General features: G+C 45.9%; 1 protein-coding gene and 1 long non-coding RNA gene across 6 annotated transcripts; both read right to left on the bottom strand.

The window, feature by feature from the left end:
- Positions 1-15,518: 15,518 nt before the first annotated feature.
- Positions 15,519-87,718, bottom strand: LOC115082333 (histone-binding protein N1/N2-like). 5 transcript variants are annotated; one of them, XM_029586569.1, is made up of 14 exons: positions 87,582-87,717; positions 73,694-73,744; positions 69,138-69,248; positions 68,616-68,696; positions 68,180-68,277; positions 66,749-67,378; positions 61,164-61,207; positions 60,961-61,031; positions 57,486-57,559; positions 45,463-45,651; positions 39,171-39,340; positions 31,591-31,665; positions 16,004-16,138; positions 15,519-15,689 (listed from the first exon to the last, which is right to left on the bottom strand). In XM_029586569.1, the coding sequence occupies exons 1-14, from the start codon at positions 87,620-87,622 to the stop codon at positions 15,636-15,638; spliced, it is 1,824 nt and encodes a 607-aa protein (XP_029442429.1). In that variant the 5' UTR covers positions 87,623-87,717; the 3' UTR covers positions 15,519-15,635. The 5 variants fall into 5 exon arrangements, 4 of the variants coding, with proteins under 4 accessions (XP_029442429.1, XP_029442430.1, XP_029442432.1 ...); XR_003854137.1 differs by lacking the exon at positions 39,171-39,340 and having other exon boundaries at positions 87,582-87,718; XM_029586570.1 differs by lacking the exon at positions 16,004-16,138.
- A 2,644-nt stretch (positions 87,719-90,362) lies between these two features.
- LOC115082334 lies at positions 90,363-110,344 on the bottom strand. The gene is made up of 3 exons (XR_003854139.1): positions 110,240-110,344; positions 101,080-101,166; positions 90,363-90,522 (listed from the first exon to the last, which is right to left on the bottom strand). It is a non-coding gene; the product is annotated as an uncharacterized LOC115082334 (long non-coding RNA).
- Positions 110,345-120,941: the final 10,597 nt, after the last annotated feature.

The following is a 120,941-nucleotide window of genomic DNA, read 5'->3' as shown; positions in this document are numbered from 1 at the left end:
GCTTTCATTAACCTGAATGGGTGAGCTTAGAAGGACTGGTGTAAGGGACGTGATATTGTCTATTATTTCTGGTTATGTTTCCAATCTAGTATCCAATGGAGCGTAACGTGTAGACCTCACGCTTAGAGTCCTAGCTGTCAAGGACGGGATAAGATGTCAGGGGAAGATTATACACCTGATGTCATGATCAGATGTTCTTTTTTGTTCTTTCTGCATTACTGAAAACTTTAAAAATAAAGATATACAAAAAAATTCAGGACAGACAAAGAAGCAGCTTGAGGAGCTTCATTTATTATGGAAAATGGTTAACACCAAACAGGGTGTGGTGAGGAAAAGCGGGACTAAAGGTGGGTTTTTAGGCTGAATTTCAGTAAAGCTGCAACTCTAGTAGAGGTGGTGGAGGTCATCACCTTGTAATCCCTTGACAGAGGGTCTGCGACTGGGGTTTTGTGAGGCTTTTTTGCACCTCCCCGCTCTCATAAATAAACAAGGATGTCATAATTCCCTGATCTTCTGACAGCAACTGACAAATGTTAACATTCCCTGCAGGTTGGCTCAGCAGAGCTTTATCTCAGAGTGGTGAATGCAAGAGATGCTGATATGCAGGCCATGGCAGAGATAGATCCCAGGAACAGCTCCATCTACAAGTACCCGCCTCTGGTAAGTGCAAGGAGAGTCCATCCCATCAGAATACAAACGTAGGGGAACCACCACAAAGCCAGCAGTGCAGCATTTCTCCAGCACCCTCCGCTACAGCAATAGACTATCCTTATGTGGAGAAAAAACTCCTGCTTAGAGATTTAAATAAACAGAGTTCCCATCAGAATAGATGGCTGTACAGAATGCACTGTAGCTCTCACTGGAATTACTTATAGGACTGTATAATGCTGCACTGCACTTGTGGAACATTTTACAGTGCTGTAAGAGCCACACTAAGCTGCACATAGTGCTGCATTGCAGTATTTTACAGTGCAAGTTGCACTGGAATATTTTACGATGCCACAGTGGTCCAATGCAGGTTGCATGTGAATATTTCAGTGCTGCATTGCAGGTTGTTTGATAACATTTTGCAAGGCATACTGCGAGTTGCTCTGGAATATTCTGCATCACTGCATGGTGTCACACTGCCCATTGCAGTGGAATATTTTACAGCCTTGCACCCCTCATTTTTTTCACTCGTGTACAGATGAAGCTTTGAAGAAAGCTTCTTTCTTCCTCTGCCCCTCCCCCCATACATCCTTTTAATAATTCTAATTGTTTCTTTTCTTGGTTTCAGATATCCAGTCGTAGTGCTCCTCTGGTGGAAAATTCTCCTCCCCAGCAAGCTTTCTACCCTTCCCCCACCAATCTCCATCTCTCCCTCTTTCCTTTCACTGACTATGTTGATCCTCCCCCTGGTCAGGAGCAGCCAAACAAACAAAATACAAATGAAAGGTGAGAAAGAGCACCTTAACCTTTACCCATCCACTCACCCATTTATCCTATCTAGACTTCCTCCTCTTTCCCCTATCCACCCTTAGTCCTCCTCTCCTTAACGTACCCAGACCTCTGTAATTATCTGACCCCTCCGCCTCCTTAACCCAGCCATGCCTTGTCCCTTTAATAAATCCAGATTCCCTTCACCTAGTCACACCTTTTGTCTTTATCCAACCTCCTCTTAGCGTAGCCATACCCCTCTCGTCACGCTCCCTTCTGCTGGAAGGCATCTTCATAGGCTTTATGCTAGAAATATTCACAGAAGCTGATGTAATAAAGGGGACATTAAAACCTGTACTATTTTTTTGTGGAGGTGTTCTTTATTCATGTGTTAAAAAAAATGCATCCATGTGGGATGCAGTAAACTTATAGCATGCAAATGGGCCAAAAGTAAAATAAGCATGGGTCACTTAGAGATGCCGACAAGAGAGCGCCCTGGATTAATATATTTGAAACACTGTCACTATGTCAGACATGCAGCCAAAAAATTTTTTATCTTCAATTGAGATAAGCACTTTAATTTTTTAGGAAATGTTTACTCGCAAATAACAGTGGTCATTCTTTCTAATCTTTGACACATGGGAATCAACTCTCAGACACTCTAAGATGTAGAGCAGACAGTGTCCTGTGTATGAAGGTCAGAAGAACATGCCATACTGGGTCAGACCAAGGGTCCATGAAGCCCAGCATCCTGTTTCCAACAGTGGCCAATCCAGGCCATAAGAACCCAAAAACTAAGTCTATCCCATGTTACTGTTGCTAGTAATAGCAGTGGCTATTTCTTTAAGACAACTTGATGCAGGTAAAGGACTTCTCCTCCAAGAACTTATCCAATCCTTTTTTAAACCTTTCTACACTAATTGCATTAACCACATCCCCTGGCAACAAATTCCAGGTCATAAATAACTAGATTTTGAAACCAGCATATAATCTTAAATAAAGTACTAGGGTGTTTTCTGTGAATTTGTTATAGAAACATAGAAATGATGGCAGAAAAAGATCAATCGGCCCATGCACTCTGCAAGGCAAGCTCTCACACATTTTCCCATACATCTCTGTTTCACCAAACACCAAGTTCAGGGGCCTTGTTTGTAACTGATTCAAATTTCCTGCCACCCCCTGCCATTGATGCAGAGAGTAATGTTGGAGTTGCATCAAAGGTGAGCATAAGCAAGTTACCCCCCGCTGCCTCCTTCTACCCGACTGCCTTAGATCCATGCCTTGTTGGATGTTATCTGAATGTAAATCCTCTTTTCCTCATTACTCGCTGCCGTTGAAGCAGAGAGCAACGTTGTATATGCATTCAAAGTGAAGGATAAGGCTTAATTGGTTTAGGGTAGTAACTGCCACAATAAGCAAGCTACCCCCACACTTATTTGTTGACCCGACTGTATCATTCAGTCCTTGTTGGTTGTTTGAAAGCAAATCCTCTTTTCTACATTTCCCCCTGCTGTTGAAGCAGAGAGCAATGCTGTATATGCATTCAAAGTGATGTATCAGGCTTAATGTTACACACGCCAGCCACAACAGAGCCACGGCTCAGCCCCCTCACTTCGTAAAGTGATCCAGCATCTGGTCCCTCATCTCTGGTAGCTGTGGGTCACCAGCTCTGTCCTCAGGCCACGCCTGGGGCCTCCGGCTCTGCTGCAGTTCCTGCTGTTGGATGTCAGGCCTCTCCGCGTGGCCCGCAGAGAGATGTCATCCCGACCAGTGTCGCACCCCTCCCTAGGTGCACGCACACAGCTAGTCCTTACATGAGCCCATGGTAGGAACCTGGCCATGGCCCCAGATGATGACTTCAGCAGAGCTCCAGTAGATAAGCCTGGGCTCCGCTCTCTCAAATTGCCTTTGCAATAGGTCCCCTCCCTAGTTGAATACTTGTTGCCTCTTCAGTTCCTGGTTCCCAATTGCCTTCATTCCTATTTTTCATTTCTCCTTCAGATTGCTAACCTGGTTTGTCCTTTGCATAACCTGACTACTCCATTGCCTGTCTCCAGCCTCCAGCCCGATCCTCTGCAGTGCCTGATTACTCCGTTGCCTCTCTCCAGCCCCACCTGCTGCTTTGTCTGACCATCCTTTGACTCTCTCCTCGTCTAGACCTCAGCCTTGCTTGCCACTGCTTCCAGACTGCCAGCAGCCATGAACCCAGCTTGCTTAAAAGACATGGTTCACTCAGGCTTCGGCCAGCTCTTGCTCAGGTGCCCAGGTCTCCGCCTCATCCAGTACAGACTGATACTTACATTAGTTGCTGCCTCGATCCACCCATCAACGACCAATGACATAGGCCACCTAAGTCCAGGCGGCCCCGGCCCCCAAAGGCTCAACCCATGGGGAACGAGGGCTAGTACTGGTGAAGCACCAGCCGGCCTCTGTCCGTCAGCCTCTCTGCGCCTGCCAATGGTGGGGACGCATAGGATACCTCCTACAGGTAGCGTCAACCCCACCTCTAGCGCAACACTTATTGGTTTAGGATAGTAACTACAGCAATAAGTAAGCTACCCCCATATTTATGTTTACCCAGATGGTGAGGTTCAGTCGTTGTTGGTTGAAAGCAAATTCTCTGTTCCACATTTCCCCCTGCCATAGAAGCAGAGAGCAACACTGTTTATGTATGCAAAGTGATGTAACAGGCTTAATTGATTTAGAGTAGTAACCACCGTAATAAGCAAGCTAGCCCCACACTTGTTTAACCAGATTGTGAAATTCAGACCTTACTGATAGTTATCTAAATGCAAATCCTCTTTTCCACCTTTGCCCTTGAAGCAGAGAGCAATGTTGGAATTGCATTAACCATGCAAAGGCTTATTAGTAAGGGTAGAAGTCACCAGGTAGTAGCCTCCACTCCAGTAATCCATCCCCAGGGCTCTTCTCTTCATTCCCATCCTCTAGCGTTTATGGATCCAGTGTTCATCCCATGCCCCTTTGAAATCCTTCACAGCTTTAATCTTCACTTCCTCCGGAAGGGTATTCCAGGCATCCACCACCCCTCCCCATGAAGAGATAGTTCCTGACATTGGTTCTGAGTCTTCCTCCCTGGAGCTTCAAAGAGTGGGCCCTAGTTTCTACTGATTTTTTTTTCCCCTATCTGAAAGGTTTGTTGATGATCATGGATCATTAAAACCTTTCAAGTATCTGAAAGTCTGTATCATATCACCCCTGCTCCTCTTCTGTGTACATATTTAGATTCTTCAATCTCTCCTGATAAGTCATTTTATGTAGACCATCCACCTTTTTTGTCGCCCTCCTCCTGGACCACCTCCATCTTGTCTGTCGCTTTGGAGATGCGTTCTCCAGCACTGAACGCCGAGCTCCAGGTGAGTTCCCACCAAGGCCCTGTACAAAAGGATAATTACTTCCTTTCTCTTACTAGATATTCCTCTCTCTATGCAGCCTAGCATTCATTTGGCTTTAAACTATCACCTTGTCACATAGTGTCTATTGATCTGAAGTCGACGAAACAATCACCCCAAGGTCAATCTCCTGCTCCATGCACATCACCCCCCCCCCAATCAAATACAGATACACTGATGTATCTGATATTTGTTTTGTCACCTGCACTTTACCTCGGTGGCAATTCTTTCTTCAGCTTGACTTTTTGCGGTCTTAATTACTTTCTTCATTGTCCTCAGTTCCACCAGATATTCTTCTCTGTACTTCTCCCGTCAGATATCCTTTATATTTCTTGAATGCTGTTTTTGGCTTTTATTTGTCCATCTACCTCCTTTGAGACCAGATAGAAAAGTAAAGAAAAGAAAATGAAGCTAACCTATAGATTATGTGCCTATGGTATTGCTCCTTTGAGTGTGGTCCATTGTTCCACATCGCTCTTGTTTCTCCCAGCCTTCTAGTTCTTTCCGCCAGGTACTTCCCCATTTCATCAAAGTCTGTGTTTTTGAACTGCAAAAAACTCAGGTTTTTAAGCTTCTTCTCCTTATCCTATGAGCCTGCCAGTTTTCTCTTCAAAAGCAACTGTGGCCAGACTAGCAAAAATGATAAAACAGATAACCATTTCAATACTCAGCCCATAAGCAACACTGAGCTCAGATAGTGTAAACAACACTGGTCTAGAGCCTGGACTAACTTACCACTATACCTGGTAACCACACAGGACGGCAACTCCACTGACTGAATTCAAATGAAAACACAGACATGACCTTCGGCAGAAATGAGGGTACTGTTCAAATTGATACCCCAGGACTCCGAAAAACACAAGAACAGGTCTCTGCCGGACAAGGCTTGAATCTCTGATTTCCTCATGGCTATCTGCTCAGCCCAGATGCATAACAGTCTTTAGTGTTAAAATCCTTTAAGGTAGCTCACTTTAGAGGTTCAAATGGCAGACCCTCACAAAGCCCTGGTTACCAAATTCAAACTCCAAGAAGGACAAATGGATGAACCTGGAGGTTTTAGATGCTTCGCAACCCCTTCAGATACCATGCCACAGCAGGATGAGTCACAAGGGATGTACCATCGACCTTACCCCTTAAAGATCCTAGAGCCACCACCTGCACCTGAAGGGAACTATACACCAAACCTTTCCTCAAATCCTCATGTAAGGCGGCGAGAATTTGTACAACCGAGGCCTGCTGCGGCAAAACTTGCAAACCGCTACACCATAAATCAAAAACCTGTCAGAGCCAAACAGACGTGAGTGAGGTGGAAGTCTTGCGAGCCCTGAGAAGAGTGGAAATAACAGACTCAGAGAAATCTCTCAATCTCTCTCTCTCTCCTGCCTCCTTTCATAAGCCAGACTGCTAGACAGAAGCAATCCACCTGATTGAAAAATACGGGACCCTGGCAAAGTAGATTCGGATGAGGACCGAGACGCAAGGGACCGTCCATGGCCAAATTGACCAAGTCTGTGAACCACAGCATCCACAGCCATTCCAAGGCTACCAGAATGACCAACCTCAGGTGGCACTCTATTCTTCACAGAACTTTGCCCACCAACAGCAAAGGAGGGAAAACAGAGCAGAACGGCCATGGGAGGACCAGAGCATCCACTCCTGCTCTGTGCTCCCTCCTACGACTGAAGAAGTGAGCCACCTTTGCATTCCGCATAGTTACCCTCAAGTCCAGGACAGGGAACACCCCATCGCCGCGTCAGTTGCATTGCTTCCTCTAATAGCTTTCACGCACCGGCATCTAGCTTCTGAAAAAAATCTGCCTGCACGTTGTCCACACCAGCAATGTATGATGCTGCCAACACCTCACCCAGACCATCAGCTTGTCTGATTCCACGGTGACTGGCCGACTCTTCATGCCACCTTGACGATTGATGTATGCCAGTCATCACATTGTCTGAGAGAATCTTCACCGACTGATTCCAAACAAGTGGGAGAAAGGCGCACACAACGGCAGACGGGCCGCTCGGATTTTCAAACAATTTATGGACTACTGTGCCTCCTGCCATGTCCACTGATCCTGTGCCGACTGCAACTGACATACTGCCCCCCCCCCCCCCCCAACCTGAGAGGCTGGCATCTGTCATCACAGTGACTCACTGTGAGTTCTCCAGGTCCACCCCACGATGCAAGTGTTGTGGAACTAGCCACCATGCTGAACTCACCCCTTCGGGATCCAGAAGCAGCAAGGGCAATTGGAATTCTTCAGACTTGGGATCCCAGCAGGAAAGCAGCACTCTGCAAAGGTCTCATATGTGTGAAAACCCAGGGGACCAGCTCCAGCGTAGATGCCAAGGGCCAAGAACTTGCAGTAGTCCCAAACTTTGGGTACCCGCAAGGCTAAGAGCTGCTGGGTTTGAGTAGTCAGCTTGTCTATTCGCTCCTGACGGAGAAAAACTTTGCCGATAGCTGTGTGAAACCGGGCTCCGAGGAAGTGTAACTGTTGCAAAGGAACCAACTGGCTCTTGGGGAAGTTGACAACCGATCCGAGAGCATGAAGACACTCCAAAACCAAATGAACCACGAACTTGCAGAGTTCTTCCGTCTTTGCTCGAATAAGGCAGTTGTCCAAGTAGGGATGAACTAAGATCCCCTCTTGCCTGAGAGCTGCCGCCACCACCACCATGGTGAGACACAGGGAGCCGTTGCTAACCCGAACTGCAGAAAACCTCTGATGATCTTCCCTGATGCCTATATGAAGGTAAGCCTCCTTCAGATCCAACGAGGCCAAAATTCACCTTTGTGGATGACTGCAGTGACAGACCTCAGTGTCCTCCATGCAGAAACGAGGTATCGCAAAGCTTTGTTCACTTTGAGGTCCAATATCAGACGGAAGGAGTCCTTCTTGGGAACCACGAAATAAATGGAGTAGCTGCCAGTGGGACCAGAACTATGGCCCTGAGGGCTTTCAAGTGAGGCAGAGTTTGGATCAGCACTTGCTGTTTTGCATGAGCGCCACAGGGAGACACTAGAAGTTCTCTTAGTGGGTTAAGCCATATTAAAAAAGCGTAACCACGTTCTATGATATTTAGGACCCACTGATCCGAAATAACCTTAACCCATTCCTCAAAAAATAGAGATACGCCCTCCGATCTCCAGCACAGAGGAGTGGGTCTGCACACCTTCATTGTGAGAATTTGTTGCCGGAGGAACCCTGGGAGACCCTGTCCCCGGGCCAGCCCTCCAACTGCTAAAGGAATGAGCCCAAGTCTGGGGACCTTGACTGCTGACGGAGAGCAAAAGACTGAGTCCTGCTTGAACAGTAACAGTGCTGCCCCCACAAACAACCTCAGGAAAAACCGAAGGACCTAGAGGGCCGAGGCTTGTCCTCCAGAAGCTTGTACACCTTATTGTCCCCCAGGGACATAAGCTGCTCAAGCTCCTCGCCAAATAAAAGTTTGCCTATAAACAGAAAGGAACCTGAGACTTAGAAAATCAGTGGACCATTGTGGATTATGGAGATCATACAAAGCATCCACGTATAAGCCACGGCTGCTTCCATCCAATTTGCCTGTTCTGCCTCCGCCAGGGCAGGACTGGGCCTTAATTGCTGCACCCATTGGAGGAGTCGCCCACTGCATGAGACTACCCACATACTGCCGCTCTGATACCAAGTGTGGAAACTTCAAACATTCTCTTAAGAACTTCCAGCTTCCTATTCCGAGAATCCTTAAGGGCAGCCCCGCCAGTCACCAGATCATGGTGCGCTTGGCAATAGCTGAGACGGCCGGATCAACTTTAGGAACCTTTAGAAGCTCTAACGTTTCCTCTGGTAGCGGGTAAAGCTTCTCCATAGGCCCTAGTGACCCACAGACTAGCCTCTGGCAAGTCCCACGCCCGGGTCATAAGTTGGAAGAGGCTCGGGTGAAAAGGAAAAGTCCTGGGAAGAGGTCAAAGACCCGACAAAACCGGATCTTCTGAAGCAGGCTCAGCCACAGCCTGCGGCACCTGAATGCCCAGCTCCCTCTCCAGTACGTGGGGTATCAAGGGGTCCAGCTCCTCTCTTGAGCAAACTGAGTACTCTCAGGTCATCGCCTTCTACCGGAGCAGAGTTATCCACATCCTCAGGAGAGTCTACAATCCTGGGACGCGAGAACCTAGCGGGTCAGTGCACGGAGCTGCTACCCCATCTGGAGTGGTAACCCCCCCCCCGCGGACTCTGGGGACCTCAGCTGGCCTCAGAACCTTCGCTGGTGGAGGAGCCTGTGCATCTAAATCAGCTTCAGCCTCCATATAGCTTTGTACAAAAGCAACAAACTGGGAGGAAAAAGGATGCTGTCTCTTTAAGGCCCCCTGGGGGAGGGCCCAAAGGAGAAGAATCAGGCCCCACCTCCTGAGGCCTTACAGGGCTCAAACTGAGTGGCAACAGCTGCGGAGGGAAATCTCACTCGAGTTCTGCCCTGTGTCAGAGTCCCAGGGAGCCAAAATGGCTGCCACTCCCACTCTGATCGGGGGAAGGAAGGCAGGCCTCATTCTAAACTTTTGCAGGGATTTCCCCTGCAGCATGCGATTACATGCTAGCCACTCTCTGGCCTGCCTGTGGCTGTTCTAATCGGCCCCTCTCCCCCGGGAAGGCAACAGTAGCAGAGGCTGTCACGGGAGAGCCACGCTGCTGGCTCCCCACAAGCAGAGTACTGTGATCCACGCAGCATGAGCGGCACAGTAAGTCCCTTAAAATGTAAAAGTGTACCTCTGGAGACCGGGGAGAGCAGAAACTTTTGAAACAGGGTTTTTTGTGTGTGTGTGTGTGTGTGTTGTGCTCCTAAATCAACCAGGAATTAACCACCCTGGGTCAGCCCTTCCAGAGGAAGGGCACATCTCTGGGTAGCAAAGGGGGGAGGGGACTGGCCCACTGGTAAATCCCCACACACACCAGATGAAGGGAGATGACTCCAGGCTATCAGGGGAAAAACCCCCAGCTGTGCCTACCACCAGGGGTTACCCTTTGGGAGGACTTGCACTCCTGATTATATATACCTGTTTTCAAAGGTTTCTGCTCTCCCCGGTCTCAAGAGGTACACTTTCACATTTTAAGGGACGCGAGACCCGCTAGGTCTCGCGTCCCAGGATCTAGACTCGCCTGAGGACGTGGATAACTCTGCTCTGGTAGAGGCGATGACCCGAGAGTACTTCCGTTTGCTCAAGAGAGGAGCTGGACCCCTTGTGCTTACTTTTACATTTTAAGGGACTTACTTTTTTTTTTTTTTGGAACTAGCCAAAGGCAACAAGGGGCTCAAACATCCCTCACTTTCAAATCCCCGAAATCTTTTTTTTTTATATAGGATGAGGACTGCACTTTGTGTCTCATCTGCTGGAGTCAGAGAAATACTGAAGGGATCGCAGATGGCCACCTGGTTATAAGGGGTGCTTTCAGTTTGATTCTGACTCCATCTGCTGGAAGGAAGGCATAATCTCAGCAGTCTGGGACTGATCCGGGTACATACAGGGAACTGGAGATTTGCCCCACTTACTGGCCAGTTTCTCCAACTCACTCCCAAATAAAAGCGAGCCGTTAAAAGGCAACTTGGTGAAGTTAGCTTTGGGAGGTTGCATTGGCTGACCAATTTCTCAGCCATAACTGGTGCCTGGTTGCTACTATTGAAGCTAACCCTCTGGCTGAAGTGGTAGACCAAATCACAGCCTGCATCAGCCAAGGCAGCAGCAGCTGTTCTATAACTGCCCTGGAATTAAACCCTAGAGTCATCACCTCCTGTTGAGAAGCAAATAAAAGTGAGCCACCAAGGATCAAGAAGCGATCTGCAAGGTCATTGTCACTACTTTAAATGCCTGCTTGAAGATGGTCTCAATCACAAGACTCTTTCAAGGCCACTTCCACAGATATAATGGTTCACTTAGCAACTGCACACACAAGCACATCTACCTTTAGAAAAGATAAGCGCTCTTACCACTGAATCCAGGGAGTACAGCCTTCCAAAGTCTGACCCCCTTTGAAATTAGCCTGAGGCACCTCACTCAAGATCAATCAATTCTTGAATGGCTTCCAAAACTGGGAAGACAAGAGGCCTTTACACAGGAAACCAAAATGGGATTTTTCTTTGGCTCAGACAGGGGATCTGTGCCAGGGACCCTGAGCATTTCCAAGGTCTTGGACATCAGAGCTGGCAGTTCATCTCTATGAAAGAACTGTAGCATAATTCTATATGGCTCTAGACCTGGAAGGATGTCACCATCCTCCAGAGAATCAGGATTGGCATCGGCATGCATGCCATCTGGATCTTTCAGTAGGACCTGCTGTTGCTCTAGGAGTACTCTGGTGCTTAAGAGTAGGTCTAGGCAAGGTTCCCACCTGCTCCTCCATTCTAGGGCAGTGGATTGAATTGAGGATTGCACCTGAAGAAAGGATTTCAACCCCTGGAAAAATTCTACTCAGGAAAATGTAGAAGTATCCAAAGCAAGGAGGCACCTGGGACATACTCACAGAACCAGTTATGGGAGTTCCAAAATCAGGTGCCCCACCTAAGCTGTCTTTACTCAGATTGACATCTGGCTGGGAAAAACCAGGCTTCATGAAATCAGAGGAAGATAAAGCTCCCTGAGCTTCCAACAGCATTGGCACAAATTAGTGGGCACTCCTGGCTGAGATGCCCTAATATGACAGGCAGAGCAAAGAGAAAGGCGCCATTATGGCTGACAATGTGCAAAGTAGCAGCCCAGATGTGCATCTAGCTTTTTTTTTTCTTTTTAAAGACATCCAAAAATTGGGCATCCTAACGCTAGGCTCCCAATACCTAGGCGTCCATAGAATAAGCGCCACTCAAAAGACAGAAGCACAAACGCTTAACTTGGATACACAAGTAAGCGCTAGCCCGGACAACAAAGCCCAATTAGGACAACTGAATGCACAGCTAGACGCACTTGCCAAACAGATAATTCTGTAGAGAGCAACCTAAGAAGCGTGTGAAAAGCAATTCAGGCCTACCTCAAGCATGCAACCAAGCAGCCTTAGAGCAGGGTCTAGCTAACTAAAGCTGTTCAACCAGCAGGCCACTCACGTCTCTTGACCTCCCCTGGAGCGGGACACATTGGAATGGCATACAGAGAATGGAAACTGGGAGGAAGGAAGCCCTACCAGAACTCTCCTTCACTGTCATTTTTTGTTTAAACACTTACCAGATTTCAGCCTTATCTAGCTGAGTAACAGAAACATAGAAACGACAGCAGAAGATGGCCAAACAGCCCATCCAGTCTGCCCGGCAAGCTACGCACTTTATCCATTTTTTTTTTCCTTTTTCTCTCTCCCACCTGTTACTATTGGCTTCCAGTACCCTCCAGCCCTAATTCTCCTCCACCCCACCACCAATGTAGAGAGCAGCGCTGTATCTGCATCCAAGTGAACATCCAGCTCAATTAGGAGTAGCAACTGCTGCAACAAGCAGCCACACCCCTGCCCCATACTCTTACCCACCCCTGGTTTTTTTTTGGAGATGGCAGCCCTCCATCCTTCCGCTCCGTGAAGGTGGAACACCAACCACTGGCATCCCGCTCCGTGAACGCCTCTGTGGCTACTGCCGCTCCGTGCAGTGTTTTGCTGCCTCCTCTTTATTTACTCCCACTAGACCTGATGGATCCACAATGTTTATCCCACGCCCCTTTGAAGTCCTTCACAGTTTTAGACTTCACCACTTCCTCCGGAAGGGCGTTCCAGGCATCCACCACCCTTTCCCTGAAGAAATACTTCCTGACATTGGTTCTTAGTCTTCCTCCCTGGAGCCTCAGCTCGTGACCTCTGGTTCTGCTGATTTTTTTTTTTTGATGGAAAAGGTTTGTCGTTGTCTTTGGATCATTAAAAGTTTTTCAAGTATCTGAAAGTCTGAATCATATCACCCCTGCTCCTCCTTTCCTCCAGGGAGTACATATTTTAGATTCTTCAATCTCTCCTCAAATCTCCTCGTATGTCATCCGATGAAGACCCTCCACCTTCCTGGTCACCCTTCTCTATACCACTCTCATCTTGTCTTTGTCTCTTTGTAGATAAAGTCTCCAGCACTGAACACAGTACTCCAGGTGAGGCCTCACCAAGGACCTGTATAAGGGGATAATCACTTCCCTTTTCTTACTCGATATTCCTCTCTCTATGCAGCCCAGCATTCTTCTGGCTTTTGCGATCGCCTTGTCACATTGTTTCACAGACTTCATATTATTAGACACTATCACCCCAAGGTCTCTCTCCTGCTCCATGCACATCAGCCTTCTCTCCCCCCCCCCCCCCATCAAATACAGTTCATAGACTATCTCTGGCTACAGGGGCAGATATAATTTGCCATCACAGTCACGCTCAGCTTCCTGCACCCACTGCCTTTCAACAGCACAAGCAGCTAAGTCCATGCCAGCTGAAAAAACCACTACTGGACCAAGGCACACCTCTGAGGGATCATGGAAATCACCTTAGGAATTCTTAATAGGGGAGGGACTTCATAGTATCATTGCAAAAGAGCAGGGAAAATCCTCTTATTTTCCTCAAATAGAATAATCCCCAGTGGGTAGATGCACAGCCACAATCTGCTGGAGATGGAGAATACTGCAGGCTGATGTCACTAGAGGGGACTATATAGCATGACGTCCGTTTGCTCTATCTCCATCTGCTAGTAGGGCAGCATAAACCCACTTGTTCTAGATTCATCTGACTGGATGCTAAGAAATAAGGTTTCAGGACAGGTCATAATACTGAGGTCATTCTTTTGAATGTCAATTTTTTGTTCCCATTAGAGGTATTCACCAAGATACTTTAGCAATGGTTGCTTCCTATCTTATGCAGCTTAAACAATGGTTGACTCAAAATAAACTAAAATTTTAAACACTCAAAACTGAAGTTCTGTATTTAGCAAGGTTTCCATCAACTGTTGTGCCTAAGAATTTGATTGTAGAAGGAAATTTGATCCCCATTTCAGAAGTGAGAAAGCTTTAAATCAATCATTTAAGTATCTAAAATTTTTAAAAGTTGTTCAAAACTCATTTTAAAACACCAAATGTTGAGTTCAACCTTATCTAATATACAGATTTAAAGACTAATCCACTCTTTGGTGATGGTCAGCCAGGGATTATTGCAACTCTTAGATCTGCTACTAAAGTCCTTGCAAGCCTTAAATTATATTGCAGTGTGAATACAACTTTGAAAAGCTGTCCTGACCTGCAAGAACATTGCAGGACAAGTGTTTTAGATCTATCATTTAAATAAGTACATTTAGATGAATCAAGAGAATGATTTTAGATACAAGGGCCTAATCTCTGGAATGCACCCAGACAGTAAATACCGTTTCATTTTTCTATCTTCTCACCTTCTGAAAGTTGAAGGCTTACCTGTTTGCGCAAGCTTTTAGTTCATATTTACATAACCCATAACATGCAAACTATTTAAGAAATCTTAGTTTAGCACCAGTTACTGCAGCAGGTTTTAGACTTTCTTTTACTTTGTCTATTTTGATGTTATGTTTTAATTATGAAATATCTTGGGTCCAAATTATGATTTGTTTTACTGTAAGTTGCTTAGTAATGTAAAGCAAAATATATATTTTTAAATTTTGAAAAATCACATTTCATAGAAACATGGCTATAGCTGTGGAATGAAATTAGCTTGCAATCAATTTAACTGGAACCAAAAGGTTAAAAAAAAAAAGAAAAAAAAAAAGGAGGAATCCACCTCTTAGTACCAATGGAAGCAACAACCTTGCACCATGCTTTGGATATGTCAAGTCTGATCATTTATCAAACTGCTTTACATCCAATGACATATGCCAGCAGTGAGTTGGTCTTGCAGCTTCTTGCTATGGTGCTGATTAAATGAATGCTTGATAGTTGTGTACTTCTTACTTACAGGCTGATACAGTACAGTGTGCTCCGGTGGAGCACACTTAACCCACGATTGGACACTAGCTTTACCCCTTATTCAGTAAGGGGTAATAGCGTGTCCAAAATGCACGTCCAATCCTCCCGAACCTAACAGTGTCCGCAACATGCAAATGCATGTTGATGGGCCCTATTAGGTATTCACGTGCGATTCAGAAAGGAAAATGTGCAGCCAAGCCGCACACTTTACTTTCAGAAATTAGCGCCTACCCAAAGGTAGGTGTTAATTTCTGCCGGCACCGGGAAAGTGCACAGAAAAGCAGTAAAAACTGCTTTTCTGTGCAACCTCAGACTTAATATCATGGCGATATTAAGTCGGAGGTCCCAAAAGTTAAGTAAAAATATAGAAAAAAAAAAGTGTGAAATAGGCCCGTGGCTCGAAAAGCAGACACTCAATTTAGCTGGCATCCGGTTTCCGAGCCCGTGGCTGTCAGCGGGCTCAAGAACTGACGCCGACAAAATTGAGCCTCGGCTGTCAAACCTGCTGACAGCTGCCGCTCCTGTCAAAAAAGAGGCGCTAGGGATGCACTAGTGTCCCTAGTGCCTCTTTTTACCGCCGGCCTTAATTTTAATAAATTAGAATACTGTATTGCGCATACAGGAGAGTGGCCTATGCGTGCACTCGCCCGCTCTCCCGCGATTTTACTGTCTCAGCCCGTGTGTGCTGATTAGGAGACTAAAATTTGTGTTTCTAGTTACAGTTCCTCCAACCCTCCAGGCTTCAGAAATTATTTTCCATGTCTCAGTCACTATTCAAAAAACAAACAACATTTCCAACTTTTGCTCAATCTTTATTGAAGTTTTACAAAAAATCCTCCCTGTCCCAAAAAAGTGAAAAAATACATTATGTACAAAACCATGTTCCCCCTCAGTAGATAAGATTCAGATCAGTCATGCAGTGCTTTCCACCACTGCGCCTGGCTCTGTCTGTGTCTGCTCCTTTGCCTACAAAGAAAGAACGTATCAGCTTCAATATTCGTGAGAGAAAGCAGTACTGCATGGATGTGGAGACAGCGTTACAGGCTCAGAGTCAGGATTAATCATGCTGAAGTGGCAGCACAAGCACCTGGAGCCTCGAACATCTTCCAAATACCATGCTCTGCATCACTCTTCCCTACAGAGGAAGGTCATTAATAGATGCAGCTAGAACGTCTCCGGGCCCTGTAGAGAGAGGCTTGCATGCACTGGGAGGGACTGAATACAGTTAGGTTAGTTTAAGGAAGGAAATGCTTATGAAACTCTGGTTTCTAACTGCCCACCTCTTCCATTTTTTCTGCCCCATCGTTTCCACTGGGTGCGGCAGCATCCCCACCACCTCCACCATTCACAACTGATTCCTGCTTAAGTTTCTTAGCTTCATTGTCTTTCCTGGGGCTCTCATCTTCTGGCTTCCTCTGCAGAAAAAATATTCAAGTCTTATGCACGGCTTTTCCTTCATCCAGAGAGATCAGATTTGTGAAGCCTGCACTTCAGGGATTTCCCACCTATGTTCCACAGAACAGGAGTCAGGGGAGTTGCCCATATTTACAGCAGGCTGACAGCTGCACATGCAAGATGGTCAGTCACTGACAATCTGGTAGATTACGGCAAACGAAACAATGTCCAGAGGACATTTTACCAACTGGCCATACAGCAAAGATTAATGCAATTACTCTGCCAGATGTTTTAACTATTAGAGACTCAAGGTTTATATAAAAGGCACAGATTTAAAAAAAAGTGGCAATAAACTGCCCAATAAAGGCACAAAGATTAATGCATCTAACATCTTGCTAGATATGGAGAAAATTTAATCTTACCTGAAATTTCCTTTCCTTGATTCCAGCCAGACCAGTCCAGATACATGGGTTATGCTCCCCAGCTAGCAGATGGAGAAAGGTCTGCTGATATCACCCCTTATACGATCCCATGCTGCATTCAGCCTGCTAGTATTCACTGTGACAAGCTAAGCAAAAAGGTAAACTTGCCTTGCCAAGAATCACCTTCCCACATATAAACATCTGAGCCACAATTGCCTGGAATAGAACCACATGTGGTCCCTGTTAAAATGTAACCAAAACTTTGCATTTCAGCAATCCTTGCAATCTGAGAACACTGGAAAATATCCAGAATAGAGAGACTTTGGCAGGTGAAGAGGGTTCTGGACTGATCTGGCTGGACTCAAGGAAAGGAAGTCAGGTAAAATTGAAATTTCTCCTTCCTCTTTATCCAGCCAGACATATTGGACATACCTAAGCTATCACTCTTCTAGGCAAGACACTGCCAAACCTGCTCTCAAAACTGCCAAGTCAAATGCTGTTTCTTCCCTGGCTCTGATAATGCTCGGAAAAAGAATACAAAGATGACCAAGCTACCTTTGCAAACCTCCATTGGCAATGCCAAATGAAGCTCTGCCCACGATACACCTGTACACTGGTAAAGTGAGCTGTTTGCCCTTGTCTATATAGGTCACCCCTACCATCAACTTAAACCATAACGATGCCCTCAAAGCCTCTTCACCTTTCCTGGGACCACTGAGAAAAGAACAAAAATGATCCAACTTACTGAACTCATTTGTGACCTTCAAGTACCCAAGCAAAATCCTTGACATCTAAATAGCACAACTATAAACTTTCAGACAATCTGAGACATCAAGGCAGAAACTACTTTAGGACGGAATAGCAGCACTGTTCTGATAAATGTTGCCTCTGACAAGTCAGGAGATGTTCTCCACATGTCAACATCTGCCAGTATAAGATGTGACCTCAGGATCCATCAGGTTCTGCACATATGTAAGCGTGCCAAGGGAGTGATATGGATGGTTGCGGCCATATGACTCAGCCTCAACATGTGCCAAGCTGATTCCTCCTGGTTCAGTCACTAATGACCACTGTGAAAGAGGTGCAAAGCAGCTCTGGCATGGCAGAAAGGCCCTGGCTTGAGTTGTGTCTAGCAGAGTTCCAAAGTCCAACTGAGGTGACAGACTGAGATGGGACTTTGGGTAGTTGAAAACAAACCCTAGTGACTCCAAAACCCTGATTGTCAAGTGCATGGACCAGATGGTCCCTGCCTGAGACTTGCTCTTGACCAGCCAATTGTCCAGATACAGGAAAACATGTACTTCCAGTGTATGGAGGTGCAACACCACAGCAGGCATTTTGTGAAGCCGTTCGGGCTCACATCTGCCCCATAAGTCAATACCTGGTACTGGAAGTGCAGTTTCCCCACCACAAAATCAGAGATACTTCCTGTGACCAGGGAAGATCTCAATATGGCTGTATGCACCCTTTAGGTAGAGGGAGCATAGTCCCCTTATTGTAAAAAAAAAAAAAAAAAAGGGGGGGGGATCAAGGTGTCCACAGAAACCATCTTGAACTTTTCTTTTATAAACTTGTTCAAGGCCCTCAGGGTCTAGGATGGGATGGAGTCCTGTTTTCTTTGGAATCAGGAAGAACTGAGTAGAATCCCATTTGTGGTACCTCCTAATGCACTGCTGGCCCCTAAACAGGCATGGAGGGCAATTTGACGAGATACCCAATAGGTTTAATTGGTACCTCTGGTAGATGGACAAAATACACTGGTCAGAGGTTACACTAGCCCACTGGTTTGAAAGGACTGCAGCCTGCCCCTGACTGGAGAGAATCCAGTTGCCTGTACCCAAGATGATGGTTTATGCTCCCTACAGCAGTCAAAACCCTATCCCCAAAGTTGACTGAGGAACTGACTGGGGCTTGGGGAGTTGGGCCACAGCATCCTTCACCATCTCCAAAGAAATTCTCTCCAGTACACAGCATGTCAAGTGAGTCGTTCCTGTATCTCTGGTCAGATCAGAGGCCTGCAGTCAGTCCTGCTGCAGAAACCTATGCAGTTTTGAAAACATTTGAGATTGCAGACCTTGTATTTTTCACACTCAAAACCCTTGTGCACCAGCGACATGGTGTCTTGCTGCTATTGAGGCAGCTGCTCAGAAACCTCCTGCACCTGTTTCCAGATGTCCCGTATTAGTTCACACAGAGCTGGCAGGCGATGCAGGCAATATGCATGGCACCTTGAACACCTTCCTCCCAAGAACGTCCAATGCTGTATGGTCTTTCCCCAGGGGTGGGTCCAAGAGCACTTGGCACTCTTGAGGGCAGATTTAACCACCTATTGGTGGGGCAGCTGACACTTATCGAATCCAGCAGCCTTTTGGACAAGGTAAACCCTAGCTGCCTTCTTATTCACAGATACTGTGATGGGATGGTCCCAAATCCTCAGCCACACTAAGGATCTCATCTATTGGGACCACCATAAGTCTCCTTAGGAGGCTCCATGAATTGAAGAACCTCAAGCATTTTGTGTCTCAGTCAAAAGCTAGAATAGGATGGCCTCCGCCATCACCCTGATAAGCCCTGTGCAGGTCATGTCCTCAAATGGAGGCTCTTTGCTCCTCTGGAGAAGGGTCTGAGAGAATTCAGATGGTCTATCTGATCATCCCCCCCCAGGGGTCATAGGGGCCCTCTTCCTCACTATATACCACAGGAGATGGGCCCTAGTGCTTGGCTGACATTCAGAGGTGCAGGTACCTCCAAATGGGGGGACTACCAGCCTTGGTATGGCTGCCAGCCTCAGTGGAGCTTCCTGCTCGGAAGAACTGGTAATGACCACTGTATTGATAGGGGGAGGCCTTTGTGCTCAGCAGGTAGAAGGGCTTGTGCTGTCCCAGAAACTGATGCCAGCTGGGTCGGTAAGGCAGCAATGTGTACATTGAGCTTCTCCAGAAGCTGTACGAGCACAGGCAACACCAGCACTGGTTCTGGTGCCGCAGGACCAAAGCCCTGCAGTGCCCACTCCGCCAGCTGAACTCTACTCAAACTTTGTTGATGCTAACCCTGACTAGGAAAGGTGGCCAGATCTTCCTCAGACCTGTGAGAGGGATTGGTGGAGACCATTGCTGACCCCAGGCATTAGAGGTTTGGTGCTCCTTGCAACAGGACCACTTTGGGGGCATTGTGGCAAAACCCAGTGCATCCCTGGGCCCAGTACCATGCGACACTGACTGGTGTTTATGTTTTAGTCTTCCCTTAATGCTTTGTTTGGTCTTTCCCCAGTGCAGAGGACGATGAACCAAATGTCCTCAGCCTAGAGATAGACAATGGTCTGTCTCCAGCACCCTTATCCACCAGTGACAGACTGAACAGATGGTCCCACTGATGGTGATGGCATGGTGTCCATCGGTGCGGCTCAGAGGTCCTCTGATGCCAATGGCTCAGACTTTGACCCGAAGAGGTTGTCCATCTTGTCGAGTCAAAGCAGACATCCGTTTGGGGTCATCTGGGTGCACAGGCATCAATGCAGGACGTCATGCGATGCTCCCAGGCAGATGTAAACCTCAAAGATCAGTGATAGGCATGGTCCTTGGCCACTGGGTGCATTGACTGAAGCCAGACATTTATTTTTAATTTTTATATACAGATGTTCCTGTATAGGATACATATCGTGTTTGATCTTGATGTGCCAGAACCAGGGTGAATGGCAAGAGTTTTTAATTGGTCCTTAGGGGGGGCCCGGGGGACATCTGTGAAAATGTTATGTCTCTGAGAAGGCCTGACTGAAAAGCTAAGTCTTGAGTTTCTTTTTGAAAACCAGCGGGCAAGGTTCTTGTCGAAGGTCCGGCGGGAGCGAGTTCCAAAGGGGAGGACCAGCTGTGGACAGGGCACGCTTCCTTAGTGAGGTTTTGGCGGATGGGGCAAAAAATGGGAAAAATATAGAATGACAGTAGCATTGATGGAAGACAGGCACTACCACCATGGGGGGCGGCGGAGGGAACTGATCACGAAAGGTAACTTACCTGAATGCTGAAAATCCTGACTGGTGACACTGAAAGGTACCGAGAGGGACCGAGTGATGGACTTTCAAAGAGATAGCAAAATAAACTGCAAAAAAAAGTTTTCTACAAGGCAAAAAGCCAAAAGTTTTAGAGCTCAATCCAACCATAATTCTTACAGCTCTGTGGGGGGGGGGGGGGGAAGACAGACTGAAGAGGGCCCTCATGTGGACACATGGAATAGGATATGATGGTTTCTCACATTGGGCTCCATCTTTTGTCACCCATGTGTCAGACTACCATCCTGCTTGTCTCAGGGAAACGGTACAGTATATGCATACAGCTTATATCTGTCAGAGACTAGCAAGAGTTTTACCTAATGGGGCTAGGTAGAGACTGAAAAGCACTGATGACTGGGCAGAGCCCTGTGGATGTCACACCATTTTGAACATTACCAATCTTTGCGAGACAGAGCCAGTTATGACATTCTCTCAAAGGATACAGGAGTTTCTGCACAGAATGACATAGGGAAACCAAACTTGTCTGAAATAGGATGAGAAAATCCCAGAGTGTAGCCATCTGATCTGAAGTCATTTTTGGTAAAATGCAGACAACCAACCTGTTTTCTGCACTGAAGGCTGGGTCCCCAAACCTTCCTTGGTGGACCCAACCATTGACTGCTGTGCCAGTGCCCACATCCTTAGTTCTCCTTTTACTGGGACAGCATCTGATTGATCAATGCTTACTTTTGGGATCCAAAGCAAAGAGAAACTTCTAGCCAGTGTGGCCTGTGAGGAGCTTTTAGGCTTATCCTCTGGTAACATGAGCTTCAAACTTCTCCAGTTCTTCCCCCCCTTGCCCTCTGCTATATTTAGATTCCTTAAGAACTGTGAAATAAGGGAGTTAAGCTCTTCATGACAGAGGCAAATCAGTCACTATCTTTTCCAGGGGAATACTCATCCCGCCCCCATCCAACTCTGAGACAAAAGATCTCCAAACCACGGGCTCTATCCTCTTCCTAATCCACCTCCATTTCCTTTCTGGCCCTCTTACACTCCAGAGGAGGTAAACCCACATAAGGCACTTAAGGATATCCCTGGGACTGAAGCACAGGCTGAGGAGACCCCATGGCCAAACTCTGTCCCATGCAGAATGCCTTTGATCCCTGCAGGCACTTAAACTCTGGATGGTGCTGACTAGGTAGCCACCGAGTGTTTTATTGAGCTGCACCTTTCCCAGCCAGTTTGCTAGCCGAGGCTGAGGCTCCTGAGATAGCTACAGCTGTGTCCCTTACCTTGGACAGCAAGGAAGTAGGTCAGGTCTGAAAAGTCTCCTTCCCACTGAAACAAAAATGGCTGCTGCAGTAGCAAGACTGCACTAATGTGCACCCTCTCCTCCATAAAATCCCCTCTTGATAGTATTTGCTGCACGCCACACATGATACAAAGCTGAGCTTTCTTCCTGTTCTCCTGAAGCGCTGCCCATGAAGCCTCCCAACCTCGGGACAAGAACTCCTGCAAACCAGAGCAGCTGTGCAGAATGCTAGAGAGACTGCTTCATCAGATCAGGTTTTGGGGGTCCCCCCCCAGCTTTATAGAATCCATGAGAGAAGAGGAAACGTTACCCTAGAAGAGGTTACTCACAGCCTGCTGTCAAGGCTAGACTCTACGGAGGAGTCCATAGACACTCATCCCAATCATGGCATGTTCACCTCTCTGCTAAGGAGAACACTGGAGAGCTTAGAGCAACACAGGAGCCTCTAAGGGACGAGGCCAGCAAACCTCTCTCCATCTGCTGGCTGAGGAACATAACTCATGCAGCTAGACTAGACCAACTATATGAAAAAGAATCATTAGAGGTTCAAGATTTATTGAAAAAGGCATAAGAAACTGTCCTACAGATTTAAAAATTGTGACAAACTGCCCAATAAAAGGTAAGTGTGTCTTTCACACCCAGTCTAATTTGCAGGCCTGTTCCTATTAATATTCGCCCAGCTCCCATCTCTTACACTTCCCTGGTTCCCCAGCATGGTAGTTTTGGATGAATTACCAGGAGGAAACGTCTGTGGACCTATCAGTACAGCCATGACCTTCCTGGGAATCCCAGCTGACTATCCCAATGTTGTCTCCCTAAGTATCTTCCCTAGTTGGCTAGGTCCTGCTGGCTCCCAGTGGAAAGGAAATCTAAACAGCAAGGAGAAAGCAGGATTTGTTGTTTTTATTATCCATTAAACTTTATTTCTTGCTCTATTTTTTAGCCCGGCAATGAATCTGTCAAAATAGTTTACAACATACAAAAACATCCTAAATAAAAAACTTCATCCCCAGGCATCATGCCCATTCTCCGGGTGGACCACCTATAAAATTATTAGATATTGTAAGTGATTTATTGCTACTGAACTTCATGAGCCAGCTCATGTCTCACCCTGTGCTGAAGGCGCTACAGACCGAAACCCAATCAAGGATAGTTCAAAACCTTAATGCCAAACCCAGCCTCACACCCGTTATTGCTTGCTGCTTCTTACCTGATAATTTCCTCAAGTCCAAACGCATGGGTTGTGTCCACCAACAAGCAGACTGAGTCAGATTAACAGTTATGTAAGCTCCCATGCTATCCTCAGCCTGCCAGTATCCTGTAATAAAGCTAAAAATGACATGAAAGAACTTACCTCCTCCAACCAAACCAGGGGGTTTCCAAGGAATAAGTGAAGATACCAAATTAGGATAAAAATAGATTAATATTCCCTTACCTTAGCCACTGAAAGTTTGGGTATTTATATACTTTCCAAAAAAAAAAATAAAACTGGAATACCACGTTTGGCAGATAAGAGGGTTCTGGACTGGTCTTAGACTCAAGGAAAGTATCAGATAAATACTTATTGCCTCCTTCCTCTCCATCCAGCCAGACCAGTCCAAGCATGAGATGTAGCCAAGCTATACCTTGACTGGGCAGGACACTGTCAAAGCCACCGAACCAAAGGATGCCTCCTCCCTGTTTCGAACACTGATAAAGAATTACACAAGAATAAGAGGAATATCAGGTTGTCACTTTGTAACTTCATGAGAAAGCCAACTAAAGCTTGACCTGCTTGCATCCTGTTTGGGAGTGGTAGCTCTAAATGCAGGCCACATGGCTGTGAAAGCTTCATTTGTGTTGATTAGAATGTCCCTTTTTTAAATGACCCTGCATGGAGGACAAAGATCTGATCCCCTAAAATGTTCACCACAATCAAACTCTGCTACTCTGTTCCTTGGATGTGCAAACATGTCCTCAGGCAACTCTACAGAAGGAAGACACTACCCAGCTAAGGTGATAAAGCAAGTCACCTTTAGAAGGAAAAGAAAAATTACCTAATTTTCATTCCTGAACACCACAGACCAGTCCAGCAAGTGGGATTTACATCCCTTCCAGCAGATGGCAGAGATTAAAAACTTTTCACACACTGCTACATAACCGAGTGCGCCACCTGCAGTCCCTCAGTACCCAAGAAAACAGTGAAAACGAAGAACTCAAATGAACATGCCCTTATGGGAGGAAAAGAGAATGGATCGAGTCCCCTGAACTGGGACCCTCACATCCAAAAGGAACAGAATCCCTTCATTCCCCATTGGCTCAACCCAGCTATCCACGTTAAGTTCTGCATTGTAAACCTACTGAAACTATAGCAGTCTTTCAAAAGCAAGGGGATGGGCTTCTGTACTGGTCTGTGGTATTCCAGGAATGTACCAGGTCTTCCTTTCCTGTTCATACCCCTGATCAATACAGATAAGTGGGATCTACCCAAGCTCCCCTATACTGGGTGGGAATCCGAAAGACTTGCAACACTTGCCCCAAGCGCTACCTCCTCTGGCTCCCAAACATCCAATTGGTGTTTGGTAAAAAGTGACGTGACGCGAAACCCATGTCACTGCTCTATAAATTTCCTGAGGCAACACCAGCTGACACAGGAGGCCGCATGCATCCCCTCTGGAATCGGACAAGCCTTAGACACCTTACTTCCTTTCTTTGCCTTGCTACACAAGAAACAGATCTGACTGCTGAAAAGTTACCGACCTTCGGGTACTGCAATAGCATCCTACGAACATTTGGTAAGGGAAGCTCCTTCACCTGCAGTTTGGCTGACAAATGCAGAAATGTCAACCGTCTGGTTGAGATGAAAGGCAGCGAATGCAAGACCCACAGACCATAATCCATAAGAAGAGATGTACAAAACGAAGCCTAAAGCTCGGAAATCTGCCTGGCTGAGCAGATCGTACCCAGTGCAGACAAGCCCTTTGCATAAGGCTGCCACCGATTGATCTTCAGTTTCTGGTCTTGGGCATCCTTCAGGGTGGACGACCCTGCTACTGGGACATTGTCTTCTTGGTCACTGCTGGGACTGAGGCATTTATCTTAGGAAGCATCAGGAACTCCAAGGTCTCCTCTGGCAAGGGATACAAGGACACTGCCATTGCCTACCTCGAGACCTGCCTCAAAAGTACCCCACTCCCAGCTTTTTCACTTTCTTAGTGAAAGGAAAATCCTTTCCAGGGCCACCAAGCAGCCCCTCCAGTACCAGGGCCACCCCTTCATTACATCAGATTCCCGAGTGACCTTAATCCCCATTTCTGACAGAACATGGGAAATGAGGCCACAGCTCCTCATTCCTGCAAAAATCAGACAATCCTAGGGTCATCCCCTTCTGTGACCAGAAGCTCCTCTGGGTCAGACATCCTTATCCACATCTGGCAATACCTCCATGGAGTCATCCCCTGTGTCACCATCAGGGTCCCCCCATGATCCTCAGGTAGTTTGTTGGAACCCTTCGAATCCACTGAAAATGCCTTATCAGTCGGACATCCAAGGCCCAGGTGACAGAATACCCCCAGACCTTTCTTGTGGGGTCACTTTAGGTCTTTGTGGGGTGTTTAGGCTTCTGGGTCAGTGAGTTTACTCCGTACTCCTCTCTTGGCCAGATAGGCCTTATGCAGTAGCAGGACAAATTCCATCGAAATCAGACTTGCTACCCCTATCCTCAACAAGCGAGCTCCCAGCTTCTTGATCCTCCAATGTGTCTGGCACCACCAGTGACAGTGGAAGAGGAGAGTCCCTGGACTCCCTTTACAGATGCCTTTCTGCTGTGTTTACCTAAAGTGGCCACCATGCTTTTGACCCCACTAGGAGCCCTGCTGACCAGGGGGCCTTGCCTACCTTCTGCCACCTCCAGAGGATCATCCTCCTTCCCTGGAGAGACAGCCCAAGCAAAGCACTGCTGCATTTAGGCACGTGCATATCAGGCTGCATGCCAGTCTGACATCCTCACTCCATGGCTGTCGCCATGCTGACAGCGTGCATGGCACGTCTATTCTGCAGTCCCTGCTGTGGTCACTGAGCAGGCCGCCGCTGCAATTCACCCCATCTTTGAGCTGCAGCTCGCTCAATGCTGGCACTTCTATCACCCCTGTGCATGCACTGCACAGCCTGATCAGCCTAATGCACAGTCAATCTTGGAAGCTCAACACAGATGTATTCCAAGTATTAGGAAAGATGGAAAAAAGGCTTAAAAAAAAAACCACTAGCATGGTTGAATCTAACTGGATGCCCATGAAACACCAGACCCTGCCTCAGCAGACCTGGAGTTCAAAGGTAAAAAAAAAGGTACTCTCATCCAACTGTGGACCAAAGCCGCCTTGATCAATTAACCACTACCAGAGCTACAGACCCTTGAAGTCTGAATATCTGATGCAGGAGACAGAGGTCATGAAGGAAATACAAAGTATCTGCAACTGATTAAGACTGAACTAAGGGCTCCAGCCTGGACAATCTTTCTATATTTGCATTCCTGTCAGATGCCATTAAGTAACACCAGCTCCCCTCACCGCACCACAATGTGATGTAATGTCCTTTAGAATTACCAATGCTCGAGATCCAGAACGTGGCTGAGATAGCTTGAACCTTCCCTACCCCAGGAACGTGATGCACCACTAGCACTGGAGAAGTTACTTACCTGATAATTACGTTTTCCTTAGTAACTTCATATCCCCCCTCAGCCGTCTTCTCCAAACTGAACAGCCCTAACTTTAGCCTTTCCTCATAGGGGAGCTGTTCCATGCTGCACTGGAGAAAGTGCAGAGAAGGGAGACCAAAATATGGGGCATGGAACAGCTGCCCTATGAGGCAAGGCTAAAGTTAGGGCTGTTCAGTTTGGAGAAGAGACAACTGAGGGGGGGGATATGATAGAGGTCTACAAAATCATGAAGTGATTAACAAGTTAATGTAAATTGGTTTATTCAGAAAAAGGAATAGGGGGAACTCTATGAAGTTAGCAAGTAGCTCATTTAAAACAAATCTAAAAAAAGGGGTTTTTTTACTCAGCATATAGTTAAACTCGACTTTATTGCCAGGGGATGTGGTTTCAGCAGTTACTGGGTTTAAAAAAAAGTTTGGATAAGTTCCTAGAGATTAAGTCCATAGACTGCTATTACAGTAATTTATAAGCAATAGTAGCTTGTGATCTAATGTTTGGGTACTTGCCAGGTACTTGTGACTTGGATTGGCCTCTGTTGGAAACAGGATGCTGGGTTTGCTGGACCCTTGGTCTGACCCAGTATGGCATCTTCTTATGTTCTCTTCATTTGTGCCATCTGGGTCCCTGCCAGGGATACCCTTGGTAAGGTGAGGAATACCTCAGGGTCTGCTGGTAGGAATGTGGGAGGGAGGGGATACCGCCCGAGGTTCCATCTGGACCAGGGCAAGTGAGGCAGTAGACTGCTTTTACAAAGGCTTGTAGCCCCTGGGAAAAACCCCACTCCACTCAGGAAAAGGCAGCCAGGGGGCACTAGGGTGGGACCAGTTGAATTTCCCTCTCCCACAGATGATCCAGTCAAGGGGATACTGAAGTCCAGCGTACTTCAAGTTAAGTCCGTGACAACCCCATAATCTAATGGGAGCAAAGTCCGAGGAGGCCAATTGTCCTTGGGTTTCCTCACAGGGCTGACATAAGAGTCCAGGTCCAACTGTGAGGCTCTAATATGGCAAGCATTGTAGAGAACTAGGCACTTAGGTTTTCTAAATGTATGCGTACAAAAGTTCGAATGTCTGGGTGAGGTGCATGCCCAGCTCTTCCTGTATTGCGCGCTTTAAAAGATGTGAGGGTAGGTATGCGTCTGACCTATGGTCAATATGGCACACAGAAAAAGATGGCACCACTGTGGCCTACCATGCCTAGCCCAGTGGGGGCTGCTCAACCCCCCTTATCCCCAATGGAAGCAGGAATGACGTCAATATGGCATGCCCAGGGAAGCCGTACTGCAACTCCCACCAAGTCTCTGTACCAGGAGGTAAATTTTACAAATAACCCTTGCTGCAGTTCCATATTAAGAGCTGCCACCCAGGAAAGAGATCTAGGCGTCATAGTGGATAATTCTTTAAGTCGTCGGCTCAGTGTGCTGCAGCAGTCAAAAAGCAAACAGAATGTTGGGAATTATTAGAAAGGGAATGGTTAATAGAACGGAAAATGTCATAATGCCTCTGTATCACTCCATGGTGAGACCGCACCTTGAATACTGTACAATTCTGATCGCCGCATCTCAAAAAGATTAATTGCGATGGAGAAGGTACAGAAAAGGACAACCAAAATGATTAGGGGAGCTGTTCCATCCCCTCTATGAGGAAAGGCTGAAGAGGTTAGGGCTGTTCAGCTTGGAGAAGAGACGGCTGAGGGGGGATATGATAGAGGTCTTTAAGATCATGAGAGGTCTTGAACGAGTAGATGTGACTGTTTACACTTTTGAATAATAGAAGGACTAGGGGGCACTCCATGAAGTTAGCAAGTAGCACATTTAAGACTAATCGGAGAAAATTCTCACTCAACGCACAATAAAGCTCTGGAATTTGTTGCCAGAGGAGGTGGTTAGTGCAGTTAGTGTAGCTGGGTTTAAAAAAGGATTGGATAAGTTCTTGGAGGAGAAGTCCATTAACTGCTATTAATCAAGTTTACTAAGGGAATAGCCACTGCTATTAATTGCATCAGTAGCATGGGACCTTCTTAGTGTTTGGGTAATTGCCAGGTTCTTATGGCCTGGATTGGCCTCTGTTGGAAACAGGATGCTGGGCTTGATGGACCCTGGGTCTGACCCAGCATGGCAGGTTCTTATCTTCTTATGTAGGTGGCACACTAAGTGTCAGTAAAGCTTTTCTTCTGTCTTCATCTGCTAGCAGAGAGGCAAAACCCAGGAGTCTGGACTGATCTGGGGTATGAACAGGTGCTTCCCCCCCCCCACAGCTGAACACTGCACCTCCCAAAGGAAACACTATGGAGGACCACTGGGAATAGGGCGCCTAGGCTATGTAAAACAAGGGGCAAATCCCCCTAGGCCCCCACAAGAGTAAGGAGACAGGGACTGTCTCCTGTGAAAGCAATCCACAAAGTTCAAACAAACTCCTTTTCTTTTTAAATCAATAAAGGATAAATACTTGCTTGATCCAGTGTTAGAAGTAAAGGTAGAAAGAATCCCCAAAGGGACAAAGAATAAAGCAAACAGGGAACCACAGGGTGAGCTGCCTGCACCTGCTGGAGTCAGACAAATGCTGAAGGGCTGCAGGGCAGGCTGTCCTCATATAGGATACCCTTTCAGTTCTGGTCTGTTTCCACCTGCTGGACAGGAGGCTCAACCCACAGTCTGGACTGATCTGGGTACTTACAGGGAATGGCTCGTAGCGTGAAACTGCTGCACATAGCTGCCCGGACCCCTAGGGCGGAAACCTCAAATCTTAAGTTGCAACTCCAATTTGAGATCCTGCAAATCCTTCAGGGCAGTGGCTCCTGTTACCGGGATGGTGGTTCTCGTGGTCACTGCAGAGACTGCAGTGTCCACCTTAGGGAGGTCCGGCACTTCCTCCGGAATCGGGTATAACTTGTCCATAGGCTGACTTACCTTTACACCAAGGCCCGGAGTGTCCCACTCCTTAAACAAAAGATCCGTAACTGACATATGAAACGGAAAGGATCGAGCTGGACTCCTGAGCCACACCATCACCAGATCCATAGCCCTAAACCATGAGTCCTCCAGAAGAACCTCAATGCCCGGCTCCTCCAGAATGGCCAGGATAAGAGGACCTAGTTCATCCCTTCTGAACAGGTAGACCACTCGGGATCATCGCCCTCCACTAGAGACGTACTCACTGGCTTGGCCAACTAGAGCTGGTAATCCTGATCCGCATCCAGTCCCTCACCAGGGGCTTGCAGAGGAGACTCCCCTTCATCTGCACTGTCCGTACGTGAACTGTCCACCGGACCAGAGACTGGAGGGGGCATTTGGCCTTGGGGGCTTCTATGCCACTATGTGACTTGGTACGTTTGTGAAGTGATGTGTCCCAGCCTCCATAGATGCCGGGACCTCACGGGGTACCTTAGTACTCTGGCTCTTTGCTGCTTTCCGTGCTTTGAAGGGTTTTTGCAGCAACAAATCAAAATCTGAGAATGAGGAAGACTCATCCGAGTCTTTCCCCTGTTCCTCCTCAGAGGAAGAGATCTGAGCTGCCAGCAAGTCCCCCCCCCCCCCCCCCCCGTCCTCCACCAGGGGCAGCAGGTCATGGCGAAAGAGGTGGTGGGAGCTCCCCTCCCCCAGGGCAGCCTTCTCCTGCTCCCTGAACGGTCGCAGTAAGGCTTCAGTACCTGCGCTGAGGAGAAAAGGGTCCCGAGGCTGCCGCAGCAATTCTGCCCTCCCAGGGTCCCTGCCTGCTCTAGAGCTGCTGTGATGCAATTTCGCCGGAATCTGCTTCCCCGAAGAGCCTTCCCCTCCCGACAAGCACCAGGTACAAACTCCGGCCTCTAGGCTGCACCATGCAACATGATCCCCGAGCTAAATTAGGATTGGGGCCCAAAAAAAGAACCATGCGACCAAGACAACCCCCCCGGGGAGCTCGTTGGAACCCTAAAGGACGGCGAAAACTGCGTCAGAAGGAAGGCGGGCCGAAAGAGACCGCTAGGCCGGCTCAGAAATTAAATAAATCACCTCAGCATTGTTTTTTCCTGTGTGCAGATCTTCAGGGGGTGAGTGAACCGGGCTCCCCGGTATCACCCTCAGCCGCAGGCAGTTACAGGGCTCCTAACCCTCTGCTACCAGGGAGGAATGGTCCCCATCAGGACCTAGCAACCCCCTGGGAGGCTTAAAGAGATATCTTCTGGGGTTTTTTGTTTTTTTTTTTACTAAATCCTTGTCTAAGATTTCCGAAGGAACGAATACCAATAAACTAAAAACCTAACACCAAACCCAGACTAAAGGTTTTGCACCTCCAGCATCTGCTGGAGACAGAAATACTGACAGACTAGGTGGCACCTCAGGAGTATAGGACAGAGTCCGTTAAAACGTCTGTCTCCATCTGCTAGAGGGGAGGCAAAACCCAGGATTCTGGATTGATCTGGGTACTTACAGGGAACATGCTGTCACCTCAGGAACTAAAGCAGTGCTCTGATTTTATTTTTCACACTACTACAAGCATTCCCCAGTAGGGAGATGCATGTTCACCATCTGGAGATAGAATACAGATGAGCTGATAGGGCAGGGCTTTGTGTCTTACATCAGCAAGTCCATTCTACTCTGTCTCCATCTGCTGGTAGAGGTGTATAACCCTGCCTGACTGCAGAGGAATAGGATACAGAACAATATAGAATGAAATGTGCAGCCCAAACCAAATCCTTGGAAGCCCCCTGGCCTAAGGCCATGCTCAATTGGGGGAGGAAGCACAAGGCTTTCCCCACAGGAGCTGCCCTTCCAATCCTTGTAAAAAAACAGCCTAACTAGGCCTCATCTCAGAGCATGGGACAATCTATCATCTGCTAGACAATACTGGCAGGCTCAGGGTAACATGGGAGCTTCTACCTGGGTGGACATAACCCATACGGGATGCTGAGGAAGGAACCATTTTCTTCCAATAAGCTGGTCCATATCAGAAAGCTTAATACTGCATCATTAGCTCTAACTTACTAATGCTCTCATTAGCTTGAGGCACCCTGTACAGATTTTCAAATCATGCTCTATAGTTATTCTGCAGCTGGGCCAATAAGGAGGCATCACTACACACCTTTTTCCTGACAAGATGAGAAATGTCTGAAGCACCATTTGATGAAGCTGCTCCATCTGCTCTTTTCATGGGAATCTGTTGAGGAGAAAGAATACAATCAAACAAACAGTCAGCATCAGAAGTCACTATTTTTAAGTGCCTTTACCAAAAAGGCCCATGAAGTTAATGGCACTGCAATACAGGGTGGATACAAAGTGTAAAAATGATTTTAAATGAGGTTTAGTATTTTTATTTTAAGAGTTAATTAGATCTCAAACATGAGGAAACTAAACAGTCTTAAAAAAAACAAAAAACACCACAAATGGCTATCACCTGCTAAACATAGGAATTCCAGTTTTTCTGTTTCATGAAAAAATGGTTCTAGTCTAAGAACTATTCCTTACCTGCTAATTTTCGTTCCTGTAGTACCATGGATCAGTCCAGACTGTGGGTTGTTCCCCCCCCTACCAGCAGATGGAGTCAGAGCAAAAACTGAGAGGGTGCTCTCATAAGCTGGGGCGCCCTCTGTAATCCTTCAGTATAAAGTATAACAAAGCCAGAAAGAAAACCTTGGATGGATCAATACAAATTGAACTATAACCACCCGTAGAAATGCAACTTGCAACAAGAACTTAGTCAGTCCTATACCTGCCCTGAAAAGATTGACAGTTGAGCTGAAGAGTGTTTCCCCACAAAAAACTCCAAAGAATCTTAGGGTGGGTGTCTGGACTGACCCATGGTACTACAGGAAAGAAAGGAATAATTTTCTTTTCCCTGTAGGTACCAGGATCAGTCCAGACCATGGGATGTACCAAAGCTTCCCTAAGTAGGGTGGGCTACTGATAGCCCAGCTTGAATGACCTGAGCTCCAAAAGAGCCCCCGACTGGTGGTTGAAGATTCAAGCAATAGTGACGCGCAAAAGTGTGCAACAACTTCCAGGTAGCTGCTCTGCAAATCTGTGGAGAGACCGCTCTGCTTGAGCCTGGAGCAAATGAGCCTTTATACCGTCTGGCGGTGGATGCCCAGCGCCAACATATGCAGTAGAAATTGATTCCTTGAGCCAGCAGGCAATGGTGGTTTTAGAAGCCTCGTTTCCCCTTCTTGGGACCACTCCAGAGGACAAAGGTGATCGGACAAACAGAAGTCATTGGTCGCCTCCAGGTATCGAAGGAGAATGCGCTTGATATTGAGGTGTCTTAAGGTCCTTGGACTCCGTCCTGGAATGATGGTAGTTCCACTGACTGATTCAAATTAAGAGATGAGAACACTTTTTGTAGAAATGATGGTACAGTACACAAGGATACTCCTGAATCTGTGAAACGTAGGTAAGGCTTGTATATAGGCCTTAAGCCTGAGCTGTGTATTTCCTGACTTTGCTGGCAACATATTTCGCAACCATGTGCTTTGGCAAGCTCAGTACCGGAAGAAGCCAACACCCCAGAGACGGTACCTGATTGGACTATAAAGTAACGTTCATAATTGGATATTAGCAGAAGATAATACACCCAGGATGCGCATCAATGTATTTCTATTGGACAATGAAAAAAGTTTAAAAACTCCAGCCCGAGGGCTCCGCATTTGAGAAGCAAGCTGAATGCCAATTGTCACTGACCTGCGTCTCCAGAGAAACAACGACTTCCTCTTTTTCCTTGTTCCTCTTAACTGTATTGTCTTTGTATTGCTATCAATAAATTTGCCTTTTAGATCATAAAGCTGTCTGAAGGTGCTTTCCGAATACCCGCCAAAAACAGGCTCTCTACAGAACAAGGCTTGCAGTTCTGAGATTCTGCGAGTGGAACAGACACCAGGAAAACTGTCTTGAGTAGCTCTTTTCAGAGGTTCAAAAGGTGGACCGCCTAGCATTCGAAGAACCAGATTCAAGCGCCACGAAGGACAGATTGCAGATTGGTGGTTTCACATGCTGTGTGTGAGATGTTTGACAATTCACACATATCCCAGCATAGCCCTCTGCTTCAATGGCAGGGGAGCAAGTCTGATATTTCACTTTCAACGCATAGCCAGAATGGCCCTCTGCTTCAATGGCAGGGGGGAAATGAAGAAAGGTGGATCTATATTCAGGCAACAATCAACAAGGACTGAATTATAGTCTAGATAAACAGATAGGGGTATTAACCACTGCAATAAACTTAACTAAATTAAGCTATTTCACTTAGATGCAGTTCCAACACTGCTCCCTACATTAATAGCAGGGGTGGAAAGGAAATAGAATAAAAAAGGTTACTAAGAGCCAAGAGAAACAGATAAGTATGTGAGAAAAAGTGCAAAAGCTTGCTGGGCAGACTGGATGGGCCATTTGGTCTTCTGCTGTCATTTCTATGTTTCTCTCAAGAACAGGACTATGTCCGGGTGTGTCGCAAGAGGAGATCCATCCTGATGAACGAGAGCACCAAGGGCTGCCACCTGAACTCTGAGGGAATTCTAGGCTAATCCCATCTCCAGTCCTTGCTGTAAGAAAGACCAGATCTGGGGGGGACCAAGATGGCCACCACATGAGTAGCAGCAAAAGGAGCTCTCTGCATTTGCCTGTAAAATTGTCTACTTGAATTATTCCTTGGCTTTACCTCTAAAATGCCACATACAAAGCGTGTTTGAAGGATGTTACTGTTTACTGGCTACTTTTCCATTTGAGCAGGACAGAAATCTTATTCTGAAGTATTTCTTCAGGAATAGAACTGTTCAATATTATGGGCAAAGTATTTGGATTTATCTGGATATTGTCCACTCAACTCAGGAGCAAAGAAGAAAGTTTTTGCTAATGATTCCTGAAGTATTAAGTCGAGGGGCCAGTATGGTCCTGAAGTATCCCTGCAAATGTTTAAAATTTCGAGAATAAATATTTCTACAAACCCGATCAACTATGGGGATTTCTAGATGGAAAGGGATGAAGGGCTATAAAGTCAGGGGTAATCATATAGTGGTGTATTTCTTGTTTTTGATTATATGTATTTGAGCTCCTTTTATTTCCTTATATCTTGGTCCCAATATTGCCTGTATTTTCAGAGATCTGTTAAAATTAATATTTAATGTAAAATGTTGCTTTTGAATTATATTGCTAGATCTTATACCTTGATATATGTAATATATCTGAAATTGCATAAATAAAAAGTTATAAAAAAGACAAGATCTGGGATATGGTCGCATGGCGTGGAGAAAGTTGTGTGGCACCAAGACAAACACTTGCCAGACCCGGATATATGATATGGAGGTGGAAGTCTTCCTAGCCTTAAGAGGAATGGAAATAATCGCCTCTGGATACCCCCCCGTCTTCTCAGCCGGCGCCACTCAAAAGCCAGGCCGCTAGACAAGCGATCTACCTGGTCGAAAAATACAGGACTGTCGTAGCAGATTCGGCAGATGTCCCAGCTGGAGCGGGCCATTCACTGCTAGATTGACCAAATCTGTAAGCCATGGCCATCAAAGCCATTCTGGAGCCACCAGGATCACTGACCCCTGGTGACACTTCTTCGGAGCACCCTTCCCACCAGGGGGGCCAAGGCAGGAACATGTAGAGCAGGAGTTCCGCAGCCACGAGAAGCTAGGGCAGAGACGCCCTCTGTGCAGTGTTCTCTTCTGTGACTGAAGCATGGAGCCTTTGTGTTCTTTTGAGTGGCCATGAGATCCAGATGGGGAGTCCCCCATCGCGTGAAGAGTGACATTGCTCCCTGGGACAGTTCCCACTCCCCAAGGGTTAAGAGTTGGCAATGCAAAAAATCCTCTTGAACATTGTCGACCCTCGCAATGTGAGACAAGTGGAGTTCTGCCCATGGCATGAGCTTGTTAGTCTCCCGAGCAACATGACTTGTCCCTCCCTGACGGTTGATGTATGCTACTGTCGTCGCGTTGTCTGAGGGGATTTGGACTGATTGACCCTGGACTAGGGGAAGGAAGTGCTTCAGTGCAAGATGAACTGCTCTTGTCTTCAGATGGTTGATGGGCCAAGCTGCCTGTACTGGTGTCCATTGACCCTGCGTCGACTGCTGTCTGCACACTGCCCCCCATCCGGTGAGGCTGGCATCGGTCGTAATGATCACCCATTGCGGGACCTCCAGGTGCACCCCTCTGAGCAGATAGAGGTTGAGCCACCAGTCCAGGCTGTCCTTGGCTAAAGGTGGTATCGGCAGAGGAGCCTGAAACTCAAGACACTGGCTTCCAATGGGAGAGTAATGCTCTTTGTAAGGGCTGCATGTGGGCAAATGCCCAAGGCACTACATCTATTGGGGAGGCCATGAAGCCCAGTATCTGGAGATAGCCCCATGCTGTGGGAAGCTGGAGGTTCCGAAAGCACTGAACCTGAATGAGGAAGGAGATGCTCCAGTATCTGCAGCACTGCACCCTGCTTTCTTAATCTGCATGGGGAGAAGACAAACCTGTCTGAGTGGATGAGCAAACTCTAAAGCTTAACCGTGCTGTAGAATATTCAAGACCCACTGGTCTGGGGTAATTTTGACCCACTCAGAATAGGGTCAAGTGTCCTCAGATGAGTGGGCTGGCAAAGCTTCATTGGGAGGATGTCTCGAGCTGGTCGACGTCCCCAAAAGGAATGAGACCAGGACTGTGCTCGTGAAGACGGTGGTCTTGAGGGACTGGCCTAGCCTGGCGGAAACGATGCTTTCCTCTGAAACTGTATGCCTTGGAGGTCCAAGGATGATCTTCTGGTGGTTTATGTACTTTGATCTCTCCAAGCGATTTAAATGAGTTGATCCAACTCCTCTCCAAACAGTAACCTACCCTTGAAGGGGAGGGAGCCCAGCTGAGATTTGGAAGAAGAATCTGCCAACCAGTTTGAGCCAGGAGGCATCTAGCAGAGACCACTGAAACCATGGACCTGGCCAGGACTTTAAGATCATAGAGAGCGTCCACCCCATAGGCAAACCACTTCAAGTCGTTCCACCTGCTGAGCCACCTCTGGCAGAAGCTGTGTGCTGAGCAGCTGCTGGACCCACCGGAGACCTGCTCTCTGCATCAGGGAACTGCACACTACAGCCCTAACCCCCAGGGCTGATACCTCAAAAACCCTCTTCAAGTAAACCTCAAGCTTGCGGTCCTGCAGGTCTGCTCCTCCAGTTACTGGAATAGTTGTCCTTTTCGTGACTGCCGAAACAGAAGCATCCAACTTCGGTACCTTCAACAGGTCCAGGGACTCTTCCGGGAGCGGGTACAGCTTGTCCATCGCTCTGCCAACCCACAGAGGGGCGTCCGGAGTGTCTCACTCCCTGGACAATTGGAGAAGCATAGGATGAAAAGGAAAAGTCTTCGAGGGAGGCTGAAGGCCTCCAAGGACCGGTCTCCCTTCTATTGCAGTATGGGTCCAGGGGTCTCCTGGGGAGCCTCGATATCCAATTCTGTCAGGACATGTGAAATAAGTGAGTCCAACTCGTCCTTCTGAAAAAGGTGCAGGACCAGAGGGTCATCTCCCTCCATGTGCACCAAAAGACTAAGGTCATCCAAGTCTGGGTTCACCCCCGGGACCACTGGGGGAGGAGAATCAGGCAGAGTCGGGCAGGACCCTGTTTGAACTAGACAGGACCCTAAAGGAGCCCCTGGAGCCTGAAGGCAAGGAGGCAATCCTGGTGCTGTACCTAGCCTAGGTGGTACAGAGCCCTGAGAAAGCCCTGCCAGATCTGGAGGGTCCCCCAGTCTGATCACTTTGGTTGGGGGGGCTAGGGAAGGGTCTTGGTGCTGGTAAAGCCTTGTCAAATGGGCATTGTGCATCAGCAAAATAAGTTCAGCCGAGAAGGGCTTCGGAGGGGAAATGGTAGAGGGAGGGGCAGGGGATCCCCCAATGGCAGCTCTGTGTCTGGGAGATGAGCTGGAGTAAGAACTGGCGGTAAAGAATCTCTGGGTCTGTGCCAGCTGGGGGCTGCGCTGGCGCATCTGTGTGAGAATCCAAGATAGCTGCCAGGCCGACCTCCCCTGAGCCCTTGAGGTGCCCTCCCTGGGAGGCACCTGGCACGCAGGCCTTCACATGAGCCTCGATCCGGGGTCACCACAGGCGCTGCATCGCAATGGATGTGGCATGGAGGTAAGCTGAAATCCAAAAACCTCCGGAGACTGCAGGCAGTAAAAAAGTCAGAGGAGCTGACCTGAGGAAACGACCTCTCAGGCAGTGGGTCGAGGGGGAGAGGTTGCACTACCAACTTTCACCCCTAAGGCAGCCAAACACACACCTGTAAGGAGGGAAAATATACAACTTACCCCCAAATGACAGAAACAGTAAAGTGCAATGAAAAGACAAGTCTGCCACTGAGCAAAAGTTCTGCCTGCAAGTCCTAGCAGAACCATCCACAGAGGAAAATCCTGTTACAACTTAAAAAAAAAATCCAAGCAAGAGTGTCCGAGAAAAGAAAAAAAATTTCTAAACAAAATCTCTAACGACACTGGGGAGCTGAAGGTGAAACCTGCATCTGCTGGAGTCAGAGAAATACAGAAGGCGCACCAGCTTGAGAGAGCACCCCCTCAGGTTTTAGCTCTGACCATCTGTGGGGGGACGGACGGGACAACCCATGGTCTGGACTCATCCTGGTACGTACAGGGAACCAGCATTACCATCTCTTGCTTCTGGAAAGTTCTGGACAGTGTTTAAGATTAAAGTCAATGTGCAAAGAGGCTGGACAGGATTATTTTATGCTTATTTGGTGGCAGATCTGGGCCAATAACAGCAGAAGCATTATTTAAGAGATGTACATATGAAGAACAGTAAACTAAAGAAAAAGGAAAAACCTGTAAGAAGCCTTAGGTTTACTCACTGGAGGAAGGACCAACATGTCTCCCATGAAGAGGGAATTTCAGGGACTGGCAGTCACTGCAGGGAGGGAGCGTACAGGGTGCCTGATGCCAGAGTGGTCTACCAACTGTGGAAGAGGTAGCCAGGCATGGCAATATAGAAGTGGGCATAAGTAGAGGCAATCAAGGGACATCTGGAACAGCTGCAAATCAGTGTTGCTAGAAGGTTAGAGCTGGTGTTTGGCCAATGAGTGTGAACCCATCTACCTAAGGCAGCAGATATGCATCCTCAGAAGATGTGACCCTCTACCTACCTCCCTCATTTTGAGGTCCTTAAGTGGAGGAAAAAGGAGAGGATAACTGTCTGTGGAGGACCCAATTGTTAAAGCCTGCCAAGGCATTCCCTCTTCACAAGCCTATTAAAGAGCTGATCGCTGGGGAGTGGGATTCTCCAGAGGCCAGCTTTAAAGGGAAGGAAAGCCAAGTCAAGACTTTCCACAGAGTGGAGACCAAGAATGGATGGATCAATTTGTTTTCATCTGCCACCATTTACTAATTTTACTTGGTCTCAATAGCAGTTAAGATTATGCATGCCAAGAGGATGTTTGTACAGAGGTTTTCAGTTTAGAAGAGGACATCTGTACTAAGTTACAAAATATGCATTTTATACAAACTATTTGAAGTCATTTTATAGAGTATAGCCAAGACAATGCAGAACGCTACAGGGAAAGGAATAAAGCAAGCATGACTGAGGTATCTTGGATGTTTCCAGGCTAAGTGAAATCAGCAACTTCGGCCACATGGCTGTGACACACGGAGAGAAAGGGTATTGAAAGTTACATCAAAAGTGTCCTACTAAAGTTTCTTTAAGGGCCAGTTCGGACACTTTTCCACTTTTCTGAGCATCTTTGGCATCTTCTATCTTTTCCTTTATTTCTGGAAGCAATTCCTTCAGTTCCTCCATTTCCTTCTTGTGCTCAGCAGCAGAATCTCCTTCAGATTTGACAATTTGTTCCATAAGGACAGCTGGAGGGAAAAAAAATTGTGGAAAGTACTAAACCTCTGGAAGGAATGTGTCCCAAAAATACTTGATGGAAAGTCACATCTCACCTATGAAGTCTTAGTATAGTTAACGTACACCCCTAGTACTGGACTGCTGTTTGCACAAGAGTATTGAAGACTTTACTATAACTCAGTAACTGAATATTTAATGTGCCTGATCCAACATGAGGCCAGGCCAAGTCTTACCATTTACAAGCTGCAATATTTTGCTAATGTGCTGCATATTCTAGGATTAATCCTATTGCCAAAATTATTTTTCCATTAATGTACACAATGCCTTGTTACTGTAATCTGCCTTGGGCCTCTTTAGGAAAAGAGTCAGCATATCAAATGAAAAATTTATAAGTGCAGCCCATCTAATCACTGCAAGTTTATTCTGGTTTTTTTTGGGGTACTTCAAACTCTGGTCTGTATCTATGCATCAGCATTACCCGAAGTCACCCAATGTGTGGCTGATTCTATCCTGCTTATCAGAGGACTAGACAATGTTCTAAGCGGTGCCTCACAAATGCCTTGGACTGATCGTGTACTGCTCTTGGATTTTTTTTTAATTTTATTTAAAAGTTTTTGTATTCTGCAATTTCCAAAAATTTCAATGTGAATTACAGGCAAATATTCACATATATTACATAAATTCTAAAAAGGTTTACTTAAATAAAACTGTAATTAAGACAAAGGAAAATTGGTTCTTACCTGCTAATTTTTGTTCCTGTAGTACCAAGGATCAGTCCAAACTGCTGGGTTATGCCTCCCTTCCAGCAGATGGAGTCAGAAAAAAAAAGCTGAAGGCACCCCCTGATAACCCAGTGTGCCACCTGCGATCCCTCAGTATAATCAATATCAAAGCAGAATGAAGTTTAAAACCACCAATGACTAGATCAAGAACTCCACTGAACAATAACCTGTGAAAACTATGTACAGGAACAGAATATGGATTAGAATGCTTCTTCATAGTCTAACACTGCAGAAGAGAAAACAATGGTGCGGACTTGGACTCTACTGAACACCCTACCCATGGATGGGCGTCTGGACTGATCCTTGGTACTACAGGAACAAAAATTAGCAGGTAAGAACCAATTTTCCTTTCCCTGTATATACCAGGATCAGTCCAGACCACTGTGATGTACCCAAGCTGCCCTAAATGGGGTGGACCCAGAGAGGCCCACTCTAAGCACACTGCTGCCAAAAGAATAGACATCCTGAGCCGGACGTCTAAACTATAATGCTTAGCAAATGTGTGCAAAGATTTCCAAGTAGCTGCTCTGCAAATCTCCTATGGCGAAACACATTGGCTCTCTGCCCAAGATGACGCTTGAGATCTGATCGAATGAGCTATAAGACCATCTGGCACTTGCCAGCCATGACATATGTATGCCGAAGCAAAAGTGTCCTTCAACCATCGGGCAATAGTAGTCTTGGAAGCCTTACATCCCTTCTTAGGACCTCCCCATAAGACAAAAAGATGGTCTGAAACTAAAAGCATTAGTCACTTCCAAGTTCCGCATAAGATTCCAGCAGACATCCAGTCAAGTCATGAGCCTGAGGAGAGTTCAGATCTAAATCCGTAAAAACTGGTAACTCAACTGACTGGTTTACATGAAATGCAGATACCAACTTCAGCAGAGAAGAAGGCACCTTCCTAAGCGAAACCCCAGAATCTGAGATTTGCAAGAACGGTTCTCTGCAGAACACTTGAATCTCAGATATTTGTCTGGCCGAAAAGATGGCCACGAGGAACACCGCCTTGAGTGTTAAAATCTTTCAATGTAGCCCGCTTGATAGGACCGCAGAGCCCACAGAGAACCAAATTAAAACTCCATGAAGGACACTTCTCGCACAGGTGGGTGTAAAATGTTTGGTTCCCTTAAAAAAAGCGCCACATCAGTATGTCCTGCAAGAGACATAACATGCCATAGTGGGTTAGATCATGGGCCCATCAAGCCCAGCATCCTGTTTCCAACAGTGGCCAATCCAGGCCATAAGAACCTGGCAAGTACCCAAAAACTAAGTCTATTTCATGTTACCATTGTTAGTAATAGCAGTGGCTATTTTCTAAGTATTTTCTTATCCTTCCGGCTGCCTAAGCCTCCAAGTTTGCTTCTTCTGTTAAATGATTGTTCTTTGTTACAGTTTACCCAGTTCTGTGTAAACTGATCTAATATGGTTATTTAACCATGAAGGTCGGTATAGAAAAGAGTTAAATAAATCAGTCAACTTAAATAGCAGATAATGGACTTCTCCTCCAAAAACGTATCCAATCCTTTTTTAAACACAGCTATACTAACTGCACTAACCACATCCTCTGGCAACAAATTCCAGAGTTTAATTGTGCGTTGAGTGAAGAGCTTTCTCCGATTAGTTTTAAATGTGCCCAATGCTAACTTCATGGAGTGCCCCCTAGTCCTATTATCCAAAAGAATAAATAACCGATTCCCATCTACCCGTTCTAGACCTCATGATTTTAAACACCTCTATCATATCCCCCCCTCAGTCTTCTCTTCTCCAAGCTGAAAAGCCCTAACCTCTTTAGTCTTTCCTCATAGGGGAGCTGTTCCATTCCCCTTATAATTGCGATGGAGAAGGTATAGAGAAGAGCGACCAAAATGATATCTTTGAGATGTGGCGACCAGAATTGTACACAGTATTCAAGGTGCGGTCTCACCATGGAGCGATACAGAGGCATTATGACATTTTCCGTTTTATTAACCATTCCCTTCCTAATAATTCCCAACATTGTTTGCTTTGACTGCCGCAGCACATTGAGCCGACGATTTCAATGTGTTATCCACTATGACACCTAGATCTCTTTCTTGGGTTGTAGCACCTAATATGGAACCCAACATTGTGTAATTATAGCAAGGGTTATTTTTCCCTATATGCATCACCTTGCACTTATCCACATTAAATTTCATCTGCCATTTGGATGCCCAATTTTCCAGTCTCACAAGGTCTTCCTGCAATTTATCACAATCTGCTTGTGATTTAACTACTCTGAATAATTTTGTGTCATCTGCAAATTTGATTATCTCACTCGTCTTATTTCTTTCCAGATAATTTATAAATATTGAAAAGTAAGGGTCCCAATACAGATCCCTGAGGCCCTCCACTGCCTACTCCCTTCCACTGAGAAAATTGCCCATTTAATCCTACTCTCTGTTTCCTGTCTTTTAGCCAGTTTGCAATCCACGAAAGGACATCGCCACCTATCCCATGACTTTTTACTTTTCCTAGAAGCCTCTCATGAGGAACTTTGTCAAACGCCTTCTGAAAATCCAAGTACACTACATCTACCGGTTCACCTTTATCCACATGTTTATTAACTCCTTCAAAAAAGTGAAGCAGATTTGTGAGGCAAGACTTTTTATATTTTAAAAGTTTATGCAGTAAGCCTGCAAAATCTGAAGAAAAGGAGGCCTCCTCCAGGCTCTGAATTTCCAGCAAGTCAGGGCCCCCCCCCCGGGGGCTCGCTGCTGTGGGGAAAGTGCGGGAGGCAAAATGGCATCTCCCGCAGCTTTCCTCGTGGCTTCTCGCACCGTTGCCAAGCTCAGCGGGAACGGGTCAGCACTGTCCCCTGCAGCCGGTGCTTCATGCGGCGGCCGGGGTCGGGCCCCCCAACCGCCCTCGGACGGTCCCTCGCCGCCCGAAATACCCTCGCCGCCCTAGACACCCACGAGCGCGCAGAGCCGCACGAGGCCCTGCTCGGCATGCGCCTCCCTGCTTCAGCCCGCGGCCATGACAAGAATCAAAGCAATTAAAATTAAATAGAGCAACACTCGCGGCCGAAACAGACGAAAAACAGCATCTCCCCCCGAACGGCACAAAAACACTTTTTTTTTTTTTTTTACAACTTGCCACTGGCCCTGATCCTTCTCCAGTGGGGGTGAGTGAACCGGGCTCCCCGGTGTCACCCCCGACGCTTCTGCCAGAACAGGCCGGGTCCTCAACCCCAGCAGCGGCCTCAACCAGGGGGGGGTGGTCCCCTCAGAACCTCGCAACCCCCCTGGGAGGCTTCCAGGACCCGGGCTTAACTTGCTAAAAAAATAAACCTCTCCTATTTTTATTTATTTATTTTTTTACAGAATCCCCTGACTAGCTAACCACTAACCAGGATCACCAGAGACTGTGGGTGGACCTGCCCCATCTGCTGGAGACAGAAAGACTGAGGAGCTGTGGGTGGCGCCTTCCTATATGTAGGGGAGCCCGACAAGTCTTGCTCTGTCTCCATCTGCTGGTGCGGAGTCACAACCCAGGTGTCTGGACTGATCCTGGTACCTACAGGGAAGAAAGGTTTGCTGATCGCCTGAAGTCATTTGTTACCTTGAGGTAAACTAACAAAGCTCTTAGGACATCTAACAACCCGAGTTCCCTCGCATGAGTAGACGCATCCAGCATGGGAAAGGCTGGAAGTTCCACAGATACCACTTCCAGCAAAAAAAGGTCCAGTGGGTTGGTGGGAGGGGCCCTCCTCCCCCTCTGAACATGTGGCACAAAGGCTGATGTGGCTGAGCTACGATCGAGTTGTGCCACATGCGTGGCATGCGGACGCCCAGCCCCTCTCTGCACAGTGCCAGTGAGCACCAGGTAAAACAAAACCTACCGCCGTGCAAGTAAAGGAGGAAGGGTCTGCCGCTCTGCCAGAAGCAAACTGCCTTTGTTTTTTTAAACTTTAATGAAAAGAACCAGTACTGAGAGGGTCTATGAGAAAAGAGAGGCTGTCTCAGATGAGAGGTACCTAGAGCCTGCAGCCACCCAAGCGGCCTCATGAATGGGATGGATCTGGACCACCAGATTTATACCCCATCCGCCTCAACTGGACAGGGAGAGCCCCTCTGTATTCACAAAAACAAATAAACCCCGGGGAGGAAGGCTCCAAAAGAAAGAATTCTCAGAACTGCAGGCCCGCACCCTTCCACCAGAGAAATACCGAGGACCGCAGGCCCGCACCCTTCCAGAGAAATACAGAGGCCCCGCAGGCGTGCACCCTTCCACCAGAGAAATACCGAGGCCCCGCAGGCCCGCACCCTTCCAGAGAAATACAGAGGCCCCGCAGGCGTGCACCCTTCTACCAGAGAAATACCGAGGCCCCGCAGGCCCGCACCCTTCCACCAGAGAAATACCGAGGCCCCGCAGGCCCGCACCCTTCCACCAGAGAAATACCGAGGCCCCGCAGGCCCGCACCCTTCCACCAGAGAAATACCGAGGCCCCGCAGGCCCGCACCCTTCCACCAGAGAAATACCGAGGCCCCGCAGGCCCGCACCCTTCCCCCTTCCAGAGAAATACCGAGGCCCCGCAGGCCCGCACCCTTCCACCAGAGAAATACCGAGGCCCGCAGGCCCGCACCCTTCCACCAGAGAAATACCGAGGCCCCGCAGGCCCGCACCCTTCCACCAGAGAAATACCGAGGCCCCGCAGGCCCGCACCCTTCCACCAGAGAAATACCGAGGCCCCGCAGGCCCGCACCCTTCCACCAGAGAAATACCGAGGCCCGCAGGCGTGCACATGTGGTTAAGTAGCAGGGTCAGTAAAACTGTCTCCATCTGCTGGAAGGGAGGCACAACCCAGGAGTCTGGACTGATCCAGGTACATAGAGAAATGGGAGTTTGTTCAATACCATCAATATGCGTAAAAAAAAACAAACATGCACCTGGGTTGGTTGGTGAATTTCAGTAAAAAAGTTTGAAAATGAGAAGTTGAGAAGCGCTGAAGTGTCATAGAAAGGATTCCACTTCTGGTCCTACCTAGACTGGATTTGCTACTTTTTAAAGAACCCCCACCTCCATCTGGAGACAGAAAGGCGGAGCAGCTGCAGGTAGCACAGACTTAAGAGGGGTTACTCAGTTTTCCCTCTGACTCCCATCTGCTGGAAGGGAGGCAAAACCCAGCAGTCTGGACCGATCCGGGTACGTACAGGGGATAATATTCCACTTCTGATACTTCAAAGCAGATTACATTCAGGTACTACAGACGTTCCCCTGTTCCCAGAGAACTCAACTGAAGTTTGTACTTGAGGCAATAGAGGGTGAAATGATCAGCCACTACCATTATGCAATAATGAGGCAAATTACAAGTTGCAGTGTCCACTTACCCATCCTTTTCTCTATGACACCCATCGATTCAGTGAACTGCAGGACAGCTTCCTGGTTCTGGTTACTATAATGGTATGCCAGCCCTAGCTGGTAATGAGTCTCAGCAAGGAGTCTATCATGGGCTTCTAAATGCTGCTTTTGCAGTGTCAGACAAGCCTGGAAGTCCTCTATTGCTTGCGAAAAATTCTCTGTAAGGCAAATACAAGAATTAGTACTTAAAAATGCTGAAGCTTACTGCCTCCCAGGGCAGACAAGTGGCAATTTGTAGTACAAAAGCAACTGATTCAAGGTAGCTTTCCTTATAGGTCTGTTCTTTCCACTGTCTCTTATCTTATAGGTATAGTGGTAGCCAATCTTATCACAAGGGAGAAAGTACTTACCTGATAATTTCGTGTAGACAGACAGACTCAGGACCAGTGGGTATTGTGCTCTCCTGATAGATGGGAGACTGAGTCAGATTTCAAAGCTGAAATCACTCCACATATACCCATGTAGGAAGCTTAGCTAGTCAGTATTCTCCTTGAAAAGCCAGTGTGGATGTGTTTGCTTAAATAACTTGATTAAACTCGAACTGGTTCAACTGATTTTTTTTTTTTTTTTTTTTAAACTGGAGACTGCCAGTGCACTCAATCAACGCTGTGGGAAATTAGACTTCCCTTTCAGGAATAATAAAACTGAACAGAAAAGCTTCAGCGAAAAATCTTTATTTGCAAATGGGCCAGCAGCAGCTTTCTTTACACAGATAAAGGCTTCTTATACTTTTTCTAAAGTTCCTCTCTTTTTACTGATCATATTGATCTGTTAACTTGAGAATCTGCACTTGTTTCCTTTGGAAGAAAGGAAGGAGTCGCTCTCAGCATTGCTTCTTTTGGTGTACAGATATAAGGAACGGAAATATAGCTAACTGCTTCTGCAGAGGGAGTTGACGTCAGAGCTGTGCAGGTAAACTTGTGTCTCTTGCAGAGGCCTGTTTAGATCATAGGCCCATATCACAGCCTACAGGACATGTTGGGGTTTATTTCAGGTAATGGGTTTCTGGGGGGGAAGTGCTTTTTGGCTATGCTGGAACCAGCAATTCTGTGCAGCCTGTCTGTCAGTTTCCTTCCTCTGCAGCAGATGGGTCAGACAAGCTAATTGATTTCTAAAAGCAAGGATTACTTTTCTCTTAACTTTAAGTATAAGGTACAATTTAAACATTCTCCTTAGCTTTGCTAAACACAGTAGATAGAGCTACAAAGATACTATTAGTTGTGGTTACTCCTACCCTATTCCTAGCAGCATAGAGTAGGCCTTTTCAATAGCAAACACAAAGCAACTTAGACCAACTTATATCTGTTATTTCCAAAGTAATAGCAACACTAAACTTCATTTCTCGAACACCGACACCAGATAACTGGGTGTCTTGAACTAGGGGTAGGCCATGGCTTACCTGTGTTATCTTAGTCTCGAGGTTTGTTATCAGAGGTTCTCTATTTCTGGGGCAGCCGTGGGCACAATGCTGAGTCCATCTGTCTACACTAAGGAAAACGAAATTATCAGGTAAGTAATTTCTCCATTTCCTAGCGAGTAGCCAGATGACTCAGGACTGATGGGATGTACAAAAGCTGCTCCCCTGTCGGGTGGGAGGCTGCTCATGGCCCACTTAGTCCTGCCCTTGCGAAGGCTGTGTCCTCCCTGGCCTGGACATCCAGGCAGTAGAACCTGGAAAAGGTGTGTAGGGAGGACCACGTCACCGCCTGAGATCTGTGGGTGACAGCAGCTTGGTTTCTGCCCAGGAGACTGCCTGGGCCCTCGTAGAATGAGCCTTAATCTGTAGAGGTAAGGGCTTTCTTGCCTCTATGTAGGCTGCCTTGATTACTTCTTTGTTCCCAGCGGGCTATGGTTGCCCGCGATGCCGCTTCCCCTTGTTTCTTCCCGCTGTGAAGAACAAATAAGTGATCTGTTGTGCACCGGTTCCAATCTTTCCAGGTATCGCACCAGTAAGTCTTCCTCTGGCCATGTCTGGACAAGAGCATCAATTCCGTGGGATTGTGGCTCAAGACCCTGGGGACTTGGGCATTGAGACGGGTGGCCAGTAGATCCAAGGCTGGGAGGCCCCAGCAATTTACAATCAGTTGGAAGGCTGTGGTTGACTGCGTCCATTCCCCCAGGTCCAGGCTCTCTGCTGAGGAAGTCTGCTGAGATGACGTCTTTTCCTGCGATGTGGGAGGCTGAGCTCCCTTGTAGGTTGATCTCTGCCCATGCCATGTGAGGGTCTGTCTAGAGACATCTGCTGGTTTTTTGTTCCCCCCCTGGCAGTTGATGTAAGCAACTGGTCATGTTGTCTGACATTACTTGAGTTGCTTTTCAGGCATGCTAGTCTGACTGCTCGAGCTTCCAGACTGTGTTCTATTTTGCCTCTTCCTTATTCCATTGTCCCTGGGCCATCAGTTCCTGACAGTGGGCTCCCCACCCTTGCATCCATGGTGAGCAAGATCCAGCTCTGTGGGGATAGGCTTACTCCTCTGCTTAGGTGGTCTTCCTGTAGCCACCACTGGAGCTGAGAATGTTCCTCTGCTGGTAGTTGAAGGTGAATTGAGTAGTCCTGGGACAGTGGGATCCATCGTGACAGTAAGGAGCGCTGGAGCAGTCAATTATGGGCCCTTGCCCAAGGGAAGACTTCCAGGGTTGATGCCATGAGGCAGAGGAAGAAGATAGTCCCATACCTTGGGGTGTGCATTGGTCAATCGTTATTGTTCCATCAGTTTCTCTCCTCTGAGGAGGAAAACTGTTCTGTTTTGTGTCGAAACAGGCCCCCAGCTACTCTAGCTATTAAGGGCTGCAGACTGCTCTTGCCCATGTTCATGACCCAACCGAGTTCCTGCAGCAGGCTCTTGACTCTGCTGGTCGCTTGCCAGCTCTCTTCGGAAGACTTTGCCCTGATTAGCCAATCGTCCAGGTAAGTGTACACCAAGATCCCTTCCTTCCTCAGTATTGCTGCCACAACCACCATGATTTTGGTGAAGGTTCTGGAGCAGTTGCTAGGCCAAAGGCTAGAGCTCCGAACTGGTAATGGTGACCCAGTATCGCAAAGCACAGGAAGCACTGGTGATCCTGATGGACTGGGATATGAAAGGTCCAGGGAGGTTAGAAACTCCCAGTTGTACTGCCATTATTATGGAGCAAAGAGTTTCCATGTAGAAGTGTAGAACCCACAGATGACTTGACATTGAGGTCTAAGATGGGCCAGAAAGATCCTTTCCTTCATGGGAATGATAAAATAGATGGAATAGCACCCCCCATTTTGTTGGGGCATGGGAATCTGCGTTGTTGCCTTCAGACTGAGTAGTCTTGTTAGAGTAGTTTCTGCCAGCTCTTGGAATGGGAGTGGCAGGGTGACATTTGACACAAGGGATGCTGTGGAACTCACTCCAGAGAGTAGCCTTCGAATGATGTTTAGAGCCCATTGTCTGATGTTATCTTGACCTATCTTTGGTAGAACAGGGCAAGTCTACCCCCTATATCCTCTTCCTGTGGATGGGTCAGCTCATTCTCATTATGGAGCAATGCTCCCCATTTGGTCTGTTCTGAAAGGGCTAGGACCTTCAGGAGGGACGAGGTGCCTGTAACTGAGTTCCTATAGGGTCTAAGTGCTGCAATGCTCTGCCCTTGGATCTTCTACTCCTATCTTCCCGGTAGCCGAGGCACTGGGGATTCGCCCCATTTGCTGGCTAACTTCTCCAATTTGCTTCCGAATAAGCAAGATCCTTTAAAAGGCAATAAATACTTTAAAAGAAAATGTAGGTAAGATCAACAGAAGATCAGTGATTATAGAAAATATTCAGATTAAAAATGAAATACTTCAAAAAAGGATTGAAAGTTTGGACAACACTGTTCAAGCATTGAATCTAAGGATAACTAATTTTCCTCTCAAACTATATAGGCCCAATTGAATTGTTTAAATCTTATGCCACTAAGATTCTTAATATACCTGATCAGGGATATCCAGTAATTGTTAGGGCTATCTAGGATTAAAGAAAAAAGTCAAGAAAAAATAAGTTATTGATAGAGAGAAGGAAGAGAAGGAGAAGGAACATCAGATTTGCTGCAAAAATCTCAAGAAGAACTTGAGATTAAAAATAGAGGCACTCAATTCAATTTGCCTTTAATAACCGATAGTTATTTTTCTGTAATAGAATGAAAACATTTTATGGGTAGAAAGTTTGGATCTTCCCAGATCTTGAAAAGAATACTCAGGTATGTAGGAAAAAAAAGTTCTTGGCCTATAAAAAAAAAAAAAAAAAAGAAGTGGTTGATTAGCAAGAAGAAACTCCCCTTAAGTATCCCCTGTAGATGTGTAATCAAATACAGGGGGGGGGGGTGGGGGGAGAGATTATTCTTTTCTGGATCCAGAACAGCTGAGAAATCTCCTTGGGAACTTAGATCTGGTTAAATTGATCAGAAGCAGATCCCATTGCATCTTAAATGGTACATCATAATCTTTAAAAATTTTGCTCATTTTTCAGCTAAGAAAAGATTCTCTATTTTCCTGTGGTTAGATCATTTGCATTAAGTAGTTTCCTTTGTTAAATATATCTTATTGAATAATAATTTGATGTATATGTTCTGTTATTGCTGTAAGATATTTAGGAATCTCTTGTATGTAGTTTTTTTTTATTTTATTTATGAATTTTCAAAGATCCTTTAAAAGGCATTCTTGTGAGATTCGCTTTAGATGTCACGTCTGCAGACCAATTCCGTAGCCACAGTTGTCTTCTGGCTGCCACTACAGAGGCAACACCCCTGGCTGAGGTGCGTACCAGGTCTGAGCTTGCGTCTGAGGAAGGCTGCTGCAGGTTCCATCGTCTCACCGGTATATATGTTCTGGAGTCATTTGCCTCTCGAGAGGAGCAAGCAGGAACGTGCCACCAGTGCGCAGCAGGAAGCAATCTGCAGTGTCATTGCTTAAGGATGGATTCCTTCAATACAGCTCCTCCCTCAATGGGAATAGTTGTTTGCTTTGAGATGGCACAGACCACAGCATCCACCTTTGGGAATCGCAGGCGTTCCTTGGTCGTTGGTTCTAGAGGATATAGCACTTCCAAGGCCTGACCCCCTTTGAAGCTTGCCTCCAGGGAATCCCATTCCAGGTCAATCAGTTCTTGGATGGCTTCCATCATTGGAAAGTAGCATGAGGCCTTACAAAGGGACACCAAGATGGGGTTCTTCTTTGGTTCTGCCATAGGGTCAGTGCCAGGAATACCCAGAGTCTTCAGAGTCTGGGAAACAAGGGCTGATAATTAGTCCTTGTGGTTCGGTATGGTTCCATTCCTGGATGGATTTCTCCTTCTTCCAGGGAGTCAATCTGAGGTGTCTGGATCCCTGTTAGGGAAGTTCTTGGTTAGGTGAGGCAGGTCTTGAGGCATCTGAGCAGGGCCAAGAGGATCTTGTGCTTCTGGCAGGGGTTGAGCCTGGGGGCAGCTGGGGCTGATTGTGCCTGAACCAAGGCTTGCAGCCCTTGGAAAAATTCCAACCAGGAGAAGGTCCCTGAGTCCATGTTAATCCCAGGGGGAGTCTGAGTAGGGGCCCTAGAGGTGCCCTCCTGTGGGGAAACCATCTCCGATGCAAAGGTTCGGGGAGCTATCTTCAGTAGCTCCGGAACCATCTCCGGACAGTAAGGGACCAGGTTTTGGTTCCCCTGGGCTTCTTTGCAAGGTTGACACAGGCAGGACTCCAATTTAGGCTGCACACCTCTTGTGTGGCAGGCTGTGCAAAGCTGCCTTCTGGGGCACCGGTGCCATTATTTCTGTGTGTGCGCCGCTATGTGTGTCTGCAACTTAGGCGCATTGGCCACCCAGCCTGCCCTGTGCATACCAGCGGCGAGAAGGGAAGATGGCACCAACAATCCCTGGGCATAAGATGGCGGCCCCTGAGGGTCTCCACATGTGTGGACCCTTGCACTGGATTGGGGCCTAGCCTAACCAAGGCTGCGCAACCTGATCGGTGCTCCCTTCTAACCTTGCCAGGGTATGGCAATCCGAGCTGTGGAGACCAGAGACCTGAATTTAAAGATTTTTTCCTTACCTGGTCTCTGCCCTTACAGATTGTGTTGGATGGTCTCCAGCTGCAGGGGAGAGGTATTTACCTTCACCACCACGCTCGAGGATGCACTCACTGCCTTTCAGCCACACTGGGGGGGCTAAGTCCACGCTGGGAACAGACTACTGGACCAAGGCCCACCTCTGAGGGATATCTGAGATCAACCTCAGGAATTCAACTGGGGAGGGGACCCTTCGGTATCACTGCAGGAGAGTGGGGCTCGATCTTCCTTAAGGTAAATTTTGTTTCTTCTTTGCTGTAATTCTTAACACTATTCTAGTGTGTGGGATAGTGTCTGCATTTGCTAGGAGACAGATACTGAAGAGCTGAGGTCACTGCAGGAGTGGATCTAGAGTGACGTCAGGTTTGAAGTCTGACTCAGTCTCCCATCTGCTAGCAGAAGAGCACATAACCCACTGGTCCTGAGTCCATCTGGCTACATGCTAGGAAATTGTACATTGAGTGAAAATTTTCTGATTAGTTTTAAAATGTGCTACTTGCTAACTTCATAGAGTGCCCCCTAGTCCTATCCAAAAAAAAAAAAAAAAAGTAAACAGATTCACATTTATGAACAAAAATGGAATAGGGCTGTTTCTTGCATTCTGGGAATAGGAATTACAGCCTTCAAATCCAACAGCCTCTTAAATGTAATCTTCACTGCCATTCTCTTCTGTAGAGTTGCATGGAGAAAAATTCATCGAGGAATTGAGAAAATCTAGAACCTGGCTGTTTTACCACCTCCAGAACTCCCTGGTCTGTTGTAATCTGGTGCCACCTTTAATAAAGGCCAGGTAGATGCCTGCATATCTCTGGATCCAGTAGGTGAGCCAGCACCCCCTTTATGGTAAAGATAGAGATACTTTGGCACCAGAGCCCACATCCATCCAAGACTACGTTTTCCAAAGGAATGAGACTTTTCAGAAGTTGCTTCTCAGGAAGGACAAAAGATGGGAATCCCTGGAGCGGCCCTTTGCACGAAAGACATGATGCCTTCCTGTCCTGTTGCAATGAGGAACCTTTGATTTGCCCCAGCTATTCGCTAGGTTCTCCAGCTCACTCCCTAAAGGGCAACCTTGGGAAATTAGACTTGGAAATAGTGCCTGCTGAATGCAGCCATGATTGTAGCCTAGCCACTATCATGGAAGCCACCCACACCTAGTCAGTGTCATTGGGTAATAATGCATCACTGATCTGCCCTCTGAACTCATTCTGTGTGTCTGAGACACAAACCAGCCCAACCCACCAGGCAGCAATAAGCAGCAATCTGCAAATTCACTGCCATGGCCTCAATCCTCCTAGCCTGATCAGCTTTTAGAGCTGCCCCTCCTTCCACTTGGATGGTGGTTGGCTAATGTATGAATGCGCTTAGTGCAGGTGATGTCAGAGTTCAGAAAATAAAACTTAAAGCAGACTGATTTCCTGGAACTTACAGCAAGTGCAGCTGTCCATAGTAACGAGGCACATATACATCCACAAATGTATTCATTGGACAAGGGTTAAGGGGCAGGCATACGTAGACACCTGTTGATTGGCTGAAGGTGTGCACTAGCAGTATTAGCTCTGAGTAGGTTTTGGGCTTGCATCCTTTGCTTTGTAATGCCTGCTACTTCTAGAGAAACCATGCCTTTCTCCATAATAAACTTCTCGCTGTTTGACTTTAAGGCTGGTCTTTATTGGTCTCTAGTCAGGGGTTTATATTCACTTTGTATCAGCATATACCAACAAAACTCCCCTTCAACTGCTCCCCTGCCTTTGGTTCCAAAGGATACACATTTGCCAAAACACATCCCCCTTTTTAAAGCTTGCCTCAGGCATTCCACTAAAGATCAATCAACCCTTGAATTGGGTACAGGAGGGGAAAGAAAACAGGACACTTTAAAGTGAATATGGTATCCTTAGATTCCACCCCCAGTCATACTGAGCATTGTCAGATATGGCTCCAAACCAAGTGTAATTTCTCCCCCTTTGAGAGGTGAGAATCCCCTACCGAAATCAGACATCCTGAACCACATCCCCCCTGAACATCTCTGGTGCCAGCCTCCCTGCAGTATTTGTGTAACGTGGCTGACAAATGAGATCCAAGCATGCAATCCCTTAGGTTGCTTCACTTTCACCAGATGACCCTGCAGAAAGGACTGCAGGTGCTGAGAAAGTTCCACCCAGGAGAAGGATAATTGAGCACCCATAGGCCCAAACCTGGCCCTTTGACCTTTCTCAGGGATGCCTCAGCTAAAGAGAGCAAGGAGGGAAGAGAAATGACCACTGCCTCACCTCCCAACTCCACTCCCATTCAGAGACACCATAAACCAAAAGGGTGTCTGAAAGACAAGTGACAAATCTCTAGCAGTCAGATTGCCTTAACCATCCAAATAGTGCTGACATAGCCAGGTGCTTAGCCTGCTTGTCCCTGGCCCTTAGCTCTACACACAATGCCACCCAGGTGTACAAGAACACCCCTAAGGATGCAGGCACATCTGTGCTCACGTTTTAGGTCTTGGACATACATGTGCAAGAACTTCACAACCTAGACTTGAGCACCATACATGTGCACGTACCATGCAAATATGCTCTGAAATCCAGGCAGCAGTTTTACACTCCAATACCTGCGCATTTGTGCACCCAGCTCAGTAAGCTACCATGCAGCTGCTGGCCCATCTCTGCCTGGACTTTCCTAGGAGAGAGAGACTGAAAAAAGTTTGCTCATTAGCCTTGACGGCTGGGTGGGGAACCCCCTGCATGGAACTAACTTTTCCCTGCAGGTAAAAGCCAGAGGCACTAACCTGCCCTGCAGGCCTTGCCTCCCTACTTCTACCAGGCAGAAATATTTCATGGCCCCTTGGAACTCCTTTTGGCAGGAGTGCTGCCCCTCCAGACGCCCCTGGACTTCACTTGCAATGGAAAATCACAATGGTGCTTCTAAGTTTAGCTTTGAGCGCCTGCACTGGCCTCACTGTCTGCCCAGAAGAGAGTATTGTAACCGAACCTTTGACGGCACCTGTTAGAATGTACTACAGTACACTTTTACCTACATTAAATATGTGCCTCCATGTAAACCTGTTAGAATGTACTACAGTACACTTTTACCTACATTAAATATGTGCCTCCATGTAAACCTGTTAGAATGTACTACAGTACACTTTTACCTACATTAAATATGTGCCTCCATATAAACCTGTTAGAATGTACTACAGTACACTTTTACCTACATTAAATACGTGCCTCCATGTAAACCTGTTAGAATGTACTACAGTACACTTTTACCTACATTAAATACGTGCCTCCATGTAAACCTGTTAGAATGTACTACAGTACACTTCTACCTACATTAAATATGTGCCTCCATGTAAACCTGTTAGAATGTACTACAGTACACTTTTACCTACATTAAATATGTGCCTCCATGTAAACCTGTTAGAATGTACTACAGTACACTTTTACCTACATTAAATATGTGCCTCCATGTAAACCTGTTAGAATGTACTACAGTACACTTTTACTTACATTAAATATGTGCCTCCATGTAAACCTGTTAGAATGTACTATAGTACACTTTTACCTACATTAAATATGTGCCTACATGTAAACCTGTTAGAATGTACTATAGTACACTTTTACCTACATTAAATATGTGCCTACATGTAAACCTGTTAGAATGTACTATAGTACACTTTTACCTACATTAAATACGTGCCTCCATGTAAACCTGTTAGAATGTACTATAGTACACTTTTACCTGCATTAAATACGTGCCTCCATGTAAACCTGTTAGAATGTACTACAGTACACTTTTACCTACATTAAATATGTGCCTCCATGTAAACCTGTTAGAATGTACTATAGTACACTTTTACCTACATTAAATATGTGCCTCCATGTAAACCTGTTAGAATGTACTATAGTACACTTTTACCTACATTAAATACGTGCCTCCATGTAAACCTGTTAGAATGTACTATAGTACACTTTTACCTGCATTAAATACGTGCCTCCATGTAAACCTGTTAGAATGTACTACAGTACACTTTTACCTACATTAAATATGTGCCTCCATGTAAACCTGTTAGAATGTACTATAGTACACTTTTACCTACATTAAATACGTGCCTCCATGTAAACCTGTTAGAATGTACTATAGTACACTTTTACCTACATTAAATATGTGCCTCCATGTAAACCTGTTAGAATGTACTACAGTACACTTTTACCTACATTAAATATGTGCCTCCATGTAAACCTGTTAGAATGTACTACAGTACACTTTTACCTACATTAAATATGTGCCTCCATGTAAACCTGTTAGAATGTACTATAGTACACTTTTACCTGCATTAAATACGTGCCTCCATGTAAACCTGTTAGAATGTACTACAGTACACTTTTACCTGCATTAAATACGTGCCTCCATGTAAACCTGTTAGAATGTACTACAGTACACTTTTACCTACATTAAATATGTGCCTCCATGTAAACCTGTTAGAATGTACTACAGTACACTTTTACCTACATTAAATACGTGCCTCCATGTAAACCTGTTAGAATGTACTATAGTACACTTTTACCTACATTAAATACGTGCCTCCATGTAAACCTGTTAGAATGTACTATAGTACACTTTTACCTACATTAAATACGTGCCTCCATGTAAACCTGTTAGAATGTACTACAGTACACTTTTACCTACATTAAATATGTGCCTCCATGTAAACCTGTTAGAATGTACTACAGTACACTTTTACCTACATTAAATATGTGCCTCCATGTAAACCTGTTAGAATGTACTATAGTACACTTTTACCTACATTAAATATGTGCCTACATGTAAACCGTTGCGACGGTATTTAACTTAGCAACGGTATAGAAAAGTTTTTAAATAAAATAAAAAAATACTACCCTACACTGAGCAAGACTGCCAGGCCTGGTACTCTTCGTCCCTCCTTCAGTGATGTAAATACATGCTGCATGCGTGCACAATCGTGTACCTCAGCACCAGGAGGGATAGCCCTACCAGGGCCTAGCAACCTCCTGGGAGGAATCCTAAAAATCTTTTAGACTGCAGAATTTGCAGACATCAGAAATACTGAGGACTGCAGGTGGCACACGAGGTTATATGGCAGGGTCAGTAAAACTGTCTCCATCTCCTGGAAGGGAGGCAAAACTCAGGCGTCTGGACTGATCCAGGTATGAACAGGAACATGGTGCAACATGCAGGGAAGGCATTCCTGCTTGGCAGGAGGAGCAACTAGCACTCGTCCTCCCACTCTGTGGGCTGAACCAAGCAGTGAAGGAAATCAAAGTGTAAAAGTTCAAACCCCAAACTCCTGCTCCTGTCACCAGCAGAAGCAAGCACACCAGCCATGTGTTTTTTTTTTCCCCCAAAATAAAGAGACAGTGTTTGCCTGGAACAATCCCAGTCACCATGATGCAGCTGGACCCACAGGCAGAGTGCAATGAATCTAGCACCAGTACCTAGGTCCCTCGCACAGCTGCTGCCTGTTTACATCCCCTCTCCACAGCACACACTGCTTAGAAGCAAACCACCTGACTGGAGAGGCTGCCTCAAGCTTTTTTTTTTTTTTTTTTTTTACAGGAAGGAAAGCAAATTCTTCCGTCAGTAATTGCCTCTGGAGCACAGCCAAGTAGGGAGAGGATTAGAGGGGAGAGGGCCCCGGCACCAGATTTCAACATTCTCAGGGCAGAAGCACACCAAGGGTCACCAACCCATGCTTGCCCACCTCAACCAGGAGGGATGGCCCCACTAGGACCTAACCTCCTGGGAGGACCATCTCAAACTTTTAATATACTCCAGACTGCAGGTTTTGCACCATCTGCTGGGACAGAAATACTGAGGGACTGCAGGTGGCTCGGTTAGTAAAACTGTCTTCATCTGCTGGCAGGGAGGCAAAACTCAGGAGTCTGGATTGAAGAAGAATTATTTTTAGCTTACCAGTCTCCATACTGACTTCTCCAAGTTTCAGGTGGGCCTCGGCAGCACGCAACTGTGCTTCTTTGTCTTTTTTCCTGAAAAAAAAGTTAATAGCATTGTGAAATGGATAGCAACCAAACCCACAAGGAGAAATTGACTTAATTTCCTTTCGTTGAATTCAGCTACACCAGTTTAAGAGGCATGGTTTTGACTGCTAGCAGATGCAGACAGAACAAGTTTCCCCATGGCATCACCAGTAGTAGTACAGCACAAGTTGCCAGTATACTACTGACAAAGCAATGGACAACCTTGTCTTTTATGGTACCCTAAGTACAACAGGAGAGAAGCCTCCAAGAAGACACCCCACTCCATAAATCCCCAGAATAAGCAGGATAAGAAGTTTGTAGAGACATCACACATGCCTTGGGTTAGCAGGTAAGAAACAATTTTCGTTCCTGGAATACCAAAGATCAGTCCAGACAAGTGGGTTTTGCATCCCTACCAGCAGATGGAGGCAGAGAATAAGAACCTTTCAGGCACTGCTACATAACCAAATGCCACCTGCAGTCCCTCAGTATTGACCTGTACCCAAGCGAAGATGTTTATGCCCCCAAAACCCAAATGATTTCCATCTGGGGCAAGCAGAGAATCATAAGTTGGAGCCCCAACATCAACAAGAGCAATGAAGCTTCCAACCCTAACATATATACTTATCTTTGCAAATACAGCATCAGTATCCTGAAGGGGAAGGGTCTTTTAACAGACAAAAGGAATGGCTTTTCTGGACTGATCTGGGGTATTCTAGAATCGAAAGTTAGCTGGTAAGAACCAATCTTCCTTTCCTGTTCATACCCCAGATCAGTCCAGACAAGTGGAACGTACCCAAGCCCCTCTACACTGTGCGGGAACCTGAAAGACCCACCTCGCTTCTTCTGACACCTGAACATCCAGGTGGTAATTTGGTAAAAGTGTGCAGGGAAGACCATGTTGCTGTCCAACAAATCTCCTGCAGAGATACCAGCTGAACATGCCCTAGTACAATGTACCCGCAACCTCTGGAACTGATCAATAAGCCAAAAGAATCGCTTCAACTCTCACAATTGTGCTCTTAGCTTTGGAATTCTGAGATGTTACATACGATACCAGACAGAAGAGTTTAAATGTGAGCAAACAACAGCTATTCAAAAATGCATAACCTAATTTAAACACATCAGAATGTAGAGAACCACAAAAAACAAGGACAAGAGATACAAATTGAAGAATGAGGAATAAGTTTAACAAAAGAATGTAGATTCTGAATGTAATGTGAAATTGTTATATTTTAATTTTCCTGTATTTCCTGCCTTATGTCCTAGATCATTTAGTATGTATTAGAAAATTTGATAGATGTTCTTGCCTGTTTATGAATACTTCTGTAACCCATTTGTTGATTTATAGTTATGAATGTTACTTTTGTAAACAGTTGTGATCTATACATGGAACAATGGTATATAAAATGTCTAAATACATCCTCTTTGTTCCACTGAACAAAAAGATGATCCAAACTCCAAAAGTCCTTGGTGTCCTTCAGATATCACACCAGAGCCCAACGAACATCCAAGTGAAGCTCCTTTGCAAGCTGCATCAGGTGCAGAAAAAAGCTGGCAACTTCATCTCATTGAGATGAAATGAGGATGACTTTTGGCAAGAAGGGAGGAACCATACACAATACCCTGGTGATCGAAATCCGTAGAAAAGGATCTCTGCACATCAAGGTCTGAGCTCTGAAATCCACCAAACCAAATGAATTGCCACCAAGAAAACTGTCTTCAAAGGAGAGATCTTTCAAAAAAAAAAAGACTGCCCTCTCAGTGGTTCAAAGGAAGATCCAGAGTGCCCAAAAAACCAGATTAAGGCTCCGTGATGGACATCTTACAAACTGGCAGGCACCCATGCTTGGCCCCCTTAAGAAAACACAATGTTCAGATGAGACACCAACACCCAACCTATGGAGAAGCCATGGGGAAAGCCTTCAGTAGAAGTCTTGCTGGCCAAGGTTGAACCAGATATATCTAAAGAGTCACCACAAATATCAGCGATCCTCAATAATTGAACAAAAATCAAGAGAAAACTATCGCTGACAAAATATCTTAGTTTAAAATGACGTTTCTACGTATCTTTGTCAATATTAAAGGCTTTCATGCACCTACACTCCGTGGAATTCATAATTTTGTCAAGTCACTAAATTCAAAAAATATATTTATGGAGTAGGAGGGAGGTTTCATATACAGTGTAGGTGTCCCCGCACCAATACGTAATTGGTTATAATCAACCAGCCTCCTCCTCCGTGGTGTTTTTTTAAACTAGAAATTTTTTTGTGAAAGTCCCACTAGAACATCAGACTCTTCCATGGCACTGTGATCATTGAATATATGTACGGAACAAACACTGTTCAAGCTGTCAAGCTTTGAAGTAAATTTTGAAGAGGGTCCACATTCGACTTCCCGAATATGTTGGTCAATGTCGTCAAACCTTTAATTATCCCAACACGAACCGTCCATGTTTCAGACGTTGGTCTTTCCCTCAGGGGAATGTAATGGCAATATATAACCAACCTTATGGGGTCCCAACCTCTGCACACTGATTCTTCTTGTCTGTTGGTGTATGTATGTAATCATGATTGAGTAAAGTCTACACGAGGTGGTATACCCGAGTCAACAGACAAGAATCAGTGTGCAGAGAGTCCCCTGGCTATTACCCCCAGCGCACCAACCAGAGCAAATTGGGATCCCCAACCCCTGCTCGTTAATGCCTATGACTGGGAGGGATGGTTCCCCCCCCCCCAGGAGACAAAGTGCTTTCAAGTCCAAATCTTCCATTTTTGTTTTTAGTCTAGGTACAGAGGTGCAGGTTTTGCACCACCTCCATCTGCTGGGAGACAAATACTGAGGAGATGCAGGTGGCACACTGGGTTAAGAGGTGGTGCCTTCAAAACTGTCTCCACCTGCTGGAGGGGAGGCAAAACCCAGCTATCTGGACTGATCCGGGTACGTACAGGGAACCCAAAATTCTGCTGCATCAGAGTGCACCATCCACTGGCAACTCATTGTGCAGCATTACTACCAGTGATGTCACTGGAAAAGTTGTGTTGTGTATCAGTTGACAGGGTGGAATAATCCCACACATCTGGACTGTGTTAGCAAAACAAGGAAGTGCATTTAAGTGTACACAATCATCTCAACATTGCAGGAATATGAACTTCTAGCATAACGCCCAGCAATAGAACTGCAGATGAACAGAAAGTTAAACAGCACATACTTCAGAGAAGATTGCCTATATTGTGCAATAAAAGCTTTACTAAAATCTGTGGAAACCATATGAGCTATCAAGTTGTATAAAATGATTTAACAAGTTAAAAGCCACAAAGTTATGAACAAGATCCTACTGGACAGTCCTAGAGTGTACTACATGCTGGGATCAGACCACCAACTTCAGGGTGAAGGACATTCAAGACTACCTGCCATAGATGACTTTTGCCAACTCTAGCATCTCCCAGGCCAGCTGCAGATTTCCAACTTCATCATTCTCCTAAAACAGAGAAACTGTTTATTCCAGCAGTCATATACAGCACCTTAGTACACTACAGTATCTTGATGTGCAGTTCAGACGTCTCTGAAAACCCATTAGAGCCAACAGCTATCCTGTGTGTTCAGATCTCACCTTGTCCTCTGTTGCTTCGTAGTCTTTATCCTCTTCTGATTCGTCTGCAAGGCAAGTGCAAGACAGTGGATAAGCCATTTACTACAGCTCTTTGGCAAGCCCTGGTGGCAGGGAAGGACTCGCTTCAGGTGCATTTCCTATCATACCATCAGAAGATATCTGCCACTTAAACTGCAAGAGTAACCGAACACTATACATCCCAATCATTAGGGTTGCTCCACAGGTAGTTTGGACTCTAGTGTTCAATGCAGATCTAAATAAAATCAAGGATCTTCAAATAGTAATTGTGTGCTGCAGTTTTATACAATTATGGAACAATCCACTGAAGGATTAGGCCTAGAGAACTGATAACATACCAAGGGAAAGAAAAGCCCAGTCTAATGGAAACACAGGGGAGTTTAGATGGCTAATGATTTAACAGAATAAAGCATCTGTGCAGAAAGTTGGGAAAAATGCCATTCTGAGCATTTTAAAGGCATGGAACCAGACAGAAGAGCCATGTAACTAGCAAGGCTAATTTTCTATGGTAACATTACTAAAGCAGTTAATATACCAAACACCACTCCTCCACCAACCAGTACAGTGAGCAAAACAGCTTTTGAAGCCAGTTAAGAGACTAAAACAAATGGCTGCCCAGGTTCCTCAGCCAGAGACGGTGCCAAGCCAAAACCGCAGACATCATAGTACTTGAGGAAGTGCAGACGAGATCATGTAAGGCATCAGTATTGTACCTCACCATGGCCTCCAGATGCTTAGCTTGATGGGAGTCAAACTCAAATAAGGACCTGTCCACCTGTAGCTGTTGCACTCAAATTTTCCAGCTCTCAACAAAAACCGCTGCACATAGCTGCCTGAACACCCAGGGCAGACCTCAAATTCTCTTGAGGTGCACTTCCAGCTTCCTCTCCTGAAGATCCTTCAATGCCATCGCCCCAGCCACAGGGATGGTAGTCTCAGTTACTGCAGACAGCAGCATCCACCTTGGGATCTTCAGAAGCTCTAGCGCGTCCTCGGGCGGAGGGTACGTACAACTTATTCATGGCCCTGCTGACCTTTTAAGCTGGTATCAGGAGTATCCTACTCCCTGAACAGCAAGTTGAAGACTTTTGGAAAGGAAAGGCTGGCGTAGGACCACACAGTGAGGAGTGTGCCTGACAGAAAACCCAGAATTCCCTGGTTTCTTAGCCTGCCTTGGCTGCATGAACTCTAAGCAATTTATTCAGCATGACTTGCAGGGGGATATGATAGAGGTCTTTAAGATCATGAGAGGTCTTGAACGAGTAGATGTGACTGTTTACACTTTTGAATAATAGAAGGACTAGGGGGCATTCCATGAAGTTAGCAAGTAGCACATTTAAGACTAATCCGAGAAAATTCTCACTCAACACACAATAAAGCTCTGGAATTTGTTGCCAGAGGATATGGTTAGTGCAGTTAGTGTAGCTGGGTTCAAAAAAGTTTGGATAAGATCTTAGAGAAGTCCATTAACAGCTATTAATCAGTTTTACTTAGTGAGCAGCCACTGCTATTAATTGCATCAGTAGCATGGGATCTTAGCATTTGGGTACTTGCCAGGTTTGGCCTCTGTTGGAAACAGGATGCTGGGCTTGATGGACCCTTGGTCTGACCCAGCATGGCAATTTATGTTTATGAATTCCTAGGACATCTGGACAGGCAGTCAAGCTGGCTCCATAAAGGTGACACCTAATCATAAGGTCAAATAAAGCAGAAGCCAACGGCAGGACCTTCAGGCTATCCAGTCACAATAAAAGGCACTATTCTCAGGAGTACCTGAGAACAACTTCAGATGTGTTAATTGCCCTGACCAGCAAGATTCTAACAGAACAAAAGACTATCCAAAGAGCGATGGTAAATGGGCCCCACCTTGGAGAAACACTCAGGGGTAGCTAGGGATGATCTTATGCTGTTGACGTGACAACCAATGTAAATTCTAAGGCAGTCACACTAGAAACTTCCACCATTGTATAATACTGAATGTTATCTATAAAAGAAGGATCACTTCCTGTATACGATGAGATGCTGGTAGTCAGTTTGTCAGAGGCATGGCATCAGCATCTCCCAAGAATACTTATTGTTCAATAAAAAATTATGCTGTCTACCAAAATCTAAGTGTTCCTGTCTCCCTGGTGATAAGCTTCATAAAAAATGGCGAGGTGCTTAACAGGCCAAACATGACCAGATCCACTGCTCCCAGTTCAGATTGCTCCTGTAGGACTTCTATACCCAGCTCCTGTAGAACAGCTGGAATAAGGGGGCCAATTCCTCCTTGTGGAACAGCCAAATTACCTTTGGGTCATCTTTGACTGATTGTGCCTTCGACCCCTCCTGATCTGAATCCTGATCCCCCAGGGCTGGATCTGGTACCAAACGTCCTTGCGCTGGGACCTCATCCACCCAGGAATCTTCAGGAGAGTCATCTGTGGTGGGCATTGGGGCTGGGAGCCTGGGAACCCACCTAATTCTGGTGGCCCCTGAGGACCTAAGGTGCTTAGCCGGAGGTATGGGAACATTCTGCGTAGCCCTGCAGGGACTTGGGTGCTTTAAAGGCTGTATGCAGAAATAGCACAAAGTTTGAAGAAAAGGAATCAATCTGGGATATCCTCTTCACACCCTAAAGGTGCCCACCCCTCCCACACCTGGAGATCCCTGCCTCTGGCGACAAGGCAGGAGGGAAATCCCCCCTCCACGGCCCATGCAGCAGTTCTGAAGAACGAAACAGCCCCTGTTCCTGTGCTGAGTGGGAAGGCATCGCTGCCTGACCTCTGCACCAGAGAAAGCCTTCCAGACTCCGCATCGAGAGGGCTTGCTACTCACTGTGCTCCCGGAAGGGCCCTCCCCACCAGAGAGGCTTTGGGAGCATCGTCCATCCTGGGACAGTCACATGCGTGTCTCCACAGGTGGCACAAGTCATTGCAATCGGGCCCGGAAACCTCAAGCACCGCCAGAGAAGGGAACAAGCACGGTAATGTCAGGGGAAGTGTGCTGTCCCTCGGCTCTTCCCTGCGACTGCTGGTGCTCTGCTCAATTTAAAGTTTTGGTTGTTTTTTTTAAACACAAAACAAGAGGTACTTCCCTTGAAGAATGGCCAGAGGCTGTAGTGGTCCTGCAGGGCGAGAGAACTGGGACCCCCTGGTTTCAGCCCTGCACATGGATGAAGGACTGAGCACAAGAGATTCACTGACCCCTTGCTAGTCTGCCTCAGGAAATGGGGGGGGGGAGGAATGACCCCACCAGGGCCTGGCAAACTCCCTGGGAGGCTCACTGATCAGATCCGACTGCAGGCTTTGCTCCTCTACCCGAGACAAATACTGAGTGACTAACTGCAGGTGGTGCATAACAACCTCTGGTTATGTGGCAATATTAGTGAAACCCAGGAGTCTGCACTGACCTGGGGATGTACAGGGAACCAACCTAGTGTTAAAGGATTGAAAACACGGTTCAAACAAATCCATGTTTAGAAAAGATGCTAATACTTCACCCCAATCTGGGTATAGGAAAGGCCACAGCACAAGCTGCACTTACTACTCATTTAAGGAAGTTTACATGACAAATTCAACAGTACTTTTAGTAAACCTTGAGTGCTGCTTGCGACAGCATTGACCTCCAGCTGTTATTGAGGAGACTAAGCAATCAGCCACTATTATTGGCTAAAGTCTTCTAGAAACCAAATTGTCAACTGGAATTCTTCCATCTCTCAAAGTAATCACTTTCACTGTGATATTTAACAGGGATCAGTTCTGTCTCCAACATTTTACCCTCTACCTGATACCACTTGCAACCCTTACCCAGAGCCTCCAGTGGGGGAGGGGGTGTTGCCCTTGTTCATGGCAAGCCAGTGGCTGGTGCTCAGTTTTCAGCAGTCCTCTTCTCCCCAGGGTTTATGAAGCTTCTGCATTTCTTTCAGATCCAGTCATTTTCACTTTCCTGTGCTGCTCCCAGCTTAAGGCTAGGTAGGAGGCAGATCCTGATTTGGAGGTGGCTTCTGAAGTTACAGAACCTGATTCTTAGGAATCTGGCCAATGACATTGTTCATGAGCTGAGGGGGACCCTCTGGAAGAGGGGGGGGATACAATACAGAGAGATTCATGAGTAGGAACTGGCAACCACCCTGGATAAGAGGATCTTCTTTTGAAAGGTCTCAAGACAAGCGAAGGCCTTTTTTCCCCCCATGAGATGGCAAAGGCCTTTATTTCCATAGAGTGGAAGACTGCAGATGTGGGTCTAAAGGCAGGCCAAGTTATGGCCAAATTTTACCTCCTTCCAGATGAGTTACTGAAGCAATTAAAGCTTCCCAATGTGAACAAATGGTTTCTCCAGAGACAAAGAACCAAACCCCTGTTAAGGGGATTTTGGCTCTATGTTAAGGATTAAGCAGGCTTGAGGTTGTAGCCTAAGCACTGCAGGCAGTGACAGGTTTTGTGTCAAACATTCATGCTAGGGGCAACAGATTCCAATACAGGTGAGGGCCCACAGAGGCTGAGAGACTGAGGCCAGTCTTGCCTTTACTGCAGATACTCTCTATCACTGAATTACAACCCTAGCTATAGGGCTGGCAGCAATGGCAGCTCATTTAATGGTGATGTGTCCTCAGACAATATGGAGAGAGTTATCTTTCTGGGAGGAAAGGTTTCTGGATAGTTAGAGAATCACGTGAAGGCTGACTTCCTTTCATTCAAACTGCCTGAAGGTAAGCCCTAGCAGGTTGATGGAGCCCGGGAGGCTGTCCTCTTTGGGCAGGGGTCTTGAGGGTAAGATCAGGCTTCCTCTCAAGTATAAGTGTGGCTTTGGTACATCCCATGCATCGGGACAATAAGGAAAAATTTGGTTCTTAGCTAGTTTGCTTTCCTCAAGTCCTACCAGACCAGTCCAGAACACCTCCTGATTTTCAGCCTGAATAATTCCTCGCAGAGCTGAATTGGTTATAGACATTTAATGTGTTTCTTCTAAGATTCGGGCTCAGCTAGGGGCAGTTTAATTATCCTCCCTGCTCATTTACTCCCCCAATCCCAGATGGGGTTGGGGGAGCAAAAACCAACCTGGACTAGTCTGGTAGAACTCAAGGAAAGGTAACAGTATGGAGAAATTTACTAACAGGCAGCAAGCCCCAGAAACAATTGTGTGTGGACCCCAGCAGCACACAATTAGTATTGTGATCCTGAACCTGTCAAGCGTGCTACCATCAAGAGGTCCCTTACAAAAAAGAGTCACATTTGTATTCATGTGACCAGAGAAAGATGAACATAAGACACTCAGTGCCCCAAACAGGAAGGCTCCATCAGGACTGGACAGATGCCCACAAGTGCTACATAATACAAATACATTCAAGTACCTCCCATTCAGACAGTCTCAGCCAGCTACACTGCTGCTAATTCACAGAAGCTATGTTTTTAAAAGCCAAAACCATGCTCAAAGATTAGCTTAAGCAAACTAATCCTCATTGCTAAATCCTGCCTCAGTATTCCCCACCACTTCCCCCACAAAAAGGAACTGAAAATTCTGAATGGAAGATCTTGTTTACCCAGATTCATGTAAGCAATCCACATCCCTTTCATGTTCAATGTTACCTTCCTCTTCCATCTGCTCATTCTCCTCCCCTCCCTTCTCTTCTGCATTTGAAGCCATTTCCGGTTTCTCTTCATCCGCATTTGAAACACTAACTTCACCGGTGGCGCGACTGCTTTCCCCGGGAATAACTTCACCTTCAGTAGGAGATGCCTCGCTGCCATTCACTAGAGCAATGCTGCTCTCCACTTTGGTCCTTTCAATTCTCTCATGTTTAGGAGAGGGGTCTCTATCAGAAGGTGGGGCATCTGTCATGGAGATCCTTGTGTCATAAGATGTCTCTTCATTCGCTGGTATAGCTTCATCTTCCTTAGGTTTTGAGGAAGCTGCCATCCCTTGGGTGTAATCTGCAGGCTTCTCAGCTGCCTCCTCTGCAGTGTCCAGCAATTCTTTTGGCTCCGATATTTCGGCCACCACCTCTCCCTGCTCAGGCAAGTCTTCTGCTACTCTCTCTGCATTAGCTGCTAACAAAGTATCCCTTTCTTCATTATTCTGCACAGCTTCCAGCTCTCCTATATTGCTTCCTTCCTCAGCTGCTTTCTTCTCAGATTTTGTTTTAGGATCTGGAGTGATGTCTTCTGCTTCACCCATGGCATCATAAACCTGCTCTCTCAAGTCCTGCCTTTCTTCCTCTACATGGTTAAGGAACATGAAGCATAAACATTTCTTCCATTTTAGTGAAAGCACATTTTACTGAATATTAACCTCTAGCCACTAACATTTTTACAGTAATCCCTTGCCCCATGCAAGCCAAATCTGGCACCAACAAGAGCTTCAGCAACCCAAGCCCCTCCATCACATCCATTTTTCATGAGAATCTTAAAGACTTACTTAGAAACCAAGCAAAGATGCCTAGCCACATACATAACTAAACTTGCCCCGATCTAAATTGGACTATCTATAGAATGCCATTCACTGTGAAGGGTCAGAGTCCTTACCTAATCAAGCTATGTCATGCATCTTTAGAGTGAAGTGGTAATCGCAGCTCTTTAAACAGTACCTGATACCCAAGTTTAATGACTGCATTGAAACTTTAGCAGTTACACAAACCGTGATTGGCAGAAGTACATAAAATGATCCAATTGTATGCATTTCTTGAGACAGCCTGCATGTTTGAGTTAGCAAGTACCAACCATTTATAAAATGATTTATACTGTGGCAGTTCACAACTAGACCACCTAAGCTTGGTAGCTCTGAAGCAAAGCGCACAACTTTAGCAATAGGCAGATGTTTTCCAAGATACTAATACATACAAGTAACTGTAGCAGAGTGGGCATAAATCTGTTCTCTTTAAAAAGACAAGTCAGTCATTAAAGATAGCTAAGAAATGGCCAACAAGCAAAAAGGACAGTAGAAGCCTAAGGGTCAACTTAACATTCATCAGTCCATAGTCAGGTCCTTGTGGATAAATGCATGATTATGGAATCACATACCATTCAGATCTTCAGTATTCTGCAATCTGGAATCACTTTCTCCATTTTCATCCTCTGGTACACCTTCCAAAGCATTCCCCAAGACACTATTCTCCATTCTAGAAACAAGCACACGAAAACACTGCCATCATCTCAGGTCTAATTCCTTGATCAAGCCACCAAGATAAAACAATCTTACTTTAAAGTTTATATAGCATTTTTATAAAAGCCAAGCTAAAATTAACACTGAAGGCTATTCTATACTCAGTTTGTGTGGAGTCATGAGGCTACTGCAGAAGACAGTCAAAACAATGTTCTCTACCAGCTTCAGAACAGGATTACCAAGGACTTGTGGTGAGAATGCCACAGAACAGCGAGATTTAACACATAACAGAAGGTATACAGCTTAGCCTTTCCCAAGAGATTCATTCTGGCTGTGCAGAAACTTGATTCATACCTTGCTAGTTCCAGAAGCGATTTACCATACAGAAAGAAGGCCTCCCCACATTCGTCAGCTGTTTCACCATATTTTTTTCCACTGCAGAAGACAAGCAGTTAGAATCTTGAAAAACCCTTAGGGCATCTTCACTATAACCTAAGTCACCTTCCTTCAACCATTTATTACTTCTACTCTGTAGTAATAGAACAAGGTAGGACAAACTGGAATGAGCTGCTTGCTAACAATCATATAGTACTAGTCACCAAGGAGAAACAAGTAGAGGTTTCAGTATTAAAAGCTGATGTTAGGGGTAAGAATATTAGGTGAAGCTCATGTGATAAGCTTGCCATCTAAATGGCATTCTTGAAAACTGAACATGGGTCTATTTTTTTTTTAACCTGTATAAATCTAGGCTGCCAATGGAGTAATCATATGGACATTTAACAGACATTAAGCAGCACAAGTAATCAACTAGCTAGTTTGGGTCTCACCAACTAAGTTGGTTAGCAAGATCAGACAGCAATAGGCACCACTACTTACAGAAGGCTGCTGGCTTCCTGGAAGGCATTAATAGCAGCTGGAATGTCTCCCATTACCAGGTGTCTATTCCCCAAGCCCAGCAGTTTTTTGGCTTCTCCATCCACATCCACACTGTAGACCAAAAAACAACAGGGAAGGAAACACTTAAGTCATCACATGACAACTGCAAACCAATGAAGCATTTAAAGTAAAGAGGCTAGCCTGGTGGCAAGTACCATGCACTCGTGTTGAGGACCTGAAACTGGGATAAAAAACAGGTCTTCCGCCCTCTCCCCAGGCTCATAAAAAATATTGGAGGGCATATTCATAGCCCAGTGCAATGGCAATACCTAGCAGCTAGACCTGGGGAATATTAGCCAGATTCTGGGGCAGGGGGCTGGTGCTATGGTTTGTAGTCCCTGCAGTTTCTAGGTTGGGAAGAGGCAACCCTCAGTAGTTGTGAAAGATCATGGTACCATAGCCCACTAGAGGCTGGTTCTGAATTAGCAAGAACTGCTGAACCAAAAAAGGCAAAGTAGCACAGTCCCCACTCTTAGGGACACTGAATTCACTTATTAGATACACCTTGTCTCAACTCAGCACTTGACTGGAACAATGCATTTGAAAGTACACTGGTCTTCAGGGCTGATTTAAGAAAAGAGGAAGGTGTGCGCTCAAGTAAGAGCCCAAGACTTGCCATACTGAGTGAGACCAAAGGTGTCCATCCAGTCCAGTAGCCTGCTTCCAATCACCAATCCAGGTCACAAGCATCGGCTACAGATTCCATGCTGCTTCTCCTAGGCATAAGCAGTGCATTTCCTCCCCAAGACCAGCTATTAATAGATCATGGACATTTCTTCCAGAAACTTGTCCAAACCTTTAATGCAGCTAAACTAGTAGCTTTCACCACATCCTCTGGCAAAGTTACAGAGCTTAATTCTGCATTGAGTAAAATGGTTTTAAATGTACTACTTAGTAATTTTTGTCTCCTAGTCTATTTTTTGAAAGAGTAAACAGATGTGTTGTGTTTCTCTGCTCATTTTATAGACCTCTATTATATCTCCCCTCCAAGCTGAAGAGTCAACTTCTTCAGCCTCTCCTGGGGGGGGGGGGGGCAGGAACTTGTTCCATCTTATTTTAGTTACCCTTCTCTGTACCATTTCTAATTCTGCTATAATCAGTGTTGCAAACAATACTTAAACAATGTGGCCACACCATTTGATAGAGCAATAGAGGCAACATAGGAAAAACTGGTTCTTACCTGCTAATTTTTGTTCTTGAAGTACCAAAATCAGTCCAGACAAGAAGGTTTTGCATCTCTACTAGTAGATGCAGGCAAAGAACAAGAATTTTGAGGCACTGCTACATAACCAAAAGTTCCACCTACAGGCCTGCAGTATTTACCTGTACCCAAGCCAAACTAGAGTGACCCCCCCAAACTCAACTATCCCCCGTCTCCCAGGGCAAACATGAAACAGGGTTCAAGCCCCTCTGAACTGAAGCCCAGCAGACCAAGGAACCAGCCAAACCTGGTCAACCTATAGGCTCTGAAACCATACACACTGAATTGCTCATCAGATCTTGCTAATCATAAGCAGTGCAGTCTTTTGCACACAATGGGCTAGGACTCTGGACTGATCTGTGGTACTTCAGGGTGGTGGATGCCCTTCCAGAGGAGGTAAAGACAAACAGTAAAGAGTATCCCATGTCCCTTTGAAAACACTGGACCCCTTAAGGCTGGAGAATGGAAATAAAGAAAATACATGGGGTAGCTTGCTGGTGTGGCAGTTAACCTATAAGCCTTTTTGCTGTTGATGCAACTCCATCATTGCTTTCTGCTTCAATAGCAGGGGAAAAAGAGGAAAAGGGGAATTAGATTAAGACAGCAACCAATAAGGATCGCCTCAGTTTACAAAGAAAACAGTGCAAATAGAATGTAGCATTACAGATACAAGCATCATATCAGTTAAACATTGCAATTATGTGAGGCACACTGATTTCTTATAAGTATAGTATAAGTAGAAAGTATTGAAGTCAAACAACTTAACTATGTACAACTCAGTTTACCAAGATTACATTGAGCTTATGAGGTATAAACGTTCAAAGGAGCTGCTGGCAGGGGATTAAATAAGAGTTAAAATAAAGGGGAGAGGAGATTAGGTTCAAGAGTATACAACAGGGCAGGAGAAAAAAGCTAGTTAAATACTCGACGGTTGGGAGGTGGACGCGTAAGAACGTGCAAGAGTAACAAAATGGCGGATAATCAAAGAAGGGGGAGTTGATTAGAATGGAGATGGATTTGGAGGGGGGGAAGGGTGGGTGGTGTTAGTCGAAGGCTAGTTTAAAGAGCCATGTTTTTAAATTACCTTATGCGAAGGTAGAGACGTGGGTTCAGCTGGCACGTCAAATATTTTGAGTAATCCTAAGGTCTCTGCCCTTGGATCAGGTGTCTTGAATCTCAAGGTGCAACATTGATCCTACCTCCTCCAGAAGTTTCAGGTAGGATAAATCCTCTGGTGGCAAGTATGGCTCAGGGGATCCTCCGGAGGATCTGATGGAAATCCAGTGGATGACTACGGGGACAGTGGGGGGAATTAGGTTCTGTAATGTTAGAGACTCATGTTCAGGTGGTCGTTGGATTGACCGTGGAGGAGCTGGCTCTCTTGGAGGCATTGTAGTCACTTCTCCTGGGGAGGAGGGTGTGGAACAATGTTGTGGTTCACTTCCAGTTGGGGAAGTAGGTAATGCAAACAAACATCGATTGCATGACCTCGAAGAAGTCAGACGGTGCTGATAAAAGTTGAGTGAATGCTTTGTTTGTCAGCATTTGTGGTTTGAAGGCAGTATTCATGCACGAAGTGGGATAGCTTCTATCCTCTCAGTATGTTGCGAGTGCAACTCATGGTCTACGCTTTCCCTTTTCTTCTTATGCTGAGGTTCCTGTGAAATGTTGTCACTTACGACATGTCTGGAAGTGGATGAAACATCCGAACCTACCCTTATAGAATATGATGACCTTTAAGAAGAGTGATGTGATCTGCACATACTCCTGAGAGTATTGGATTACTGGGGAAGTGGTGTCTCCCTGGTGGTGATTTTTCTTGATGAATCCTTGTCAGGTTGCTCAATGTGGTTGACACAGGAGTTGGTTTCTCCTGGGAAGCAAACAGTGTTTTCCTTGATTGTGGGTTCTTTAATGGTGTCTCACCCTTCTGCTTGTTTATGCGATCCCAACACTCCATGAGTCGCTGTTTATGTTTTTTGCGCCGATCCCGATGCATGCACAGAGGTCGAAGCAACATGCACTGATTCCAACACTTCATGCATCGATCTGGAATCTGACTGCGCCAACTCAGACTCTAGACATTGATCCCAGCGCTGCTTGTATTTAGGTGCGTTTCAGCTTTGTTGTGTCATGTGATTTTTTTGCAATGGCTTCCTCCCCCGTCTTTGACAGTTTTTGTCCCGAGAGGAGCATCTGACGTGGTTGATGCTGGCAGGCTGTCTGTACCCCGAGGCATGGATGGGTCCCTATGCCTTTGAGGCCTTTGCTTGCTGGCCTTTCACGTTTGTGGCAGACAACCTCCAATCCTGGAGGTGTGGAGCTCTATGGATGCTGACCTCCTTACTGTCAGGGCTTTTTCTTTCGATGGCCCCAGAGAGGAGTGGGCCTCCGATGGAGGGCTGTAGGAGCCCTCTGCCATTTTTAATTGTTGGATCTTCTGAGCTTGCTGCTGCTGAGCTCTCGGTGACATCCAGCCACAGTGTGGGCATGAGGCAGGAACATGTTGAGGCCCCAAACACTGATGACATGATCTTTCCACACGAACATTTCTTAAAGCCCGAAGGCCTTGGATTTGACATTTTTCAATGATGCCGAGGAGAAACTAAGCCCTGCATGTGCTCCCATGCACAGAAAAAACAGACTGAGGAGAATCTGTTCTGCGCAGGAAGGCATGCACAGCTGCAGAGCAAACCTCTGCCTCCTGGGCCCTAATGGACAGTTCCCATGACAGCATGGCTAATTCAGCCCTGCTATCAACAGGAAAACATGTTTATAGCAGGCAGTCAATGAACTTCATGCAGTACTGGGGAATCTGGTCTTGGGGTTTTACCAACCAGGCAGGCAGCCAGTAGCAGCAAGCAGAAAGTCTCCACTCTGACAGGTCCCAGACTCATGGTATGACAATGCCTGCTCCAGGACTGGTGTAAATTTGCCACATTAACAAGGGTGCCTTAGCCACGTGGTGATTTCTGCATCAGGGGCAGGCAATAGCTAAGCCTCATCTACATAGCCAATAGTGCCCATCATGTTTAAATGCTATGTTAAGAGTTTGAAGATGTGTTTTGGATGTGCTAATCCCCTTATTGCAACAGAGATTAGGCTAACATCCAAAACACACATCCAATTGCTCATTAAGCTGTGCGCTAGGCTGAGTACACGTATTGCATCGGTCCCAAAATCTCTAGTTAAGTTTTGCTGAAGCATCTTCATTACACCTTAAAACAAAGGCAAGACATTTGACAGTAAGTATTAAGACTGCAGAGATAACACTCACTCTTAACTCATTACTTGCCTGTCAGTTTGATCAGTGGATGTTGATGGAGCAGCAGCCTCATCTTCCATTCTGCAATTATAACCAAAAGAATGCACAAATACTAAGAGCATGTATTATACCTTATTTCTGAAGACCTGAAATAATTCTAACCTGTTCACCCCCTCCTGCTATTCTATATACAAGATATACTTTAAATCATGTTCATCTGTCATTACCATTTTAAACCTACCTACAAAATATCCTATTTACCACACCTAATCAAGAACTGCCTTCATCATCCAGACTCTACATGTCTATCTTAGAGGTGGATGCCTCCACATTGGGTGTTGGGGCTGTGCTAAGTCATTCAGCTAAGGGAGTCCTCCACCCCTGCTAGTTCTAAAAAAAAAAAAAAAAAAAGTTTTGCCTGCAGAGTGCAACTACAGCATCAGCAATTGGGAACTCCTTGCCAAACTAGCACTGGAAGAATGGTCTCATTTGCTTGAAGGCACCCAACACTATCAGCATATGCACACACACACACACAACAAAAATCTTGTACTCCATAATGCCCAACTAAAATACAAGGCAAGCTAGTTGGTCTCTGTTCTTTGCATGCTTTGATTTTGACTTAAAATGTTGTCCAGCTCTCAAAAACCTACAAGCAGATGCCCTCATGCTTCCTCCAGACAGGGTACCCAAAGCCTCCTATACATCAATCCAGCCAGGATCCTATTAGCTGCCTTCATGACCAAGGAAGATGGTAGTCTATCCAACTCAGTGATACGTTTTTGAAATGGTCCCACAACTCCCATGTTGCAGGTCACCCTGGATGGCCTAAACCCATACAATGCTTCAATTCTATTGGTGGCCTCAAACGAAGCAAGATGTTAAAGCAGGAAAAATCATGGAAACTATTATAAGGAATAAAATCAGACATGATTTAATGGGACACAGCCAGCATGGATTTATCCAAGGGAAGTCTTGCCTCACAAATCTGCTATATATATTTTTTTTTAAAGTGTGAACAAACCTGTGGATAATGGTTAACTGGATTTTCAGAAAGTGTTTGACAGTCCCCCATGAGAGGTTTCTAAGAAAACTAAGAAGTCATGGAATAGGAGAGGTCCTTTGTGGATTGCAAACTGGTTAAAAGACAGGAAACAGTAGGATTAATTGGTCTGTTTTCACAGTGGAAAAGGGTAAACAGTGGAGTGCCTCAGGGCTCTGTACTTGGACCAGTGCTTTAATATATTTATAAATGATCTGGAAAGAGGTACGATGAGTGATCAAGTCTTCAAACAATTATTCAGAGAAAGTAAATCACAAGCAGATTGTGATAAATTGCAACAGGTCCTTTTGAGCCTGGAAGACTGAGCGCCCATATGGTAAATGAAATTTAATGTGGTCAAGTGCAAGGAGATGCATATAGGGAAAAATAACCCATAGCTACATGTTAGGTTCCATTTTAGGAGAAGCCACCCAGGAAAGATTATGGGTGACAGCTGATATTACATTGAATTTATTGGCTAAATGTGCTATGGCAGTCAAAAAAAAGCAAATGACATTAGGCATTAGGAAGGGAATAGCAAATAAAACTGAGGATGACATAATGCCTATTGCTCAATGGTTAGATAGCACCTTAGACTGTGGGCAATTCTAGTCACCACATCTTCAAAGAAAAAAAAAAGGTTTCAATGGAGAAAGTACAGAGAAGGGCAACCAAAATGATAAAGGGAATGGAACAGCTCCCCTATGAGGAAAGGCTAAAGAGGTTAGGGCTATTCAGTGTGAAGAGATATGATACAGTTATACAATGTCATAAAGGACTTGAATAGGTAAATGTGAAATGGTTATTTACTCCCAAATAAATGGACTAGGGAGACCTCCATGAAGTTAGCAAGTAGCATATTTAAAACAAATCTTAGAAAATTCACACTCAATGCATAATTAAGAACATAACATGCTATACTGGGTCAGACCAAGGGTCCATCAAGCCCAGCATCCCGTTTCCAAGAGGCCAAACCAGGCCACAAGAACCTGGCAATTACCCAGACACTAAGAAGATCCCATGCTACTGATGCAATTAATAGCAGTGGCTATTCCCTAAGTAAACTTGATTAATAGCAGTTAATGGACTTCTCCTCCAAGAACTTATCCAAACCTTTTTTGAACCCAGCTACACTAACTGCACTAACCACATCCTCTGGCAACAAATTCCAGGGCTTAATTGTACATTGAGTGAAAAAATTCTCTGATTAGTCTTAAATGTGCTACTTGCTAACTTCATGGAATGCCCCCTAGTCCTATTATCTGAAAGTGTAAATAACCAATTCACATCTATTGTTCAAGACCTATCATATCCCCTCCCCCCAGCCGTCTCTTCTCCAAGCTGAACTTCCTTTACTTTAGGAAAGTCAGATGAATCCAGAACAAGTGGGTTATGCATGCCTACCAGTAGATAGAGACTGAACAAGCTGACGTCACCGTACATATACCCCTTCAGTGACCTCAGCCCACCAGTATTCTCTTCAAAAGCAACTGTGGACAGACTAGTCAAAAATCTTGATTAAAAAGAAACCACCATGTCAATACTGAGCTCCGATAATAACACTGGTCTAGGGACTGGTGTAACACTACTAAACCCTGTAACATGTAGGCACACAGGAGGAACATACAACTACATGGCAGCCAAGAGGGAAGCTGATTCATCCAACTGTCCTAAAGAAAAGGAAATTCAGGTAAGTAGTAATTTCTCATTTCTTGGCATCCAATCAGATAAATCCAAAACAAGATGTTCCCAAGCTACCCCCAAATAGGGTGGAGGCTGCCCATGGTCCAGACAAAACTGCACCCTCCTGGGCCTGAACATCCAGACAATCATACCTGGAAAAGGTGTTTAAGGAGGACCACAACACAACCCAGCAAATGTTGACAGGAGACAATTTCACTTGTGCCCATGACACTGCCTGAGCCTGAACCTGACTAAGCAATGGCTTCCCAACATCCATTAAGCAGTCATGACTACCTCCTTAATCCAGCGAGTTATAGTAGCCTCTGAAGCTGGCCCTCCCTGTTTAGTACCACCACGAAGGACAGACTTCTGCAAAGGTTCAGTAGCCTCCAGATACCTGACAATGTGATGTTTGACATCCAAGGGTCGCAACAGACCATACTCCTCTGCATCTTTCTTTATCCAGAGACAGCTGGGAGATTGCCTGATTCAAGTGAAACCCAGTGACCACCTGCAATAAAAAAAGGAACAGTACACAGCTGTACCACCCCTGAGGTCACCTGGAGAAACGACTTCCAGCAAAACAAAGCCTGCAGCTCGGAAACCCTACATACTGAATAAATTGCCACAACACCATTTTCAAAATCAACAACTGCAAGGACAAAGTACGTAGTGGTCTAAATGTAGGACTTGCCAAAAATTCCAGGACCAAATTAAGACTCATGGACACCAGAAACTGTAAAGGACGAAGAGGTTTCACTCCTTTCAGTTGGTCATGACCTACTTCACTGAACAATTGATTGTCTTTAATGATTTATTGTAACTGAACCTTTTGTGGCACCTGTTAGAATGTAGTATAGTGCGCATCCACCTACATTACTTTATGTGCCTACATGTAAACCGTAGCAATGGTAAATAACTTAGTGACTGTATAGAAAAGAATTTAAAATAAAAAAATAAGCTGCACATCAGGATGAGCTGACAAGGATCCACCATTTACCTGACCCCCTAAAACAGGCGAGGGCTGCTACTTTTATCTAAGCAATTAAAAGTCAAGCCTTCCTGCAAAAATTCTGGAATAAGCAGAATCTTGACCAAGGAAAGAAGAGCACCTCAATCACTTGTCAAACTTGCACAGAGGCCAAGGTAGCGGAGAACTTTCTAGCTCTTACCAAGGTGGAAGTCACTGTGGCATTTACCTACTTTTCAGTAGGGCTATACCATAAGACAAAACTAAGTCGGATCTATGTGAAGGATAGGTTCCTGCTGCAACAGGTTCCCCGTGTGCTGGAAGTCGAAGTGGCAAATCTACCAGGAGCCTCCACAGATCTGCATATGGTCTCCTAGGCCAATCTGGAGTGACCAAGAGCAACCACAACCTGTGGTGTTCAATCCTGCAAATCAATCTGCCCAATATGGGCCACAGAGATAAGGCATACAGCAACTTGTCTTCCAGCCACTCCTGCACTAGGACATCAATCCCTGATGACTTTGGATCCCTTCTGCAGCTACAGCTAAAGAATAGATGAACTTTTGCATTGCAGTCACCAACAGGTCCAGGAACAGGAGAACCCAACGATCCCGAATCAACTGAAACTCCTTGACTTACAAAGCCCACTCTCCTGGGTCCAGACTCAAAGTCTGCTCTGACATTGTCTTTGCCTGCAATGTGAGGGTGAGATCTGGAGATGCACCTCTACCCATTCCATAAGTTGATCTATTTCCAGTGACACCTGCTGGCTCTTGGCACCTCCCTGCCAACTGATGTAAGCCACGGTCGTATTGACAGACATTTTGACTGACCAACCTTGCAGTCAGTCACCAAACTGCAAACATGCCAATAAGGTGGCCCTGGTTTCCAGCCAATTGACGTTCCAGAGAGACTCTTCTGCACTCCAAAGCTCTTGTGCCATCAGCTCCTGAACCTCAGAGACTCATCTGTTGTCAGCACTAGCCAGTCCAGTGGGGACAGGGAGACTCCCTTCCTTAGATGATCCACCTGCAGCCCCCACTGCAGTTGGGAGGAAGCCTCCATCTGCAGCTAGAGCCAAATCTAATAGTCCTGAAACCACAGATCCCACTGAGAAAGCAGGGAGCGCTGAAGAGGATGCATATGCACCCTCATACATGGCACCTGCCATTAAGCCAAGGACCTGCAGGTAAAGCCACACGGTTGGGTGTAGTGTTCAGGTGAACTTTAGCTAGCAACTTCAGAATTAGAGTTTCAGGTAGGAATACCTTGCCCTGTTGTGTTGAACCAAATCCCCAGGTATTTCAATGACTGAGTAGGCTGAATGCTGGTCTTGACTAAGTTCACCACCCAGCCAAGCTCCTGCAGCAGGGAAGTTACTTTGAGAGTTACCAGGTGGCTCTGTTCCAGCGACTTGGTGTGAATCAGCCAGTCATCCAAATATGGGTGCATCAGAATTATATCCTCTCAACGCAACTATCACCATTACCTTGAAAAAGGTCCGGGGAGCAGTGGCCAGAAAGGGTAGTGCCCAAAACTGAAGGTGGCATCCCTAAAAACTGCAGAAGTGCTGATGCTCTAGTTCAGGGGTGGGCACTTCCGGTCCTCGAGGGCCACAAACCAGTCTGGTTTTCAGGATATCCCTAATGAATATGCATGAGAGATTTGCATGCACTCTGCCTCAGTTGTATGCAAATCTATGTCATGCATATTCATTAGGGATATCCTGAAAACCAGACTGGTTTGTGGCCCTTGAGGACCGGAAGTGCCCACCCCTGCTCTAGTTGGATGGGAATATGAAGATATGCCTCAGAGATCCAAGGAGGTCAAGAATTCAACTGCACAGCCATTACTGAGCACAGTGTTTCCAAGTGAAAATACTTCACTCGCAAATGACTGTTTACACCTTTGAGGTCCAGGATGGGATGAAAGGAGACCTCCTTTGGCACAATGAAATAAATTGATTATTGCCCTGTATTTTTGAGATGTTAGCACTGGGACCACAGCCCTCATACTGAGGAACCTTGTCTATGTAACCACCACCTTTCTTCTGCAGAATGAGGCAGGAAGATACCATGAACACGTCCTGCGGCATACTGCAATACTCCACACAGCTGTCTCATATCACCTCCAGGACCCACTGAGCCCATGTGATCTCAATACACTTCTGATAAAATAGAGAGACAACCCCCCTATCTGCTGTTCCTGGAGGAGAGTCAGCAAACCTTCATTGGGAGGGTCCACCACCCAAGCCTGTGCCTCATCTGGGCTGTCAGGATGAAAGGATTGAGACCTCTGAAAGGTCACTCCTCTATAGGACCAAGAAACGCCAGGATCCTCTAGCATGACCTCTCATAAGGGAGTGCTGTGCCCATCTCAACTTCTGGCAAACAAGGAACCAGAGATTTGCCCCACTTTGCCCCAGTTTCTCCAACTCTCTGCCAAACGGCAATTTGGAGAGTTTAGCCTTGGAGGCTGCATTGGCTGACCAATTCCTCAACTATAACTGGCCAACTGAAGTGAATGATTATGAGTGAACAACCAAAGGACCAATTCCAAAGTGGAACCCATAGACCCAAGAACCTGCAAATAATCCCAGACCCAGGGAACCACCCTGCTTAGCAATCTGCAAATCTGTCCCTGGATCTTGACAATCCACTCCTTGGTAAGAAACTCAAGCCCGGTATTGAAGCATGCTCCCAGAAATTCCAGAACTTGAAATGGCTTCAGCTTTGTGCAAATTCACAATCCAGCCCAGGGACCGTAAGTGCTACAGCACTATTGCCACCATCCGATGACAAAGATCCTCTGACTTTGCATGAATCAACCAGTTGTCCAAATACGGGAGGACCAGGACACCCTCCTGCTGAAGAGCTGCAGTCACTACGACCACCTTTGTTAAGGTCCTTGGTGCTATTACCAACCCAAAAGGTAGGGTCAAAACTGATCTCAGAGTATCATGAACCCTAGAAACCTTTGATGGTCCGGTCGAATTGTAATGTAGCGATATGTCTCAGTCAAATCTAGAGAAGCCAAAAACTCCTTTATGCACTGCAGCGATCAATGTTTCCATCCAAAAAACAAGGAACTTAAGAATCATATTCACCTTCTTTAAATCCAGAATTGGACAAAAAGCAGTGTCCTTTGGGACCATCTTACTGTTCCCTGCTCCAACTGACACTGGGGCAATGGCCCCCCAAACGTAGACTGAGTTTCACACCACACGTTTTCTGCCCATAAGTGCAAAGGGACTGTATGAACAAATCCTTTAACGGACATGCAAATTCTAGAGTGTAACTGTGTTCTATCACACTTAAGACCCACTGATCCGACGAACTTGGCCCAGTACGAGAAAAAATGTTAACTGAACTCTGATTTTTGGGACCAAGGAGTGGGAAGGAACTGCCAGGGATGTCTGCTCGACCAGAAATGATCCCTTGCTGAAGAGAAGCCTCTGCTGACCTTCAGCTTGTCCTCTGGCAGCTTGTGCCCTTTTGTCTCAGAAGTTTCACAAACTCCTCCAAGTCCTCACCAAAAAGCAGCTTCCCCTTAAAAGGAAGCACTCATCTAAAACTTGGACCAAACATCTGCAGACCAGTTCCTTAACCACAGAAGCCTTCTAGCAGAAATCAAACAAAGCATCCACACCGTAGGCCACCACAGTTTCCAGTCTCTCGGCCTGCTTTGCTTCCTTCAAGGATAAGGACTTATCAGATTGCAATTGCTGTACCTAGCACAATCCGGCCGAGAGTATAAACTGCTACATACAGCAGCATGAATGCCCAACACTGACACCTCAAAGATCTTGAGGTGTACCTCCAACTTCCTATCCTACATATCCTTAAGTGCTGCAGATCACCAGCAGAATTGTCTTTGTCACTGCGGAAACTGAAGCATCAATCTTCAGCATCCACATAATATTCAAAGAGTCTTCCAGCAACAGATACAGCTTCTCCATAGCTCTGCCAACTTTCAAACCTGTATCTGTAGTCTCCCACTCAGTAAGCACTAGCTCCTTCACTGACTTGTGGAAAGGGAATTTTGTGTGGGTTTTTTTTTTTTTTTTTTTTTTTAATACCCAGGTCATTTATAACACATGGTATTAAGGGACAGACAGACAATCTCCGTCCACTAAGGGTGCTTTATCTCAAGTGTCAGGGTCTGTGCAACCCAAATGTTCTACACCAGAGGATTATCAGCCTCCAAGCTCTCCAAGCTATTACCTATACTCGCAGAAGGCAAATGAGCCACTACTCTCCAAGTTCTGGTTGCCCCACCAGAGCAAGCCAAACATGGCCTCTTGGCCATAACTGGCTCCTGCAGGACGATGTCCGGGCAACCTTTTTGCCAAAAAAGGCTTAATGCAAAAGCAGAATAAAATGGGAGGAAAAATCCCGATTCAACTGGTTCTGGCTCCAAAAGGTCTTCCTCCCCCTCCCCCCACTTAAGATTCCACAACCCCAGGGGCTCCAAGAGTCTTCAACCTGCTGGCGACAGCATTGGGGGCAGGGCAGTGCCCTCACAGCGAAAGATAAAATGACCACTGTTCCTACTAAAATTGGGAAGACACCTTCAGGTTGCTCAGTTACTCCCACACTGCCCATGGAGGACTATTGCCTATCCGAGGCTCCCCTAGCACTCCCCAAAGTGCCTTCTCCCCTGGAAACGCAGCAGGAGCAAGTACTGGTAAGAGAAAGACACGTGCATCTCCTCACTGTACAGCATGGCTGAGAAATCTTCCAGTGTTTTTTTTTTTGGTTTTTTTTTTGTTTTTTTAAACATGCCGCATGAGCTTGCCCACACCAACGCCACAAAAAAAACCCAAAAAAAACGACTTCAAGCGTACCCAACACCCGAATTGCAACATCACAAAACCTGGCCGAAGCATTTGACAGGAATCAAAGCAGCAAGAAAAAAGCCTCAGTTAAGTTTTATAGGAAAAAAAAAAAAAAAACTTAACTTTTGCAGCTGCAGGCCCCTGCTGACCAGCTGTAGGAGGAAGAGGGAACTGGCCCCACCAGTTCCCTCAGCAGGTCAAGGATCCTGACAGACCCAGGGGTTTTCAACCCTTCCCACTCATCCACTCCTCTACCTGAAAGGATTTATTTATTTATTTTTAATTTTTATATACCAGTGTTCCTGTATGACATACAAATCACATGGTTTACATTGAAACATTGAAAGAGAAAAAGAATTCACCCAGAGGCGGTACATGGAACAAGGGGTACATAACTTGGATAGGGAAAACTATTCTAGCTAAGTTATGGATTGGTCCATAAAAACAAACCGTTAACTGTGTGAAGTAATCTGTACAATGAAAAATACAGCTTGTGTGAGTAACAGTCAGTAATCTGTGGCAGTGAAATACTAGTAGGGAACATCGTGCCTAGAACGACCTTAATTAGTTCAGAAAGTGAGAATGAGCAGAGGAACGAGCAAGCTGGTTGTGAACAAGGGGCTTATGTTCCTGGAAATGCTTGGCAGAAAAGCCAGGTTTTGAGTTTTTCTGAAAATTGAGTGGCAAGGTTCTTGTCGGATGTCTGGAGGGAGCGTGTGCCACTGTGTGGGGCCTGCTGTAGATAAGGCGCATTTCCTAAAGGAAGATTTTGATGGGGTGGGGGGGGGGGCACAGAGAGAGTGCCTTTATATGCTCCCCTGATCGGTCTGGTTGATGTATGAGGACGCAGTTGGGAGCTTATGTGGAGCGGGTGAGATGTGTGTAGCTTTATGGATAGTTGTGAGAACTTTAAAGAGGATCCTGTATTTAATGGGCAGCCAGTTGAGGTTCTTAAGGGTGGGGGTGATGTGTTCTCTTGTTGGTGTTGGTAAGAATTCTGGCTGCGGAGTTCTGAACCATCTGGAGAGGTTTGATGGTGCTGGCTGGGAGCCCAAGCAAGAGAGAGTTGCAATAGTCTATTCTGGATAGGATGATGGATTGTAGTACCATACGGAAGTCGTTGAAGTGAAGTAGTGGTTTCAGCTTTCTAAGTACTTGCAGTTTGTAGAAACAATCCTTAGTGGTGGTGTTTACAAATTTTTTTTTAAGTTTAGCTGGTTGTCGAGCATGACTCAGATCTCTCACAAAGAGATTGATTTAACTTTGGTATGGTTGAAAGGAGGATGCCAGTTGGGTTGAGAAGCCCGTTGTCGTCATCTTGTGAGATGATTAGGATCTCCGTCTTGTTGTTAAGGACTAGGTTGAGGCTGGAGAGCAGTTGATTGATCGATTGCAGGCAATTGTTCCAGTGTGTCAGTTTTGTATAAGGATTCTGTAATCGGGATGAGAATTTGTATGTTGTCTGCGTAGAGGTAATGAGTTAGCTTTAGATTGGTGAGTAGATGGCAGAGGTGGGAGGTGGTAAATGTTGAAAAGGGTCGGTGAGAGGGAGGAACCTTGTGGGACTCCCTGGTTGGAGAGTGATTCTTTGTTTATCTTTATCTTGAAATGTCTGTTAGACAGGAAGAACTTAACCAGTTAAGGACTGTTCCCTTGATGCCTATGTCTGCCAGACGCTCTAGTGTTTAATGGTTTACCGTGTCGAAAGCCGCAGAGAGATCTAGTAGAATCAGGAGATAGGGTTGTTTTTTTTCCAGATTTGTTAGTATGGTGTCCGTAAGGGATATGAGGAGGGATTCTGTGCTCAATGATTTGCGAAAGCTGAACTGAGGTGCGAGAATGGTATTTTCTTCTAGGTAATCAGATAGTTGCTTTTGACTATCTTTTCCATAAGTTTAGCCATCAGAGGCAGGTTAGCTATTGGGCGGAAGTTAGCTGGGTCCGTTGGCGACAGATTAGGTTTTTTAGTAAGGGTTTTAGAATTGCTAGCTTAAGTTGGTCAGGGACTAGACCTTGAGTTAGGGAGCAATTAATGATGTCTGCCATTGGCTTTGAGATGGTAGTCCTTACGGAAATGAGGAGGTTGGTCGGAATTGTATCCAATGGATGAGAGGAGGGTTTCAGTTTCTTGAGAATATTTTCTATCTCAAGAGCTGATGTGGTCTCAAAAGATTCAAAACTCGTGTTTTGTTGAGGTAGGGTAGAGAGGGAGAGGGGGTTGAATGTCAAGGGGGGGGGTCGGTCAAGTTGGCAATTTTTCTCTTGAAGTAGTCTGCTAATTCAGTGGCTTTGTTAAGTCATCCAGAATGGTAGGAGGGGATGGTTTAGTGAGAGCTGAGATGTAAGAGAATAGTGCTTTCAAATCGAAGATGAAATGGTGGATTTTTTTGAGAAAAAAAAATCTCTTTATTCTAAGTATTGCATTCCTGTAGGCATTGAGGAGGGATTTGTATGTTGCTAGAGTTGTGGTGGATGAGTTCTCTCCAAATATGTTCTTTACGTCTTAGCTCTTGTTTGAGCGACTTCAGTTCTGGAGTAAACCAAGGTTTCCTGTTGTCTCATGAGGGTAGTAGGACTTGTGGTGGACGGGCAAGTTAGGTCCGCAATTTTTTTTAGTGATATTGATCCAGGAGGTGGTGGTTGCGCTTGCATCAGAAAGATTGAGTTGTGTTAATTCTTTAGAGAGATGGTTGCTGAGGAGGTCTGTGGAGCATGGTTTCCTGAATTGGATTGTGGTTTTCAGGAAAGATTGGGGAGGGTGCACTTTGATCTCGAGAGTCATGTTGATGATCTAGTGATCCGTCCAGGGGACCATCGAGCATGTGGGCATGGTGGAGAGAGAGATGCATTTATTGATGAAAATGAGGCCCAGAGTGTGGCCTGCTTTATGGGTTGGGCTTTTAATAATTTGTGTGAATCCCATGTAACTGAGTGATGAAAGTAGTGTAATGCAGTTCAGGGATTGTGGTGAGGCGTCAACGTGCATGTTGAAGTCTCCCATTATAATGGCAGGTTTGTCAGGGTTGATATATTTGGCAATGAACTCTATGATGGGTGAGGGGTCAGATTCTAAGGTTCCTGGCGGGGCATAGATTAGGCCAATTTGTAGGTGATCGGATTTGAAGGAGGAGAGTTCAAGGTTGGTTGTTGTGTTTGATTGTTGTAAGGTTAGGCCTAGTCCTTTTTTGCAGCTAAAAGAAGCCCTCCACTGCTTTTTGAGTCTAGGGATTGAGAAAAGGTCATAAAGCTGGGTGGGAAGTTGATTCGTTAGTACTGTATCAGTGGGTTTCAACTATGTTTCTGTGATTGCACAGATATCTGGATTGATTTCGATAAGATAGTTGTTTAGAATATGTGTTTTAGAATATGTGTCGGTAGGTCCTGGTGGGATGGCCCCACCAGGACCTACCGACCTTCAGGGAGGGTTTAAATAGAAATCCTAACGCTACTTCAACATTTTTTAATTGTTATTCTCCTCAGAATGCAGGATTTACACCACCTTCCATCTCCTGGAGACAAATACTTAATACTGACAGGACTGCAGGTGGCACACCAGGTTAAGTGACAGTGTTAGTAAAACTGTCTCCATCTGCTGGAAGGGAGGCAAAATACAGGAGTCTGGACTGATCTGGGTACATACATGGAATTTAAAAATATTTCATTTAAATTCACAAATCAGTTCAAAAACCTGGGATAGGACATAAAGACTTGCACAGCTGAGACCATAAAAATGTGTAATGCATATGACAAGCAAAACTAGGTAGTTCTCTGAATTCAGTACTGCTGAACTACCACAGCTCAAATTATAGCCATCCCTAGTCTACTAGAAACAAAAGCTACAACTCTTCTACCCCCAGAGAAACAGCCCTTCCTCTCTAATTGGAGTACCTTTAAACCAATTGTGAGCTCTGTGGACCTACAGTACCTAAATATAACCAGCTTTGAAGTGCCTAAATGGTGGACTATAGATCGAAGAAAAACTTCCAGCTTCAGGCAACTCAAAACTATCTATAGGAAGAAAATAGAAATAAGAATATAAACAGAAAAAGGACAAATACCTGGAAGGTTACATGCACAACTCAGGCCACACACCTTACAGCTAGTTACAGAAAGCCCTCCCCACGATTTGTTCGCCTATCTTCATTAAGATTCAGTATAACAGTACAGAGTACAGTTTAACCTGCAGTTATGTATATTTGTGTTAAAATGTTATTGCCAATGCAGTTCTGGGCACAAGGTTTATGCACCTAGAACTATACATATTTGTTAGCACCCTTGGGTGAAAATCCAATGTTAATAAAGGCATTAGGAATTACCCCACAAATGCAAATAGAAACATTGGCATAGCTCATGTTTTCTTAGCACTAAAAGCTTAACTGGTAGTCCAAAACACAGTAAAGTTTCCAGGGTTAACATTCTACCCAAGGAAGACATTCCAGTGCCAGGACCTGTAATCGGGATGTCATGTGCAAAAAAACAGTTCTCTGCACACAAATGTTTTCTGAACATATAATTAATGCACACAGTTCTTACACTGAAATATGTTTCTAAGCATTTGCCAAATGCATGCATTTTTAACTCCTGATGCATTGGCAGACAACAGAAATTAAGTTTAACTTGCGAGTTAAGAAACAGTGGGCTGAGTTTCAATAGTTTTAATCCACCCTTCATTACATCGGGTTCTTAGACTGTAGACGCTATACTAAATGCCGATAAGCCACTGCTTACACCTGGAACCACCATTGGAGCAATCCAGGACCTCCCGCCACCCACAAGCTCCTCCTCCTCCAGCTCACCCGGTACACGCCCCTTTTCAAACGATTGCGCCCGCGAAGTAGCAAAAGGGCATCCCTAACACACAAGTACGCGCTCCCGGGAGCAGGCGGCGCGCGCCAAAATCCCATCCCATAATCCACCGCGCGCACAGCCGCTTGGCGCCAAAACTCGGTCGCGCGCTGGTACAGCAAAAACCGGGCGCGTGCTCGCACTCCCCTCCCCCCCACCAATGAAAGCCACACTCACAGCCGCCACCAGAAAGCGGGGAGGGGGATAACTGCTTCACCCCCAACCCCCTTTCAACCGCAAGAACTCCCTTAACCCCCCTCCCCGACTACAGCAATCCAGAGTATCTCCCGCCACCCGGGCAAACCCCCCCCCCCCCAAAAAAAAACCTACTCATTCAGCAGCCTTCCCCTATTAATCACCATAACCCACCCCCGCTAAACAAACAGGATTGCCTCCACCCTCAGCACCCCCTCCATAAGCCTCCGTCCTCGACCACAGCGCCCCACACCAAATGCACTCCCTCAGCGGCCCCCAACAACACGACTTCCCCTCCCCCCCCCCCATCCGAAAGGACAAGGGCGCGACCCGCGCCTCCCCGAACCTCTCGCTGGTGCACGGGTCAGTCTGACTCTCTTCAGCCATGGCGCGGGGACAGAGACTGAGCCGGAACAGCGTCCCAGCAGGGAACACAAAAGCAGAAAAAAAAAAACAAAAAAAAAAAAAACTAACAGTTACAAGCCCAGCCCCTTACCGGGACCCTTTTATAGCGCACCTTAAACTCCGCCCCTCCACTTCCGGGAAGCGCCGGGCACGCCGCGGCAGGGGCGGGGCCAGCGCGTGACGTCACTTCGCGCGCGCGCGCGTTCAGCTCCCGGGCCAGGTAAGGTAGGTGGGGCGGCGGCCTGGCCTTCCCTTCCCCATTCTGCACCTGTACTACAAGGTTGCCATGGTTTCTCTTCTTACTTTAATCATTCTGTATACAATTGTCATGGCAATAACATTATCTGAATGCCACAAACACCGGTTTGCACGAAATCCACGCTTAGGCATGAGAGAGTTGCACACAGTAGGGCCAGGCGCACTCTTTAATACGCGCCTGGCCGCGCTTTTTTGAGACGCATCTATTACTGTAAGGAGTCTAGTGCGCGGCCAACCCCCTGGAAACTGATAGCGCGCATCACAGCCTATGTGGCTGCTAAGATTAGACCGCACTCCACAAGGGCTCAGGCCAAATTGTGGGCAGAGCTTCGTTTGTTGTCAGCGGCTGAAATTTGGCGAGCATCTTTGCACATCGCCTCATGCATTAGCGCTTGGATGTTAGGGCTAGGGAGGGAGCCAGTTTTGCAGGGGCGGTTTTGGCTGGGCTCCTGCCAGCCTCCAGTCCTTTTGGGGTTTAGCTTTTGTCAATCCCACTCACTGGGATTGCCCTACCCAAACGCTAAGGAAGGAGAAATTACTACTTACTGATAATTTCTTTTCCTTTAGTGAAGAGAAGGTCAATCCCCGGGCTGCCCTCAGCTGCCAGAGTTGATTTTGTGGGTAGCCTTCTCAGGGCAAGCAACACTGGGCATGATTCCTGCTCTTCATTGATAACTGATAAGTGGCTTCTCCGACACGCTACCTTTACCCCTTATTCAGTAAGGGGTAATAGCGCGTCGAAAACGTACGTCCAACCCCCCCGAAACTAATAGCGCCCGCAACATGCAAATACATGTTGATGGCCCTATTAGTCATTCCTGCGTGATACAGAAAGTAAAATGTGCAGCAAAGCCGCACATTTTGCTTTCAGAAATTAGCGCCTACCCATAGGTAGGCGTTAATTTCTGCCAGCACCGAGAAAGTGCACAGAAAAGCAGTAAAAACTTCTTTTCTGTGCACCCTCTGACTTAACGCTAGGAAATGTAGAGATTACTTACCTGATAATCTCGTTTTCCTTAGTGTATGCAGATGGACTCAGCATCCCGCCCGGCTGCCGGTGTACATGGGGATTCACCGACTCACGGTAAGCCATGTTTTCTTATATAGGGCATCCACCCTGCCAGGTGTCGACGCCTTCCGCTTGAGAACACTGGCGGTCTCCAGCTACTATCAATTGGTCAGGGTAATCCTGTTCATTTAATCGATCGGTCAGTTACACATATATCCATAAAGCTTTTGCAAGGAAGATTACTGAATTGCTGCACTTCCTGCGGGGGTATATGTACCCGTGCTGACGTCAGATCCGTCTCCAACTGCTAGCACGAGCACACTATACCCACTTGTTCTGAGTCCATCTGCATACACTAAGGAAAATGAGATTATCATGTAAGTAATCTCTACAATATTTCTGCTACACCTTTTTCCTTATCTCCTTCTTACAATGCCACCTCTGCTCTTCCTGCCTTCTCCGATAGATCTGAAAAATGCTCTGTCGCCTCGCGTTACCTCTTTGGTGATCTACTCGAGCGTTTGCTATTCTGATTTCTTTTTTTGTCTTTCACCATCAGCAGGCAATCTTCCCTGTGTACCTCTTTTTGTCTTCCTTGGTACCTTTTGAATGCCATCCTTTTTGCTTTTATTTTCTCAGCCACCATCTTGGAGAACCTTATCGGTTTCCTATCTCTCTTATTTTTAGTTGGGGTTTTTTTTTTTTAAGAACATAAGAAAATGCCATACTGGGTCAGACCAAGGGTCCATCAAGCCCAGCATCCTGTTTCCAACAGTGGCCAATCCAGGCCACAAGAACCTGGCAAGTACCCAAAAACTAAGTCTATTCCATGTAACCATTGCTAATGGCAGTGGCTATTCTCTAAGTGAACTTAATAGCAGGTAATGGACTTCTCCTCCAAGAACTTATCCAATCCTTTTTTAAACACAGCTATACTAACTGCACGAACCACATTCTCTGGCAACAAATTCCAGAGTTTAATTGTGCGTTGAGTAAAAAAGAACTTTCTCCGATTAGTTTTAAATGTGCCCCATGCTAACTTCATGGAGTGTCCCCTAGTCCTTCTATTATCCGAAAGAGTAAATAACCGATTCACATCTACCCGTTCTAGACCTCTCATGATTTTAAACACACATAAAAGTTGGTCACCTTAAATTACAAATTGTCTGACTGCTGGATGTCAGTGAGTAGTAAAAAATGGAACCTGTTCTGAAGAGTGATAAGTGGGATCGATTCTGTTCAATATCATTGTGAGCAATACTGCGGCAGGATTAGAAGGAAGGTAAAATTTGTCTTGCTACATATGACGCCAAGATCTGCAACAGAGTGGACACCCCTGAATGAGTGGTAAGAATGAGAAGTAGGTGGGCAGAGTATCACTGTGTTAACGGAATACTTCCTCACCTCCATGTTACAAGGCAGAGACTCGAGAGAATCTGTGTCCCACACTGGCAGTGAAAAATAATGCATTTTATTTTGGTTCTGCTACAACAGTCCAAGGAAATAGAGCAACTTTCTGGGAGATGACCTTGTGGCTGGTAATCCTCAATTAATAGGGATCATTAAAGGGATAATAAGGGTGTCCAGCATCTCTCGGGATGGATTTTCCTTCCACCTGAAACAATAAAGATAGTTTTTGTAAGAAAGTGGAAAGGTCAAGGGGATTATGTTTAAATTTTGTAAACATAGAAACATAGAAATGACGGCAGAAGAAGACCGAATGGCCCATCCAGTCTGCCCAGCAAGCCTCACACATTTTTTCTCTCATTCTTATCTGTTACTCTTAGCTCCTTGTTCTATTCCCCTTCCACCCCCACCATTAATGTAGAGAGCAGTGATGGAGCTGCATCCAAGTGAAATATCTAGCTTGATTAGTTAGGGGTAGTAGGGGCAGTAACCGCCGCGATAAGCAAGCTACACCCATGCTTATTTGTTTTACCTAGACTATGTTGTACAGCTCTTGTTGGGTTTTTTTTTTTTTCTTCTCCCCTGCTGTAGAAGCAGAGAGCCATGCTGGATATGCATTGAAAGTGAAGTATCAGGCGCATTTGGTTGGGGTAGTAACCGCCGTAACAAGCCAGCTACTCCTCGCTTTGTGATTGCGAATCCTTTTTTTTCTTCACCCCTGTCGTTGAAGCTATGCAGGATATGCGTGAAGCATCAGTTTTTTGTTTTTGTTTTTTTTTTTTTTTTCCCCTGCCGTTGAAGCAGAGAGCTATGCTGGAAATGCGTGATGTATCAGTCTTTCTCCCATGCCGATGCAGGAGAGAACCATGCTGGATATGCATGGAAAGTGAAGTATCAGGCACATTTGGTTTGGGGTAGTAACTGCCGTAACAAGCCAGCTACTCCCCACGTTTTGAGTGCGAACCCTTTTTCTTCTCCTTTGCCGTTGTAGCAGAGAGCTCTGCTGGATGTGTGAAGTATCAGTTATTCTTCTCCCCTGTCATTGAAGCAGAGAGCTATGCTGTATATGCATTGAAAGTGAAGTATCAGGCATATTTGGTTTGGGGTAGTAACCGCCGTAACAAGCCAGCTACTCCCCTCTTTATGAGTGCAAATCCTTTTTTCCATTACCTCTTGCTGTTGAAGCTTAGAGCAATGTAGGAGTCCCATTTGATGGGAGAGAGTACATTTAAACCAAAACATTTGGTGGTAGTGTCCTATGGTATCTAGGTTCTGGGATGAAATATTGTGTGCAGTTTATAGTTTAAATTTAATTCTAAGTTTATAGCTGTGTGTGTGTGTGTGCTGAGAAACATCCCAGAACTCACTGGAGGTAAATTTCAAAAAGACCTTACACACGTAAATGAGATTTGAAAACTGATATATCATCTGCTACTTTTACACTTGTAAATCCTATTGAAAATCACATCCTTTGCAATTAAATGTAAGAATACAATAAAACAAGCTCTCTTTAAATAATTAGCTAGCATTTGCATGTTGATCAGTCATGCTGAAAATTACCACTTTTTGGGGACATTTGGAGAACAATTGTTGATGGATTCAGTGCACTTCAGCTGATCTCAAATTTTGCAAGCAAAATGTCTGATGATCTGGACCGTAGAAATAGATTTTGTTTGAATGAAGATTTTATGAATTACCATTTCCTGCAGGTTTGTGCAGCAAAGAGAGCTCATACCATAATCAAGTAGGACAGACAGACAGACTGTCACGCTTCAGGAAGGTGAGCCCTTGGGCCGCTGTCAGATTGGAGCAGCCTGGTCTGTGCAAGCACAGATTAGGCCCCAACAGGAGGTGGCTTTCATATTGCAGGCTATGGTCAGGACGGCCAGAGTTCAGGAAGAGACAAAAAAACAAGCTTAGGACAGGCAGCAAGCAGAGCAATGTCAACAGGCCGGGCCAGGCCACATCAGCAGCAAAAAACCAGACCAAAGGTGAAAGAAAAGCAGAAACGGACAGACAGGAGAAGGAGACAGGACCAGAAGCAAATGCAACACCTTGGCAGAGGAATCCCCAAAGGACCTATTACTGAGCTTCCTTATATCTCAAGGCAGTGATGATGTCATCAGCCAGCACCACAGGAAGTCCCGGATGCAAGGTCTATAAAGACTCAGAGGCAGGCAGCCTACTCCTAGTTAGGGCCACTGGACGCAGTATGGCGCAGCAGGTTATGCTGGAGGAACCTGCAGCCAAAGGACGCCGTAAGGATTGTTACAGAGATTCAGAGTGTTTGAGAGTGTGTTTCGGTCACATCCTCTGTCTAGACGGAGCAGTGAGTGCAGGATCAACAGAGCCTTTGTGCCTACCATTCTTGATGGATCCTTTTAGTTAGTTACACATAAATACACTTGAAGATATAAGAATTATCAATCATAGAAGGGAAGAAAAATGGGAGAGTGAAGGAACAGGAAGAGAAAGACAACACTGCTGGTGAGGTGGGAGAAGGGGAAGTCAGAGCTGGGAGGTGCTGGTGAGAAGATTGAGGGTGAGGCTGAGGATAGGGAGAGTGCTGAGAGGTGAGAAGAGGGGGTGAGGGCGGAGAGAGAGTGCTGGAGAGTAGGGAAAGGAAAATTGGTTCTTACCTGCTAATTTTCATTCCTGCAATACCACAGATCAGTCCAGACAAGTGGGGTTTATGCATCTCTACCAGTAAAGGGAGGCAGAGAACAAAACTCTGAGACACTGCTACATATCAGAGAGTGCCACCTGCAGTCCCTCAGTACTGACCTGTACCCATGCCAAGATTAGAAAGAATTCCCCCCTATACCAGGGTGAACCGAAAAATCCTTGGGTTGGATATCCTTGAACTGGAGACCAACATAACTTCAGTATCCAAATAGTCAGTCAACTGCTTTATCCAACAAATCAGAACAGATTAATTGGTAAGAAACATTTTGATATACAGCAAAAAATGCCAGGAAAAAATCAGTCTTTGGCAGCAAAACCAGGGTGGGTCTCTGGACTGATCTGTGGTATTACAGGAACGAAAATTAGCAGGTAAGAACCAATTTTCCTTTCCTGGACATGCCCAGATCAGTCCAAACAAGTGGGATGTACCAAAGCAACCCTCACCGGGCGGGTCCCCAAAAGACCAACTCAATACACTTTCACCGATAGTCGTATCCTCTTGCGTCAGAACATCCAATCGGTAAAGCTTGGTGAAAGTGTGAAGCAAGGACAAAACCGCAGCCCTACAGATCTCTTGGGGAGACACCAATTGACACTGCCCAAGAGGCTGCCTGCACTCTACTCAAATACCATCAGACCAGTCGGAATGGCTCAACGCTTTCAAATATAGGCCGAACAATTAGCCTCTTTCAACCAACTAGCCAAAGTAGCTTTGGGAGCTCTCTCTCCTTTCTTCGCTCCACCGAACACAAAAAGATGGTCCAATCGCCGAAAGGAATTAGTGACCTTCAAATAACACAACAGAGTGCGACGCATATCCAAAATATGGAGATCTCTACCCTCCGCCAAATCTCTATACCATTCTGGGAAACCCGGCAATTCAACTGTCTAATTCACACGGAAGGCAGAAACCACTTTCGGCAAAAAGGAAGGTACCATACCCAAGGATACTCAGTCGTTAGTAATACAAAAAAAGAGGATTGCGACAAGGCAGAGCCTGAAGCTCCAAACTCCATCTGGCTGAGCAACCAGAAAAACAACCTTCAATGTAAGGTCCTTCAAGGAAGCCCATCCTAAAGGTTGAAAGGAAGCCTCACTGAGAACCCGCAAGACTAAATTGAGCACATCTTCCAAACCAGAGGTCATTCATGCTTCACCCTCTTCAGGAATCGGATGACATCAGGATGGGAGGCCAAAGATTTATCCTGCACCATGCCCCTGAGATAACCCAAGGCAGAAACCTGGGCATGGAGCGAACTATAAGCCAAACCCTTGAATAAACCCTGCTGTAGAAAGGACAAAATATGCAGAACTGTCGCCGACAGAGAATCCAGGTCTCAAAAACCTTCCAAACCCTGACATATACCATGGAAGTAGCAGTCCAGCTCACCTGCAGAAGGGTAATAATTCTCCCGATCTGAAAATATGGGCCCCTGCCGCAATAATCCTGGCAGATAAGCCAGCCAAAGAGGTTTGTCTGCTGCCAGATACACCAAATCTGCAAACTATGGATGCCGCGGCCATTCTGGTGCCACCAGCACTACTGACCCTTGATGTGTTTCTTTGTGCCATAACAATTGACCTATGAGTAGCTACAGAGGAAATAATACAGAAGGATCTCCCTCGGCCACAGGCACACTAGAGAATCCAGTCCTACCGAACAGACTTCCCTTCTGCGACTGATGAATCTTGTCTTTGCATTGGCCCACATTGCCATGAGGTCCAGTTGCAGCATACTCCATCTGGCACAAATGTGATTCCAGGCTTCCGGGAACAGCTCCCACTCCCTGGGATCCAGATGTTGCCTGCTTAGGAAGTACGTCTGCACGTTGTCTACTCCCGCTATGTGGGAGGCTTCAATCCCCTCGAGGTGACACTACGCCCACCAAACAGTAACTGAGCTTCCCGAGCCACAGCGTGACTCTTCGTTCCTCCTTGACGGTTCACGTATGCCACTGTAATCGCATTGTCTGAAAACACTCTTAAGAACATGCCATACTGGGTCAGTCCAAGGGTCCATCAAGCCCAGTATCCTGTTGCCAACAGTGGCCAATCCAGGCCATAAGAACCTGGCAAGTACCCCAAAACTAAGTCTATTCCATGCTACTGTTGCTAGTAATAGCAGTGGCTATTTCCTAAGATAACTTAATTAATAGCAGGTAATGGACTTCTCCTTCAAGAACTTATCCAATCCTTTTTTAAACTCAGCTATACTAACTGCACTAACCACATCCTCTGGCAACAAATTCCAGAGTTTAATTGTGCGTTGAGTGAAAAAGAACTTTCTCTGATTAGTTTTAAATGTGCCACATGCTAACTTCATGGAGTGCCCCCTAGTCTTTCTACTATCCGAAAGAGTAAATAACCGATTCACATCTACCCGTTCTAGACCTCTCATGATTTTAAACACCTCTATCATATCCCCCCTCAGCCGTCTCTTCTCCAAGCTGAAAAGTCCTAACCTCTTTAGTCTTTCCTCATAGGGGAGCTGTTCCATTCCCTTTATCATTTTGGTAGCCATTCTCTGTACCTTCTCCATCGCAACTATATCTTTTTTGAGTTGTGGTGATCAGAATTGTACACAGTATTCAAGGTGTGGTCTCACCATGGAGCGATACAGAGGCATTATGACATTTTCTGTTTTATTCACCATTCCCTTTCTAATAATTCCCAACATTGTTTGCTTTTTTGACTGCTGCAGCAAACTGAACTGATGATTTCAATGTGTTATCCACTATGACGCCTAGATCTCTTTCTTGGGTGGTAGGTCCTAATATGGAACATAACATTGTGTAACTATAACATGGGTTATTTTTCCCTATATGCATCACCTTGCACTTATCCACATTAAATTTCATCAGCATTTGGATGCCCAATTTTCCAGTCTCAGAAGGTCTTCCTGCAATTTATCACAATCTGCTTGTGATTTAACTACTCTGAACAATTTTGTGTTATCTGCAAATTTGATTACCTCACTCGTCGTATTTCTTTCCAGATCATTTATAAATATATTGAAAAGTAAGGGTCCCAATACAGATCCCTGAGGCACTCCACTGCCTACTCCCTTCCACTGAGAAAATTGTCCATTTAATCCTACTCTCTGTTTTCTGTCTTTTAGCCAGTTTGTGATCCTCGAAAGGGCATCATCACCTATCCCATGACTTTTTACTTTTCCTAGAAGCCTCTCATGAGGAACTTTGTCAAACGCCTTCTGAAAATCCAAATATACTACATCTACCAATTCGCCTTTATCTACATGTTTATAAACTCCTTCAAAAAAGTGAAGCAAATTTGTGAGGCAAGACTTGCCCTGGGTAAAGCCATGCTGACTTTGTTCCATTAAACCATGTCTTTCTATATGTTCTGTGATTTTGATGTTTAGAACACTTTCCACTATTTTTCCTGGCACTGAAGTCAGGCTAACCGGTCTGTAGTTTCCCGGATCGCCCCTGGAGCCCTTTTTAAATATTGGGGTTACATTTGCTATCCTCCAGTCTTCAGGTACAATGGATGATTTTAATGATAAGTTACAAATTTTTACTAATAGGTCTGAAATTTCATTTTTTAGTTCCTTCAGCACCCTAGGATGCATACCATCCGGTCCAGGTGATTTACTACTTTTCAGTTTGTCATTCAGGCCTACCACATCTTCTAGGTTCACCGTGATTTGATTCAGTCCATCTGAATCATTACCCATGAAAACCTTCTCCATTACGGGTACCTCCCCAACATCCTCTTCAGTAAACACCAAAGCAAAGAAATCATTTAATCTTTCCGCGATGGCCTTATCTTCTCTAAGTGCCTCTTTAACCCCTCAATCACTTAACGGTCCAACTGACTCCCTCACAGGCTTTCTGCTTTGGATATATTTTAAAAAGTTTTTACTGTGAGTTTTTGCCTCTACGGCCAACGTCTCTTTAAATTCTCTCTTAGCCTGTCTTATCAATGTCTTACATTTAACTTGCCAATGTTTATGCTTTATCCTATTTTCTTCTGTTGGATCCTTCTTCCAATTTTTGAATGAAGATCTTTTGGCTAAAATAGCTTCATTCACCTCCCCTTTTAACCATGCCGGTAATCGTTTTGCCTTCTTTCCACCTTTCTTAATGTGTGGAATACATCTGGACTGTGCTTCTAGGATGGTATTTTTTAACAATGACCACGCCTCTTGCACACTTTTTACTTTTGTAGCTGCTCCTTTCAGTTTTTTTTCTAACTATTTTTCTCATTTTATCAAAGTTTCCCTTTTGAAAGTTTAGCACGAGAGCCGTGGATTTGCTTACTGTCATTCCCCCCCCCCCCCCAATTCAACCCTGGACCAGAGGCAGAAACTCTACTAGGGCTCTGTGCACCACCCTCGTCTCGAGACTATTGATGGACCAGGCTGCCTCTGCCACTGACCAAAGCCCCTGGGCAGAATGAGCTAGGCACACTGCTCCCCAGCCATGGGCCTTTGCTCACATGCATCCGCTGCAGAAGGCACTGTTGTCCAGATGGAATCAGATATCAGAGCAGTATTATCTACAATTACCTCTTCTAGCGGAATCCAGATCCAGTCTTTCGTGGTGGTTGTCGAGGAGCAACCTGGAAAGGGGAGTGGACCTGGAGGCTCCAGATTGGGTGGTAGTGACTACAGATGCCAGCCTCAAGGGCTGGGGAGCAGTATGCCATGGATCTGTTAATGTTCGTGGAAGTTGTGGGTGGATCCTTGGGCCGGTGGCAGATGACCATGCCCTCGAGGGAAGATCCCGAGAGGGGCCATGGGTCAGGCTCAGAGTATGGAGACAGACACACACTAGTTCTTTTATTAGACAGTAGGTGGCAGTAGTGAGCTGGAAGTGCCCGGCAGGGCTGAGGTCCCTCAGGTACTGGAACAGCGATCCTGGATAACTGAGCTGTAGAGAAACTGAATATAGTGAGTAGGCAGGGTATGCAGAGTTCAGAACAGAGCCTTGATGGTAACACTCACACAATAGTCTCTTGGAACAGCCCAGGAGCTGGAAATGAATTAGGCCCTCGAGGAGCGAGTACCTGGTTCTAAGGAATGCTCTGAGAGAGAGAAGGTAACTCACTGGTGTTGTAGTAAGCGATGACTTCCCGGCAGAAATGTGGGCCCTCGAGGAGCGAGTACCGGTTCCAGACTGCGATCTGAAAAGCAAGACAGAGAGCAAGGCCCTCGAGGAGCAGGTACCCCTGGTACGTCCGAGGAGGCAGAGTAGCAAGTTATGCGGAGAGCGAATCCCATCCGCCGATACCTGGAGGAAAGCCCTTGCTAACTCGATTTGTTAGCGATTGCAGAAACCTTAAATATCCGGTGAGGATGACGTCACCTCAGGGGGACGCCCCTGAGGTTCACGCCACTGCTGGTACTTGAGTCGGGGCCACGCCGCGCCCTTAGGCTGCTGGGAAACATTTATTTATTTTATTTAAATTCTTTTAATATACCGATGCTCAAGACGAGGTCTTATCGTACCGGTTTACAATGAAACTAGGGGAGAACCAATTAACAATATAAAGAAGGTAAAAAGTTACATTGAACAAGGGGAATAAACATGGGCTTTGGAAGAAAGATTTCAAAATAATACAACTGGAGAGTACCAAAATGGTAACGAGACGAGAGTAAATTAACAAATGGAAATTAACATAAGGTTGCTGAATTCGGCTGGAGAGTTATCTCAGGCAGGTGTTATCATAACATTTCCAGAGGAAGGAAGAGCAGAGGAGGTAACGTGTGTGGGGGGGGGGGGGGGGGGGGGGGGGTATGTGAGAGAGTTAATAAAGGTTGAGAGAGGCTTCTTCAGCTGTAGGCTTGTGTGAACAGCCAGGTTTTCAGTTTCTTTCTGAAGGATAGATGGCATTGTTCCTGGCGTATATCAGGGGGAAGAGAATTCCAATGGCGTGGACCCGCTGTCGAAAGTGCTCGTTTATGAATGGAGCTGTGGACCAAGGATTTGCTTGGGGGAGCCTGGAGAGAGCCTTTGTATGCTGATCTGATCGGCCTTGTGGAGGCAGGAAGTTCCAGCGGGATGGAACTTGGCGGAGTGCACCGTCTATCCGGTCCGGGGACACCGGAGGGGAACGGCAGCCAAACTTCCAACAGACAAAGAGGGAGTCGCCAAAGAGGTAAGGTGGACGTAGTGGAGATGTCGGGCAGCGACAGTCGCAACAGGATCCCAGCACCTTCTGAATCTTTTTAGGAATGGGAAAGGCACTGGGCTTCCAACACCTGTGGAATGAGGAGCCGAAGATCCTCCTTCTTAAACAGGGAGACCACTCAAGGGTCATGCCCCTCAATCCTGGTACCCTCAACGAGATCCGGATCATCCTTGCTCATATCCGGATCTGGGGTCTGACCCTCATCAGGGTCCCCATCTGGGTCTGCTCCCTGCTGCAATGCAGAATTCTCCTGCATCTCATCCGAGTCATCCAGATCCCTGGGACACCCTCCGCATAAACACCTTGTAACCCAGGGGCCCAGAACCGCCTGCTGAAGCCAGCCTAGGTCTCTTGGATGGACCTTGTCTTCTATCTCTGGATCTCCTCACCACTGCGCTCTTTCTAGCCAGAAAGGCCTCATGCATCAGCAGGACAAATTTTGGGGAAAATCTTCGTGGGCTTTCAAATCCCTGCTCAGGAAGAATGGACTCCGAATCCACTCCCTCCTCCTGACCATCCTCAGGTTCCTGCAGGGGAGGGGAGTCATTGGATTCCTGGCTGGCTGGGGTCCCCTGGCTGCCATCCCCCCTCGAGAGCAGCAGTGGATACCTCCCCCCTATGACGCCTGCCAAGGGCCCCGCGGCCCAGGAAGCCCTCCTGGCCTTAGAAAACGTAAGGGAAGATCCCTCCCCCCTCCTGATGCACGACCTGTGCAAAGGGAGCAAGAATCCAAGCGGGCAGAGCAGCGTCCACAGCCTTTGCAAGCCTCCATGCGTGGTTTGACCGCCATGAGGCCTGCGATCTCACTCAGACCTAGTGCACCGCCAAGAGGCAGGCCCACACCACATGACCACCCTGCCCAGCAGTGCGAAGATGTGCGCCAGCGCGCGGGAAAAACAACAAACAACCCAACTGCCGCACGACAAATGTGGCTCTCACCACAGATTCCCCCGCTGGGGAAACTAATTTCTCCTGAGGCTTCTCTCGCTCTCTCCCTCCTGTCAACCGCCCCGGCACTGCACCACAGGATGAATCTCCTGGCTCCCTCAAACTTGCCTCTTTTTTTTTTTTTTAAACAAGCTTCAACAAGCTTAATACAGAGAATAAGAATAAAAAGGGATACTTCCCTGAACAGAGCCAGCGGTGGACAGGAGGGGACTTCAGAATACCAAGAGGGAGCCAGTCCTCTGGCTATCAAGGACCCCAGAAATAGTGGCCACAACAGACAGGGGTATCCAACCCCTCGGTCAACCGGCTCAACCCGAGGGATGGCCCACAAAGGAACATAGCACCTCGGGGAGCTGAATCCAAACGCCAAATTTCCCAAGTCTCCAAAAATCAGTCAGAACTGCAGGTTTGCACCTCTACCATCTACTGGAGAAAGAGAAATACTGAGGGGCTGCAGATGGCGCTCTCGGTTATGTAGCAGGGCCTCAACGTTTTTCTTCTCTGTCTCCATCTGCTGGTAGGGAGGCATAAACCTCACTTGTCTAGACTGATCTGGGAATGTTCAGGAAAGGGAGGGAAGAGTGCTGGAGAGTGGGGAAAGGAAGGGGGTGAGGATGAGGAGAGTGCTGGAGAGTGGGGAAAGGAAGGGCTGAGGTTGGGGAGAGAGCTGGAGAGTGGGGAAAGGACGGGGAGTGTGCTGTAAGATGGGGAAAGGAAGGGGTAAGGACAGGGAGCGTGGGGGAAGGGTGTGAGGATGGGGCGAGTGCTGGAGAGTGGAGAAAGGGAGGGGAGAGTGCTGGAGAGTAAAGGGGTGAGGGGGAGAGGGGAAGAGTGCTAGAGAATGTGGAAAGAAAGGGGTGAGGATGGGGAGAATACTGGAGAGTGGGGAAAGGGCTGGGAGAGGAGAAAGGAAGGGGATGAGGTTGGGGAGAATGCTGGAGAGTGGGAGCAGTAAAGGAGGGATAATGGCCGTTACCGTCATCATTGGTATTATGTAGCGCCAGTTCTTATTGAAGCTGCTGATCGATTTCATCTCTTCTTCTGTGAGGCTGAAGTCAAACACCTGAGGAAAGCGAGAAAGGGCAGTGAGAGGAGGGATACATCCCCTTCAGAGCCACTACTACGTCCCACACATCTCCGCTGCACTCAGCTTCCCCAACGAATTGTAGACAAACTAAAGTAAACTTCTTGCTCCAAGCTGGTCAGAGCTGTGCAGAATCAGCTGGAGACAGAGAATATTTATTTATTTAAGATTTTTATATACCGACAATCGTTTGGATTTACAGAAAAAGTAATGTAGCAACAGGCTTTACAGTGAACATGGAACATTGAATAATAATACAAGGGAGAAGTGAGGCACTATCTATGGAATGCATAATTGTAGATTAAATCATAGTCTCCCATTCTGCATGGGGCCCTGATTAGGAAATGACAGTGCTACTTCTCTGCTTCCTGCTGATTTAAGGGATGAGAGACAGGGAAAACATTCCAGAAAGAAGCTGAAAGTCCTATATTTTACAGAAGCCTTTTTGTAAGTGCAATCTTATTTTTATCTGCTACTGACTTATCTATTTGTTTTATATTGTTTTATCCAATGTGTGTGTTTTTGTTTTAATATGATTTTAGATTTTATGATTGTTTTACTTGGTTAACCACACTGAAGAAATATATTGGAAGGAGTGGTATATAACATTTTTTATAATTAACAACCCTGTTGTGTGGTAGACCATGCCCCTATATCTATGCACCGCTTTCATGCATTGGCCTCAAACAAAATCAGAGTCAATGAATAATTCGCTACTGGAAGTCAAGGTTTCTGTAATGAAACTGAAAAGTCTTTAGGGATTATTTGGATTTAAATAATAAAGGAGGTCTCTGTTCAGACTTTGAGGGGTGCCCATAAAGCAGGATTAAGGGTCATAGCTCAAGAGTTACGAGAGAACAAGAAGGCAAAGGATGAGCCAGTCCAGCCTGGGTGCTTACAGAGATGGAACCCGGGCAAGGCAGCAACCCAAGAAAACAAATGCTGATGCTGTCCTATTTAGGGATGAGGAGTTCACGATGAAAACAATGGGAGGAGCATTGCTATGAAAAAGTGGGAAGGCTGAGAAGATGTTGGCTATGCAGTTATACCAGAGAAAGGACATCGCCTCCTATCCCATGACTTTTTATTTTTCTCAGGAGTCTCTCTTGGGGAACTTTGTCAAACGCCTTCTGAAAATCAAAATACACTACAGCTACCGGCTCACTTTTATCCACATTTATTAACCCCTTCAAAAAAATGTAGGAGATTTGTTAGGCAAGACTTCCCTTGGGTAAATCCATGCTGGCTGTGTCACATTAAACCATGGCTTTCTATGTGCTCTACGATTTTATTCTTTACTACTTTGGCATAATTTTTAACAGCTAATTTATCTTTGTGCTTCCTCTTTTAAATATTTTTAGCTGTTACCGTTTTTAAAAATCTATTGCATTTCTTATGATAAATTATAATTGTACATAGTTGTGAAGGCTACGGCTGATGTGACGGTTTAGAAAATCAATAAACTATTTAGAACCGTTTCTAACATTTTTTGCAGCATGGACCACAGGATCACTGGTCTGGCATTCAGATTATTCCTAGAGCCCTTTAGAAAGACTGGTTTTACATTGGCCAGCACCTAATCCTCAGGGACAATAGGAAATTTTAATTATAGTTTACAAATGACTAATAATAGGTTTGCCATTTCATACATTTGAGCTCTTCAGATTTCTGGGGTGTATACCACAGTCAGTGATGAAGCAAGCCCACAATGTCATTCAGCTGGTTTGGTTATTATTATTAGGCCCAGTGATTTTTCTGATCCCTTACTTAACAGGCACTTCTTTGAACTTCAAAGAGAAAAGGGGTTTCCTCCCATTCTGGAAGTCTCATTTACCTGTGAAAACCTAAAGATATCCACTTCAAAGACCATGGGAAAGCGATGGATACAAATGCAGGGCCATGAAAGCATCAAGGACTTCCTCCGTCTCTCATACATTAATTCACAGGCACTCTCTCTGTAACACTCAGATTTCTAGCAAGCTTATATCTTATATAAAATACTAGTAGTAAAAGCCTGTCCAAGGACGGGGAAATACTGTGAGCACTCTCGCTGTAACACACAGATTTCTAGCAAGCTTGTATCTTATATAAAATACTAGTAGTAAATGCCTGTCCAAGGACGGGGAAATACTGTGAGCACTCTCTCTGTAACACTCAGATTTCTAGCAAGCTTATATCTTATATATAAAATACTAGTAGTAAAAGCTTGTCCAAGGACGGGGAAATACTGTGAGCACTCTCTCTGTAACACTCAGATTTCTAGCAAGCTTATATCTTATATATAAAATACTAGTAGTAAAAGCCTGTCCAAGGACGGGGAAATACTGTGAGCACTCTCTCTGTAACACTCAGATTTCTAGCAAGCTTATATCTTATATATAAAATACTAGTAGTAAAAGCCTGTCCAAGGACAGGGAAATACTATGAGCACTCTCTCTGTAACACTCAGATTTCTAGCAAGCTTATATCTTATATATAAAATACTAGTAGTAAAAGCCTGTCCAAGGACATAGAAATACTGTGAGCACTCTCTCTGTAACACACAGATTTCTAGCAAGCTTGTATCTTATATAAAATACTAGTAGTAAAAGCCTGTCCAAGGACGAGGAAATACTGTGAGCACTCTCTCTGTAACACACAGATTTCTAGCAAGCTTATATCTTATATAAAATACTAGTAGTAAAAGCCTGTCCAAGGACGGGGAAATACTGTGAGCACTCTCTCTGTAACACACAGATTTCTAGCAAGCTTATATCTTATATAAAATACTAGTAGTAAAAGCCTGACCAAGGACGGGGAAATACTGTGAGCACTCTCTCTGTAACACTCAGATTTCTAGCAAGCTTATATCTTATATATAAAATACTAGTAGTAAAAGCCTGTCCAAGGACGGGGAAATACTGTGAGCACTCTCGCTGTAACACTCAGATTTCTAGCAAGCTTATATCTTATATATAAAATACTAGTAGTAAAAGCCTGTCCAAGGACGGGGAAATACTGTGAGCACTCTCTCTCTAACAGACAGATTTCTAGCAAGCTTATATCTTATATAAAATACTAGTAGTAAAAGCCTGTCCAAGGACGGGGAAATACTGTGAGCACTCTCTCTGTAACACTCAGATTTCTAGCAAGCTTATATCTTATATATAAAATACTAGTAGTAAAAGCCTGTCCAAGGACGGGGAAATACTGTGAGCACTCTCTCTGTAACACACAGATTTCTAGCAAGCTTATATCTTATATATAAAATACTAGTAGTAAAAGCCTGTCCAAGGACGGGGAAATACTGTGAGCACTCTCTCTGTAACACTCAGATTTCTAGCAAGCTTATACCTTATATAAAATACTGGTAGTAAAAGCCTGTCCAAGGACATAGAAATACTGCGAGCACTCTCGCTGTAACACTCAGATTTCTAGCAAGCTTATATCTTATATAAAATACTAGTAGTAAAAGCCTGTCCAAGGACATAGAAATACTGCGAGCACTCTCTCTGTAACACACAGATTTCTAGCAAGCTTATATCTTATATAAAATACTAGTAGTAAAAGCTTGTCCAAGGACAGGGAAATACTGTGAGCACTCTCTCTGTAACACTCAGATTTCTAGCAAGCTTATATCTTATATATAAAATACTAGTAGTAAAAGCCTGTCCAAGGACAGGGAAATACTGTGAGCACTCTCGCTGTAACACTCAGATTTCTAGCAAGCTTATATCTTATATAAAATACTAGTAGTAAAAGCCTGTCCAAGGACATAGAAAAACTGCGAGCACTCTCGCTGTAACACTCAGATTTCTAGCAAGCTTATATCTTATATAAAATACTAGTAGTAAAAGCCTGTCCAAGGACATAGAAATACTGCGAGCACTCTCTCTGTAACACACAGATTTCTAGCAAGCTTATATCTTATATAAAATACTAGTAGTAAAAGCCTGTCCAAGGACATAGAAATACTGCGAGCACTCTCGCTGTAACACTCAGATTTCTAGCAAGCTTATATCTTATATAAAATACTAGTAGTAAAAGCCTGTCCAAGGACATAGAAATACTGTGAGCACTCTCTCTGTAACACACAGATTTCTAGCAAGCTTATATCTTATATATAAAATACTAGTAGTAAAAGCCTGTCCAAGGACGGGGAAATACTGTGAGCACTCTCGCTGTAACACACAGATTTCTAGCAAGCTTATATCTTATATAAAATACTAGTAGTAAAAGCCTGTCCAAGGACATAGAAATACTGCGAGCACTCTCGCTGTAACACTCAGATTTCTAGCAAGCTTATATCTTATATAAAATACTAGTAGTAAAAGCCTGTCCAAGGACATAGAAATACTGTGAGCACTCTCTCTGTAACACACAGATTTCTAGCAAGCTTATATCTTATATAAAATACTAGTAGTAAAAGCCTGTCCAAGGACAGGGAAATACTGTGAGCACTCTCTCTGTAACACTCAGATTTCTAGCAAGCTTATATCTTATATAAAATACTAGTAGTAAAAGCTTGTCCAAGGACGAGGAAATACTGTGAGCACTCTCGCTGTAACACTCAGATTTCTAGCAAGCTTATATCTTATATATAAAATACTAGTAGTAAAAGCCTGTCCAAGGACGGGGAAATACTGTGAGCACTCTCGCTGTAACACTCAGATTTCTAGCAAGCTTATATCTTATATAAAATACTAGTAGTAAAAGCCTGTCCAAGGACGAGGAAATACTGTGAGCACTCTCGCTGTAACACTCAGATTTCTAGCAAGCTTGTATCTTATATAAAATACTAGTAGTAAAAGCCTGTCCAAGGACGGGGAAACACTGTGAAGTGAGATGTGTGGTAGAGTGTGCACACTGAGCTTGGGTCTAGTAGAGAGGGGATTGGAGAATTCAGAGGGGAGGGGAGGGTGGGCAAAACTGGACAGAGTAGCCAGAGAGAGGGCTGAAGCTCAATTTCCATTTCCCTGTACCTACCCAGATTAGTCCAGACTCCTGGGTTTTGCCTCCCCTCTAGCAATTGGCGACAGAGAAAGTTTTACTTTTGCTGACACATAACCCGAGGTGCCACCTGCAGTCCCCTCAGTATTTCTCTGCCTCCAGTAGATGGCAGAGCTGTAGTCCCTGCAGTCTGGGGGGTGGGGGGGGTTGAGTTATCCTCCCAAGAGGTTGCTAAGCCCTCCTGGTGGTGAGGAGTATGAGCAGGGGGTTGGAGACCCTGGTTTGGCTCGATCTGTCGCCGCCGAGGTGGGTGTACAGCTGGTGTAGCCCGTTCCCTCCCTTCCAGGAGAACAAATTGGAATCCGGCAGCTCGTGTGTCAGGGAAGTACTTTCTTTCTTTGCCTTTTCTTCTGGCTCTGTAATGTTAAAAAAAACCAGAGTTCAAGCAGAGGAGCGGCCAGGTTGTTAGCGGCCAGGTACGCTGCAGTGAGCCTTGACAGGCCTGCGTAGGGGTTTCCTGGTGGTGGAGTTACTCCGCCACACAGCATGGTGGAGCTGATTTTTGCCACGCGGACAGGCCTGGTGGAGGTCAGCGGCAGCGATACGCACGCACGATGGTCGCACACTGGACTGTGCTCCCGCTACCTGAGGGCAGTCAGAGGCCGTGTCAGACTGGCACACTAAATCAAAATCTGGCGCAAGAGCGCCTGGCAAGTCAGCACCCCCTCCCCCGCTGGGAGCGGGAATGGCGGCCATATTGTCCAGGGCTAAAGGCCCATCGGGACTGTTTCAGGGGTATGACAAACTCTCCCCCCCCTCCCCCCCAGCTTTCACTAGTGGGCCAGGGTGTTATTCACCGTAGAGACCCTGAGTCCGATGGGGAGGGGGATCCTTCCTAGTCAGGTTGGAAGAGCCTGTTCTTTTCTCCTCAGGGTTCGTCCGGCTTTTACATTGAGCATATTTAATGCAAAACCGTGCTCAGAGGCCTGGTGCTCCGCAGCTGGCTAAGACGCCGGCAAGTTCTGGGGGTCCGGTTCCGCAAGGAGCGCCCAGGGTCCTCGGGATGAGGACATTGGTGGGCAGTCTGGATATTGACTCCAATGAGTTGGATGGAGCTTTGCGGGTTCCTGACATTTTGGAAACTCCTGGCAACGATCTGACTGTACCCGACAATAACCCGGATGCTCTGGATAAGAGGAATCTAATCAAGAGGGAGTGGACCCAGTCATGGATGGTCTTAGGGGTCCAGCGAAAGCCTTCTCGTTTCACAGGTCTGTGAGGAAGCTGGTGGTCGGAGTGGGACACTCCCAAAACAGGCCTCAAGGTAGGCCGGGCGATGATAAAGTTATAGCCATTGCTGGAGGACACGCTTGAGTTGTTGCCGATCCTGAGATGGATGCATTATTTTGTGTGATCACCAAGAAGACCACCATACCTGTTGCTGGTTCAGCAGCGATGAAGGACATGCAAGATGAAAAGTTGGCGATTTATCTCGAGAGGATGGTGGCAGTATCTACGCTTGGCATTCAGGCTGCTGTGTGCAGTAACTTCAGGCAGAGAGCTAGTTTGCTCTGGGTTCAATTACAGGCTACAAGGCTATCTCCATCTGAGGCCAAACAGGCGAACTGCTAGAGGCAGCCAAGGCTTATGTAACAGATGCTGTGTACGACTAAAGGGCATAGGCTGCCAGAGGACAAGCCCAGAGGAAACGAGTTCCTTCGCAGGGCGGTCCCGGTTTTGGTCACAGGCCTTCAGCGGGATTCAGAGGCAAGGCAGCAGTCCTGGAACCAGCCCTTTCGAGGGGGCAGGAAATCTGGCAGAGAAGGTCTCGGCCAGGACTCCGGTGGAGCCAGTTACTCCCAATGAAGTGAGCTCGGTCCACTCCTCTCTTTCTCTGATTGGAGGGCTCCGGCTCTATTTTTTGGGGAGTGGACCAAAACCACGTTGGATTGGTAGGTTCTCAAAGTGTCCACTGCAGGACTTGTTTAAGGTTTCTCCTTGCGCTCTGTTCTGCAAGAGCAAGGTGGATCAGGAAACCGTGGACCAGGAAACCGTGGACCGGCTGCAAGCTCTGGGAGCCGTAGTTCCCATTCCACTGGGGGAACAAGGGATAGGAAGATATTCCATATCTTTTGTGGTGCCAAACAATGGAGGGATCTTTCTGTCCAAATTTGGATTAAAAAAAAAAAAAAAGGGTAGTGAATGTGGCTCTCGAGGTTCCTCGTTTTCACATAGAAACTGGACGACTGGCTCATTTGGGCAAAGTCAGGGGTCCACTACAGACAAGCGGTGGATCTGGTGCTGCGGCGCTTGCGATCACTCAGCTGGATGGTGGATTGGTCCAAGAGTCATCCCATCCTATTTCAAGTGTTGGAATTTTTGGGAGCCCACTTTGATAGCAAGCCGAGGAAGGTTTGTTTTTTTCTTACAGAGGAGCGCATTGTCAAGTTGCAATTCAAAGTTTGCAGATTGCTGGAGAGCCAGATGCGCAGGGTCTGGCATTACCTCCAGCTTCGCTGATCCATGGCGTCCACGTTGGAACTCCTGCCTTGGGCGTTTGCTCATATGAGACCTCTACAGGGAGGCAAAACCTAGGGGTCTGGACTGATCTGTGGTACAACTGGAACGAAAATTAGCAGATAAGAACCAATTTTCCTATATGGTAGCAGAAAGTGGATTGGACAATACAGAGAGAGAAAGGCGGAGCTGGAGAGCTCAGGAGATGGGCATAGAGGGGCAGGGCTGGAGAGGGGCAAATTTTCTCTATTATAGTTAGATTCGTATCTTATTCTACTGTACTCACTGCCACTGGAAGGTGGACTAGTTACCTGGATTATTACATTTATTATTTTTATTGTTATTACAATCATCTGGTCCAGGTGATTTGCTACTCTTTAGTTTGGCTATTTGTCTTATTACATCTTCCAGGTTTACCCAGATTTTTTTCACTTCCTCCAAATCGCCACCATTAAATATCATTTACAGCATGGATATCGCCCCAACATTCTCCTCAATAAACACAAACCCAGATAATTCATTTAGTCTTCCCTAAGTTCCCATGTTACCTCTTGATCATCTAATGCAGTGTTTCCCAACCAGTGTGCCATGGAAAAGTCATCACTGTGTGATGCTCAGATACAGTCCAGCATCGGGGCTCTGCCCTCAGAACCTCGCAGCAACCAGAAGCACCGGCAGTGGCTCTTAAAATATGTAAGAGCTTTCAGAGAAGGAGTAATCATTCATGCCTCTTCCTAGCTACAGCACGAGCCTTTGAGTGTGATAATTAATGAGCAGCATGCAGGGCATGGATAGCTGGAACCCACTTTGTGCAGCACTCACATTACACATAGCACCTCCTCATCTTCCCCGTCTTATCCCCAAGGCTGAGTAAGGAGAGCACCGAACGGGACGGACTCTCAGAACAGCAGCAACGAAAGAGCTCTGGCAACCACATGCGGCAGTCAAGTTAATTGAGCTCGCTGTGCACATCACACCGACTTCTCCCTTCTCCTGCACTCGTACATAAAGAGAGCAGGTCCATCATGACAGACGCCTGTGTCTCTCCGCCCCATCGCTCCCTTTGTTTTAACATTTTGAAGAGAGACGGGTGAGGCTTTCAGTGCTTTCCTAGCTCTTCTTTTGGCCATATGAGTCCTCTCCGTGTCTGCACTGCCTGCCTTGTGGAGGCTGGGTGTGCTACACGACATTTTTGTGAATGTAGGTGTGCCCTGGGTGTGAAAAGGTTGTGAAACATTGGACTAGAGAACAATCCATGAAAATAACAGATTTAAAATCAAATGTCTGCTCGCATCCAGCTTTTATGCTGTGCAATAAAGCTGCACCCGTATCCTGACTTCTGCGCCACTGGTAATTTGGCATAGTTTGGTCTTTCGATGATGCATTATGGGATACAAATTTCTAACCTGCTTAGTCGAACTAATGTTATGTCTCCAAACCAGGTCAGCTAAAACTGGCCCCATGTTATCAAAAATCCCCTGGCTCCCAAATCAACTGGATTGCCACGCAGTCAACAGTTGAATTTAAAATGCCATCCACTCTTGAAGCTATACAAGCGAATAAGATTAAAGGACAGAGTCCGGAGACTAGATGTAGTAACTCTTACCTGCAAGTTTTCCAGGATCCGAGTTGGGGTGATGCTCTTAGGAACGGTGACAACCCCACGCTGCACCTGCCATCTGCAGAAGGTTCAAGAAAATCCAATACAGAAGGATGTACAAAACTGAGCCGGTTCCTCCAGCCCCTTGCTGTGAGGCAGGAGATCTGAGTTCAGATCCCACATCCATCAGGTTAAGTTGGCGATGCTTATACCTGGGGAGGGAGGGAAGCTGAGTGCTGCTACTATGATGGGCCCTGACAGCCTTTGAGTGGTGCTGAGAAAAGTATTTCCAACATAGCATGGAAAGGAAAACCATAAAAGCCCACAGCAAGGAGAGGAGCACGCCTAACAGAGCATGGAAAAGAAACCACGTATGCCTACTTCTCTCAACTGCCTCAGCTATGGACAACTAAAGACACTGAGACCTTGACCTGCTGCTGTAACCTCTAGTCTGCACTAAGCTGTTATCACTCTATTCCTAAAAATGAAATTAAACTTCAGGGAGGACGTCTCAGAACCAACGTCAGAAAATATTTCTTCACGGAGAGGATGGTGGATGCCTGGAATGCCCTTCTGGAGTTAAACAGTGAAAGAATTCGAAAGGGCAAGGGATAAACATTATGGATCCCTAAAGGCTCGAGGATGGGAATGAAGAAAAGAGTGCATGGGGGTGACTTGCTGGTGTGGCGGTTACTACCCTTAACCAATAAGCCTTCATACTGTTGATGCAGCTCCATCATTGCTCTCTGCGGCAGGGGGAAAGGAAAATTGGCTCTTACCTGTTAATTTTCATTCCTGTAGTGCCACAGATCAGTCCAGACTCCTGGGTTTTGCCTCCCCTCCAGCAGATGGAGACACAGTAAGTTTTACTGACATTGCCACATAATACAAGGTGCCACCTGAAGTCCCTCAGTATTAACCTGTACCCAAGCCAAAAAATAGAACAAATACCAATACAAAAACTAACTACCACCCCCCTGAATGAGCAGTGGAAAGTGGAAAACTGGAACAGTGCCCACACCAAAACCCATATCATTCTTCTGCATAATCATAACAATAAGTCGAGCAGACTCTCCAAACTTCCCCTTTCCACCAGTGGGCAGGACTCTGGACTGATCTGTGGCATCACAGGAACGAAAATTAGCAGGTAAGAACCAAATTTTCCTTTCCCTGTACGTGCCCAGATCAGTTGAGACTCCTGGGATGTACCCAAGCTCCCCTAAATGGGGTGGAACCTTGAGTGTCCCGCTCAAAGCACACTGTCCCCAAAGGTCATGGCCTCTGGGGCCTGGACATCCAAACGGTAGTGCCTGGTGAAAGTGTGCAGAGATTTCCAAGAAGCTGCCCTACAGATTTCTTGCTGGCACTCGGCCCAGGAGGCCGCATGAGAAGGGTAGAATGAGCTTTTAACTCCTCCAGGACAGGACAACCCTGACAGATGTATGCAGAACTAATAGCCTCTTTCAGCCACCGAGCAATTATGGATTTTGACGCCATATGACCCGTTTTTGTACCACTCCATAGCACAAAACGATGATCCGATAAACGGAAGCTATTAGTTAACCTCGAGGTACCGCAACAACGCATGCTTCACGTCGAAACGTTGCAACTCTTTGGCCTGAGGCGTAGAAGGATCCAAACCGGGGAAATACGGAAGTTCCACTGACTGGTTTAAGTGGCATGACACCTCCTTTGGCAGAAAGAAAAGAACTGTCCTTAAGGAGACCCTGGTATCCAAAAATCTCAAAAAAGGCTCTCTACATGACAAGGCCCGAAGCTCAGAAATCAGACGAGCCGAACAAATCGCCACAAAAAAAACACCTTCAAAGTCAGATCCTTCATAGTAGCCCGCTTCAATGGTTCAAACGGCACCGTACACAAGCTCTTAAGGACGATGTGTAACTCGAACCTGCTGTAATTCACAACCTGACAGCAGACCGCTCAGCCATGCGAGCAAGGCAGGATCTTAGAACAAAGAAATAACTGTTGCTGTCTTACTTACACCCCTGTGTACTGGAAGTTTACTGACAACTATACAAGCAAACAAACCAGAAACACGCCGAATAAGTTACCATTGGGTATACTACAAAGAATCTAAACATCCCCACAGCAAAATCGAATTTAATAGTGCACTTTTATTTACAATTGGCCAAAGAAATCTTACTTGCAAATAACAAAAATAAGTCTACTTACAGAACTGTCTTTCACTAATGCGAGCATTGCCATCTTCGCAAATACTACTGTCTTCCGGGAATCACTTCTGAATAAACAGCCATCCAGGAATCTTCGTGGGAATTACTTCTGCTGAATAAGCAGACATCCAGACCGCCTGATCTGGGTACCTTCCTTCAGACTTAGAGCCGAGAACGAGGGTTGGGTCTGAGCCTGCCAGCAGATTCAAACACAAGACTTGGAGGAGAAGTCCATTACCTGCTATTAAGTTCACTTAGAGAATAGCCACCGCCATTAGCAATGGTAACATGGAATAGACTTAGTTTTTGGGTACTTGCCAGGTTCTTATGGCCTGGATTGGCCACTGTTGGAAACAGGATGCTGGGCTTGATGGACCCTTGGTCTGACCCAGTATGGCATTTTCTTATGTTTCTTATACAGGGAAGGCAAGGTTTCTTAACCAGAAAACGCAAATGCTTTGCTTCCCGGAGAAAAACGCACATCTGGATTATCTGCTAGAGACACTCCACGAACTTTCCCTCGAAGACAGCCTAAACCCACCACCAGAACCCTGAGGAAACTGAAGGACAAACCCTTGACCAGACCATTCTGCAGAAAAGCCAAAATGTGCCACCAAGGCTCGCATAGGAGATCAACCCCTTGCTCCGTATACCAGGCTTCAAAAACTCTCTATACCCTCACATAAGCCTGGGTGGATCTCTCTGCGATGCAAAACCTTGCCCACTAGAGGCCATGGCGGAAATACATAGAGAAGAATGTCCTTCGACCAGGGCAGGCCTAAGGCATCTACCGCTTCTGCTCCTTGTTCCCTTCTTCGACTGAAGAACTGCAGGGCCTTGGCATTGCAGAAAGTTGCCATCATATGCATGTGCGGTCTACCCCATCTGCAACTGATGAAGCGCACTGCTTCCTCTGACAGCTTCCAGTCTCCAGGGTCCAGCTGTTGTCGGCTCAGATAATCTGCTTGGACGTTGTCCGTGCCCGCTAGATGCTGTTCTGCCTGGTTGATTAGTTCCTGGGCTTCCTGAGCCACTGCTCAACTTTTTGTAACACACTGGCGGTTGATGTAAGCGATGGTCATTGCATTGTCTAACAAGACTCTCATTGGCTTCCTCCTCAACAGGGGCAGAAACGCCTGTAGAGCCAAATGCAGTGCTCTCATCTCTAAGCGATTGTTGGGCCATGAGGCCTCTTCCGTCGACCATTGCCACTGAAAAGACTAGTCCTGGCACACCTCTCCCCAACCAGAGAGATTGGCATCGGTAGTAATGATCATCCAGACCAGAATTTCCAGATCTACACCTTGTCTCAACTTGTCCGGAACTAGCCACCATGAAAGACTGGACCTGGCAAACTCCAAAAGATCAAGCGGTAGGTGAAACTGCTCCGACAAAGGGTCCCATTGGGATAGTAAAGCCGACGGTAGAGGCCACATATGAGCAAATGCCCACGGGACCGATTCCAAAGTGGAAGCCATAGATCCAAGAACCCTCAAGTAATCCCAAACCTTGGGCACCTGCTTCTCCAACAATCCACGAATCTGAGCTTGTAATTTGGAAATCCGCTCTTCAGTGAGAAAAACCTTTCCCAATTTGGTATCAAAACACGCCCCCAGAAATTCTAAAATCTGGGAAGGAGAAAGATGACTCTTGGACAGACTGACTATCCATCCCAATGATTTTAGGCACCAGATGACTAAGTCCACTGCCTCCCAGCAAAGGGACTCTGATTTTGCCTGAATCAGCCAGTCGTCCAGATAGGGGTGAACCAAGACCCTGTCCCTCCAGACAGCCGCAGCTACCATGACCATCACCTTAGTGAAGGTCCTGGGTGCTGTTGCCAGACTGAAGGGTAGGGTACAAAACTGAAAATGCTTCCCCAGGAGCATGAATCTCAGATATCTTTGATGATCAAGCCAAATCCCTATGTGCAAGTACACTTTGGTCAAATCCAGAGATGCCAGGTACTCCTCTTTGTGGACTGATGTAATCACCAAATGCAGGGTTTCCATTCAAAAACAGGGCACTTTTAGAGCCGCGTTCACCCTTTTTAAATACAGAATTGAGTGGAACATGCCCTCTCTTTCTTGGGGACTTTGAAGTAAATGGAATAGCGGCATGTCCTCTGCTTCTGCAGGGGAACCAGAACAATGGCTCCCAGCCTCTGGAGACAACAGTTTCCTGCACTGCTAACTTCTTTTCCTAGTAAGTACATGGGGAGACTATGAACAAGTCTCTGAATGTGCGAGCAAATTCTAAAGTGTAACCTTATTCTATTACGCTTAAGACCCACTGTTCTGACGTTATCTTGGCCCACTCCTCGTAGAAAAAAAAGAGACAACCAACCCCCTAACATGAGAATCGAGGAGTGGACTGGTCTCGCTTCATTGAGCGGATTTGGCTCCAGCGCCACACTGGGAGGAGCCATCTCTACCCATCTTTCACCCACAAAAGGAGTGATTCCAGGATGGTTGCCTTCCCAAGGGCTGCCTTTGGGTATCACTTGAAGCTCTGAAAGGATGAAACCACCTATTCTCTCAGAAGCGAGAGCGTGAGGGAAGAGACCCCCCTCCCTCTCGGGGTATCTTCAGGCAATTTGTGAATCTTATTCTCCCTGAGAAGCTTAATCATCTCCTCCAAGTCCTGCCCAAAGAGCAACTTCCCTTTGAAGGGCAACGCTCCCAACTGTGACTTGGATGAAACATCCGCTAATTCCTCAACCAGAGGAGTCTACAGGCTGATACCACTGACATCACAGTCCTGGATGAAGTCCTAATGAGTTCATATAACGCATCAGCTCCATAGGCCACCACAGCCTCCAGCAGCTCCGCCTGCTTCACTTTAGAGTCGGACAAGGACTTGTCCACCTGCTGCACCCAGCACAGAGCCGCCCTTTGCATAAAATTGCTGCACACCACAGCTCGTATGCCGAGAACCGAAACCTCAAAAATCTTCTTGATGTGAACCTCCAACTTTCTATCCTGAAGGTCCTTCAGCACTGCAGAGCCAACCACCAGAATGATAATCTTCTTAGTAACAGCTGAAACTGAGGCATCCACTTTTGGGACCCTTAGGAGCTCAAGCATATCCTCAGGCAAAGGTTATAATTTGTCCATGGCTCTGCTAAACTTCAAGCCAGTCTCAGAGTATCCCACTCCCTAAATACCAACTTTTTGACCAATTTATGGAAGGGATAGGATATCGCTGGGCCTCGAAGGCCATCCATAACCGGGTCCACCTCCTCCTGATCTGATTCGTCCCATGGGAATTTTTTTTTTTTTTTTTAATACAAGCTCAGCAGCACCAGAAATGAAGAAACAAATTGACCGTTTCCCTTCACCGAAGAATGGCCTCAGGCTCAGTCTGTCCTCCAAGGCTAGGGAACTGGAGCTGTCCAAAACTTATCATGGAGGGTCATGAGGTCACAAAGGACAAATGGACGAGGTCAAGTTCTCACAGAATACTGTCTCAACTTCAGGGGCCCCAGCAAAACCAGAGTCATGGAAAACTCCCTGAGGGTGAAGACCTGAGAGTGAAAATCTGACAGGACAAAGGACAAACAGAAGATTGACGTGAACATCAGGCAAGTGGTCCTCAATTGGGAGGGGGTCAGGGTAACCTAGGTTTAATTTATCTTCTTTTGACACAAAAAACAATACGAAGCACTTTCATAGATTCCTATTAGGGGTTATTGTACGTTTTACCTATAAAAAACCAGCACTCACTGACAGAGTCACAGAGTAGAGCTTCTCTGAAGAGGGAACTGCGACTCTGTCGCTCCCAAAGGTACCTGCATTGCTTATTGCGTTGCAATAATAAACTTAAATTTGTTTCTACTAAATTTGGTATGGTACCTTTGTGTTCATGGGGCAGCGCCTTTAAGCTGATTTAGTGCTTAACAGACTGCAGGCTTTGGACCTCCACTAACTGCTGGAGACAGAGAAATACTGAGGGACTGCAGGTGTCACCTCGTGTTATGTGACAGTGACAGTAAAACTTTCCATCTGCTGGAGGGGAGGAAAAACCCAGACGTCTGGTCTAATCTGGGCACGTACAGGGAAAAGGGGAATTGGATTCGAGCAGCGACCAATGAGAGCCCCGACTTTTACAGTGTGGGAAACTGAGAAGCATGGGGGTAACCTACACAGCACAGCAGATACTACCATAAGCTTGATGGGCAGACTGGATGGACCATTTGGTCCTTTTCTGCCGTCATTTCTGTGTTTTAAACCCCATAATGTACCTTACCTGACCTGTTTACTCTCATCCCTCTTCTTTTGCATCTAAGCTATGTTCAGATACACTGCTTTGATTTTCTTGCATCTCAGGGCATGTTGGATCTGGTTTCCACCCTCCCCGTTCCACAGAGACCCCAAAGTCTTCAACATCTCTTCATGGTCAAGGCCAGAAGTCACTACTCAATCCTCATATTCTTCACTGCTTTCGATACTGTTATCACTATCTTCTTCTCGACATTATCCTCACTTGGATTTGGGGTCTCCATTCTATCTTGGATTTTCTCTTGCCTCTCTCATCACACTTTCAGCGTATTCACTGGCACCCTTTCATCACTTCCTATTATCAGTTGGCATGCCTCAAGTGGCCCTCTTCTCTCTCTACACTCACTCCCCCCCTTGGTGCTCTGATCTCCCAGAGATTTCAGTGCCATCTTTATGACGATGACTCATAGATCTACCTCTCTACACCAGAACTTTCATCTAGAATCCAATAGGTTATGCACGGCGACCAGCAGATGGCGACAGAAATTGAGGCTCGCTGATGTCACTGCTTCTATACCCTTGTGCTGACACCAGCCTGCCAGTGTTATTTTTCTTCAGCAGATGGTAGGCAAGCATCCTGGCTGTGGACTCAGGCCTGGTAGGCTGACCAGGAAAGTTGTGACAGCTCCTGAGGTGAAAGTCAAGTACTCACTCCCTCAGCTGAGCAAGGTCCTTGGAATGAGAAAAAAAAAATAAAAACTGAAAAATCTCCAGAAGTGAAAGCCGCCTTCTCACTCCCTCTGTTGTGTGGACCAGAACCAGCGGGCTTCCAGGGGTCCTTCAGGGTTGGGATTCTTCTCCTCCCCTACCCCCTTCCACCTCTCTCCTTATGTTATCTTGGCTATCCTTAAAGGAACGTGCCTTTAAAACTGAAGCTATTTTGAATTAACAATGAAATAATTTTAATAATGGATTAAGTGAGGCTGTGTAGTAGGCGTTGGCTGCGGCAGTAGAGGAGCAGTTGGTCTGGGCTCTGGGAAGTCTCTAGGACTGGCACCGGGGGCGAGTTTTGAAAAAAAACTGAGAATTTGTTATGGGCCTGCTGTTTTCCTTCTCAGCCGCAGGAAGCCTGCCCAAGATGGCGCTGGCCGCAGACTGCGGGACTGCTGCATCTGCTCTAAAGTATGGGGGCAGGCAGTGAGATCAAGGCCGTCGGGGCTGCACCAAAGACATAGCGAAGTCTGGTCATGTTCCCCAATCGGGTCTCCTGCCCCCACGCATCACGGCTCTGAAACTCCCCCCCAGCAACCCTCACCCGTGTCTTCCTGATAAGGTTTTCCTCCCGCGCTCTGCAGGCAGCACCATCCTGAGCAGGGCTCCCGTAGCAGAGAAAGAAAACCGTGGGCCCATAAAAAATTCTCTGCTTCTTTGGAAACTCTTCCCTGGCACCAAAACCCAGAGCAGCTGCTTCCCTGCTGCCGCAACCAATGGTCACTAAACAGCATTACTCAATCCTTCTTTTCCATTTCCTTTGTTTGTCCAAAATAACAGCTTCAATATTAAAGGTTCAAATCCTAAGATCAACATAAGGAGGAGAGGGGGAGGGGGAAGAGAAGAATCCCAACCCAGAAGGCCCAGGATGTTACATTTACGTCCGCAGCTCCTTTGAAAATTACCTCCTTTGCTAGGGAGTTCCTTACCGCTATTGATACAATGGACTTATCTCAGGTGATAACTTTACCAGCCCACAAGGCAGCACATATATTGCATTTATTATGAGTTCATAAAGTTTTAACTGATTGGATCATGCCTTGATGTCTTTTATGTTTAACCTTATAGTGGATGTGAGTTCTCAGAGAGGTCCGAAAATGTTTTATAGGCAAGGGGAGAGACTGATAACTAAATCCCATTCCTCTCTAAATTTATTAGTAAGGGCCAGCTTAAGGAAAGCTCCTTCACCGTTATGGCCGACTCAATGTCGGCATTATTGACTTCCACGGTTGCTCCACTAAAAACTGTCAAGTAGGAGCGCCGATCGTAGACGAGTCCCTTGCTTCTCTGGCCTCCTCCTTAATTTAAAGTGGGAAATGAGGAAGAAACAGAAAACGCTGGAATCTAAACTGGCTTGACTTAGTTTTAAGGACAGAGTTTTGGGCCTGACAATGGGCCTATTATACCTTTAAGTTGCAGGGCTCTATTAATCGCTCTCATGATTTATTTTAACTAGTGATTCGTTTAGTGAGGTTTCCGGAGACTCCAACTTACGAGGTTTTGGATGTTTATTAGTTTTGCCCAATTTTGTGCTACAAAAATGTTCACTTTGGGATATCCTCCTCCTCAGGAATAGATTTACTTTCAGGAGGACATGATCAGGGTAAATGGTGCATTTTTTAACCCATGGCCTCAACTGAGGCTGCAGAGGTAGTTAAGGCTCAGAGTTCTTCTCACAGTCCCTATGATGCACGTCCTTTTCAGCTTTTACATGCGTTATCGGATATTTTTATCAGTCCTATGATACAACTGGTGAATCATTCCTTGCAAGAGGGGAGTTTTCCACAGCAATATGAAAGGGCAGTGGTGTAGTCAAGTTTGAAAAACCCCTCTGTCTTGAACCAACCCAGCTAACTATCGCCCAATCTCTACTCTTCCATCTTTAGGGAAGATTATAAAGAAATTGGTTTTAACTCAGCTTGGCGATTATGTGGAAGATAATGGAATTTTTAGTGATTCCCAGAGTGGATTTAGGCAAGGGCAGAGTATGGAGACATTGGGTCTCTGTGGCAGACTGTGTGTTATGTGACCAGTTATTGTTGTTCTGTTAGATGGTGCCTCCACTTTTGATTCCGTACTTCATAATCTATTGCATCAAAGACTTATAGATATTGGGATTGGAGAAAATGTAATTCAGTGGTTTTCTTCCTTCCTTTCAGGAGGTTTTCAACAGATGCATGTAGGTCAAACTGCACCAGACTGGTGTCCAGTGCATCCTGAGCTCCCCCAAGGCTCATCGCTTTTCCCTCTGCTGTTTAATATTTATTTCAACCCCTTATATCAGGTAGTAACAGGTTTGGGAACCTATTTCAGGCTATATGCTGATGACATTCAGCTGCTATTTCCATTTTATTGGTATTACCATCGAGGCAGTGAATTAGTGGCTAAAAAATAACGGATTAACAGTGAATATTGTAAAGATGGAGATTTTATCTGCAGTGGCTTGTGAAGAGGGGACACTGGGGAACACAATTTTTATTGAGTTAGATCTGACACTTGTTTTTGACTAACTTTTGACATCTGAATCCAAAAATGATTCCAGTTTTTCTCTATCACGTCAACTTTTTAAGGTACAGGATACCCTCCCTTTGTCCCAAAAATCATACAAAATGTACATACAAAGGAAATAAAAAATTACCTGAATATACTATTTAGTTATTTTATTCATACAAAGGCTATATATTGTTACTGTAAGTCAAATTGTGTACAAGTAGTAAAGTTCTGCTACCAAACATACACATTAAGGTAAAAATTTACGTTTGTGGCTTTTCCGGCAGTGTTCAATCTGTGGACAGTCTCGCCTGATGCTCCAACAATAGTCAGCCATCATATGTATATCCCATCTACCCTGATCCTGTACCTCCATGACCTTCAAATCTTAGTGGAATCGTTCACCTTGCTCATCACTGACTGCACCAAGGTTTGTCGGGAAGTCAGCAAGATGGCTATGCAGACAATGCACCTTGATGCTCAGGTTGCAACGAAGCATTTTGAAGCTCTCCAAGAGTTTCTGGACAATTTCGGTGTAATTCTGTGCGCGTGGATTTCCAAGAAAGTCCTTGACAAAGTTTTTGAATGACAACCAAGCATTCTTTTGGAGTTCTGACATTGGCCGGATGAAATGTTCATCTTTAATGAGCTGCCGAATCTGTGGACCGTCAAACACACCGGCCTTTATCTTTTCAAACAGCCTATTACCATAAAACACGCCCCTTTTCCTATCGCATGCAATATTTAGTGCACTTTGATAAATCCAGGCCTAAGATAGGCTGTAGAGAAAAAACTTGATGTGATAGAAGAAAACTGCAGTTTTGAAGTCAGCATGCCTATTTCAGTCTAAAACAGCTGAAAAATCGAACTCAACAGGAATTATGTTAAAAATTGTTCCGCAGTGGTGATTTATTTTCCTAAAGTGTCTGTAGATGGCATTGAAGTTGAGATTGTTGGGGACTGGGATGTCTTATAGACATTTCATCAGCATTTGCAACGGGTGAGGAAAAATGTTTTTTTCAAATTACAGAAATG

Source organism: Rhinatrema bivittatum, unplaced genomic scaffold (assembly GCF_901001135.1).
Source record: "Rhinatrema bivittatum unplaced genomic scaffold, aRhiBiv1.1, whole genome shotgun sequence".
Lineage (NCBI taxonomy): Eukaryota > Metazoa > Chordata > Amphibia > Gymnophiona > Rhinatrematidae > Rhinatrema > Rhinatrema bivittatum.
Note: the sequence above shows the minus strand (reverse complement) of the source record. Positions and strands in the feature narration are given on the sequence as shown.

Bases quoted from the DNA above. Each gene is read 5' to 3' on its own strand.
- LOC115082333 (XM_029586569.1), bottom strand. From the start codon at position 87,622: ATGGCTGAAGAGAGTCAGACTGACCCGTGCACCAGCGAGAG. The intron at 68,697-69,137 runs GTAAGTAGTGGT...TGTCTTCTGCAG, and splicing joins CAGGAAGCCAGCAGCCTTCT to TGGAAAAAAATATGGTGAAA. The intron at 16,139-31,590 runs GTGTGTAGTGAT...TTTTTTCTGCAG, and splicing joins CTCATCTTGTCAGGAAAAAG to AGGAAGCCAGAAGATGAGAG.